The 116,530-nt window shown below is 61.7% G+C and overlaps 2 protein-coding genes and 1 long non-coding RNA gene across 6 annotated transcripts; 1 reads left to right on the plus strand and 2 right to left on the minus strand.

Moving 5' to 3' along the window:
- Positions 1-38,420: 38,420 nt before the first annotated feature.
- Positions 38,421-43,118, minus strand: LOC124525140 (uncharacterized). Its single transcript, XR_006965393.1, has 3 exons — positions 42,820-43,118; positions 41,043-41,116; positions 38,421-38,957 (listed from the first exon to the last, which is right to left on the minus strand). It is a non-coding gene; the product is annotated as an uncharacterized LOC124525140 (long non-coding RNA).
- An 8,145-nt stretch (positions 43,119-51,263) lies between these two features.
- On the plus strand, positions 51,264-107,039 carry NFIC (nuclear factor I C). Of its 4 annotated transcripts, XM_047096540.1 has the most exons (11): positions 51,264-51,308; positions 60,174-60,705; positions 84,865-84,936; positions 87,883-87,957; positions 88,573-88,696; positions 89,335-89,459; positions 95,905-96,030; positions 97,637-97,821; positions 98,492-98,639; positions 100,627-100,712; positions 104,932-105,039. In XM_047096540.1, exons 1-11 carry the CDS (start codon positions 51,279-51,281, stop codon positions 104,947-104,949), a joined length of 1,521 nt encoding a protein of 506 aa, XP_046952496.1. In that variant the 5' UTR covers positions 51,264-51,278; the 3' UTR covers positions 104,950-105,039. The 4 variants fall into 4 exon arrangements, with proteins under 4 accessions (XP_046952496.1, XP_046952495.1, XP_046952497.1 ...); XM_047096539.1 differs by lacking the exon at positions 100,627-100,712 and having other exon boundaries at positions 104,932-107,039; XM_047096541.1 differs by lacking the exon at positions 98,492-98,639 and having other exon boundaries at positions 104,932-105,018.
- Positions 107,040-113,564: 6,525 nt separating this feature from the next.
- LOC124524333 (small integral membrane protein 24-like) lies at positions 113,565-115,373 on the minus strand. The gene is made up of 3 exons (XM_047096544.1): positions 115,253-115,373; positions 115,056-115,167; positions 113,565-114,455 (listed from the first exon to the last, which is right to left on the minus strand). Exons 1-3 carry the CDS (start codon positions 115,329-115,331, stop codon positions 114,329-114,331), a joined length of 318 nt encoding a protein of 105 aa, XP_046952500.1. The 5' UTR covers positions 115,332-115,373; the 3' UTR covers positions 113,565-114,328.
- Between the last annotated feature and the right edge of the window lie 1,157 nt (positions 115,374-116,530).

Genomic DNA, 116,530 nt, shown 5'->3' on the forward strand with positions numbered 1-116,530 from the left:
TGCATTTTCTTTAAACGGAAGTAAAATCGGGGCACCTGGGTGGCTCAGTCGGTTGAGCGCCCGACTCTTGGTTTCAACCCAGGTCGTGATCTCATCAAGCCCCGCGTCAGGCTCTGCACTGGCAGCATCGAGACTGCTTGGAATTCTCTCTCTCTCTCTCTCTCTCTCTCTCTGCCCGCCCCTCCCCTTCTCACTCTCGCTCAAAATAACTAAATAAACTTAAAAAATAAAATAAATTGAAGTAGAATGTATGGACATAAAATCCACCATTTTTCCTACTTTAAAGTAAGTTTACAACCCGGCATTAAGTACATTCACAAGGTTGTGCGGACATGACCTCTAATACCAAGACATTCTGACCTGCGGAAGCAACCCCATTAACAGTCACCACCCCCTGCAAGCCCCTGGTTCCCACGAGCCTCCTTCCCGTCCGTGGATGAGCCTGTTGTGGACATTTCACAAATGTGGACTCACACCCCGTGTGGCCTCTCGTGTCCGGTTCTCTCCCTGAGCGTCGTGTGTTCAGGGACCGTCCGTGGGGCGGCGGGTGTGGGCGCCTCGCTCCTGCTCGCGGCCAAAGGACGTGCGCGTGCGCAGTGGACACAGCTGAGTGGCGCGCGCGTGCGCAGTGGACACGCTCATCTGTGGACGTGCGCGTGCGCGGTGGACGCGCGTCGCCATTCGTCCGTCGGAGGCTTGGGGGTGTCGCCACGTCTTGGCCATCGTGAATCGTGCCGCTATGAATACTCTCGCGTGTGCGGGGAAGCTCCTGCTTGAGTCCCCTTGGGTACAGCGCGGGGACCTGCTGGGTCGCTGGGTGTCGAGGTCTCTTCTCTGAGGCGCCACCAGGCCAGTCTCCGAGGCGGCCCCGCCAGCCTGGCCCGGGGCTCCGCCTTCTCTGCACCCTCGCCCGCGCCAGTTGCGCGGTAGAGACAAATCCCGCAATTGGACCGAAGCAGCTGAGGACCCAGTGGTGTTCCGGAGGTGAGGCCTGAAGGAGGGGCCTGCCGTGCTCCTGGGGAGGCCTCGCTGGGGGGGACGCCAGGCTCCGGGACAGGGTCTGGCTGGGCGGGGGCGTGAATAGTGGAGACGGCCACCCCCCCCCCCAGCTGATGCCCCCACCAATGAGGCACTTAAGACCCTGCCAGGCACCTGGAAGTAGCCTTGTCTTTCAACCTTATCGATAACGCATCCCATTTTGGAGTTGAGGAAATTCAGAAACAGGGAGCACTGCAGAAAGAACGAGGCCCAGTCGGGGTGGGAGCTGGAAAGATGAGTCTGGGTCCGCCTGGAAGGGTTTTCTGGGTGGAAGGAACAGCCTAGGCAAAGGCTCAGAGGCCGAGATGTTGTGGCGGTTGGACGGTGGGCTAAGACTTGACTGCGGCACTGGGTGGAGAAGCGGATGCAGAGGCGATAGAGACTCAGTTCCAGACAGCCTCTGGTGAGTAAGCATCTACCCAGTGCCGGGCCTTGTCCCCATCCTCCCAAGCCCCTGGTCGAGGAGAAAGGTGGGCAAAAACCGGAAGTGCCCATCCCTGCAAGAAAAAGTACTTCCAGAGTGTGCCAAAAGTCGTAACCACGGTGAGGTTAGCAAAGCTGGGCCATCATCTTGAGGGCGGTGAGGAGCCACAAAAGGGCTTTGAGCGGGGGAGAGGCTCTTGATCAGAGTCAGGTATGAGAAGGACACCTGGGTGACCTCCATGCTGCTGTGGGATGGAAATCGGCACCCTGGCAGATAACTTGGCAGGATAACATTCCTACCCAGCATTTATTAAGCGCTTACCATTTGCCAAGCATTGTGTCAAGCCTGAGCCATACGCTGCAGTAGCCGCTAGCCACATGTGGGTATTTAAATGTATTTAAGATTTATTTATCTTTGAGAGAGAGGGAGCACAAACGGGGGAGGGGCAGAGAGTGATGGGGACAGAAGATCCGAAGCGGGCTCTGTGCTGACCGCAGCGAGCCCAACACGGGGCTCGAACTCTGGAACCCTAAGATCATGACCTGAGCTGAAGTCGGACACTCAACTGACTAAGCCACCCAGGTACCCCTTGGCTATTTAAATTTAAATCAAGGGGCACCTGGATGGCGCAGTTGGTTAAGCATCGGACTCTTTTTTTTAATTTTTTTTTTCAACGTTTATTTATTTTTGGGATAGAGAGAGACAGAGCATGAACGGGGGAGGGGCAAAGAGAGAGGGAGACACAGAATCGGAAGCAGGCTCCAGGCTCCGAGCCATCAGCCCAGAGCCCGACGCGGGGCTCGAACCCACGGACCGCGAGATGGTGACCTGGCTGAAGTCGGCCGCTTAACCGACTGCGCCACCCAGGCGCCCCGACATTTATTTATTTTTGGGAGAGATGGACAGAGCACGAGTGAGGGAGGGGCAGAGAGAGAGGGAGACACAGAATCGGAAACAGGCTCCAGGCTCTGGGCCATCATCAGCCCAGAGCCCGACGCAGGGCTCGAACCCACGGACCGCGAGATGGTGACCTGGCTGAAGTCGGCTGCTTAACCGACTGCGCCACCCAGGCGCCCCGACATTTATTTATTTTTGGGAGAGATGGACAGAGCACGAGTGAGGGAGGGGCAGAGAGAGAGGGAGACACAGAATCGGAAACAGGCTCCAGGCTCTGAGCCATCAGCCCAGAGCCCGACGCGGGGCTCGAACCCACGGACCGTGAGATCGTGACCCGGCCGAAGTCGGCCGCTTAACCGACTGCGCCACCCAGGCGCCCCGAGCATCGGACTCTTGATCTCACCTCTGGTCATGATCTCAGTGTTCATGAGTTCAAGCCCCGCATCGGGTTCTGTAGCCACAGCGTGGAGCCTCCCTGGGATTCTGTCTCTCCCTCTCTCTGCCCCTTCCCCGCTTGCATGAGCGCTCTCTCTCTCTCTCTTTCAAAATAAATAAATTTTAAGAAATTAAATTGATTTACCAAATCATAGATTCACTTCGTTAGCCAAGTTAAGCCACATTTCAAGGTCTCAATCGCTCCATGTCTTTCCGGACAGCACTGGGCTGTGTTTTATGTGACTGACCTCACTTCACCTGCCACCACCTTGGGAGGTATGTCCCGATGATAGCCTCATTCTATGAGCTACTAAACTGAGGCCCAGAGAGATTAAGCACCTGCCTGAGGCAGCACGGCAGGAATCGAATCCTGGCTCGCTGGCTGGTCTCTTAGCCACTGGGCTATCTCACTTCCGTGTGTAGTGGCTAAAATTCAAATGTATGAGATTGTAATACAAGTCATTATAACGCTCCAATTTAAGCTTTGAAGTGTAACTCAGAGTTGTTGAACGTTTTGGAACCTGCAGCCACACAATACGGCCGTTCCGGCTGGCTGTCTCCACGGAGCGAACAGGGGGATGCTTGGGGCGGCCGAGCCCTGCTGTGATGTCACTGTCCACCCAGGGGCATAGGCAAAGTGACACCCAGGGTGTGTTGGTTCGCTGTCACTCAAAACAAATCTCTCCCCACCCCCAATTTAGCAATACACACTTATTAGGTCACAGTTTCTGTGGGTCAGGAGTCCAGGAGTAACTTCGCTGGGTGGCTCAGGGTCTCCCACGAGGTTGGGGTCAACACAGACCTGCCGGGGCTGCCTTATCTGAAGGCTGGACCGGGGCCGGAAGAGCCGTTCTTGCTGACGCCCTCTCGGGGCTGCTTGTGGGAGGCCTCAGCTCCTCACCACGTGGGCCTCTCCGTAGGGCTGCTCGTGACCTGGCAGCTGGCTTCCCTGTGACCCAGAGGAAGAGTGGGGGAGGGGCAGAGAGAGAGGGAGGCACAGAATCCGAAGGAGGCTCCAGGCTCTGAGCTGTCAGCACAGAGCCCGATGCGGGGCTCAAACTCAGAAACTGTGAGATCATGACCTGAGCTGAAGCGGGACACTCAACCGACTGAGCCTCCCAGGCGCCCCTCATTTTAAATACATTTTGTAAAGAATGGAAGAGGCAGGTATGGGAGGCATTTTGGGGAAAGTATCTGTGTTTCACATACCTGCTCCACTGCCCTACGGGGACGTCCACATGGCCAAGGCTATCTGCCCGTGAGGAACTGAGTCCTGCCAGTGACCACACGCGGTTGGATGTGGGTCTTTCCACCGTCGAGCCTTCAGATGAGACCCAGCCCCGGCCACCCCATTGACTGCAGCCCATGAGAGGCCTGAACCAGAATTCCGCTGAGCACCCCCAGATTCCTGACCCACAGAAACTTGGATCGTGAGTGGCTTAAGCCACTGAGGTTAAGAGAAGTCACTATGCAGCTATGATAGCTAACACATCAACAAAACCTCATCAAGCACAGCAAAAGCTTCAAAATGCCCAGGATGAGCCTCAGAAGAATCTGGAGAGAAAATGATAACATTTTATTGAAAGACATAAACGAGGGGCACCTGGGTGGCTCAGTCAGTTAAGCGTCCGGCTTCGACTTAGGTCATGATCTCGCAGTTCACGGGTTCGAGCCCCACATCGGGCTCTGTGCTGACAGCTCAGAGCCTGGAGCCTGCTTCGGATCCTGTGTCTCCCTCTCTCTCTGGCCCTCCCCTGCTCGCGCTCTGTCTCTCTTTCTCCAAAATATAAACATTAAAAAAAAATTTTTTAAATAAAAATGTAAAAACTACACGTCTTAAAAGCATAGTGGTTAAGGCTGGAGGCCTTCTGCCCAGGGTTTGGATCCCAACTATGACACTTGTCAGACCAGTGGCCAATCCCTCAGCTCAGATCTCTGTGTGCCCCCTCTGCAAAATGAGGCTAATGGACACCACCTTTTGAGGGTTGTTGTGGGAACGAATGAGTTGATGTTAAGGAAGCCTGGAGCAAGCGCTATGCAGGTGTCAAATCAATCCCTTTGAAGTTTCCTTTCCGAAGCCTTCTTCCCAGGACACCAGCAGGGGGCAGCAGAGACCCACGCCTTCGTGCAGGATTGGCGTCACCACTTTGAAATGCCACCAAGCATTTATTGAGCACACACTGTGTGCCACGCAGTGCTCCGCGGGCTGCAGGGGGTGGTGAGGGGACCCCTGGACTCTCTGCTGGGTACAAGGGCTACCCTATCCCTTAAAGTCAACGGGATCAGCCCCACCTCCCGCCTCGCCGTGCTCCTCCCCATGGTGACAGTGGTCCAGCTGCCAGCCCTTCTCTCTCCTCCCCGCCCTGGCTTCTGAGATGCCGGGTTGGGATGGAGGCACACATAGTCTCTTGAGCACAGAGAACACCCGTGGCTAAGGTGGACAGGTAGGGATTTCCCAGGTCCTAGTGACGGAACAGGGGGCCCTTGGCCTGGCTGGCCTCAGGACTGCAGAGAGGACGCAAGCAGGGTGCATGGTGGTCAAACGGGGCTTGCGGGCCCCCCCCCCCACCCCCAGGACACGGACTGGGACGCTCACCTCTGGGTTCTCAGTACGTGCAAGTCGGGGCCTGCCTGCCCTCGAGCAACCTCTTTCTCTCTCCAAACCTCAGTTTCCTCATCTGCAAAATGGGACTCACGATAGTGCGCCCCATGCAGGACTGTGGAGACCATCAGGGAGATTAATTAAGGCACATAAATAACAGCCGTTGTCAACTTGATGTAAGGTGACAAGGCAAAACAGAACCTCCTTCCAAATCAGGAAAGTGAACTCTCAGACATCAGTCCTGCTGGATTGCCAGCATTTATTGAGCGCCTACTGTATGCTACACGCGGTGTAGGTCCTGGAGGTCCAACAGGAAACAAAATGCACAAAATTCCCAATTGGCACCTCCAGCATCTCGCCCCGCCCCAGCCCCGCCTTCATCCCGCCCCTTCTCTTTCCCCGAGCCTACCAGAGTGAGGTGGAGGTGGAGGTGATCTACATATTCATGAGTCCATCAGCCAATCCGCAGCCAGAACTCGAGCCAGTCTCTATCGACCCTGGGTAATTGTGACGTCAAGAGTGACGCAGTGAGTGATCCTTAAAGGTACAGTAACCGCCTGTAGAGAAGGGAGCCTGCCTCTCTTTGGAGGTCTATACAGTGCAGGTTGGGGTGTGCCGGGCATAGAGACCGGCTCAGACCAATGGCACCTGGGTGAAGCCCTGGGATAGGTTTCGAGCGCTCACTCCCTGCCAAGCACTTCACTCCAGCACCGGGTTCGCTGCCTGCAGCCGGAGCTTCAGCACCGGGGGTCGTGGACAGATCCAGGGCCTGGCCGGAGGGTCCTGTGTGGGTGGGTGGATTGTGTGGCGAGGTTCTGGGGACAGGATCCAGAAAGAACCCCAGGCCCTCAGCCAGCCCAACAGGAACAAGGGCCTATTCTTTCTCTGCCTGTCTGCCCTCCATCAAAGCCTCAAATGAGCCCAGCTCTTGATCCAAGAATCTGCCCGACGTCTCCAGGCGGATGTTCCTCAGGACGACACTGATGGAGAAAATAGTGCAGGGGGAGCTGAGTAAAAAGAGGAGGCTTATGTTGGCTTCCAGGCAAACAGTGGTGTGGCTTAGATGAGGCCAGAGCTCCCCAGAACCCCCCCCCCCCCCGTCAGGATTTGTCACCTTTATCATTTAAATATGACAATACACAATTATCTAATGTCCATCTCTCCCAACATACTGTGAGCTCCCTGAAGGCAGGCTTAGGGTCTGCCTCAGTCTTGCGGTGTTCCCCGGGGCTCAGTACAGGACCTAGCATACAGAAGGTGCTCAATAAAAGTCTGATGAATGAATACATGAATGTCTCACGCCCAGAGCCCCGGTTAGGAGGCATCTGACATCGCATTGAATCTCACAACAAAGCTGCAAAGAAAGCATCATCGGACCCATTTTACAGGTGGGGAAATTGAGACTCAGAGAAGGGAAGAAGTTTGCCTGAACAAAGCCAGGCAGACACAAAAGAGCCCTCTGGTGGTCATGGAAGTTCCTAATCCATGGAAGGTGGCATTTCAGGGGGGTCTGGAAGGGTGAGGGTAAGGGGTCAAGGGCCAGCACAAGGGCTACAGGAAGGCACGAGCAAGCGTTGAGTCATGTGATTGCAAAGGATGAAATCCAGCTGGCCACCCAACGGGAAGGTCATGTGGGGTTCGAGGGTCAGGGGGAAAGTTCCTGAGCTGGTAAGTCTGTCCCATGTGGAGAAGAGCGCTGTGCGCATCTGATCCCCTGAGACCTGCCCTTGGATCATGCCATCCCTTGGGCAAGGGCAGGACCTGCCTCTTGCTCCAACCAAGAGAATACGGCAAAGGTGATGGTTTCCTTCTCATGGCCAGGTTACTTTCTCCCTCTTGTGTTTTTCCTTCAATTGTCGTAAAGCAAGTGTGACATAAAATTTACCATTTGAGCCATTTTTAGGCATACAGCTTAATGGCATTAAGCACTTTCACGCAATCTATGATATAAACATTTACTGCTATAATTTTTCACCGAAGTCCTGTTTTGGCTGCATCCCATAAATGTTGATACGTTGTATTTTCATTGAATTAAAAGTAGTTTCTCGGGGCACCTGGGGTGGTGCAGTCAGTTACACATCTGGCTCTTGTTTGCAGCTCAGGTCATGATCTCACAGTTCATGAGTTCGAGCTCCGCATAGGGCTCTGCATTGACAGTGCAGAGTCTGCTTGGGATTCTCTCTCTCCCTTTTTCTCTGCCCCTCCCCAACTCATTCTCTCTCTCTCTCTCTCTCTCTCTCTCTCTCTCTCTCTCAAAAATAAATAAATAATTGTATTTGAAAGTATTTTCTCATGTTTTATGCTTTCCTCTTTGATCTGGGTTATTAAGAAGTTGGTTGTTTGGAGAGGTTTGGTTTTTTTTTTTTTTCCCACATGTCTTCGTGTTATTGATACATAGTTTTGTTATGGCCTTGAATTCTCTTAAATTTATTACGGTTCTTTTCATGCCCTATTTTGGTGAATACAATGAAAGAATAGGGTCTCTCTTGGGGAATGGTCCAGATGAACTTGGAAAGGATGCACACTGTCCTGTTGTTGGATAGAATGTTCTGTCCATGTCATTTCAAGCTGGTTGACAGCGTTATCCAGGTCCTCCACAGCCTCGCCGACCTCCTGTCCATTTTCCCCATCAGTTGTCGAGGGAATAGTGTGGAGGCCTCCAAGTATAATTGTACGTTCGCCAAACTCTCCATTAAGCTCTATTCATTTCCATTTCCTGTATTGTAATTGTCCTTTGTGAGGTCGTTTGCTGATTGTATGTGTGTAAAAACACACACTTTCAGGATTGGCAGATTGACCCCATCACCAGTGTACGTACCTTGCTACCGTGTCTGCTTTGTTTGGCTTTAATGTATCCACTCCAGTATCTTTTAAATTCGTGTTCTCTCATACATTTCCCCCGTCATTTCACTTTATCTGTCTTTATATTTAAAGTGAGTGTCTTGCTAATCACGAATTTTTCCAGTTGTTTTGTTTGCTGAGAAAGCCTTCCTTTCTCCTTCATTTTCAAATGATACTTTCGTTGGGTATAAAATTCTGGGTTGACAGTCTTTTCCCATCCACAAGATATCAGTCCATTGTCTTCTCGCCTGTGCAGTTTCAGGTGAGAAATCTGTGGTGATTCTTATTGATGGTCCTCTGTGTGTAATGTGTCTTTTTGTCCTCGGCCGCCTTCAAAATTTTTCTCTGTATCTTTAATTTTATGCTTTTCGAATATGACACCTGAGTATGTGCTTGGGTGGGTATTTGTTCTGTTGGTATTTTCTGAGCTATGGGATCTGTGGTTTAATGTCTTTGATTTTTTTTTTTTAATTTTTTTTTCAACGTTTATTTATTTTTGGGACAGAGAGAGACAGAGCATGAACGGGGGAGGGGCAGAGAGAGAGGGAGACACAGAATCGGAAACAGGCTCCAGGCTCTGAGCCATCAGCCCAGAGCCCGACGCGGGGCTCGAACTCACGGACCGCGAGATCGTGACCTGGCTGAAGTCGGACGCTTAACCGACTGCGCCACCCAGGCGCCCCTGATTTTTTAAAGTTATTGGCCATTCTCTCTTAAAATATTCTTCAGCCTCTCGTCTTCTTCTTCTGGGATTCTTTTTTTTTTTTTCCTTCTGGGATTCTGATTACACATGTGTTAGATCACTTGCTCCTGTCCCACAGCCCCTGGATGCCCTTGACCTGTCTGTAACACCTCTCCAATGTTTGGTTATCTTCTTAGCGAAGTCAGAGTTGGATAAGATTGAGGTGTTTGTTACATTTACCTTTACAGCTGACCTTGACTCACGGCAGCCTGAGTGGTGAGTTATCCTTCTTTCTTTAAATACATCTAAGTCTTGGGGCGCCTGGGTGGCGCAGTCGGTTAAGCGTCCGACTTCAGCCAGGTCACGATCTCGCGGTCCGGGAGTTCGAGCCCCGCGTCGGGCTCTGGGCTGATGGCTCAGAGTCTAGAGCCTGTTTCCGATTCTGTGTCTCCCTCTCTCTCTGCCCCTCCCCCGTTCATGCTCTGTCTCTCTCTGTCCCAAAAATAAAATAAACGTTGAAAAAAAAAATTTAAAAAAAAAAAAATAAATAAAAAAAAAAAATAAATACATCTAAGTCTCGAGGTGCCTGGGTGGCTCAGTCAGTTTGAGTGTACGACTCTTGATTTCAGCTCAGTTTGTGATCCCAGGGTTGTGGGATCAAGCCCCCAGTCAGGCTCCATGCTGAGTGTGAGTCTTGCTTGTGATCCTCTCTCTCCCTCTGTCCCTCTCCCCTGCTTTCTCTCCCTCTCTCTAAAATGAAAACAAAAAGGGAAGGAAAAATAGATCTACATCTTTTTTTTTTTAATATAAGTAGCTTGATCAAAAGAAAAGTGTTTGCGGTGCCTGGGTGGCTCAGTGGGTTAAACGTCTGACTCTTTTTTTTTTCAACGTTTATTTATTTTGTGGACAGAGAGAGACAGAGCATGAACGGGGGAGGGGCAGAGAGAGAGGGAGACACAGAATCGGAAACAGGCTCCAGGCTCCGAGCCATCAGCCCAGAGCCTGACGCGGGGCTCGAACTCCCGGACCGCGAGATCGTGACCTGGCTGAAGTCGGACGCTTAACCGACTGCGCCACCCAGGCGCCCCAAACGTCTGACTCTTGAGTTCAGCTCAGGTCATGATCTCATGGTTTGTGAGTTCGAGCCCTGCATCAGGTTCTGCACTGACAGCATGGAGCCTGCTTGGGATGCACGCTCTCTCTCTCGCTCTCTCTCTCTCTCCCCCCCCCTCAAAAATAAATAAATAAACTTAAAAAACAAGAAAGAAAAATGTTCAGTGGCGCCTGGGTGGCTCAGTCGGTTAGCACCCAGCTCTTGATTTTGGCTCAGGTCATGATCTCACGGTTTCTAAGATCGAGCCCTACATTGGGCTCTGTGCTGACAGCCCAGAGCCTGCTTGGGGTCCTTTCTCTCCCTTTGTCCCTCCCTCTCTCTCTCTCTCTCTCTCAAAAATAAATACATAAACTTAAAAAAAATGTTCAGCAATACGTGGGCAACATGGGGAGAGTAGCTTCCCTAAACTAGCCTGCCCATTTGGCAGCTGGGGAAACTGAGGCACAGAGTGGGCAAAGGCTTGCGGACCTGGGCCCTCTGTCCTTGGTATGGGGGGATAGGTCGTCAGGGCAGGGGAGCTCGCCGAGGCCCAGGCCCTGGCCCAGCTCAGGTGCTGCTGAGGGTCTGGGCCGGTCCTCAGGGGTCTCAATTTCCTTGAGCAGAGACTGTAGCTGAGAAGCCAGGCCCGTGGGGCTGGGAGCGGATGGTGTGTGACCCAGCAGCCCCCCAGCCTGCCGCCGTGGCCGGGGCGTGCCTGTCTCCTGGCCTTCCTGGTCCTTTCTGTGTTTCGGTCTTTCTCTCTGTTTCATGTTGTCTCTCTGTCTCTCCTCGTCTTCTGCCTCTTCCCGTGTGTCTCTCTCTCTCACTCCCCCCTCTCCTCCGTTCCCCCGCGTGCGTGTCTCTGTTCCTCACCTTCTGTGTCTCTCTCCCCCACTCCCTCTCTCTCTCTCTCTCTCTCTCTCTGCTTCTCTCGCGCGCACTCTCTCCCCCCTCCTTGTTTGAAGCCGGCTTTCCACATCTGCCTTCCGCCAAGGCCCGGGCTCTGACCCGCCGTCTGAATGCCTTACTCCGACCGCACATCTGTGGGGTAATTGTCTCCTGCGACCACAAGGTACTGAGGCAAATTATAGTTACGGGCGGGGGCCCGCATGTGGGCGAACCGCGTCCGCTGGGCGGGGCTGCGCTGGCCTCTGCTGGGTGAGACGGCTGGGGCGCGGCCTCGCCCGGCCCCCGGCCCCTCCCCACCCCTCTTGGGGGACCTGCATCTTCCGTGGCAAGACGAAAATGCCTTTTGTAACAGTCAGCAGGAAACGCCATTGTTGGCAAAGGCCTGACCCCTTATTTATTCCCTCATTCATCCATTCAACAAATATATTACTGGGCGTCGACTCTGTGCCAGGTGCTGTTCCCGACACTGAGGCCAAAGCGGGGAACAAGACGGGCGAAGGCCCTCGCCCTCCCGGAGCTGACACGCCACCGGGGGACACAGACAAGAAATAATCGCGACAAAGAACAGCGAAGCTGGGAGGGGGCGCGATTTTAAACGGGGTTTGGGGGGGGGGTCACCTCCCTTTGGAGGTGACGTCTGAGCTGAGGCCCACAGGAGGGGAGGGGAGTTGCTGGGCGGAGGTGCCGCCCTCCCACACGCACTTGCCGTGTGTCCCTAGGCTCCTGACCAGACTTCTCTGAGCCTCAGTTTCCCGGTCTGTAAAATAGGGACACCCAAAGTCCTGGCCTCACACGGCCCTTGGGAGGGTGTGATCGTCGGCCTGGAAGCAATCACAGCCCACTGCACGCACGGCCCCCCGCCTGGGTGATGCCAGAGTCCCGGCGAGGACTCAGCTCCCCGTCCTGTCCCCCACGGGCCCCCAAGCTGGCGCAGATATTCTCAATCTGTGTGCCCGGGGTGGGGCCCGGGGACTGGAGGGAGCGGGTCACGGTGGGCATCTTCTTGCGAAGGAAAATATGGCTGAGAACCCAGGCCTCTCAGGGTGGGAGTTAAGAGTGTGTGACCCAGACGGTGGGCGGGGCGGGGCTGGGTCTCTCTCTCTCTCTCTCTCTCTCTAACTCTCTCATGAGTGTATCTCTGTCTCCCCATCTCTGTCTCTCCCTTTGTCTCTGTATCTCTGTTTCTCTTTGTCTCTAACTTTCGCCCTCAGGGGGAGGTGGGGAATGTCGGGCTGGGTTTTGAAGGATGCATAGGAGTCCCTAGGTGACAAAAGAACAAAGGGTGTACCAGGCAGAGGGGACGCAGGGAAGCCAGGCCTGGGGACTGAACTGGGGGACACTGGGAACCATGGAGGGTTGCAGGCAGATGAGAGGGCCAGTCAGAGCCCCGTGTGAGGAAGAATGGTCCAGGTCGTTGGGGGACAGAGCAGAGAGGGTGAGCCTGGGCAGCCGCGTCCCCCGTGTGCCGTGCTGCTTGGCTCAGCCTTGGTCCCCATGTACGTGCAGCACCTGCTGAACGCCGCCTGCTTCCTGCGCGGGGTCCTGACCGGCACACCGCCGGGCCACCCGGAAACCCAAAGCCCACGCTTTCCAGCCAGCCCCTGTCCCTGCCACATCGGAGTGCCTGGGCAGCCCTCACTGGGAAGTCCTTCCTGCCGTCTGCCTTCAGCGCCCCCCCCCCCCACTCCCAGTGTGGGGCCGGGACAACGGACTTACACAGAACATTGACGGTCTCGTGGAGACGGGGCACACACTCGGAGCTCCATAAATGCACGGCCACGATCAGGCTGTGGAACGGAAGGAACCTCCCAGGCGCGCCTCTTCTCAGGGGCTGGGACAAGGAAGGAAAGGCCGAAATCAGGAGAACAGCAGCCCCTTCTCCGCACCCCCCGCCACCCCCAACCTCGGCGATTCGCTGCCCGCTTCCAGACGCTTCCAGACGGGGAGCCCAGAGAGGGACAGCGACTGGGCCGAGAGAGATCAGAGATCCGCGCAGCCGGAGCTGAACAGCCCTCGCCGCCCCCCAAACCCAGGGCGCACCCTCCTCCCCCACGGCGCCTCCAGCCCCTCAAGACGTACCCTCCGCCGTCCCGCCGCCTCAGGCCTCGGGCCTGTTCCCGGGGCGGCCGGGATGGGGCGGTGGGCGGGTGGGAGGGGGCTCCCCGTGGCCCCGGGCGCTCTGCCCTGACGGAGGCGACGGGGGAGGCAGAGGGGCGGGGGGCAGCCCGGACAAGCCACACACGCCTTCCGGGGGCGGGCGGGGGGTTGGGGGGGGGGGGCATATGCCCAGTCGGAGCCTCATTCACAAATCCACGCTCGGGCGGGTCGCCGCCACACGCGCGCGCACACACGCGCGCACACACACGCGCGCGCGCGCGGCCTCCTCCGGCTGCGGGTGGCCCCTCGGCGGGGATGGCCCGGCGGGTCTCGGATTAGCGCATCCTCGTCCCCGGCGCCGCCCCCCACCCCCACCCCCACCCCGGGGCCGCCGCAGCCTCTTCCGACGCCCCGATGGGAGCCGGCTCCCCTGACCCCCAGCCCCGGCGGCCGGCCCAGCCCGCGCCGCGCTCCGAGTGACGCGCGCCGGCCGCCCTCGCCCCCGGCCGAGCATGGAGGTGCCCGGGCCCCCCGTGTCCAGCAAGCCGGGAGAGACCTCGGTCAAGTGGCAGCTGTGCTACGACGTGACGGCCAAGATGTGGTGGATGGTGAGTGGGGCGCGGGGCGGGGGGCGGCGAGGGCCTCCCCGAGACCCGAGACTCGGGGGGCCCGGCGGTCCGGCGGGGCTGCGGCCGGGCCGTCCCGCCCCGGGCGTCCGCAGAAGGGGGCGAGGTGGTCAGAGCGGGGAAACCGAGGCCGGACCACGGAGGGAGCACCCTGCCGGAGTCGGCCACCTGGAAGTGTGGCCGAGGCTGCCCGGAAGGCGCCCGTTTGGTGGCCGCGGAGGGCACGGCGGGCGGCGGGGAGCCAGCCGGGGTGCAGAGCTGGTGTTGGCGCGGCCGTGACTCCTGTCGCCCCCCACCCCCCCACCCCCGCCCCGGGGGCCTGTGGCACGAAGTTCTGAGCGCAGAGAGGGCTGGGGGCCGGGGGGACGAGGGGGGCCCCCAGGTGGGTGAACCGAAGGCGACCCTGGCCGCGCTTCTGGGCCCCCCTGACCCCAGGGAGGGAGTGGATGCCTTGCAGCGTCCACCCCTAAGACCGAGCACCCTTCCAGAAGCTTCCAGGCAGTGTGACCAGGACCCGGAGAGGGGATCCAGCCGGGGGGGGGGGGGGGGACGGCCAAGGCCATGAGGCCAACACACCACTGTCCGCTCCACCGACCCGCTCGCCGGTCTCTCAGTCCCCCCAGGAGCTGGCCCATCACCCACAGCCAGACTCTGAAAGCTTCCGTCAGCCATACAGCCCTGGGTTTGAACTGGTCGTTCTCTGTGACCTCGGGTCAGCGGCTTCCCCTCTCTGGTTCTCAGGCTCCGCCACTGGGAAAACGGTTTGGGGCCTGGATGTCTCAGGCTTCTCCGCCAAGGCCCTGCCGCTCCCTGGGGAGAGTCGGGCCTTGCGGGGGGGGAGACGGCGCCTGGTGACCTCCGCGACCCCTCCGAGCCGCTGCCTCTCAGGTCCATCTGACCTGGGAGGGGTTGGGGGCAGTGGGGGCGCCTTCCTCAGGGTCAGGGTGTCACCATGTTGGGATTCACGAGGGCAGATTTCCCCACACTTCTGGGGAGCGGCACACGTTGGTTTTATGTGTCATTCCCCATTCAGCCAACATTTATTAAACACCTACCGCCTTCCCGTGCTGGGGGCACAGCAGTGACCCAGACAGAGATCCCTGTCCCCTTGGGGCAGTGCAAAGTAAGACAACCACGAGTGCAGAAAGGGTTATAAGGATCCGGAGGCGTTCGATAAGACTGGGCAATCCAGGAGGGCTTCACTGAAGAGGTGACCTCTGCTCTGAGACCTGATGAGACCCGAATGAGACAGAATTCATTAGACGAGAAGGGGGACCGTCATGCTAGGCAGCAGGAACAGCCCATGCAAAGGCCGTGGGGCAGGCCTGGGCCTGGCCTGTTGAAGGAACAGCAAGGAAGCCCGTGTGGCTGGAACAGAGCTATCGAGGGGGAGAGAGGGAGGAGGGAAGGGCAGGGAGGGAGCAGGCCAGGTTGTGCAGGGCCCTGGGGGCCCAGGGAGGTGGGAGCCCTGGAGGGCCGTGGGCAGAGGAGGCCTGTTTCACATTTTTAAAAGCTCCCTTGGGCTTCTGTGGGGGAGAAGTCGTCCAGGGCTGACGTGGCAGCCAGAGACCAGGGGGGAGGCTGGGACAGCGTCAGGCCAGTGATGATGGGGACCCGGGGGTGGCGGAAAGAATGGCGGGAACTTCACAATGAACTCGAAAACGCAGATAACGGGGTGACGTGTTCAAAGTCCCCCCCGCAAGTGAAGGGCAGAGCTGGGAACGGGAGAAGAGGCCTGCGGCCCCAGATCAGAGGTGAGGGCAGCGAGTCCCGAGTCCCCATCGCCCAGCTCCCGGGTCCCCGGAAAGTCACGCTGCACTGGCCTTGTGAGACTGAGAACGTTCTTGTACAGACTTGCGGTGTTATCAACAGAGGTAGGAGGGCCGAGGCAGGGGGGATTTGGAGCCAGGGCAGGTGTCACCCCGGGACATATCCTGAAGAGGAAAGAGGCCGGGGTTCACCGGCCTGCAGGGAAAGACTGAGAGTCAGGGCCTCCGCCCAGAACACAAGCCAGCCGGGCCCATTCTGTCAAATTCGCCACGTTCTCCTCAACCTGCCTCCGGGCTCAGCCCCAAGCTGGGTCATCCGGGAACCCCAAACAAGGCCAGCCCCAGCCCCACCCGCGAGGAGCCCCCAAACACAAGAGCCGACCGCCCTCGGGCGCGGGAAGCCGGCCAGGGCCGGCGGGAGGGTCCGCACAACCCAGAGCGCAGAGCTTGGCGTCTGTCGGGCTCCGCTCCACTAGGGTAAAGACTTTCTCCTAAGTGGGTGAAAGGTAGTGAGGCACCCGAGACAGGAGGCAAACAAGCCCCAGCTGGTGGGGGTCAGAACATCAAAGCCCCCAAGATGACTGAGGGGCGCAGGCGGGCGTTCAGAATGGGGGCCCGGATGGGAGCGGGATCCCAGCCTCAGCGAGGCTCGGTGTCTCCGAAGTCAGGGCAAGTGGCGGCGCCCGTGGCCCAGAGACGCTCAGGGACCCGGGAAGTGGTCTAATTTTCACTCCTCGTCCAATCAGAAGGAAACCGTGAACATGGCCGCGATGTGTCCATAGCAATGAATGCAGCCTCGATACGTGAATCGCGTCATGTCCGTCGAGGAGTCGGGAGTGTGTCAGACCCTCAGACATCATCAAGCCGCCAAGTTCATTCAGTCTCTGTTCGTCTGGTCAAAGAGCGGGCAAAGCGGGGCGGGGCGTGAGTAACGGCCTCCTCCCCGCCGAGCGGTGCAGGAAATCCGGTCAGCTGCTGACCCCGGGGACGTGTCTTGCAAACTGTCGAGGGCCGTGCCCGGGTCGCAGCGACGGCAGGACAGACCATGGTTAGACTCCGGGAAGGCTTCCCAGGTCGTGCGGCCCATTCAGTGAGTGCGCCAGGACCACCCAGCCCCGCCCTTCCTGGGCCGGGGCACAGGAAACAGTAAGAGAGGAAATGAATAAACGCGTGAGATTATTTCAGAGTGGGAGGAGGGCTGGGAGGACTTTGGAAGAGGGTGTTAGAAACTGGGTGAGCCAGGAAGGACTCTCTGAGGAGGTGACATGGCAGCCTGAGTGATCTCGATGGGCCAAAGGTCTGGGGGTGGGGGGTGGGCAGAGAGCACCGCACGTGCAAAGGCCCTGGGGCACCACCGGGTCAGGCATGTTGGGGAGAACAGCGAGCAGGCCAGTGTGGCTGGACCAGAGTGAAGAGCGAGGGGCAAGGAGGGGTCACGGTAGGTCCTGCAGGCCTTGTGGGCCTCGGGGAGGGCCTGGGCTTTATTCAGAGGGCACTAGGGAGCCCTGGGAGGGCTTTAAGCAGGGGAGGGCCTCCCCCCTCTGCCCATCCGTGAGTGCTGCCCGCCACCTCCCCCGCCGTGCGCCCGGCGCTGGGGTGGGGGGTCGGGGGGTGCACGGTCTCCCCAGCCCCCAGCCTGCGCCCGCCCAGCCGCCGCCCACTCTGCCCACATCTGAGGCTCCGAGGAGCCGGACAGTCTGCTGCAAACCACGGAATGTTTCCCGGAGCGCCCGGGCCGGGAATGTCGGCGGCGGGGAGGGAAAGGGCGGGGAGCCCCGGAGAAGAGAGTCGGGGAGACACAGAAGGCAGGACCAGGGTGGGGGGCGGACCCCAGCATCGCTGGGCGCTGGTGGTGTCGACGGTCGGGACCCGCGATGCCCCTCACTTCAGAGACGGGGAAACTGAGGCACGGCGCTGTGAAGGGACTTGTCCACAGAGCTGGGGAGAGGCGGCACCGCGATTCGAACCCGGGCCACCTGGCTGCGGAGCTGGGGCGCCACCGTTAGCCTACAGTGACGGAGTCGGGGTGGTACTTTTCGGTGACCGAACGAATGGACTGCGTCCGTAGGGGAAGGCAACACACAGCCCCCAGTTCAGCCTGGCACGAACCCGAGAGCCGGCGGCATCCATCAGCCCCCGTCCTGCCTTCTAGAAGCCCTTCCTATAGGGCACCCAAATTCTCCTCGCTGCTTTCTTCTCCGGGGCAGACAAATGCAGTGTCAGACCCTCCCCTGGGGGCACCTGGGGCTGCCCCTCCCGGAGAGGGTGGAGCTGGGGCACTGCTCCTTCTAGAAGTCATCAGAGAAGGGCAAGCCAGGACCCGTGCCCCAGCCCCAGGCCGAGCGCCCACGAGCTGATGACACTGTGCTTCTGTTCACCTTTGCACTCGGCGGCCTTGCAGACCTCCAGGGCTCTGCCTCTGGAGGGCCGAGCAAATGGCAGCGTGGAGGCATCTGGTCCTTTGATAGAAACTCACGGAGCAGGGAGTGCCCCTGGCCAGGGGGTCCCTGGAGGAGGTGGCATTTGAGCCAGGCCTGGAGGGATACTAAGGTTTTCCACACAAAGAGATTGCAGCAGGGCATTCCTGGCACAAGGAACCGTTCAGACGAAGGTGTGGTCCAGGCGGGAATGTTCTGGGTGCAACAGAGCCGCCATAGGGAGAATGTGAGGCAGGGGTGGGAGGGGACAGTGGTGTGTGGAGCCAGACCTCGGTGGACCTTGAATGCTGAGCTGGGAAGCAGGGCCTTTCTCTCTCTCCAAGGCCATAGGGAGCCATGGCAGATGTTTGAGCGGGAGGGACACGGCCAGACGGAAGGCAGGTGTGGGGATTGGAATGAGGACCAGGAGGGGATGGGAGCAATGCTCTGGAGGGAGAAAAGAAGACCTGAGTCAAGGCCAGGACCATGGGATGGATGAGGGAGAGGCCCCGGCGGGGGAGAATGCACAGAAAATGGGACCAACAGTCCATGGGGAGTGACAGAGAGGGGAGAGACGAGGGTGGCGCTCACATTCCCACCTCAGGGATGGGGAGCGATGGCGGGATTATCCATGAGATGGGGACACTGAGGGAGGAGCAGGCTTGAAGAGGAGGATGCTGAGGCTAGGGACCCTGGGAGATGCTCTGGGGAGGGGGGACGCTAAGTAAGGTGTGGAGAAGTCACCTGGGGCCTAAAATGGTGCCTGGTGCGTCTTTTGTGATCAATAAATATTTGTCAACGGCATGGAGGGAGGGGTGAATTGAGGGAGGGATGATGAGTGGGTGGATGGATGGATGGATAGACAGACGGATTGACGGATGGACGGATGGATGGATGGATGGATGGATGGATAGATGGGTGGACAGATGGGTGGATAGATAGAGGGATGGATGGATAGATGGACGGATGGGTGGGTGGATGGATGGATGGATGGATGGATGGATGAATGGTTAGATAGAGGGATGAATGGATGGATGGATGGACAGATGGGTGGATAGATAGAGGGATGGATGGATAGATGGACGGATGGATGGATGGACAGATGGGTGGATGGATGGTTAGATAGAGGGATGGATGGATGGATGGATGGATGGATGGATGGACGGATGGATGGATGGATGGATGGATGGATAGATGGGTGGACAGATGGGTGGATAGATGGATGGATGGATGGTTAGAGGGATGAATGGATGGATGGATGGATGGATGGATGGATAGATGGGTGGATAGATAGAGGGATGGATGGACAGATGGATGGATGGGTGGATGGATGGATGGGTGGATGGATGGATGGATGGATGGACAGATGGGTGGTTAGATAGAGGGATGGATGGATGGGTGGGTGGATGGATGGGTGGGTGGGTGGATGGATGGATGGATGGATGGACAGATGGGTGGATAGATAGAGGGATGGATGGATGGGTGGGTGGGTGGATGGATGGATGGATGGATGGTTAGAGGGATGAATGGATGGATGGATGGATGGATGGATGGATGGATAGATGGGTGGATAGATAGAGGGATGGATGGACAGATGGACGGATGGGTGGGTGGATGGATGGGTGGATGGATGGATGGATGGATGGATGGACAGATGGGTGGTTAGATAGAGGGATGGATGGATGGGTGGGTGGATGGATGGATGGTTAGATAGAGGGATGAATGGATGGATGGATGGATGGATGGATGGATGGACAGATGGGTGGTTAGATAGAGGGATGGATGGATGGGTGGGTGGATGGATGGATGGGTGGGTGGATGGATGGATGGTTAGATAGAGGGATGAATGGATGGATGGATGGATGGATGGACAGATGGGTGGTTAGATAGAGGGATGGATGGATGGGTGGGTGAGTGGATGGATGGATGGGCAGATGGGTGGACAGATGGGTGGATAGATAGAGGGATGGATGGATGGGTGGGTGGATGGATGGATGGGTGGGTGGATGGATGGATGGTTAGATAGAGGGATGAATGGATGGATGGATGGATGGACAGATGGGTGGTTAGATAGAGGGATGGATGGATGGGTGGGTGGGTGGATGGATGGATGGGCAGATGGGTGGACAGATGGGTGGATAGATAGAGGGATGGATGGATGGGCAGGTGGACGGATGGGTAGATGGATGGACAGATGGGTGGTGAGATCGAGGGATGGACGGATGGGAGGATGGAAGCCAGAGAAATGGTTGTCCTGAACGTGCGCGGCAAAGAGCTCGGCAGGGCCCTAAGAAGCCCGCACTTCAGGCAGGGGGGATAGACTTGGGGGTCCCAGAAACCAGGCCAGTTGACCTCGCAGCTGTCTCTCAGTGAGGCCCTCCCACCCAAGCCCTTTCCTCTGCCTTCACTCCCCGTTACCGGCTTTGGGATTTGAAGTTCCTCTGCACACATACACATGGCTCAGCTCTGGGGGGCCCACCGCAGACAAATCAGTGGAAAATTAAAAGAGTGCCTGTATGCTGGTGATCGGCGGCCTCAGCTGGGCCACTTAATGACCCCTTTCTGGGGATTGTTACCAGCTGGAGGTGGCTGGGGGAGGGGGGTCAGAGCCAAGCCACCCAATCTGAAAGGGAGAGGGAGGGGTGGTCCCTGGGAACAGTGCGGCCGGGAGAGGAAAAGAGCCATGTGGTGGTCGTAACGGGTAGGGGAGGGTCAGGGAAAAACACGCCCCTGGACTCATCCGGGCCCCTGCATCCCTGCGGGTCCTCTCCCAGGGTCTTTCCCTTGCAGTCCCTCCTGCCGGGCCGCTCTTTCTCCCCCAGTTTGCCCCGGGGTAGCTCCAGCTCAGCTTTTAGGTCTCAGGCCCGTGGCAGCACCTCCAGGAAGCCCTCCCAGACTAGATGGACTCTTCCAGGCATTTGCTCTGTGATCTTATCTTCCTGGACATGCAGGGGTTAAAAGCAAGACCTCCACTCTGCCACTCGCCTGCTGTGTGTCCTTGGACAAGTCCCTTCCCTCTCTGTGCCTCAGTTTCCTCATCTAGAAACCAGGATAATGAGGTTCTTCATAAGGCCGCGGAAAGGACTAAGTGAGCTCTGAAGAGGCAACTGGGATCTGTCGAGCATTTATCGTGTGCCACGCAAAGGACTGAGCGTGGTCACCAAACCCCGGCAATCTCATTTTAGGGGTGGGGCCACCGAGGCCCAGTGCCGCCATTGTGTGCCTGGACCAACACAACCTCTTCAGCTCTGAGCCCCAGCCCCCCACCCGTCCGCCCCCCGCAGCTCTGGTCCTCACAGGCAGAACTCGCCTCAGCGGCCACCAGAGGGCACCCATGAGCACCCAAGTCAGGTTACCCCCTCCTTCCCTGCTTACCGCCCTCCAGGGCGCCCACCTCCCTCAGGGTAAAAGCCCAAATCCTCCCCGTGGCCCCCAAAGTCCTGCACGACCTGCTCTGCCCCCTCCCTAGCCTCCCCTCCTCCCTATCACCCCTGGCTCAATGCTCCAGTCACACGGGCCTCCTCTCGGTTTCTTCAACAGTCCATTCAGGTCCTGCCCCAGGACCTTCGCACGGGCTGTGCCCTCTGTTTCATACACCAACTGTTGGCCAAATTGGTTTCGTCTCATTCCTCTGATCGCAGCTCAGATGGCACCTAGGGAACTCCCCCCACCCTCTCAACTGAAGTAGGTGTTTCTGCTGTTCTGTCTCTGGCCCCTCCCTCATTATTCCCATGAATGCAGTAATCACACTTTGAGATTACACTCTGTGTCGCTCTGTATCCCCTCGCTCGACGGGAGAACGGGAGCAGGCTTCTGCCGTGGCCTTCTCTGGGTCCCCGGCACTCAGCATAGGGCACGGCACGCAGCAGGTGCTAAATAAACGTTTCCTGGGTAAATGAAGAGACGAATGCATAAATATCACACAAATAGTATGGGGCGAAACGGTTACCTGAGCTCCAATCAATCACCTTCGTTTCCCCCAACCCTGGCTGACTTCGTGATTATTTTCAAATAGGGCTTCAGGGAGTTCATTTTCCTTATTTTAACTTTCTGAGTTTTTTTACATTTTCAATGTTTTTATTTGTTTTTGAGAGAGCACGAGCAGGGGAGGGGCAGAGAGAGAGAGGGAGACACAGACTCCAAAGCAGGCTCCAGGCTCCGAGCTGTCGGCACAGAGCCCGACGCGGGGCTCGAACTCGTGAACTGCAAGGCCATGGCCTGAGCCGAAGTCGGCCGCTCAACCGACTGAGCCCCCCCGGGCGCCCCTTAACTTTCTGTTTTTAAGAACCAGTTCTATAGGGAACGAGACAGATCCAAAGGGCAGAAATAGACCCCAACACATCTGGAGGCTTTTCCAGTTAGTGGAAAAATGACAATTTCTTTGATAAATTTTGATAAGACAGCTCTACGGGGGAAAAAACCCACAAATGTTCTATTTTAGAATAATTGTATATTTAGAGAAAAGTTGCAAAGAGAGCACAGAGACTTCTTATATGCCCTCCACCCTGATTCCCCTAATGTGAAAAATCTTTCTTAATGTTACACTTTAGTTTATTGTCCAATACCGATTATTTGCTTTTTGCCCCCAATTTTTCTGGCTCTGCCTTTGGAGCCATTTCACAGGGCTCCTGTAGTAGGACAACTTTTGAGCTATTGTTTGAGAAAAAGCCTTAAGTTGCTTCCCTATACCATATCATTCACCGATATGCATTACAAAAGGGTCAAATTTTGGGGCGCCTGGGGTGGGGGGGGGCTCCGTCGGTTGAGCATCTGACTCTTGGTTTCGGCTCAGGCCATGATCTCACGGTTTGTGAGTTCAAGCCCCGTGTCGGGCTCCGTGCTGACAGTGGGGACCCTGCTTGGGATTCTCTGTCTCCCTCTAACTCTGCTCTTCCCCACTCGCTTGTGCTCTCCCCCTTTCTCTCTCTCTCAAAAAATAAATATATATATATATATATGTATATGTATAATTAAAACATAAAATACTGGAAGAAAATATGAGAGAAACTGTTTATAGGATCAGAATGTGAGGGCCTTTCTAGGCAAGAACAAAGCCCCAGAGACCATGAAAGACTTGGAAGTTTCACTACATAAAATTGAAAATGTTATGCCTGGCAAAAAGTCCAGAAAACAAACAAACGTGAGACAAATATTTGCAACATACTTGCAAAAGATTTTTACAAGGCCGCGAATATGTAAAGAGTGCCTACAAATCAATGACAAAACATTAACAGAAAAGATATGCAAAGGACATGAACAGACCACCATAGGAAAGACTTGCAATAGATCAAAAGGGACAAAACCTATGAAAAGGGGTCTGACTTTAGTCACCGGAAGAGACACTCACGTGAAATCAACAATGGATATCTACCGTCCAGATTGCAAACGAGTAACAGTCTTGTGCTCTAGCTGTATAGACATGGGGCACTGGTTCTCAACCAGGAGCGATTTCAGCCCCAGGGGTATTCGGCGATGTCTGCAGACATTTTTGATCATTATAACTCAGGGGGGGAGATGACTGAAATCTAGTTAGGGATACCCCTCAGCACGCTCCAATGCACAGAGGGCCGCCCCCTCAGCAAAGAATGATTCAGCCCAAAGTGTCGATAAGGAAGAAAGCTCTTTTGTGTGCTGTTTTTGAGAGCATACGTCTTTTTTAATTTAATTTAATTTAATTTAATTTAATTTAATTTATTTTTTTTTAATTTACATCCAAGGTAGTTAGCGTACAGTGCAGCAATGATTTCAGGAGTAGATTCCTTAATGCCCCTCCCCCATTTAGCCCATCCCCCTCCCACCACCCCTCCAGTAACCCTCTGTTTGTTCTCCATATTTATGAGTCTCTTCTGGTTTTCCCCCTCCCGGTTTTTATATTATTTTTGTGTCCCTTCCCTTACGTTCATCTGTTTTGTGTCTTAAAGTCCTCATATGAGTGAAGTCATGATTTTTGTCTTTCTCTAATTTCACTTCGCATAATCCCCTCCGGTTCCATCCACGTAGTTGCAAATGGCAAGATTTCATTCTTTTTGATTGCCGAGTAATACTCCAGTGTGTGTGTGTGTGTGTGTGTGTGTGTGTGTGTGTGTTACACATCTTCTTTATCCACTCATCCATCAATGGATGGACATTTGGGCTCTTTCCAGACTTTGGCTCTTGTCGATAGTGCTGCTATAAACACGGGGGTGCATGTGTCCCTTCGAAACAGCACACCTGTATCCCGTGGATAAATGCCTAGTAGTGCAATAGCTGGGTCGTAGGGTAGTTCTATTTTTAGTTTTTTGAGGAACCTCCAGACTGGTTTCCAGAGCGGCTGCACCAGTTTGCATTCCCACCAGCAGTGAAAAAGAGATCCTCTCTCTCCGCATCCTCACCAACATCTGTCGTTGCCTGAGTTGTTACTGTTGGCCATTCTGACAGGTGTGAGGGGGTATCTCATGGTGGTTTTGATTCGTATTTCCCCGATGAGGAGTGATGTTGAGCATTTTGTCATGTGTTGATGGCCATCTGGATGTCTTCCTTGGAGAAGTGTCTATTCATGTCTTTCGCCCATTTCTCCACTGGACTGTTTTTTGGGTGTTGAGTTTGATAACTTCTTCACAGATTTTGGATACCAACCCTTTATCTGACGTGTCGTTTGCAAATATCTTCTCCCATTCCGTCAGTTGCCTTTTAGTTTCGCCGATTGTTTCCTTTGCTGTGCAGAAGCCTTTTATTTTGATGAGGTCCCAGTAGTTCATTGCTGCTTTGGTTTCCCTTGCCTCCGGAGACGTGTTGAGTAAGAAGTTGCTGCGGCCAAAGTCAAAGAGATTTTTGCCTGCTTCCTCCCTGAGGATTTTGATGGCTTCCTGTCCTACGCTGAGGTCTTTCATCCATGTCGAGTTTATTTTTGTGTCTGGTGTGAGAAAGTGGTCCAGGTTCGTTCTTCTGCATGTCGCTGTCCAGTTTTCCCAGCACCACTTGCTGAAGAGACTGTCTTCCTTCCATGGGATCTTCTTTCCTGCTTTGTCAAAGATGAGTTGGCCATACGATTAGTTGTGGGTCCATTTCTGGGCTCTCTATTCTGTTCCACTGATCTGAGTGTCTGTTCTTGGGCCAGTGCCATCCTGTCCTGATGACTACAGCTTTGTAACACATCCTGAAGTCCAAGCACACGTCTTTTAGAGGTAACTTGGTAACCTCTGCCCCAGTGTTCAATGCAAACACGTTTTCACGAGATTCCACCTCTTGGAATATATCTTAAATGTCTGCAAAGACATGTGTGTGAGCATATGCCTCTCAAGCTCGTTTATAGGGGCAAAGGGCTGGGAATAACCAAAATAAGCCTCAAGGGGAGACGAACTTGAGGAAACCGTGGTCTGTGCTAAACAGTACGGCAGGTCCTCAAAGCCTTCAAAAGAGAATTACTACATATATGGTATATACTGTACCCAGCAATTTCTCTCTGGGTCTTCATCCCCCCAAACCAAAAGCAGGTTCTTGGGGACACACCTCCACACCCATGTTCACAGCAGTGTGATTTACAATCTGCGGACGCCGCATATCAGTCAGCCTCAGGAAGGAGGGACGTCCTGCCACCTGCCACCACGTGGATGGATCTGGAGGTCACTGCGCGTGGTGACAGGAGCCGGACGCAGAAGGACACGTCCTGCGTGACCCCGCCCACAGGGGGTCCCCCAGAGGAGTCCCGCTCACAGAGACAGAGAGTCGATGGCAGGGGGCGGGGAGTCCGTGCTTCACTCGGTTTGGGGAGATGGAAAGTTCTGGAGACGGACGGCGGGGGCGGCTGCGCGGCAGCGCGAGCGCGCCTGATGCCGCTGAGCTGCGCAGTTAAAAGTGGTTACGATGGTAAGTCATAGATTGTGTACAGTTCACCACGATTTTAAAAAACAACTGTCGTGCACCCATGCAAGGCGCCCCTGCGGCGGTGAGCAGCTCCGGATCTTTCTAGCAGTCTAAGGGCTGCAGTGCTCCCAGTGCCCACGCGAGGGCAGCACGCGACCAGCAGACCCGCCTTCGTGCTGGGCTCCGGGGCTTGTCGTTTGGCTGGTGGTTTTCTCCTGTTCCTTTTCGTGTTCTTTACCTATGTATTTTCTATCCTTTCTTCTCTTCACCCCATTTTTATCCTTCATCCCATTACCTTCCCTCCACGGGCGTTCAGTGTGCGGAGGCGCCTGGGTGGCCCGTCGGTCGGGCGCCCAGCTCTTGGCCTAGGCTCGGGTCATGATCTCACAGGTCGTGGGTTCGAGCCCTGCGTTGGGCTCTGCGCTGGCAGTGTGGAGCCTGCTCGGGATTCTCTCTCTTACTCTGCCCAGTCGTGTGCACGCATGCGCGCTCTCTGTCTCAAAATGAATAAGCTTACAAATACATTTTTAAATACATATATATATATATATATATATAAAGAAGAACGGATGTCGTGGTCCTGAGTCTGAAATGTGTAGGGCAGGCTGGGAAAGCTGGGAATTCAGGCGCGATTTCTTTACGGTCTTGAGGCAGAATTCCTTCTTCCCCAGGAACCCGGTCTTTGCCCTTAAGTTCTTCAACTGATTGGGTGAGGCCCACCCACATCACTGAGGCCCATGTCCTTCACGGAAAGCAACGGATCGTGGGGCGCCCGGGTGGCTCAGTCGGTGAAGTCATGATGTCACGGTTTGTGAGTCCGAGCCCCGCGTCGGGCTCTGGGCTGACGGAGCGGAGCCTGCTCCGGATTCTGTGTCTCCCTCTCTCTCTCTGCCCCTCCCCTGCTCATGCTGTCTCTGTCTCAAAAATAAATAAATGTAAAAAAAAAAAATTTTTTTTTTTTTAAGCAACGGATTGTAACCGCGTGTGGATGTGATGGCGCCACAAGACACGTGGGTGGCATCATCGCCACAGGTGTTTGACCGAACGGCCGGGCATCACAGCCCGGCCAGGCGGACACATGAAACCTGACCAGCCCAGGCTGGGTTCGGTCCACGGGCCGTGGCGTGCCCACCCCTGTGTATCCGTTTCCCGGAGCCGCTGCAACAAAGCGCCCCAAACTGGGCCCCTTGGGGACCAGAAAGGGAGTGACCCGTGGTTCTGAGGCTTCCAGCCCTCAGTCAGGTGTCCGCCCGGGGGTCTCATGAGGGCCGTCAGAGGGGATCAGCTCCAGACCTCTCTGCCTGGCCTGTAGATGCCCACCTCCGAGTCCCCACGGTGTTCTCCCTCCTGCACCTCTCTGCCCACCTTTGCGGGGCACGAGACACCAGGAGTTCGGCTCAGGGCCACCCCGACGATCTCGGTTGTAGCTTGATCACGTCTGCAAAGCCCCTGTCCCCATTGGGGCTCCGAAATATGAGTTTGGCGGGGGGGGGGGGGACACAATTGGCCTCCCAACACCCTGTGGTGAATGTGGTTGGCCCTTTCTCCCCACTGTGTAGTATTCCCTCGTGTGAACGTACCTCCCCTTTTCATGTGTCCTGATGTGGGTGGGCCCCCCCAGGCTGTTTCCAGGGTGGGGTGGGCCCCCCCAGGCTGTTTCCAGGGTGGGGTTCTCCCCACAGCAACCCGGTTTCCCCCGAGGCCGTTGATAGAACCCCTGTGTTCCCCGCACGGGCTGCAGAGCTCGGGTCGCCCTGGTGGGTCTATTTGATTCCCGTAAGCATTTTGTCACCCCCTCCCCCCCCCCCCCGCCCCGCTCCAGGATGCCATCTGTGAGGCCGGGACTCTCCTACTGCGCGGTTGACAGGTGGGGAAACTGAGGCTCGGGGGAGGACAGTGCTCCTAGCCGGGGAGGGGGAGGGTGGAGGCAGGATCGGAAGCTGGGACAGAGTGACACGTTTTCGGTGGTTTGATTTCTCTCCGCTAGTCTAAGGCAGGAGTCGTACCCCTTCTCTGTCAAGGGGCCAGATAGGCAGTAATTTCGGCTTTGTGTGCGGGTTGTGGTTGCCATGGCAACACAAAAGCGGCCACGCGATCGCACGTAAACAAATGGGCCTGGCCATGTACCGATAAAACTTTATTTGTGAAATCAAGTGATAGGCCAGACTTGGGCCCTGGACTCCAGTTTGCTGACCAGTAGTCTAAATGTGTGTGAAGCTCCTCACTGGGTACCGAGCCCTGTTCCAGGCACTGGAGATCGGGCACGACAGATCCAGATCTGTGTGACCACGACAGACACGACAGACACGTAAACAGATGGGATGACATCAGACAGGCACGAGGCTGGGGAATAAAGCAGGATGGGAGGAGGGGGGCAGGGGGGAGGGGAGAAGGGAGGGCCGGAGAGAATGCTCCTGAAAGATGAGAAGAAGGCAGCCTTGAAGACACTGGGGAAGGTGTTTCAAGCAGAGGGCACAGCCCGTGCAAAGGTCCTGGGGCAGGACCGGGCCTGGCGTGATGGAAGAAGAGCCAGGAGGCCCGTGTGGCCGGAGCAGAGGGAGCTACGGGGCGCGAGGGAGGAGGAGAGGGCAAGGAGGGGAGGGGGCAGGCCGCGTGGGGTCTTGTGGGCCACAGGGAGAGGAGATCCGATTGTATCCGAAGGGCAATGAGGAGCCACGGAGAACTCAAGAGGCATGTTTCACGGATGGGGTGGGGTGGAGGCAGGGGTGAAACCCAGGAGGCCAGGGAGGGGCTGGAGCAGCGTCAGCGGGCACATGGCTTCGTTTCCAGCCCCTCCATAGAGCGGAGGTCACGGCGCCCACTTACACAGCAAAGCAAGAGGCCACGGGGTGTCCCCAGCCGACGCAGACGCCAAAGGGTGGGAGCAGGAACGGCGCAGCGGCGCCCGGGGACACAGGGGATGAAGCAGACAGCGTGGGAACCCCGAAGGTTGAAAGGGCCTGGGCAGGACCCTGTCCCGACGACCTTCCTTCCCGCTCTCGGGTTCCGTGCCAGCCACGGGGAGGGCCCCAGAAGAGGCTGCCCTCCCCCCACCCCGGGGTCCCGCTCTTGTCAGGGGCAGGGTTTGGAGTCTGGAGACAGGTGGCCGAGAGGGGACCAAACGGATGGTGGGGTGGAGCGCTCGGGGCAGGGGCGGGGGCACCCTGTGGGACCGTCCGGGGCGTATCTGGGGTCAGGGAGCCTCTGCTGTCCCCTCCCCGCTTCCAGGAACGGCAGACACCTGCCGGGGCCAGGCTAGGAGCCGGGAAGAGTGACTTCCGGCCACTCCCTCGCCCGGTCCAGCTCCCGGCTGGCAGAGGGGAGGCCGTGACCTTTCTCCCAGATCCCGGAGCTGAGTAATGGTGACCGGAAGAGTAACTCGGCCAGCCGGGTGGCTGCAGCGCGCCCTCGGGAAGGAGGGTGCACAGGCTCGGTCCCCAGCCCCGCTGCTGGAGGCGAGGGCCGTGGGACCCGGCTGAGGGTCCTCCTGGAACACAGGCCATGCCCCACGCTGCACCCACGCTCCCCGCGGCGACACTGGCCACTCCCCGCGCCCGGGCTCCCTGCAAGGCTGATGGGAGGGTGCAGAAAGAGCCCCAGGCACCCCTGGCTGCCCCCCCCACCCCGCCCCCTGCTCCTCACACCTTGCTCCTGTGTCCAGGAGGAGGAAGTCAGCACCCTGGCCAGGAGCCTGCACATCAGGGGGTTCAGGGTTTAACCCCCCCCAGCTCTGTGGCTGTGTTGCTGGGTGACCTTGAGCAGGTGACCCCCTTCTTGAGGCTCGGTTTTCCTCCTCTGGAAAATGGGAGCTGTGAACCGGGCTCCATGAGGCCCCCGTGCGGTAGGGACCGGCCACTGCAGAGCGTGGTCCTGAGTGGCTATCCAACACACACGAACGGATGGGCCGCTCGCTCCCAAAAGCCGCGCGGGAGGGGTCGGGGTGGGGGGGTCCCCTGGGTGCCGGGTCCTGTTCTGGACGCTGATGACAGCGGTCAGCGGGACACGCGGACGAGCGCAGCGGCCAGGAATGCTGAGCACCGCGCAGGGAACAGGCACGATCCTTACATTTGGCACCGTTGTGATCGCGGCTGCTGGTACCCGACTAACCCAGCCCTCCAAGGCGTGCGATTATTTAGCGCCGACTGTCGACCGCGCTCCGGCCGCGGAAGGCGGCAGGCCCGCTTCCCGGAGGACGAAGTGAGGTCGCGGGTCGGTGCGAGGCTGCAAGCCGGTTGTGCAGACAGGGCCTGGGAGCCGGTCTGCCAGGTGGCGTGCTTCCGGGACCCCCCCCCCGCCCGGGCAGAGCTGCCACCCTCCCAGCGGCACCTGGCCCTCCACCCCGAGCTCCCCCAAGCGGGGGTCGAGGTGGGCGGTGGGCCACACACCCCCCCCCAGGGCTGCCTGGGGAACGCCAGCGCCTAATCCTGGCTCAGGAGGACACGTTGTACCAGGGATTATATAAGCCGGCCTCTCCCTTTGTTTGTTTAATTCTTTCAGGCCTCCCCCCCCCCCCGCCCCGCCCCGCCCCGCCGCCCCTCCCATCCTGCCACTCTTCAATCACCCTGTTCGTGGGGGGCTGGGGGTGGGGTACTTGGGGCCTGGCCTCTTAAAGGAGGAGGGTCTGCAGCCCAACCCACACTCCGGCCTGCGCCCTGACCACCCCCTTCCCTCCCCATGAAGACCCAAGCGGGGCCTCTGACCCCCGGAGACCAGGTCCAGCTGGGGTAAGGGGTGGGGGCTGGGTAGGCTGCTGGAACATATCTGAGAGAGGGGCGCATGAGGGCCCAGAGCAAGGGCACCAAAGTCAGGCTCTGGCCCCGCTCGGACCCTGGCCGTGACTCTGCATCCAGAAAATGGGGGTCCCGAGGGTCCCGACCTCCAGGCCGTTGAGGAGACCATGCAAGGACCGTGCGTGGCGTGTACTAAGTGCTCACTTAGCACTGGCTGTTCGCTCTTATTATGAACCCCCAGAGTGCTGACGCCGCCCCCCCCCCACACGCACCCCGGGGCGGGGGGCGCTCGACCCCGGTGGTCCTCGCCAGGACTCGGGGTTTCCATCTGCGGAGGGGGGAGGCCGGCACCAAGCCCCCCACGGCACAGCTTCGGGGCAGTGTCTCCAGGGAGGTCTGGGCTCAGGTCTCCGCTCCTCCAGGCCACTCGGCCACCCGGTGTCCCCGTCTGCGACGCGGGGATCGTGCTGGCACCCCCTTCCCCTCGGGGCTCCCCGAGAGGGTTAACCGCATTCAACCGTAGAAGGTGCTGAGAGCGAGCGCTGGACACTTACGCACATGCGCCAAGTAAAAGGAAGCTAGACCCGAAACGTAAGTAAATAAACCAGCCCCATTGGCCAGGCGGGCAAACCGAGGCCGCGGCTCACGTGGATGCCAAGGGCGGGGCTGGGAGCTGGGAACCTAAGTCGGCTGCCTCCGCCCCCACCCCCACCCCACCCCCACCCCACCCCCACCCCCGCGGTGCCCAGTGCAGGGCTGGAGGCACGGAGCCAGGGGGTCTGGCCCCAGCTGGCCGGATTCAGACCCCTGCGCGGTGGCCTCGAGCCAGTAACCAGGCTGGGTCACATGGGACCCGGATGGGTGGCGGTGTCGGGGTGCCCGCCCCCCCCTCCCACCCGGCCGCCCCGCCCCTCGGCACAGCCGGAAGTCGCAGTGCCAACGAATCTCTCCCTCCGTAGCCCGCTTCCTGCCGTTAGGGACCTACCTTGACTGCCCGCCCCCACCCCCTCCCCTGCACCCCGGTCCCCGCGGGGGGCAGAGGGCTCGAGTCCTTCACCCTGACGCCCCCACCCCAGGGGAGGCAGCCCCCCAGGTGGAACAGCCGCCTCGCCGTGTCCAGGGGCCCGCCAGGCTCCCCTCCTGCCACTCGGCGGGGACACGGCTGGCCGGCCGCCTTCTCCTTGCGGCGGGAAGGGCAAGGGCGAGGGGCAGGGAGCCCCCCTGCGCAGATCCGGAGAAGCCGGCCTTGTCTGTGCCCCAGAAGGGAAGCGAACCTTTCTTTCAGAGCGGCTGCGGGGGTCGGGGGCGGGGCGGGGGGTGATGCCCTCGGGCTCCTAAGAGGCCAACCCGGCCCTGCCCGGGGAAGGGAGCGTGGGGGCTCCCGCCAAGGACGACAGCCGCGACCATCCCGGGGCTGTGCCCATTTTACAGATGGGGAAGCAGGCACGGAGCGAGCATGCTGCCTGCCGCAGGCCACGCGGTCTGTAAGCAGCAGCCGGCTTTGAACCCCCGAAGGCCCGGCTGCCGCGGTCACGGGTGGGGAGGGGGGGAGGCCAGGGAAGGAGGCTTTGGTGGGGGCTCTGAGGGGCCAGAAGCCACAGCGGCAGCCCCCACCCCACGTTTCTGCCCCAAAGCCGATGGCCTTCTCTTCCCTGCGGCGACCCCTGCCGGGCTCGTGAGTGAGCTCCTGCTGGGCAGCTGGGGAAACTGAGGCCAGGAAACCAGAAGCAGCTCGTCCCCAGTTCCCACACAACAGGGGGAGATGCCTCCTTTGGGTCCCCAGGCCCCGTGTCTTCCAGCGGCTCCCTCCCTGAGAGATCCTGGCACGCCCGGGCCTCAGTTTCCCCATCTGAAGGCGGGTGATGCCAGGGAGATGTGAGCGGGACTCCGAGGCGGGGCCCGGGCCGGCGAGTGAGGGCAGGCCCTAGAGTGCCAGGCGGTGCCCGCGCCCACACCCAGGCGCCCGCGCCCCGGCGAGAAGGGGCTGGGCGAGGCCTCTCCCTGCCTCCCCCCCTCCTCCTCGAGGTCTGGGCTTGACTCCGGCCGGCCGCACACTCCACTCCACCGCCTTCTAGAGGTCCCCGGACGTGCCAGGCTCCGCCCCGGCTCGGGACCTGTGGGAAGTCGCACGGCCCCGCTCAGCCAGGCTCCAAAGCCACAGCGGCTGGAGACTTTCAAAGAATTCAGGGCGCCGGCTCTCTGCCCGCCAGGAGTCCCGCCACCCACGGGCGAGCGGCCACACCCGCCTGGGCCGCCATCTGCCAATCTCTTCCAGAAGTGGCATCACTCAACCCGCTCTTCGCTCCGCGCCACTTTCAAGGGTGTGAAACGTGTCCGGAGGGGGAGGGAAACTGGGCAGATTTCCCGCTCCACTGAGCTCCAAGCCCGGGAAGTCCCGCCAACGGTCTAGCCCCGGTCTCTCCTGCCACTCGGCCGCCCCTCCCAGCTGTTTGGGGGGTGGGGGTGGGGGCACAGCGTGTGGAGCCCAGAGAAGCCCTGGGAACCCGCCTGTTGCACGAGGCCCCGGAGGCCTGGAACAGAAAAGCGCGCCCCTCTGGGCCTCAGTTCCCCACCTGCGAAATGGGGCGATAGGGCCACCTCCCTCACGGGGCGGCTTCGAGGGTCCGTGCAGTGAAGCGTGTCAGGGGTGGGGCACAGGGTTTATGCCAGCACCGGCAGCTGGGATTCCTGTTATGACGCGAGTGAATAAGTGAGTCCGTCTACACCCCACGCGGCGCCGCGCGGTGCATTCAACCACCACCAGAGCCCGGGCTGACTAAGGAGAACAGGCACAGGCTGTGGACGCGGGGAACGGCCCCCGGGTGGGCCAACAGGCGGCGCCCTTCCAGACAAGCGAGGGGGGGGCTGGGCCCCGGGAGCACGTACCGCGCATGCTCTCGGGCAAGCCGGGGCGGTCGGGGGGCGGGGGCACGTACGGCGGTCACCGGGAAAGGGACCGAGCCCCGGGCGGGACCCGGCCTTGAGGTGGCCTCAGGTGCGAAGTGTGACCCTGGGCGGGTGCCACGGTGTGTGCATCTGTGAAATGGGTGCGTAGGAACGGCTGCGTCGGACCCGCGCGTCAGAGGTGTGGGCGGCGCCCGGCACACAGTAGGTGCGCAATAAACGTCCAGTCTCAGGAGCACCCAGGGCCCCGGGGTCGGCGTGTGAGGCTCAGAGAGCCGGCCCCTGCCGCGGCCTCGGGCCTCCGCGCCGTGCGGGGCTCCGGGCCCGCCCCGGGGAGGGCTGGGCAGTCCGCGCCCCGGCCGTGCCTGGGTTCCGGGAACCGGCAGAAGGAGCCCAGGGCAGGCCGCTGTTGCAACATCGGAGGGCGGCGTGCCGGCGTGCCCGGGCAGGGCCGCCGCCTCGGCCCGCGGGCACCGCCAGGAAAGAAAAAGCAACTCAGAAGTGGGCACCGGGACAGGCGGTGGAATCCCGGGCAGGGCACGGCCGCGCGAGGGGGCGGGCCCGGGTGGAGACTGCGCCCCGCGGCGCGGCCTATCCGGGGAAGCTGGGTACGTCCTGGCCAATGGGAGGCCCCGACGAGTCAGGCCACACCCCCAGGGGGAGCCCATTGGCCCGAGGAAAGCGTTAGGGGTGGGTCCCTTAGGTCCCTCTAATCCGGCGCCTCGCTCCCTTCCAGCCGTCCTTCTGCCGGGGCTTCCTAATATGGGGGCGCCGAGGGTTGCTCTGAGGGGGCACGCTCAGGCCTCGTCTGTGCTCAGACATGCGTCCCTGGGCTCCTCTCACCTTATCAGAGCCAGAGCTGTGCTTAGAAGTTCAGTAAGTCATTCGGAAGCCACGTGAGAGGCTGAGCGGGTCCGGGCAGAAGGCAGAGCCCGTGCAAAGGTCCTGGGGCAGCGCCGGGCCTGGCGTGTGGGAGCAACGGCCAGGAGGCCCGGGTGCTGGAGCAGAGTGAGCGAGGGGCGGCCAAGGAGGGGACGGGGCGGGTCCTCCCGTCGGCTGCGGAGAGGACAAAAGGAAGCCATGGAGGGCTTTAGACAGTGGGGAGATGTGACGTGCCACCTAGAGGCTGTGCGGTTTGGGGCAAAGTCCTCTCCCTCTCTGGGCCACAGGCTCAGCCATCACACGGGGGAGCGACAATACCTCCTTGGGGAGCGATGCGAAGGGAGGCTCCAGCGACGCGGGTGCACAGCCTTCGTGGGCTCCCGCTCTCATTAGCCCCCACCCGAAAGAGGGCACGCCCCTGGGTCGTGGGTCGTGGTCCCCGGGGCTCCCGCCCTCGCCGCCACAGTCCGTCCTCCGCACGGCGGCCGCCAGAGGGCGCCCCTGAGCACCCGAGTCAGGCCCGCCCTTCCCTGCCCACAGCCCTCCAGGGCTCCCACCTCTCTGGGAGTTAAAAAAAAAAAAAAAAAAAAAAAGCCCAAGTCCTCCCCCACGGCCGCCAGCGCCCTGCACGACCTGCTCCTGTCCCCTCCCTGGCCTCGCCCCCTCCCTCGCCCCCTCCGCGCCAGCTACACACGCCTTCTTGCTGTTCCTCCCAGGTGCCAGGCCCATTCCTGCCCCCGGACCTTTGCATGGACTATTCGCTCTGGAACCCTCTCCCCCCACCCCCCCACCCCCCGCCAGACATCCACATGCCTCCTCCCTCACTTCCTTCAGGTCTCAGCTCCTTCAAGTCGTACCCCCAAGCCTGACCCCGCCCCCCACCTCCCCTCCCTCTCTCCCCCAGCACAGTGTTTCTCAGGGACCCCGCCACCCAGCCCACACGGTTCATTCCACTTCTGGATCTCACTTACCATCTGTCTCCCCCCCGGATCATCAGCTCCATGAGGGCACAAAGTTTGACTTTGTGTTCCCTGCTGTATCCTCGGTGCCCGGAACAGCCCTTGGCACACAGCAAGTGCTCACCAAATGTTGATGAATGAATTCGTGAAAGATGACTAGAGTTATCCTTAGGCTGCCCCTCCCCCAACCCCCAAGCTCCAGCTCGCCTCTGTTCCCCTTCCCGTCCTCCCCCACTCACCGCCCCCCCCCAGCCCTAGGGGAGGGAACCCCAGGGGTTCATTGGGCTACAAGAGGGAGGAGCAGGCCTGGCAAGGAGAACCAGGCGGGGCGGGGTGGGGGTGGGGGGCAGTCCATGTGATTTCTGTTTGAATTAGAGGTGGGGAGTAAGGGAGGCAGCCCGGGGTTGTGTTTGTGGGAAGGTTCTGTGGCCTGGCGAGGCCTTGCCAAGCGGCCGGCTGTTGGCCCTCGGTTCTGGCCAGTGCCCGAAGCCATCCATCCCGGTCCCCGGGGAGCAGAGGAGACGGGTCCATGTGGGCGTGTGGAGGCAAGCGTAGGGGTCTCGAAACCCTACCCAGCCCAGAGGCCCAGCTCGGACCAAGGGGGTTAGGTGGCTGAGGCCTGGGCCAGCCCTCTCCTCCCCCTCCGCTTCGGGCCCAGGCTTCCTGCCCCTGAGCTCCAGAGTCTCTCTGCCAACGAAACCCCAGCCAGCGCTGAGGTTCTCAATGATGAACAGATGGTCTTAGGTCGAGGAGGGGTGGGGTGGGGAGCTGAGCCCCGGAGGGGACCAGGGGTCTCTGGAGCAGCCTTGCTGCCCTCCTAGGGGGAAACCGAGGCAGGGAGTCCCTCCATGCCTCTGTGCCCGGGGTGGGGGGCACCGTCCGCAGAGGGTCCCCTGGTTTGCCCACGTTGCACTTGGCAGAGGACAGCATGGGGGAGGGCGGAGACCCGGGCCCTCTGCCAGGTCAGATTCCTCCCGGCAGCGGTTGGGGGGGGGGGGGGAAGGGAGAGGTTTGTTTTTTTTTTTTTTTTCCAACAGAATCAAAAGGAGGAGAGAGCTGTTGGCAGGAAGGAGGGATTGGAAGGAAGCCTAGGTTGGGCTCACCCTGAAAATCACACTCCCGGCCTCACGCCTGGCGGCTGGGAGTGGGGGTGGCGGGAAGGGAGTTGGGAGCCTCTCATCATCCACCGCATCGCCGCATCTTCCAGAAAAGGGGGCAGCCTGCTCAAAGGACAGCAGACACGGCCTTCGGGGCCCCCCCCACCTCCCCCCGCGGCTACGGCCCCTCCCCCACTGGTTACTCAACATGCTGCCTCCACACCTTTGCTTGGGCTGTTCCCTCCCCCTGGGACGCCCTTTCCCTCCACGGCAGAATCTGTCTCCCCAGGCCACCTTGGATCTGGTCTTCCTGGACCTCCAGAAAGGGGTGCCAGGTGCACACCTGAGGCCAAAACACACAAATCAGGAGTAACACTGACCTTGTCCTTATGGAAACACAAGGATTCTCAGGGCGCCTGGGTGGCTCAGTCGGTTAAGTGTCGACTTCGACTTCGGCTCGGGTCATGATCTCGTGGTTCGTGGGCTCGAGCCCCGCGTCGGGCTCTGTGCTGACGGCTCAGAGCCTGGACCCCGCCTCGGCTTCTGTGTCTCCCTCTCTCTCTGCCCCTCCCCTGCTCGCTCGTGCGCGCGCTCTCTCTCTCTCTCTCTCTCTCTCTCTCAAAAGATAAACATTAAGACGAATTAAGGAAACAAACACGTTGGTTCTGTTGGTTGTGGATTGTTTGAGTCTCGACAAGATTGTGTGATGAGATTAGTTATCTTGAGGACTCGGTTTTGGGTGCCCCCCTCCCTGCAATGTTACGGCCCCCCATTAAGTGCCTCGCCCTCATTTTGGTTCTCAGGCTCTGGAGCCTCGGGGAGGGCTCGGACAAGGCCAGGAATACAAAGAGGCCCGAAGTCTGGCCCTCGCCCCTGGAGACAGACCCCAGAGAGTCAAGAGTAGTGATAAAGGGGGCCCTGGGCACACCTAGGCTGGTTGTTGGGTCCCTGGGCACAGAGCGTGCGGGGACATCCTCGCCTGCCGGGTCCCGGAGCCTGCCCGAGGGAACGTGACCCCAGCAGACCTGGTCACGGCAGCTTACCCGCCGTGTGACCCTGGGCAAGTCACTTCCTTCTCCCAGCCTGAGTACCACTGCCTGTTGCGAGTAGAGCAGGCTAATGAGGGTTCCCCTGCCTGCCCCCAGGCCTGGTTTTGCACCAAATGGGATAATAGCCGGAAACGGCTGCCTACACAATGGAAGCCCTTATTAGGGCTTCAGGGCCACCTGCGGGCCTCAATTTCCTCATCTATAAAATGGGCATAATGATACCTGCTACTGTTTAACCTCCAGGGCTCCTGAGGATTCAAAGGGTGATTCTGAGATGTTGCAGAGGGAACATCTGAAGGCTGAACAAGTTCTGCTGAGGTGGGGACAGTGGCTTCTGTTGCAAAGTCTGGACACCCTGACCCCCTTGCAACACGGGGGGAGAAAAGCACAGCAAAAAAAAAAAATCATCTAATACCATTGTTGGGATTGTGATCTCTTTCTTCATGGTCTGTCCCCCCCTGTGCCCCCACCCTTGTTTTTTCCTGGGCTATTTCACAGGCCAAGAGCCACAAGGTAAGACTGTCCGGGGGTTAGGCTGATGGCCCCTGTGAGCCAGACTGTCCAGCTTTAAACCCCAGACTTACCCCCTATTGGCTGTGTGACCTTGGGCAACTCTCTCAACCTCTCTGTGTCTCAGTTTCCCCATCTATACAATCAGAATGATGACAGGGGAGCCTGGGTGGCTCAGTTAGTTGGGTGTCCCACGCGGTGTCACGGTCGGTTGTGGGACTGAGCCCTGTGGTGGGCTCCATGATGGGCGTGGGGCCTGCTAGGGATTCTCTCTCTCCTCTTCCTCTGCCCCTGCCCCACTCAAGTGCTCTCTCTTTCTCAAAAAGAAATAGAATGATGACAGTCTCTTTCACATGGAACAGTAGCGATGAGTTAACGTGGGGATCAGCAAACTACATTCCAGGGGCCAGATTTGCGCGTGTGCAGTAGGCTCCCCACTCGGGGCTCGATCTCATGGCCGAGAGATCACTCACGACCTGAGCCGAAACCAAGAGTCGGAGGCTTAACCCACTGAGCCACCGAGGCACCACTGGTCTTACATTTTCTAATGGTTGGAAGAAATCCAAAGAATAAGATTTCGTGACAGGTGAAAGTTATGTGACATTTACACGTCGGTGTTCATAAATAAAGTTTTATTGGTACACAGCCCGTCTGTTCACATGCTGTCCCTGGTGGCTTTTGGCTTTCAAGCGACAAGGGCAGAGCTGAGTAGGTGCATCAGGGACCATCTGGTTGGCAACGCTGAAAATATTTACTCTCTGCCTCTTTTCAGAAGTTTTTGACCCCTGAGTAACTTTGAATAGTGCGGGACACAAAGGGAGCTTGGTGCACTTGTACTCGAGATCGTGACCTGAGCCGAAGTCGGACGCCCAACCGACTGGGCCCCCCAGGTGCCCCTGTTTTCACATAACAGACCCTTCTCCGTGATTTGCTGCCCGCCGGGTCCTGTTCTGGGCGCTTGGCAAGCGTGAACCTGCTCGATCCTTGCTACAGCTACTCCGATCCCGTTTTACAGACGGGTAAACTGAGGCTCGGATGGTTGAGGCGACTGGCCCAGTGTCCCGCTGCCGGAATATGAACCCAGGCTGGGTGGCTCCTGTCTGTGGCTTGCCTGCTTCCTTATTCCTTGAGGTAGAGACCCAGAAGGCAAATCCCTGTGTCAAAGGGAGACAGGATGGAAAGATTCTGGTTGCCCCCCCGGCAAGTTGCTGCCCGTGGATGCACATGGAGATCGCTCAGGGCCAGCGTGGGGTTTGATGCTCCAAACCTAACTTCGGCCTCCCGAGGGCAGGCCCGGGGGTCTGACTTTTGCTGGGAGAATTGGCCATCCCCGCCAGATAGGGGAGCAAGGATCCCTGCTCACGACCCAGATGCAGCGGCTGTGCCCCGATCCCCGAGCTGTTTCTCTCTCCTGGGCCTGGGGGGCGTGGCCAGCAGGGTTCTGCTTATCTAGCTCCCCTGCCCTTTACCCCTCGTGTGCCCACTGCCTCCCCCCCCCCCGCCCTGTCTGAAAGGATGCCTCCGCACTTCCCGCTTGTTCAGGCTCGACCCCCCAATGGGAGGCAGCTAGAACCCACCCCCCCCCCCACCAGATCCCTGCCGGTGGGCGTGTCAAATGGTGCCACCACTTTGGAAAACAGTTCGGCACGTTCTTGGAAGGACACACACCGGCCCCCATGGGATGCAGCCTTTCTTCTCCTCCTGGGTCTTCACCCAGGGGAAAGGAGAGCCAGATAAACCAGGGTGACCTGTCCAGACGGCGGGACCCTAGCCAGCGATGAAAAGGCATAGGTGACCGAATGGCCGAACCCCAAAATAACTATGCTGAGCGGGGCGCCCGGATGGCTCAGTTGGTTGAGCGTCCCTTTGGCTCAGGTCGTGATCTCAGGGGGCGAGAGTTCGAGCCCCACATCGGGCTCTCTGCAGTAGGGCGGAGCCTCCTTCTGATGCTCCGTCCCTCTCTCTCTCTCTCTGCCCCTCCCCTGCTCGTTCTCTCCCTCTCTCTCTCTCTCTCTCTCTCGAAAATAAATAAACATTAAAAAGACTTCTGCTAACATAGAGAAGCCAGACACACGGCCGTGCCCATGGGTTTACTGCTCGTCCGGGGCTGCTTTGGGGCTACTGGGGCAGAGTTGAGCCGAAAGGAACTTGGGGTAATCAGCTGCAGAATGGGGCTAGACACGTCCCCCACGTCACCGGGTCAGTGCCTGCAGCTTGGCCCCGTGTGGCTCTGGCTGTGTTCTCGCACAAATGCTGGAAGTATGTCTTCAATGATTCAGCGGTTCGGGTTTGCTTTCTGCTTCCCTTCCGTCACAAAGCATCTTGGACCTCAGTTCACGTCAGCGCTGTGATTGAGCAACCCTGGGGTGTGTGTGTGTGTGCGTGTGTGTGCCTGTGTGTGTGATTCTACTAAATATGTGCATTTATGTGTTTAGTTACTTAAAATAACATTTCAGATGTACACATACAAATACACAAACATGCATCGTATACTAAATCATAATATATAATGCATAAACGCATCTACATTTCATGTTATACATTTTACATGTATATATAATACATACCAATATATTACATACATATATATGATTGGGGGGTTTTTTAAGTAGTTTTTTTCTTCGCTTTTCTTAATGTTTATTTATTTTTTTAATGTTTATTTTTGAAAGAGACACGGGAGGAGGAGGAGGGGCAGAGAGCGGGGACAGAAGATCTGAAGCGGGCTCTGAGCCATCAGCACAGAGCCCAGCGCAGGGCTCGAACTCAGGAACTGTGAGATCATGACCCGAGCCAACGTGGGACGTTTCACCGACGGAGCCACCCAGGCGCCCCGATACGATTTGCTTTTCAAAGCGGATTTTATGGGGCTCCTGGGTGGCTCAGTGGGTGAAGCGTCTGACTTGATTTGGGGTCAGCTGCTCGGGATTCTCTCTCTCCCCCTCTTTCTCTGCCCCTCCCCTGCCCTCTCTCTCTCTCTCTCTCTCAAAATAAGTAAATAAGAGGGGACTTTACAAGGCCTTTGATCCCTCTGAAACCTTCGTTCATGCAACAAATATTTCTTGACCACCTACTATGTAGCGGGAGCTGTTCTCCGTGCCCGGGACGGAGCCGTGAATCCCCACACCCCCTGCGTGGGGCCACGGCTCCCTCTGGCACATGGCTCTGAGCTGGTGCTTCCGCCCTTCGCTTGGGCTCCAGATGTTAGGATGAGTTCAATCCCAGTCCGCCCCATGACTTACCGTCGTCATTGCTCCATTTATCAGTAAATTTTACAGTCGGCTCATGGAATAAACACCCGCCAAGTGAACACCACCTGGATAAACAGAATTTTAGCAATAACCCCATCCTGCTCTCTGACTCCTCTCCCTGAAGTAACCCCACCCCGCAATCTGGAATTGATCCCTTCCCCCGCTTAAAGATAACTGTGTCTCAAATGGTTGTGACCCCCAAAACATCAGTTCCATTTCGAGTATCATAACTTCATAAAGTGACTGCCATGCTGGGGCACCCGGGGGGGGCTCGGTCGGTTGAGCGTCCGACTCTCGGTTTCGGCTCAGATTATGATCTCACGGCTCATGGGATCAAGCCCTGTGTCGGGCTCTACACTAGTCGTGTGGGGCCTGCTTGGGATTCTCTCTCTCTGCCCTTCCCCCGCTCATGGGCGCGCGCTCTCTCTCTCTCAAAATAAATAAATAAACATTTTTAAAAAGATAAACATGGGGCGCCTGGGTGGCGCAGTCGGTTAAGCGTCCGACTTCAGCCAGGTCACGATCTCGCGGTCCGTGAGTTCGAGCCCCGCGTCAGGCTCTGGGCTGATGGCTCAGAGCCTGGAGCCTGTTTCCGATTCTGTGTCTCCCTCTCTCTCTGCCCCTCCCCCGTTCATGCTCTGTCTCTCTCTGTCCCAAAAATAAATAAACGTTGAAAAAAAAAAAATTTAAAAAAAAAAAAAAAAAAAAAAATACGCGCCTGCAGGTGAATTTCCCACAGTGCACCTCTCCCTTCTCCCAGCGATGGGCACTTGGCTTGCTTCTGGGTTTTTGCCTTCTATCGCAGGTCCCGGAGGCAGCGAGGAGAGGAAAGGCCATGTTATGTGGCACATGAATATTCAGTGTTGTGATTCATGTCTGTCCATTTTCCAAAGTGGTTGCAGAGTGCAAGAGGTCCGTGTACTCTCAGGCTCTTGGGCGTTTGGTATTGTTGGGCACTTTAAAGGTTGTTTGTTTTGGGGCGCCTGGGTGGCGCAGTCGGTTAAGCGTCCGACTTCAGCTCAGGTCACGATCTCGCGGTCCGTGAGTTCGAGCCCCGCGTCGGGCTCTGGGCTGACGGCTCGGAGCCTGGAGCCTGCTTCCGATTCTGTGTCTCCCTCTCTCTCTGCCCCTCCCCCGTTCATGCTCTGTCTCTCTCTGTCTCAAAAATAAATAAACGTTAAAAAAATATTTAACTCGGGGCGCCTGGGTGGCTCAGTCGGTTAAGCGTCCGACTTCAGCTCAGGTCACGATCTCGCGGTCCGTGAGTTCGAGCCCCGCGTCGGGCTCTGGGCTGACGGCTCGGAGCCTGGAGCCTGTTTCTGATTCTGTGTCTCCCTCTCTCTCTGCCCCGCCCCCATTCATGCTCTGTCTCTCTCTGTCCCAAAAATAAGTAAACGTTGAAAAAAATTTAATTTAAAATAAATAAATAAATTTTTTAAAAAAGTTGATGAGAGATGATTAGGAAATAAAAAGTCTAAAACAGCTCCAGCGTGCATATAATGAAAAAAGGGCTGAGAAACGCCGCATGGCCATTTTCACAAGCATACCGCAGTGACATCTTCAGGGGCACGGATACGTCGTAGAAGTTCGAGACAGACTCCCAGAAGTTAGACCATAAGGTCGAACCTTGTCTTAGGCCTCCGCCACGCACGCCAAACGGCTCTCCCAAATTCATACCCACATTCGCCTCCAAGTAGTTTATGAAAATGCTTGTTTCACCACATCCTCACCAGCACTAGCTTTTATCAGTTTAAACATCTTTACCTACTTTCTTTGATGAGTGCCAAAGCATATGGTGTTTTCTTCCTGTTTGCTATCCTCTCTTTGGTCTGCGTAAGGCTGGGCACTTTTCATGCGTTGACGAATCCCTTCCGTCTCCCAGGAATGAAACAGAGTGAGAGAACTTCAGGCCAAACATCTGGAGGAAGGGGGGGCTTTGCTCCACGGTGGCAGCAACTCAGCTCAGCTGTGTCCTACGGTTATACAGGAAGCAGGAGGTGATGGTCTGAGAGAATCTCAGCCTATTCAGATCACAGAAGAAGCTGCAATGATGCGATTCAGTCAGGAAAGCATCCTCTGGGCTAGCTGGGTGACCTCAGGGACCTATCTAAACCTCTCTGAGCCTCAGTTTCCTTATAAAACGGAGATGGAGTTGTAGGGCCGCTACGAAGGGAACTGAGCAGGTTCACATGCAGCACTGTTCCCACAGCCCAGGGGTGGCCTTCTGGGGGAAATGATGGGTGGGGGCTCCGTCGGTGCCGCCCCCGGTTGTCCCCTGGGCCCCAACCCCTGGGATCTGGCTGCTATCAACCCGTCCCCCCCCCTTCCTCTCAGGTACCTAAGAGGGAGGGACAGAGGACTCAAGCTGGGGATTAACAGAGGCAGATTAGAGATGAGGAAGGAGGGTGGAGGGGGGAGAGAGACGCAAGGTGGGTGGGGGAAGGGGTCGCTATCCCCTTAACCCTTCCCTTGCCAGAACCAGAATAGGCACCCCCTTTCCTCCGGCTTCAGGTTTGTGAGAGGCAAGGCCACCTGCACAGCGTTCCCCTCCCCCCAGCGGAGCGCCCTGGAGAAGGCGCCAGGATTAGGGTCCTCGGGCTCCCGTCATGCTGGTTGACCAGGGGGAAATGAGGTGCCCTCTCCGGGCCTCAGTTTTCCCTTGTGAAAACCTAGGAGAGTGTGCAGATGGGATGAGACCTCAGGCCTCAGAGTGGGTGCTCCCGGCCCGGTGGAGATCCGCTACGTGCGGGCCGAGGCTTACTGAGCACCTACTATGTAGGCAGGGTAGTGTCACATCTCGTTTGCTCGAGATTTCCCAGCCTCTGGGATGCCCAGCGGCGCGCACAGAACCGCAGAGTCAACTTCCAGAAGCCCCCAGAGTCAGCCATGGCTCCAGAAGGGCGGCCCGGGGCCCGATTCTGGTCGTGAGATGCCGCCTGCCCCCACCCTCAACCCTGGCGTCCTCCCTGGGGGAGCTGGGAACCAGTTCCCCAAAGGGGTCCCTGAACCCCGGAGCCCGCAGTGCGGGGGAACTGGGCTCGCAGGCACAGGGAAACCCGGACCGAAGGATGATAACAGAATCTTCTCCACCCACCCGGCTCGGGCGAGACCCCTCCCGTCGTCCCCCAGCTGCGCCAGACGCAGAGCCGGGGAGGGGGGAAAGGGGGCGGCGCCTGCTCTGCGGCGGCCGGAGGAGGGGGACTGCGGGAGAGCGCTGAGGGGTGGGGGGGCGCTGCGGCACCGCGTCCCAGCTCTCGGCTGCCCGCTCGCTCGGCAGGGGCGGGGGGCTGACCCTCCTCGGCCCCGCCCCTCCCCCTCCCCCCCCCCTGCAGAGGCACCACCATTAATCCTGACCCGGGGAGGGGGCGCCCGCTCACCCCCACCTGTGCAGCCGCCGCGCGCGCTCCCCGCCCCCCCCCGCCCCGCTGGAGCCCCTGCGGGACCCGCAGGGGACCCCCGCCCCCCAGGTCTGTGGTCCTCGGTGTCCGAGTCTCTGTCTGCGTCCCCATCTGTCCCGTCTCCCCCCGCTCTGCGTGCCTGTTGTGACTGCGTGTATCCGGGACACCTGCACTCAGCTGGTCTGGGTGGCTGGCGCAATCGCGGGGGGGGGGGGGAGGGGTCCTGGGGGTGGGGGTGCAGGTCAGTCCGAGGCCCGGAGTGTCTTCCTAGGGCTGTCAACCTGGGCGAGCGTCCAGGTGACACCCTACAGGCTGTGAGTCTGTGTACGGGACAGCGTGGCGGCTGTGGCTGTCTGGGTGACACCCGCAGGCTGTGAATATGTGAGTCCCCGAGCGTCTGGCTGGGTGACACCCGCAGGCTGTGTGAGTCTGTGTTCGTGGCAGCCCGCAGGGGCTGTGCGTCCGAGACACCGCATCGGCTGCCAGCGCGGGTCCCCGTGTGTCTGGATGGCACCGCAGGCTGTGTGTGTCGTGACGAGTGTGTGGGTCTGCGCGCGTCGGTGTGCGTGGCGTGTCCGCGTCGGAGTCGAGGAGGCCCGGGCCGCGAGTGTCCCCGAGCCCTCTACGCGCGCGCGTGTGTGTGTGTGTGTGTGTGTGTGTGTGCGCGCGAGCGCGCGCGCGCCGCGGCGAAGGTGGGTCCGCGTCCTCCGCAGCCCGCCCGACCCGGGCCCCGCGACCCGCCGCGGCGGCCGCTTGCTCGGCCTCCCCTCGCGCGGGGCCGGGCCGGAGATGGAGCCGCAGCCGGAGCCGCCGCAGCCGGGGCCCGGGCGCGGAGCGGCCTGAGGCGCGGGCGGCGCGCGGGGCCGGGGGGAGGGCGGGCCGAGGGGAGGGTCCTGCGGGCCGGGGGGGCGGGCGCGGCGCGCCCCCCTCCCTCGCGCGCTCGCTCCCTCCCCCGCGCGCCCTCCCTCGCCGCCTCCTCCCGCCGCCTCCGGCCCCCCCTCGCCGGGGACCGAGCGCGCTCGCTCCGGCGCCGGCCTCGCCTCCTCGCAGCAGCGCCATGGTACGTCGCCGCCCCCACTTTCGTTTTCGCCCGGGGAGTTTTTGGGGTGGTGCGTGGGCTCCCGGCGAAAGTTGCAAGGTCTGGGGGGGCGGGGGGCGGGGGCCGCCCGGGGGAGGGGCTCGAGGCGGGGACCCCCCCCCCACCGCCCGCCGCCGCGGGACCCCCGCCCGCCGATCCGCCCCCCCCCCTCGCGGCTGGGGGCGGAGCTGGCGCGCGGGGCGCAGCGGGGGACCCCAAGTGGGGGGCCCCGGGCTGGCGCAGCGGAGTTGGCGATGAGGGCGGGGCTCCCGGGAGAGGGTCCCCCCCCCACCACCCCACACGCGCGCACACACACACACACACACACACACACACACACGCCAGACCCGGCTCCCGCCTCCTCCCTGGCCCGGCCGCAGGCGGGAGGGTGCGGCCCGGAGCGCACGACCCCCGAGCGCGCAGCCCGCGGGGGAGAGCGGGCCGAGGAGGGGGCGCCCGCCCCGGCCGTGCGGGGCGGGGGTCGCGGCGGCCCCCGCGGGGCGCCCCGGGCCGGGCGAGCGCCGCGCGCCAGCTAGCGGAAAATGGCCGCTGCGGAGAGGGGCGGAGAGCGCGCAGCGGCCGCCGCCGGGCGCCTTGAACTTGGAGCCCGGCGGGCGGCCGCGCCGGGCGCCGCGCGGGGGCCGCCCCCCGGCCTGCTCCTGCGGTGCCCGAGCCCCGCCCCCGGGCCGACCCCGGCCCCTCCACGGCGCGCGCCGGGTCCCGGCCGGGAGGGGTCACCGGGTCTCGGCCCGGCGCGCCCCAGGCCCGCCAGCGTCGGTGGCTGCGCTCGAGGGTTCCGGTGTCCAGTCCGAGGGCGTCGGGGGCAATCCGGCGCTCGAGGGGTGCGTGCGGGGGCTTCTGTGCTCCGGGACGGGTCAGCACGGAAGCCGGGAGTGCGTCCGCGTGTCTGTGTGGCTGGGTAGTCCCGCCTCCGTGCAGGGGTCCGTGGGTCTCGAGGCGTCGAGTCCTCTCCTTTATGTGTCTGTGTGTGTCTGCGCATCCACGTGGCTGTGCGTGTTGTGTTGCGTCCGTGTCGGAGCATTGTGCGGCTGAGGGGTAGTGTGTGCGTGTCTGGGTAACCGTGCGTCCCTGTGGGAAGGTGTCGTGAAGCCGTACGGCGGGGTGTGTGTCCCCGAGGGCCGCGATGTCCCTGGGTGACCCGCGGGGTGTCCCCAAGTGAATGTGTGGCGGTTAGGGGGTTGCCGGTGAGTGGGGAACTTCTGTCATGTGGCTGCGTCCCCGGGGACACTTGGGTGTCTCTGTGAGCGTGTGATTAGCGCTGAGTGACTATTCCTGGGGATGGGTCTACACTCTCCCTCGCCCCCCCCCACTTCCTTTTTTCCTGTAACCGGGATTGCTGAGTGAGGGACGGGTGTTTCCTCTACAGGCCAAAGCCCTGTCCCCCCATCTCACCCCACACACACGGTCCCCTCCACTTCCCCCTGACTCGGGGTACGCCACACGCTGTCCCCAGGTGGTCCTGGCTTGCGATTCGGCGCGAGGTGGCGCCGGGACACGATCACACGGTGGCGGCGGCGGCGCCTTCTCCCGCCAGGGGCTGCGCGTGCGCGGGGACCTGCCCCGGAGGGAGGCGGGGCGGCGGGGGTCCCCCGACTCCGCGGGCGGAGGAGGTCCCGAGGGATGGCCGGTTACAGAAGCGAAGGGCGCGGGGCCAGGTCGGGCTCAGGAGAGTTGGCCAAGGACGCCCCCTGACCCCCCTATGCTGGGAGCCACCCCCCCCTCCGGCCCTGCCTCGGTGCACTTGCCCCCTACTAGGCCAGACCTGACGGGCACAAAGTGTTGTTTTCTCCCCTACAGGGGAATCCCCGCCGCACCCCCACCCCCACACCAGGGAACTTTATATAATTTTCTAAATATAAAAGCACTAAGGCCAGACCGGAGTCTCTGCCTTGTTTCTTTGAACCTGCATCCCATTTGGGGGGGGGGCTGTTTGGGAAGGGGTGAAAGGGCTCCCCCATCAGGGTCACATAGTCTGGTCACCTTCCCACCGGCTGCCAGTCAAGCCGGGTCCTCCCCCTCCCCTGCGCTCTCGCTGCCAGCCCCCAGACACGACACTCCCGGGGACACCTGGTCTGCCCTGCCCGACACCAGCCTGTCCCACGGGTCGCCTGGTGCAGTGGGACACATCTGTGCAGGACCATTCTCACGCCCACGCCCCCCACAGCCTGTCATGGTATACAGTTGGCGGCCGCGGGTGTACATGACCCCCAGGCACCCAGAAAAGCACGCGCAGACCCACACTGACCCTCGAGGGCACAGGCACCTGTGCTTGGGAGGGTCGAGGGACAAACCGCCCTGCCTCCCCCCACCTCCAGGCGGAGCACCGGGCTGGGCCCTGGGGAGGGGTTGATGGGGCAACCATGGGGGAGGAGCTCAGGTGTTGGTGTGCCTCGGGCCACTGCACACATGTGTGTGTGTGTGTGTGTGTGCGTGCGTGCATGTGATACGTGAGAACCTGCGTGGCACGGCGTCCTGTGTCTGTGTCCTAGCCTACCTTCACGTGAGACCAAAGACCTTAACATCCCTCCTAGGACCTCAGTTTCTTCTCCGTAAAATGGGGACACACACGGGCCGAGGAGGGTGACCCTGTCGTAGGTGTGCGTGGCCGAGGCCTGGCGCGGTGCTGGGCCCTCTGTTCTCTGGGTGTGGTAGCCGTGGAGTTACCTCGTGGACACCGATGGTCCCTGCCTGAGCTGCTCTGTGAATTCCACTCCCTCTTTAAAAAGTTTGCTTTTAGTTCCACAAACCATCGCTGGGCATCTCAAGAGGATACACAAGTGTCCCAAGTAATAAACCAGCCTTCCTCACCATCCCTCCCCGTGCGGGACCCCACTCCGGGGAAGAGGCTAGATTTTCGTTCAGCCCCGCCTGACCCGTTGCACAGGTGAACAAACACATAGTCTCATAAACGGATGCTGACCTATTTTTAAAAAACAATCCCAAATGGGGTGTTGAGTCTACCTGGCGGCATTTACAGCCGGGGGTGGGGGGTGGGGGGAGGTCTCACCCGGGACTGCTGTGCCCCAGGAGACGCTGGACAATGTCTGGGGACATCCGGGGTCGTTGGGACTGGGGGAGCACGCTCAGTCCGGAGCTGGCCCGAATTGTTGGCGTTAGCGTTAGAGACTGGCACAGAGCGGCGGTCCACAGACTTGTGCATCCGTGTCAGGGACAGAAGACTATAGATGGATTATAAGGAGGGCGCGTCATTTCATTTTTTAGCCACCGAGCTAAATTGTGCTCCAGAGGGCCAGGAGCTAGACCTGCCCCCCTCCCCTTCTGGGCCTTGGAACAAACAGGTCCAAATGCACCGATTGCTTTGGAAAGAAACTCAGGGCAAGCATTTGCTGGCTCACCAGGGTAGTTCCTACCCTTCGCCCTTTTTCACTGAGGGCAAAGCGGAGGGACACATGGGAGTTTAGCTGCTGCCCCAGGAGACGCAGACCTGGCCGCGACCCTGCACGGTAGCTGCCCTGCTGTGGACCTACTGTGAGCACTGCAGGGCCCCTCCCACCCGAACCAGAATATAGAGACATGTAACAGTTCACCGGTGTCTGTGAACTGGCAGAAGGTTCTACCGTCTTCCGCCCCTAATGGCGTCAACGGTGGTCACACAGGTAACCCCAGGACCCCTATCTCGCCAGCCCTCCTCCATGCGTCCCGTACTGCTGCCATTGTACAGATGTGGAAACTGAGGTTCCCAGAGGGGTAGTCTTGTGCTCTCCAGACTTCACCTTGGAAAGGAGCTCAGCTTGCTGGCAGGGCTGGGAGGAGGGGAGCCAGCTGGGAGGACGCTCTGAAGTCAAGTGTAACTTTTAAATGTCTGTGACTTGGGGATTCTGGGCTCTATGCGTTCCTAGCCATTTTAAAATAATAAAATATTGCTTTATGTTAGGTTGGCATTCGGATTCCTAGACGCCTGCCCTCCCCCTTCATCCTGGGGTTTTAACACCGCCCCCCCCCAGCCGCACAAGGGGTTTTTAAATAAAATATTTGCGAAGTGCTCATGATGTGCTAAGCACTGTTTGTTTGCATGACAGACGCCCGCCTGCAGCGGTGGCCCTGGGAACAGGAGTTCTGTAGGAACCCTCCTCCCTCCTAGTCCAGCGCCTGGACCCTGGGCGAGTGGCTTCCTTCCTCGGGGCCTCAGTTTCCTCCCCTGTAACACGGGACGATAATTGGGTTCCTGGTACCTTCCATGTCCCTGGGCACGGGACAGCTGCCCCAAGTTGGCTGGAGGGTAGCATTTGGAGTCAGGACACTGGGAGAGACAAGTCAAAAGCACCAGGCTTTCTAAGAATGTTTCGGTGCACATTGGGTAGAGGTTCAGGCTAAGTGTCGATATGCTTATGCCCATGGACCCCACGGGGGAGGGGCGATGTTAGTGCAGTTTACAGGGGACAACGCCAAGGGGCAGAGCGACACCTCGCCCTAGTCTGTGGAGTGGGAATAGGAGTTTCAGCCGCGGAGGCTGGGAGGATTCAGGGGGTGAATGGAGAAGGGTTGAGGTCATGGTCATCAGGTGCCCTAGGGGCGGACACTGGAGGAGGGCAGGTCTGTGTCCAGCTACTCCAGAAGGAGAACAAGGGAGCTTTAGGGATGTAGGGGCCGAGGCCAGGTGGACTGGCTCCAAGCCACTCACTGTGCCTCAGTTTCCAGATCCGTGAAATGGGCACACGGCTGGAGCGTCAGGAGAAATTGCCGGCCACCCAGGGAAGAGGCTGCAAGGGTCCGTCTGGCCAGCCTTACGTTCTGGACACATCCTCCTGGGATGTTGAGGAGACTAATGGGCGATGCCAACCCCTCCCCCCTCCGCCCCCCCCCCCCAGTTCCCCTTTGGTGCTAACTGGTAAGGTGAGAGCAGATTCCTGGAGGCTCTGGGTTAGCTGGGAACTTTCTCGGGCTGGTGGGTGCAGGGAGGTCACTTGGAGCGAAGCCCCTGTGCCCGGGCAACTGCAGCCCATGTCTGGCTCTCAGGGGAGCAGGGGCAGAGGTGCCGAGGGACCCCCTCTCCTGCCATGCACCCCGGGTCGTACATCTTTAAGGGGAAAGACGCGCGCTGGCGCTGGGCCTCTGCACACGTCACTTCTTCATTCTTTCCCTCCCCCCCCCCCCCAACTTGGCTCTTTTCTCCAACTTCCCGGCCAGCGCGGGGAGGGTTGGGGGGGGGGTCTTAAAAATCCACCTCCGGCCCCAAAGTGTCCAGCAACAGCCCAGCACCCCCTCCCCACTTGGCTCGGGTGGGCGGTCCTGGGGGACCCGTGGCGGCCGGTGGGTCCCCGGTCCGGTGCCGGGGACCAGGGCGGCTCGTAATTCGTAATAATAGCAATGATGGGGGTTCATGGGGCACGGGGGGGGGGGGCGGGGGGGAGCGGCTTTCCTTCCCCGCTCGCGCTCTTTTTTTCCCTCGTTTCTTTGAAAGTTGGATGTTGAGAAGTGGGAGGTTCGGGTGGGAGGGGAGGGAAATTGGGGGGAGGGAGGGGGGAGGTTGCCAGAGGGAGGAGAGACAGAGACACGGAGAGACAGAGACGGAGGAGGAGAGAGGGAGGGGGGACAGGAAAGGAAGAGAGAGGGAGAGCGAGCGAGCGCGGGAGGGAGGGAGGAGGGAGACCGAGGGAGGAGGCGGCTAGGAGCGCGCCGGCCGCGGCCGCGGGGGGGGGTTTGGAAAAATGACTCAGTAAGTTCAGCGCGCCCGCTCCGGCCGGCCCTGCGCCTCCCGCCGCGCCCGGGATGTATTCGTCCCCGCTCTGCCTGACCCAGGTACGCCCCGCGCCCCCCGCGCCCCCCGCCGCCTGGCCCCGGACTCGGGAAGCCCGAGGAGGCGGGACGCGAAAGGCGCGCGTCCCTCCCGCCGCCCCGCCGGGGCGCCCCCGCCGCGGGGCCGGGGGCCGGGGGCCGGTGGGGGATGGGCTGGGTCGGGGACCCCCCCCCCCGCCCCGACCCTCCCCCGGGACTCCCGCCCCGCCCCCCGGCGCCCAGGCCTCTCCCCCACCCCCCCACCCCACGCGGACGCGGGGCTCGGGGAGCAGGCTCGCCGGACGCGCGCCCCCATTCCACCCGGGAAGGTCTGGGGGCGCCCCTCGCCCCGAGAGCCGAAGGCGGGCTCTGCGTGACCCCCCCCACCCCCACCCCTCCGCCCCGGACCCGGCCTGCCTCCAGGTGGCATCGAGGGGTCCTGGCTGGACCCCCCACTCGGCACTCTCTCGGGGAGAGGAGCCCTCGGATGTGCTCCCCAGACAACCCCCCGCCCCCCCCACCAAGGTTGTGCCCCGCCACCCCAGCCCCGGGACGCCTTTCCCCCCATTATTGGCCCACGTGTGCGTGGAGGGGGAGGGGGCGCGCGGAGTTGGAGGCGCCAGCAGCTGGGGGAGGGGGCGCGCCGACGTCCCGGCTTGGTCTCCCGCGTCCCCCCCCCCCCCGCCCCCCGACACCGATCTGATATTTTCGCCGCATCGATTCTGGATTGTTGAGCCGCCGCCGCCGCCGCCGCCGCCGGGAGGAGCCGGGAGGCCGGGCGTTCCGGGGTCTGGCCGGGGCACTGCGGCGCTGCGGACGCCCTCGCCAGCCCGGCACCTGCCCCTGCCCCTGCCCCCCTCCCGTAGCCTCTCACCCCTGGCCCCGCTCCCAGACTGCCCCGGGCTGAGCCCTCGTGCGACCGGCAAGGGGGTGCGTGGGGAGGGGGCGGCTGCCCCTGTCCCGGGCCGCACCCCGGGGGACTCCTTTCCTCCTCCAGCTCCCTGTGGGACGGCCTCCCGAGGTCTGCCTTCGTTCGAGCTCCCCCCGTGTCCTTATGTGTCTTCAGGCCAGTGGGGTTCCGGCCTCAGTTTCTCCGGAGGACTAAGACAGGTTCTGGAGACAGGGGCAGACTGTAAAGTGCAGAAGTCAGGGGGCGGGAGTCCACCGGGAGCACCTTATGGGGAGCACGTGGATGCCTAGCTTGGGCCCCAGGGACCGCCAGTGTCTGGGGGGGGCCCTATTCAGGACCCTGGGGTCTCCCTCACTCGTGGTAGAATCTTTCTTGCCCCGCTGGGAAGTTCCTGGCTCCTGTCAGCCAGCGGGAGGGCGGGCGCCGAGAGGGTCTCGGGCTTGTCCTACCCATGATCCCCTGAGTGACCTTGGGCAAGTCCCTGCCCCTATCCGGGCCTCAGTTTCCCTTTCCGAACAACTTCGGGAGGGGGGTCCCCGGCAGCTGCCCCTGCTGCCCCACCTCTGCCCCCCCACTGTCCTGAGGCTCTGCACCACCGCCCCCCCCCCGGCCCCCCGGGAACAACTAAGGTTGCAGTCAGGGTTGCGTGTGACCTTGGGCCTCCCCGTCTCTGGGCTGGCGGGGTGGCCTGGGTGGCTGCGGGTGCCCCCGCCCCCTCTGCCCTTCTCACGCTCCCCAGCTCCCGGGAGCCACACGGAGAGGGGGGGGCCGAGCCAGGGAGGCTACTCCAGGGGAGGAGGTTGGAAGGCCGCCTTTTGTCACCGAGCCCTGGAACTGCCCCATCAGGACTCCTCCGGAGACAGGCCTCCGTCCACGCTGCTGCGGTGGGAACCCGAGCGGGAACATGTGTGCTCAGGGGCCTGGCTTGGTGGCCGTTCCCGGGTGGTGGAGACAACAGTGAGGGATATCTGAGGCTGCCCCGTGCAAGCGACGGGGGGGGGGGGGGGGACACAGAGAGAGCCCCCCCACCGTGGAGGGAGGGGGAGGGGCCCAAATGTAGGGGGCACCCCTCCCCTGCTGCTCTCCTGCGTCCCCCCCACCGAGGAGGGGTGCCCCGCAGCCAGGTGTGATCCTCAGGGGTCCCTGCAGACCCAGCCTGGTCTGGGGGCTCCCGGAAGGACCCTGGCCGCCCCCACAGGACCCCCACTCCTGGCCGCCCCACTCAGCCTGCGCCCCTCGCCAGCACCCCGTTTCTGTCTGACCATCATTTCCCTCCACCCGCCTGTGTCTCTGTGTCTCTCCCTGTCTCTGCCTCCAAGCCTGTGTCTCTCTCTCTCTGTCCCCCCATGTGTCCTTCCCCACGTCTTACATCTCTTCCCCTGTCTGTCTCTGTGTGTCTCTCCCCGTGTCTCCCCGTCTCTGGGCCTCCATGTCCCCCCTTTTCCCGACTAATTTTACAACCTGAGCCCATCCGAAAATAGCTCCCTTTTAGCTGATTCGACCCGGATCCTTGTGGGAGCCGGAGCGGTGGGGGGGGCGGGGGGGGGGGGAGGCGGCCGCCCGGTGCCAGCGCCCCTGCGCCCCCGGCCCTGCCCACCGAGGGGGGGGGTGGCCACGGCGGCCCTGGAGGATTCTGGGAGCCCCGTCCCTGTTTCAATGGTGACTCAAGCGCTTTTTCACTTTTACTCTCGAGAGTAACTGTGGAGCAGCGGTTACTTCCATAAATCCTGCCGGCGGGAAGGCCGGCCTCCCGCTCGCCCCGCTCTGGGCCTCCCTCCCTGCCTCCCTCCGCCCCAAGCGCCCGCCACGTTAGTTATTCCGGGTTTGGGGCCAAATCCCTCTTGGCTGCAGGGCCCAGGATTCCCCGGGGCCGCGGGGCTGGGCCCAGGCCACGGCCACGGCCACGGCCAAGCCGGGCCGCCAGGGCCCCTCCCTCATTCATTCATTCCTCCCTTCATTTCTGCCCCTCCGTCCCTCTCAGCCCCTTACGGGCCGTTTCTCCAGCGGGGAGACTGAGGCTGGGAGGGTGGCCGGGACTTGGGATCTGTGTACTAGACATGTGAAGTGCCTCCTAGGGGCGGGGTGGGGATCGGGAATCAGTGACGTCTGGGCCTGGTGGGGGCTCTGGGGGGGGGTCGGGGTCCCCCAGCACCTCAGGGCTGGGAGAGGAGCCCAGACCAGAGAGGGCCAGGGCCTGCCCCGGGGTGGCACAGCACAGCACGGCTGGCAAGGCTGGGCCTGGGGCCGCTTCCTGCTTGGGTGCTGAGATGCTCCCTGTGGGTGTGCCCCCACCCCCCACCCGCCGCCCGCGGTCTGATGGCCCCTGCTTCGCTCCTGCAGAAAGCACGACCTCGCTCCAGGCTGCTGTCTGTCTCCGTGCCTGCGTCCCTCCCTCCCTTCTCTGCGGCGGCGGTGAGGTGCCTCAGCGCGTCAGGGCCAGGCGCCTTGTAAATCACGAAGCCCGGATTCTGGCCGAGTCAGCGTTCTCTCCCTCTCTCCCTCTCTCCCTCTCTCTCTCTCTCTCTCCTCCCTCCCTCCTTCTCTCTCTCCCTCGGTCTCTGTTTCTCTTTCCCTCTGTCTCTCTCTCCCTCCGGCTCTCTGTCTCTGTCTGTCTGTCTCTCTCAGCCTGAACCCCCACCAAATGCACACAAAACACTCACCAGGTCCTGGGTCCTCCCGCCCCCCGTCACCCAAATGCACGCGTTCACGCCGACCCATACACGCGTGTGCCGCCTCGCCTAGGTGCGTCCCCTTGGTGCACGTGCAGGGGCCCCCGCGGGACTGAACCACGCGCAGCCACGCGCACAGACGCACAGACGCGCGCGCTGACACCGCACCGCCGGAGACACGGCCCCGCCTCGCCGCGGACGTGCCCTCACGGGGTTCCCCGAGCGGGACACCTAGGGCCCCTGGGACCTGCCTCCACATCTCGCTCAGGAGGCTCAGCACCGAGCCCTGGGCCTTCCGGCTGGGCCTCTGGGCAGGGGACCCCGCTCTTCGTGCCCCGTCCTCACGGTGAAGTTCGGGGTGAGCCTCGGCTCCTCGTTGCGGCCTGAGGACTCAGGGAGGCGCGTCCCCTCTGAGGTGCCCGGCGCACAGTAGGTGCTTATGTTTGCTGCCTAAACGAGCGGCCGCACGGGTCCCCCAGCTGAGACAAGGTGCGCAGGCCTGCCTTCCTCGGATGCTTCACCCTTAGCACAGCGCCTGGTATGCAGTGGGTGCCAAATAAATGTGGCTGTGATCATGGCGGTCGCTAGACTAGTAATCGGATCAAACATCTGGGAGGCCTTTCCAGCATACCCTCCCCTCGTTCTGTCACTGCTTGCTGGGCAGGGAGCCAGGCCCTGGGCTGGGTGATGGGGACAGCGGTGACCCCCGAGGGTTTTTCTCGTGGTCTTTCCTCCCCGCCGGGCCTTGTCCAGGGTCGTCCCGAGTCTGGCCACACCCAGCGGGGTAGCAGCATCCTTCCGCGCCTGGGGTGTGTGAACAGGGGGGGTAATTCAGGGTGAGGTTGCTCCCACGGGGATCCGGGCGCTGGGGGCACAGCGGTGAACGACAGGGACCAAACCTGTGTCCTGGAGGGCCCCGCTCTGGCCGAGGACGAGGTGGAGTGTGACTTGGGACGGAGCGGGGGAAGGGAGTCACACGGGATTCAGAGCGGGCACGCAGGGTGCTCCGGGGAGTCCCAGCCATGGGGCCAGACCACGTGTTTGAAGGGCCCAGCAGCGAGGCTGAGGGGGTCAGGAGGTCCCCAGTCACAGGGACGCGGGTCCAAGTCCCAGCTTGGCGCCTCCCCAGCTGCGTGGCTGTGGGCGGGTGGCCTCGGTGCTCAGCGCCTCAGTCTCTCCATCCGGAAAATGGGTGCAAGGACCGTCCCTGTCGGTAGCTCAGGAAGTGATCGGCCCCCGAAATGACTCCCTATCTGTCTCTCCTGCACCCCGGCCATCCTGCTGGAACATGAAGGCACAGAGAGGGAAGTCGGGAGATCCAGGGTTCAGACTCCCTGGTCACTCTGGAAGGAAGTTTCCATTCCCACTCCTCAGGATACATACCCAAACCTCAGGCACGGGGCTGCCTCAGGGCCTCTGCACATGCTGTTTTCACTATGTGGAGAGCTCCTACCCTGGATTGTCATTTTTTTAGGTCTTTGTTCAAGTGTCCTCTCCTCTGAAAGACCCTCCCTGACCACCGTCAGCAAAACAAAAACAAAAACAAAAACAAAAAAAACCCCGCAACCCAAGGGATCCCCTGGCCCTCCTCAAACTCCTTGAAATTTTGTCAGGGCACTCTGTTCAAACTGACATTTTATTACATATTTGTCGGCAGGATCCAGGTGAGGACAGAGCCCAGGTCACTGCTGGGTCCACAGCACCGTGCACGGAGCTGGCACACAGTAGGCACTCAATAAATGTTTGTGGAACAACCAAATGAATCTCTCCCTCGTTACACGAGCGTTGTGCCTAAGCTGTGACGCTCTGAGCTTGAGGGGAGGAAGGACCTGAGGTTAGGAACACTCATCCGGTGCCAGATGGGCCTGGGTTTGAATACGAGCTCTGCTGTTTGCCGCTTAACCTGGGTTTAACCCGGAGGGAAAGACATTGGACCCGGGGCTTTGAAGGATGCGTAAGAGTTTGGGATAAGCATTCAGGAGCTGGCAAGACTGATTCGCCGTAACGTTTCGTGAGTCACCGAGTAGACGAGGGAGAGAGAATCCTTCCTGGAAAAGCTGTGGTTTGTGAATAGGAGATTCATGGTCTAACCCATCCGGCAAGGGCTGGGACCCAGGTGTCCAGCTCCCAGATGCTGCTCCCCTTTTTGGCCAGGAAATCCCAGTGAGCCAAGTGGAGTTTCTGGGAAAGTCCTGGCCTCGCTCCCTCCCCCCCCCCCCAGCATTGCCTCTCTGGTTACCAGGAGTCCCAAACCCCAACAGCTGCAGCACCCCATTCTGCCCATGGTACAGAACGAGAAACCGAGGCCCGGGGCGGAGCAGTGATTTGTTCCTGGGTCACGCCGAAGGTGGCCGCTGTAACCCGACCTCATTCCTTTACAGACAGTCCGCTTGGTGGTCCTGGGACCCAGGTTTGGGGGAGGGGGGAGGAAGGGAAGGCAACAGAACTGGACTTGGAGGACCCCAGCTTGTGTGGTCCAGGCTAGGTCTGGGGGAAACTCCGAGGAGAGCAGGACGGGCTGCCTGAAGGAGAAGGGGCACTGGAGACAAGGCTTTGAGGGATGTGTAGGAGTTCTGGAGGACTCTTGGCCTCTAGCTTGCCTTGACCGTGTCCTTGGCCTGGTCAGCCGGCGAGGGCATCGGGAGGTGCCTGGGAAAGATGCGTTGGTTGTGGCAGGCCTTGTGGGACAGAGACAGTGACGGGCCTGCCTCTCACCTGGCCTGACCTCCCAGGGAGGACAAGGGACGCTGGGGCAGCAGGTCCATGACCCAGTTACAGACTGTTTGCCTTCCTTCCTCCAGGCCCAGCTGGGGTCACTGGTGACGTGGGCTCCCACCCCTGCCCACCTCCCTGGCACCTCTCCTGAGAGTGGACCCAGAGGGGGGGGTGGGGCTCCAAGAAGGGGCGGAGCCCAGAGAAAGGGCCGGACTCAGAGAAAGGGGAGGGGTTCAGAGAGAAAAGGGTTCTGGCGACCTGTCTGTCTGTCCCTGCTGGCTGACAGTCCGGCTGCCCCTTCCCAGCTACCTCTTATCACTGCCCCAGTAAGCGCGAGAATTTGGGTGGCGGCCATGGCCCAAGGTCAACACCATTGCCTTGGCCTCCTGCCACCCTGGCGTCCCCTCCACTGGGGGCAGCGACCTATGCCTCTACCGATCTTTCCCCCCCCCCCACCCTCGGCTTCTCTGGCCAGGCAGCCTGGGCTCTGGTCCCGGCTCTGCTGACCGGCTGTGTGACCCTGGGTGAGTCACTCCCCGTCTCTGGGGCCAGCGTGTCAGGTGGCATTCAGGCACAGAAAAGCCAGGCCGAGGTTGGACAGACTCCGGCCTAGGATGGGCCCCCTCCATTCTCCCTCTGCCTCAGCAGGTCAGCCGGGGTGGGGGCAGGGGTGGGGGTGTGGGCAGCGGAAGAGAGCCCTGAGGTCCAGTCCCTGCCACAGCTGTCACGGTGACTCACGCTTTGGGGGACATCGGAGTGGGGAGCTGGGGTTGGCACAAGCCGAGCCCCGGCCCGCCCCACCCTGGCGAGGGCGGGAGGCTATTTTCAGAGCCTGGGTAATAGGTGAAATCTGAGGTCGTTTCCCTTCCCCACCCCCCCGCCGGCACCCCACGGCCAGAGGTGCCCAGAGCAGGGAGGGTGCACCGGGTGGGGGTTACTGTGGGGTCCTTGGGCCTCTCCCTGAGCCCCGGAAGACTGTAAGCCACCAGAAGACTTGTAACAATGTCAGTAATAATAATAGAATAGCGTGGCCTCGGGAGCTGGGCAGATAATGGGACTCACATGCCAGGAAGAGGTCTCGCTCCCCCTCTGGGAGCCTGGCGGGCCCGGGCGAGAGTGGAGACACACGGCCCAAGGTTTTCTTCCCTTTGTCTTCCTTTCTCCTGGAGGCTGAGAAACCAGGTCTGGGAGGTTCTGCAGACTCAGTTTCCCTTGATGAAACACGGAGAGAGGCAGCACCCCTACCCCCGGGGGGGGGGGTCTGGGCCTCCCACGGCCCCCGGTTGCGCTCCGGGGGACCCAGCGAGGGCCGCTGCTGTTGTCATGGGGGAAGTCAGATGGGTGTAGGTTCCACGCCCCTCGTGACTAGGTCCCCTCTTAGGGCCTCAGTCTTCCCGTCTGTAAAGTGGGTGTTGGGGCCTCCCGGCAACACCAGTTAGGCATGACTGGGGGGGGGGGGGTTGTTGAAGTCACAGGTCTGGCCAGGACTTAGAGCCTCCCCAGGCCTCAGCTTTTCCGTCTGTGGAATGGGTCTTACCGACCTCCAGGGGCTCCTCTCTCCAGCTCTGGACCTCCTTGGACGGGCTCCCCTTCTCTCTTGTGTTCTGATCTCATGCCTTCTTGGGCCTCCGCTTTCCCTACCCCTCCAGGGGGGGTCTATACAGGAGCCCCTCCCCCTTCCCTCGGCCCCTGACGTCTAGGTTGCCCTAGTCTTGGCCCGTAGACCTCGGCCGGCCTTGTCTGTACCGCTGGTCTATAGGAACGACCCCTAGCCCTCATTTCTTAAATCTGCACCAAGGGCCAGTGGAGGCTGCCCTCAGACCTGCCCGCCCCGGTGTCAGCTTTCTTTGCTGATGGTAGATCTGAAAAACCAGCACCAAATGACATTCTCAGAGCCTGGCCTCTCCTGCAATCATTGAGTGCTCACTGTATGCCTGGTGTATGCTTGGCCCCGGTCTAGACACGGGAGCGCACGCTCTGGTTCCGGGGTTTGCAAACCACAGGTCCCGGGGCCCAATGCCCGCCACCTCTCTTCCTGAATACAGTGTCATCAGAACGTGGTCACGCCCGTCACTGACGTGTCGCATCTACGGCTGATAGGTGCAGAGTCGAGCAGGTGCAACAGGACGGAACACTCGCCACCTTGTCCTTATAGCGCTTCCAGACTGGGGTTTGCCGACCCCCTTTCTGGTGGACAGAGAAGAGCTCCGTAACATCCTTATTCTCCTGACCTCAGTGTTCCCCATCTGTGCAATGGGTTCGCCCCCATCCGCCTCTGGGGGCCCTCCAGGGTTCAAGACAGCCCTCCGTGAACCCCTGCCTTGCCCTGCGCCTCCCACACAGTCCAAGCCTCAGTTTCCCCGTTCGGGCAATGGGGCCGGTTCACGCCAGTCCCCCTTGCACTTCTGCCGGGTCCTCTCTCCCCCTCCCCCCCCCCCAGCCTTCACTTTCCCCCAGGAGGTTACCAGGTCCGCGGTGGCTCCCTGCCCACACGCGCCTGGGTCTTCCTGGGGCCCCTGGACCTCAGTCCCCGGGGCTGGGCGGTGGGCCCCCGGTCCCCGGCGCCTCCTGACCTCTGGCCTCTCGTGCCTGCAGGATGAGTTCCACCCGTTCATCGAGGCGCTGCTGCCTCACGTCCGCGCCTTCGCCTACACCTGGTTCAACCTGCAGGCGCGGAAGCGCAAGTACTTCAAGAAGCACGAGAAGCGGATGTCGAAGGACGAGGAGCGCGCGGTGAAGGACGAGCTGCTGGGCGAGAAGGCCGAGGTGAAGCAGAAGTGGGCGTCCCGGCTGCTGGCCAAGCTGCGCAAAGACATCCGGCCCGAGTGCCGCGAGGACTTCGTGCTGGCCATCACCGGCAAGAAGGCGCCGGGCTGCGTGCTCTCCAACCCCGACCAGAAGGGCAAGATGCGCCGCATCGACTGCCTGCGCCAGGCCGACAAGGTGTGGCGGCTGGACCTGGTCATGGTCATCCTCTTCAAGGGCATCCCGCTGGAGAGCACCGACGGCGAGCGCCTGGTCAAGGCGGCGCAGTGCGGCCACCCGGTGCTCTGCGTGCAGCCGCATCACATCGGCGTGGCGGTCAAGGAGCTCGACCTCTACCTGGCCTACTTCGTGCGCGAGCGAGGTGAGGCGGGCGGGCGCGAGCTGCGTGCGTGCGTGCGTGTGCGTGCGTGCGCGCCCGGGGTCTCCGGGGGCGGCCGAAGCGGGGAGGCGGCTCAGGTGCGCCCCCCAGAGGGGAGGCAGAGGCAACGGGAGGGTCCGAGGGGGTAGGTGGGCCCGCGCTAGGGCAGCGGGCAGGCGCAGGTGTTGTGAAGGGACAAGGTAGGGTTCAAGGAGGGTCTGAGGGAGGAGGCAGTGTGTCCTGGGGGGTTTAGAGGTGAGAGGCGAGCGCTTGAGATGGCGGGAGACGAGATCCTGTCCCGGAAGGCCCGAGGGGCAGCAGAAGGCCTCGCTGGGAATAGGGGTGGGGACCGGAGAGCGACCGGTGGCAGAGAAACAACCTTATCCCTCTGGGGAAAGCGGAGACAGGGCTCTGGTCGCCCGCTGTGGATCCTGGTTGGTCCACCCTCGGACCTTCCGCAGAGGCCTGACAGGTCCCGCCTCTGTGCCGCGTGGGAGACTGGGTGCTGTGGGACTTGGGCTGGGTGGCCACCGTCTCTGGTCCTCTGGTCTCCTGTGTCCCCAGCTCCGGCCCTTCTAGCCGGGCGTCTGCTGGCTCTGGGGCCGGATGCCCCTCCTGGAGACAGCAGGGTTTGTGAGAGCGAGGAGACCCACGGCAGCTTCCTGGACAAAGCGGAGTGGCTGAGCTGAGCTCTGCGGGATGGCTGGACAGAGCCGAGTGTGGGGGCGTCCCAGAGGGTCAGCGGCCCGGGCAGAGATGCGGAGGCCAGATGTGCGGGCCGGCCTCTGGATGCCGGCAGGGCTGGTGGCCGAGGGCAGGGCCTGGCTGGCAGGGCCGTGGGCGCTGTCGCCCTGCTGCTTCCTGGCTGTGGGTCCAACCTGGGCCTCAGTTTCCCCTGTCTGTCACGTGGAGGTTATGAGTCCTTAGCTCGGTTAGGCCACGGGGGACTCGCCAGGTCACGCATGTGGCTTGTGGACACTGGCCTGCCACGTGGCAGGTGTCAGCTGGGAATGTGTTCGTGTGGATGGAGTCCAGCGTGCCCGTAGGACGCAGCGGTCACATGTCACATGCCCCCCCCATGCCTCGCCCCCCCGCCCCCCTCCCCCGGGGCTGAGCCTGGTGCTCACGTGGGCACGCACCTGGGGGCTGCCTGAGTGGGTCCGGTGGGTACGCTCAGGTTGCACGCCCAGCCACGGCAGACCCCCCGGGGGCACGCTCCGTGGCACGACCAGAAACAGAAGGAAGGCCGGGGGCGGCCCGGCGTGGGGGTCTGGTGGGGGCAGACCGGGCGCCCGGCTGCCCAGGTTCCACGCAGAGCCCTGCCCTGTTCAGGCCGTGACCTTGCACACATCGCGGTTCTGTGTGTTTCCTCTGCACGCGGGAGGGGAGGGGAGGGGGGGACAACCACGCCGACCCCTGGCGGTCTCCGGGGGGTGTGTGGGGGCGGGAGAGGCGGGCAGCCTCCCAGTCTCGACCTGGGTTCCCCGACCTTGACCCCCTCCGCCCCCCTGCCCCGCCCCCACGGACGAGCAGCAAAGCCACTGAGGCCGGGAGCGAAGCCGCCTTCGGGGTCGCGGAGGCAGAGGGGCGGACGAGGCGCCTGTGTGTCCCGGGGCCGGGGGCAGGGGTGGCCTTGGGGGCTGCTGAGCTCATTACCACGCGGGTCCAGGCCTCTCCCACCACACACCACCCTCATCCATCCTGCAGCCTGGCCCTGCCCCCACCTCCTCCGCGCTGAGCTGATAAAATTTTGAAGCGAGTTTTCTGCCGGAGTCAGCACAATCTCCAGCCGGCCCCCTCCCCCGCTCGGCTCGGCAGGCGGGCAGGCCGGGCCTCCAGGCTTCCCCAGACACCCTCGTGTCCGGCGGCCATGCCTTTGCCGGCCAGCCCCGTCTGCCTCTTCGCTCGAGGGCTGGGGAAGGTCAAGGCTCCCGTCATCCCCCTTTCCTCGTCTTGAAAATGGGAAGCTCGAAAATAGTTGACCGGTAGGAACGCTGGGCCTGCGTGGTAAGCGCCCAGAGACGACCCCCCGCGGGGCGAGAAGAGGTGCCAGGCCCCCGGGGGCCAGGGCTCCGCGGGCCACTCCTGTGACCCCCGCCAGTATCCTCATCGCGGTTCCGATTGGCCAACTCTGCCCCTTTGCCCCGATGCTCCGTCTGCCCGAAGGTCTTTCGCGTACGGAAAACTCCTGCGTATGCTTCAAAACCCCAACTCCGAACTCCACTCTCTCTCTCTCTGCCGGGCATTGTCTCTGAGCGCTTAGCGATTCTTTCCCGTTCTCTCAGCAGCCCTCCAAGGCAGGGATCACTGTGGTTCTCGCGTCGAGGATGAGGAAACAAGAGGCCCCAAAAAAGGGACCTGCCTGCCCAAGGTCACGTGGTCGAGAAAGGGCAGAGGTGGGATTTGGATGTCGGCAGCTTCTTTGAAGACAGTCCGGCCCTTCCCCCTGGGTGGTGGGGGAGATAGAGGAAAACTGCAGTGCGCAACTTGGGCATCCGGTCGGCGTGTTGGCACCCCCGGGCTGGGCCTGTGTTCTGGGCTCCCACCTCCAGACCCCCCGTGCTCCTCCCGGGCCCCAGCGAAATCTCTGTTCTTGGTCCCGCAGGTTGTCGGTCTGACGGCGGAGGCAGATGGCCGCCGGCCGCCCTCCTCCTTCCACTTTGGGGGTCTCAGGGCTGGAAAGTGTTGTGACCTGGGCCGCAGCACAGCAGCCCCTTCAACCGGGCCCGCGGGGAGCGTGCGTGCAGGGGGGGATGGGGCACCTCGGAACAGACAGAAAGACCGAGAGCCACGCAGAGACAGTTGGAGGTCCAGACACAGACGGGCACAGACGCCTGGCACTCAGTCCCCCTATCCTGGGACAGGCGCAGCCCCCCCCCCAGCTTCCACATCTCTCGTGGGGGGTCAGGTGGACTCATAGGGGTGCTCCCACCTTTATTATGGGGGACGAAGGGGTGGGGGTAAGCTCTGAGAAGGCCCTTTCACCACTGGGGCTCCCAGGCCGGTCAGAGCCCGGGGCACCTCCTGGGGTGAAATCTGGCTGCCCCGTTGTCCATCTGGGGCCACGGGGCCCCGAGTCCAGGGGCTGGGCTCAGTGTGTGCCCTGGGGGCAGCTGGGGGACCATGATGAGCGGGCGATGTGAGCTTCACCTGAGGACCCGTGGGGGGCTGCCCGCTGAATGGGTACACTGGGCAGGGGACCCGGAAGCTGGCAATTCACGGTTCAGTGAATAAAAACAAAGCAGGGCAGGGTGTGGAGACGGGTGGGGAGGGGGGCACTGCAGGCCGAGGAGGGAGGGCGGCCCCAAAGAGGTGGCTTTTGAGATCGAGGCCTGAAGGAAGCAAGGGAGCCACAGAGGCATTTGTGGGAGTGCACCGGGCACGGGGGCACAGCCAGTGCAAAGGCCCAGAGGCCAGCGTGGCCCGAAGCGTGAGGAGCGGAGCGCGGGAAGGCCTGGGAGGGGAGGAGACTGGCGGAGGCGGAGGCGGAGGCGAGGCCTGCTGCGTGGCGGCTTCGTGGGGAGGGTGGTGGGGAGGCCAGGAAGGAGTGGGGCGGGGGGGGGAGAGCCCGGCACTCCTCCACCTGCCTTGCATTTGGGAGGGAGCCTGGAGGAACCGAGGCCCAGAGAGGGAAGCCGCCTGCCCAGCCCTGAAGCCCAGCCAGGCCTCCCCGCCCCCTCTGGCGGCCTGAGAAACCTGAGGCGCGGGCGGGCCCCGTGCCAGGGCCGGGCGGGGGAGGGGTTGCCAGGCCCGCCCCGAGCGGCCAGCCCAGATGGTGCCCATCTGCTGACGCGGGGCCCGCTCCTCGTTCCCGCCTTGTGTGGTGCCAACCTCCCGGGATGGCGCTGTGGGCAGGGGCCGGCTCGGGGAGCTCTGCAGCGGCTGGAGGGGCGCCCCGGGGCGGCCCAGGGAGCGGCAGGAGAATCGAGGGGGTCCCCAGCCCCTCCCGGAGGGAAGTGGGGAGCCGTGATAACCACAGAGGTAAAGCAGGGCGAGCACATACGGAGCGCCCGCTGCGGGCTGGGTCTCAGCTCGTCCCACGTTTTCCCCCGTTCGATTCTCGCCACCGCCCTGCTGGGGGCGGGGGTGGGGGGGGGGACGGTTACCTTCTGGTAGGTCTCAGGCGAGGACGCCGGCCCAGAGACCGTCAGCCACTCACCCGAGGTCACACAGCTCCTAAGAGGCAGAGCCGAGTTAGAACCTATAGGATCCTGAGTGCCTGAAACCCCTAAAGGAAAAAAGCCCGCAAGCCGCTTCGGAGGTTGGCGGGTGGTACCCACACCCTCCCCGTTGTGCAGACGATAGAAAGAGGGGGAGCTTGAATGCACGGTGGATAAATGAACGACCAGCAGTGAACCGCACCGAAGGGCCTACCGGGACCAAGCCTGGGGGCCAGGGTCAGCGTGCACCCTGGGTTCAGACGGTCTGGAGCAAGGGGGCCCAGGGCAGCCGCGGGCCTGCCCCTGGTGTGCTGTGTGACCTGGCCCTCTCTGGTCGGGGGTTGCGGGGGACTGAAGGCAGGAAGGTGGGGCCTTGTGGGATACAGAGAGGAGCAGGCCAGGCCATGACCGAGGCTCCCCCTGCCTCCTCCGCCCCGTTGAGCTCGGCCCAGCACGGGGCCCTTGGGAGACGAAAGGCGGGCAGGAGGGCGCGTGAGGACACCCATTTGTCCGCGTGACGTTCACAGTTGGCGCCCGGGCTTGCTTCGGGCCGCGCGAAGTGCATTCTCCTCTCGAGCCTTGGTTTTTCCATCTGTAAATGGGAAGCCTAAAAAGGGTGTCGGCCGCTTTGGGGACCGGAGTCAGCGATCCCCCGGGAGCAGATGGGAGGCACCAGATAATCGCTCAGTCCTTTCCTGAACCCTCTCTCCAGCCCCAGGGGACAGTGGGAGAGACCCCCGGCCCGCTCTGAGACCCCGGGCCTCGTTCCGCCCGCCCCGCGAGCCAGGACGGGCCCTCCGCCGGCAGCTGGCGGCGTTGCCCCCTCCAGGTGTCTGGGTGGCGCAGGGGTGAAGGGCTCCGGGCAGCCCGGATTCCCCCAGGGCTGGGCGGCCAGGTGGACCGGCCGTCTGCCTGTGCAGGGAAGGTGGCCGCAGGGGTGGGAGGCCCAGACGCCAGCTGACGGCGTATTTATAGCTGTGGCAGGCCTCCAGGCTCCTGGTCAGCAGCAAAGAGATACCAGCAGGTGAGGGTTCCGCTCACACAGCAGGCCGGGAGCCCAAGGGGAGAGTTGGGACTCACTCTGTAGCCGGATGACCCAGGTTCAAATCACACGGCTCGTGCCTGTCGTGGCCTTCAGGAAGAGTTGACATCACGGCCGCGGGCCTCGGTTTCCTTCCCTCTCAAATGGGCGCGATGAGAACGGTGCCCACCTTGCTGGGCCCCGTAGGCTCAGAGTCACGGAGCGCCTGCCGAGGGCCGGAACGCAGGGCCCACGGGAAGCACCCAAAAACGATCTGTCGCCCCGAAAAAGTGAGGACATCCAGGAGCGCCTGGGTGGCTCGGTCCGTTAAGCATCCACCTTGGGCTGAGGTCATGAGCTCGCGGTTCATGAGTTCGAGCCCCTCGTCGGGCTCTGTGCTGGTGGTGTGGACCCTGCTGGGGATTCTCTGTCTCTCGGCCCCTTCCCCACTTGCCTGTGTGCTCTCCCCGCCACCCCACACCAAAATAAATAAATAAACTTAAAAAAAAAAAAAAGGACGTCCTCCCACCTGCCACCGCGTGGAGGGACCCGGAGGCCACTGTGTGCGGTGACAGAAGCCAGACACAGAAGGACACGTCCCGCGTGACCCCACGCACAGGGGGTCCCCAGAGGAGTCCCGTCACAGAGACAGAGTAGATGGTGGGAGCCAGGGGTGGGGAGTCCGTGCTTCCTGGGGACAGGGTCTCGGCCTGGGGAGATGGAAAGTTCTGGAGACGGATGGCGGGGGCGGCTGCACGACCGCATGCGTGTGCCTGAGGCCGCTGAGCTGTGTGTGCTTGGAAAGGGTTCAGATGGTGAATTTCGTGTTGTGTGTATTTTACCCCAATTGAAAGACTCGTGTTGTTGTTAATAATAATAATAATAATAATAATAATAATAATAATAATAATCAGAAGTGCGTTCTATATGCATCGGCTTCATAAAAATGACCACGGTACCGTAAAATAGGGATTTGGCCCCAGCTCTGCCCTCCGACGGCCGGGCAAGTTAGTGCCCATCTTTGCTCCCGGGTTTCTTCCGCGGAGGGAGCTCAGGGAGTGTCCAATCTGTGACAAAGAAACCTCGTAGCACGCGGCGGGCGCTCAGGAGGGGGACCCCGTTGGCGGGGAGGCGCTCCCCTCGCGGACGGGCCTTTCGCGCCCCTGTTGCCCGCCCCCCAGCAGTCCACCCCCACCGAGGCAGGGGTGAGGAGGCTCCCCGGGGGGCCGCCCACCGAGTGCCCTGTCCCCACGGCGTCAGCGGGAGGGGGAGACATTGCGGTGCACCTGTGGTGGCCACCCCAGCATGGCGGCTGCAGTTGCCGCCTTGGCCCTCTGCCCAGCGAGCCGAGGGGAGGCTGAGGGCAGCTAGGGACATCTCTGGCATCCCCCCCCCGCCCCCCGCCTGCCAGCTGCCAGGCCAGCCCCTCTTCCTCCAGCTGGGTGTGGGCAGGAAGTCACAGATGGCCAGAGCTGGTGAAGGATGAGGGAGGGGGCACACGGGGACACTGCACGTCTTGTCCAGATGGGGAAACTGAGGCCCAGAGAGAGGTGGGACGCTGCCCATGGCTGCCCAGCCAGTAGGGGCCCTTCCTCCGGTCTGTTCTGTCCCATCCTGTGCTCCAAGGGAAGACAGGTCAAGGCAGGGACGAGGGCGATTCTAGGAATTACCAAGGCCTGAGTTCTAGAATCTTCAGAGGGGTCTTTACTGTGTAGGCAGTTTGTTTTTTTAATTTTTTCGAATGTTTATTTATTTTTGAGAGAGAGAGAAAGAAAGAGTATGAGCAGAGGAGGAGCAGAGAGAGGGAGACACAGAATCCGAAACAGGCTCCAGGCCCTGAGCCATCAGCACAGAGCCCGACGCAGGGCTCGAACTCACGAACCGTGAGATCACGACCTGAGCAGAAGCCGGACGCTCGACGGACTGAGCCACCCAGGCGCCCCCCGCCCCCGGGCAATTCTCCAGTTCTCCGAGGCCGGTTTCAGAACAGCACCGCCCAGTAGAATACGGTGTGAGCCGCGTAGATAATGTAACTTTTTTCTCTGGTCTCCGCAGGTAAAAGTCTAAACGTACAGGGGACGTGGGTTTTAACAATATATTCTGTTTCACCCACCCGGGACAACCAAAATATTGTCATTTTGACACATAATCAGGACGGACGAGGTATTGAGATGGTTTACGTTACTCTGTTTCTTCTCGGTCTTTGAAATTCGCACCCTGATTCTGACCAGCCACGTTTCAGCCGCTCAGAGCCACACGTGGACCAGGCCGGCAACTCGGCTCTAAGAGCATCTGAATTCTAGAGACTTTCAAGGCAGATCTCAAGTGCGCCCCAAGTTGGCTAAATGTCTTTAAGTTTATTTATTTATTTGGAGCGGGGAGAGACTGGGGGACAGAGAGACAGAGAGAATCCCAGGCAGACTCCACGCTGTCAGCGTTACAGCCCGACGTGAGGCTTGGACCCACCACCCTGAGAGCGTGACCTGAGCCGAAATCAAGATTCTGATGCTTAACCGACTGAGCCACCCAGACCCCCCCCCCCCCCCGACATTCATCGAGGTTGTGATTTAACAGTCCAGGAAACTTTCCTGGAAACCCTCAAGCCGATCCCTTGATCTAGAATTCCTCACGTGTATTCCTGACCATGCAGGGGTGGGTTTCTGAGTATCTGGAAGCAAGATCCCAAGTGTCTGACGATGGGTTTTTGCTTACGGAGGGACAAGCTCCGGAATTCTACGACTTGAGTTCTAGGACCCCCGGGGCGGGTTCTGGCGTCCTCGAGGGGAGATGTTTTCAAGCATCTGGGAACAGATCTCACATGGTCTCAACCAGGGCTCTCAAGCATATGAGAATTCCAAACCCGTGAAGTCTGTCAGTGCTTCTCCCAGCGTCGATTTCATCGACATCCAAGAAACCCTTGAAGTGTATTCTTGACCGTTGGTAGCAGGTTCCGGAATTCCTCACACGGGGTGTTTTCATGCCCGAGGACGGGCTCTGGAGTTTTCCTGAGCTGGGTCCTAGAACTCCCAGGGGTAGGCTCTAGGATTCTCTTCGTCAGAGATGCAGAAAGCTCAGGTCAGTCGAGCACGTCTGTCCTGAGACCAGGTGACGGAACGGAATATTTCAGAAACGATGCTTACAGAGGGCAGGAGGCAGGTTTTGGTTTCTTTGAGGCTCCCCGCCCCGGACTGGCTGAGGCAGCGGCTGCCTTCTTGGAGGCCCCGTTTCGTGGGGGTGAGAACCTGAAACCAGGTAGCCCTGGGAATAAGAATCAGGACTTCGTTTGATCCGCGGTAGATAGATGTCAGTCGCGAGGACTTGGAACCCTGGATGCGTTTCCAGAGGCCGTTGCGGGCCGGGGGGCACCAGGACAGCTCCTACCCACAGCCGGCAGGGTGCTTAGTAGGGCCTCGGGTGAAGGCAGCGGCTGTAATTGGAGGCTGTGACGTCGGATGGGAGGCAGGGTTGCACGTCTGGGGCACTTGCGGCCGGCCTGGGGGCTCTTAGACTCCCGGTGGATGTGAGGGTCTGTCCGCCCCATTTCACTTCATCCTGACCCCACCGAGGTAGCGACTGTCGCGAACTGCATTTAGCAGTTAGGGAAATTGAGGCCCAGAGAGGTTAAAGCCACTGGCCTGAGGTCACATAGCCAAGAGCTAGCGTCAGGACCCGAACTCGGGTCCGGAAGATCTGAGGGCCCACCACGGTCCCCTGGGAAGGGGCCATCTGAGATGTGTCGGGGACCTCCCCAGAATGTCCCGGGATGCGCCCTTTGGGATTACGGGATTTGGGTGCTAGTGAGTGGACGCCAGGTTCGGCTGGATCAAGGAGCACCTTTGGGGGCTGCCTCCTGGCTGGGGGTTGGGTCAGCCTCAAACGCCCGATCCAGGAGAACCAGGGAGGAGGTGCAGCCAAGAGGCCAGGTGTCGTCTCTCTGTCTCTCTTTCTCTGTCTCTCTCCTAGCGCCTGTCTCTTACTCTGCCCGCCCCTAGTCCCTGCCTTTGCCAGTCTCCTCCCTGCCTCCCACCCAGGCCAGCCTGTGGGCTGCCCGGAGGTGGCAGCAGCAGCTGAATGGGCCCCTTGTTCCTGACCACACCCGCCCCTTGGGGTAACCCCGGGACAGGCCCTGGCAGCCTGCTGCCTTAAAGGGCCAGTGCCCAGGGAGAAGAGGAAGGAGAAAGGAGAGGGGCCGCCTCCACCCCCAAGCCACACCCCTCCCAAGGAACTGAGCCTCCCGGGGGTGGGGGGAGGTGGGGAGGGTGTGGGGGGACTGCCACACCCAGACACCCCCAAGCCCACGTGGTCAGACGGAGGGCCTGGGCCTGGGGAGGCCTGCCTGGCGAAGGAGACGGGGGGGGGGGGGGCGCACGGTAGGGCTTGGGTTTGACCTTGGGCACATCCCTCCTCTCCGCACCTCAGTTTCCCCACCTGTTCCCGGGGCTCCTTGCGTCCGCCCTGGGGCCTGCCGGGCAGACGGAATAGAATCCGGGCCAGGGTTTGGCACACAGTGGGGCCGCCACACAGCACCCGAGGCTCGCACATTCCCCCGCGGGCCGGCACGGCCACCCCCTCGGGCCCGCCTGTGGCTTCACTGCGGGACGGGGCCGTCCGCAGAATGAAAAGCCTTGTAGAGCGGGCCCGGTGCTGAATTCAAGGCTGCATGCATTGAGTGCCAGCTGCACACCAGGCCCTGTGCAGAAAGGTCGCGTTTGCAGCCCCATCGTACAGCGGAGTTGGGAGGTTCGGGCTCTGGCCGAGGCCGGACCCCAGCTGTCCCCAGAGGCCCGTCGCCTCCGCCCTCTGCCTGGCGCTGTGAAGCTTTAGGCAGCTCCCTCGGCCTCTCTGGGGCTCAGTCTCTCCGTCACTGTAATGGGAACACCCCCATCCACTCGCAGACTGGAAGCCTTTCACTTTTCCGGGCACAGGATGATGTGGCTGAGACGCCGGCCTCGCCCCCCCCCCCCCCCCCGGACAGGAGCCGACCCAGAGGCCCCTGCACGGGCCTTCACCCGGCGGCCACTCTGGGTGGCCTCGGCGTTCCTGTGCCCCAGGCCGGCCCCACAGACGGCCCGGGACAGGTTGCTGCCGGATGGACGAGCCTGTTCCCTGCTTCCTTATGTAACCAGGTTATGCAAGGGCAGCTGGCCTGCTTACATAAGGGGAGGCCGGGCCGGCGCCCAGCTGGGGAGGGGGAAGATCTTAAAGGGGCCGGTGTCCCCTGAGTCTCCCCTCCGGGGCCCCGCGCCAACCCGCACGGGGGCACCCTTACGGACGGGGCGATGCTGCGCTAGTCATTGCCGGCCCGTCGGCATTACTGTCACGGTTGTCGGGGTTGTTGACAGACACCCCGTTTGCTCCCAGTGGCAGCGGGCCAGCCGCGGGGGCCCAGAGGCCTGGCGTGGCCTACTCTGCTTCTGACGCTTGCTTATTCCCTGCTCTCCCCGAGCCTCAGTTTCCCCATCTGTAAAAGCGGCTCGCCTCGTGGGGCCGCCGAGGGAGACGAGAGGGAAGACCCACCAGGGGTCCGGGGCAGCACAGAACACGTCCGCACTCAGCACTCAGCCGGCGCAGTCCCTGTGTAGTCAGTAAATAGATTCAGTGCTCACTGTGGGCTCTGGGTCCTGGGGACACGGCCGGGACACGAGACAGACGGAACCGCGGCGCTCGGGGTGGGGGGGGGGTTCCCGGTCGGGGGGAGCAACAGACAAAGAACAAGCGGGAAACAGCAGTGGGCGATGGGGGCTGTCGAAAAAATAAGGGCAGAGGGATAGAGACAGCGGGCTGTTTGGTGGGGTCTGTCGGAGGGCCTGACGTTCCAGCTGGGACCCGAAGGTTGAGGAGTTGCCAGCTGGGTGAACAAATGGGAGGAGAGCATTCCAGGTGGGAGAAACAGCCTGTGCAAAGGTCCTGGGGCAGCACCGGGCCTGGCGGTTTGAAGGAGCGGCGAGGGGGCCCGTATGGGTGGAGCTGAGTGGACGAAGGGGAGAGAGGGAGGAGGGGAGGGCAGAGAGGGGACGGGGGCAGGTCCTGCAGGGCCCTGGAGGCCACTGGGCCTTTACCCCGGGGAGCTGGGAGCCCTGGAGGGTGGGGGGGGGGGCGACAGACGCTGGTGGGAAAGTGAGGGGGTGATAGTTGAGGGACCCAGGCCACCGCATGGGTTCCGGAGAGGGGAGAATGGAGGCAGCCAGCCTGCAAGCCTGTTCCTAGGTGTGACAGTTCAGGGACCGTCGTCAGCCTAGGCGGAGCGGGGCCGTGCGAGTCGATCGCCTGGGTCATAGGTCCCCCCGGCCCCCGGCCTGGGCATACGCAGCGGAGGGGGGCAGCGTTTCCCCCCATTCTTATCTCCATGCTCGCCAGGGGAGCTCAGGCCAGGACCTGCCCCGCTCTGCGCCTCAGTTTCCTCATCTGTGAAACGGGAGTGACAATCTGTAACCGTGGAGCGGGTTCAGTGAGCACCTGGCACGGAGCAGGCCCCTTTTCAGCGGTCAGCAGTCGTGAGGCAGGAGGCTCGTGAGAAGGGAGAGAGCCCGCCGGCACGGGAGGCGTGCAAGTACTCACTGAGTACTCGCTGAGACGGGCCACCGGGCAGTTAACTGACTGTGCCCTCTCCGAGGCCCTGTTTTGTTCCAGTAAAATGGCACCCCCCTGGTGCCTGGCCAAATTCCACCGTGGCAGCTGGGGAAACAGACCCAGAGAGGACAAGGGGCTAGCCTGGCGTCACAGCCAATCCGGGGCAAGGCCGGGGGGAGGGGCATCTCACCATGTGGCTCCGGAACAGATGGCCTGGCTCCAAGCCACTCACTGTACCTCAGTTTCCAGATCTGTGAAATGGGCACACTGCTGGGATCAGCAGGAATTAAGCTGTGATTCTTATTATCTTCATACACTGTTCTCACTCCCCACAAGCCCCTTCGGTGCCTGGCAAACTCCTACTCATACATCAAGGCCCCAGCTCCGATATCCCCTCCCCCAGGAAGCCTTCCTGGGCCCCTAGGACAGATTCCAGTTACTTCCTTGGGCTTCTCCAGCCACAGGTCCCTCCCTCTGATATTCAGGCCCTGGAGCAGGTGAGGGACCTTCTCCAAGGACCAGGGGGACTGAGATGGGCAATGTTTGGGTGACATTCCACACCCTGCCTCGGGCCTGCTGTCGGAAATCCCTTGTGTCACCACTGATCAGAGTCCGTGACCCCCTCGACCTGGTCTTTTCCTCTGACTATCCCCCTATTTTCCCGACAGTCCTCAGACTCCTTTGACAAGCATGTATTTTGCACCTTTTGTATGCCACACCCTGTCAGGATAATCCCAGTCGTTTGTGCCTGTGTGCGAGCGTGTATTGAGTACTGACTGCGTGCCAGGCTCCAGGAAGAGAGGCCTCGGGAGGGCCAGGGGAGCAGAAAAGTCTCCCACTACCCCTCCCTTCAATTCAGGCTGGCGCCCTGGAGTTTCCAACCTCCTCCTGCAGTCGAGGCAGTGGGTTTACTTTTTTTTTAATTAACTTATTTTGAGACAGAGAGAGAGAGAGCGCGAGCGAGCACAAGCGGGGGAGGGGCAGAGAGCGCGAATCCCAGCAAGCTCTCTGATGTCGGCACGGAGCCCGATGCGGGGCTCGAACCCACGGACCGTGAGATCGTGACCTGAGCTAAAAAAAAAAAAAAAAAAAAAAAAACAAGAGTTGGGCGCTTAACTGGCCGGGCCACCGCAAGGCGGTGGGTTTAAAGCGGGGGCTCCGGAACCAGAGTAACTGGGCTCTGAGCCGCTCGTGCACTTAACAGCCGTGAGACTTGGGCCAAGCCCCTTCCTGCCTCTGGCCCTCAGTTTGCCCCTCTGTGAAATGGGAGTGCCCAGATCTGAGGTGTTCGCACCTCAACACCCACTTTCTGCAGAAGGGGAGCCAGGGAGAGGGGCTGCGGCGATCCGTCGCCCCCTTCCTTCCCGCCCCCCACCCCCCACCCCAGCAAGGCTGGGATGGGACCCATCCTCCTGACCCCACTCCGGGGAGGCCGGACTGCTTTCCCTGGAGGCCCAGAGAGGGGCAGGGCTGGCCTGAGGCCCCACAGCTCCTGCAGGATTCTGCCCCGCTCTGGAGCCCTCCCTTCGTGCCCGCCTCCCTTGGCCAGGAAGTTCTCCCACCCCCCCCCCCACCCAAGAAGCATCAGAAACAGGGGGGGAGCCGGGAGGGGCCGCGGCCCGCGCCCATTTTTGGCAGCCGGCGTTCTCTGGCGCTCCCGCCCGGCCCCGTCCACCGTGTGGCCACAAGTGGGGCTGGCCCGTCCCCTCCCGGGGCCGCGCCTGTGGCCCCGGAGCTCCCCGCCCTGCTCGGGCGGCCGCTGAAGCAGGCCCGCCAGGGAGGCGGGAGGAGGCCCGGGCTTGGCTGTGGAGGAGCCAAGAATTTGCTCCAAATGTAAACAGCAAGTTATTTTAAGGCTGCCCCCCTCCCCGGGTGGCGCTGACACATTTGACATTGGAGGGGACCGGTGGGGGGGGGGGGTTGCGCGTGTGGGTATTTTTAACCTGTTTTTCGCGGCCCCGGTGCCACCCGGAGTGGGGTGCGTGAGCGGGAGCAGGGCCGCGGGGCGGCCACGTGTGCTGGGCCGCCCGCCTGCCCCCCGCGCCCCGTGGGACGCGCACTTAACCCCTCGGAGGCCACGAGGGGCCCCGAGGGGAGCCCCCCCCCGCCCCCACCCGGCAGGGAGGGCCGGCGCTCCGCTCCCGTGCCAGCCCCAGCCTCCTGCGCGGACAAAATGGCCGCCAAGGCCGGCAGAAGCATCTGGAAGCCGGGGGAGGGAGAGTGGAGAAAATGGCCGCCAGAGCCATGATGTCATAAGGCGGCCTGGCCGCCAAAGCGTCCCGGGATGGGGCCAGTCCCGGCCTGCAGGCCTCCGAGTGGGCCCTGTGGCCGGCGGGGACCTCCCCGCGGGGCTCTGGGGCCAGACACCCCGAAACGGCCACGCCGGGGCCCCCGTGGGGCCTCCCGGGCTCCCCGAGTGCGGCCCGAGGCCTGGGCTCGGGGCGGCGGAGGGCCAGCACCCTGACCCGCTGGCCTGAGGTGTCCACGGGCGCCCGGCCGGGCCGGAGCCAGGCCACGGAGCGAGCCAGGCCACGGAGCGGGCCAGGCGGCGGGGGCGCTGGGCCGGGTGGGAAGAAAACAGAAACTTTTCTTTGAAAGTGACTCCGAGGCAGGTTGGCTCGGGCCCAGGCGGCCGGGCGGCAGGGGAGAGGGAGAGGGAGAGGGAAAGTGCGGTCCAGACTCTAGGAACACGCGGGTCAGGAAGCACAAGGCGAGGGAGGAGGCCGGCATCCAGGAGGTCACCGGGCCGGGCCCTCTCGCCTCTCGGGTCCCCTGCTTCTCGTCCGCATTTCCGAGACGTTCCCCAGAGGCCGGCGAGTGCGCGCCTTGAACGTCCAGCGTCTTGCTTTTTCTTCCCTGCGGTTTGTCCAGGCGGCGCCTGGAGAAGGCGCGCTAGAGCCTCGGTGCCAAGACGTGGAGGCTCAGAGAGGGAAAGCGCTTTCGCTGAGGTCGCACAGCGGGGGCCGGACCGCAGGCCGGGGGGGTCGCCGCTGCTGGGCTGGGCAGCCTGTGTTCCGGGCCCCCCCTGGAGAGCCAGGGTTTGTGCTGAGGTTCCTTGCAGCTCAGGGCCGGTCTCAGTTCCGGTCCTCCTGCCACACCACCAGCACCAAGCTCAAGTTTAGCGTAGCCTGAAGTCCTCCTACCGTGTGCTCGACCCCTGGCCTTCCTTACAATGGCTGGGGCGCAACCTGCGGCCGTGAGCCTCAGGGATGGGACTTCGGGTCTGTTTTGTTCAGAACCTAGAACAGGGCCTCGTACCCAGGAGGTGCTCAGTGTGTGGGCTGAATAAACGAATCGCCGTGCCCCTTTGTGCCTGGATGTGCGCAGACGCTGGCATGGGGTGGGGTGGAGGCTCAGGGACACGAAGCAGGTTGTCACATAACCGGACGCACGTGAGAATCCGTCCTCCCGCCTCTCGGGAGGGACGGGCGGAAGTGAATTCCCCAACTGCCCCCAACATCGAGCCCAGGTCCCGTGCCAGGGGCTGTGGACACGTAAACCACATTTGAACCGAGACTCGAAGGAGCGGAGTGAGGGGATGGGCCCGGCAGGCATTCACAGGAAGGGCGGTCCAGGCGGAGGGCACAGTTTGTGCAAAGGTCCCGGGGCATCGCGGGGCCCGGCACATTGGAGGAACAGTGAGGAGGCACGTGTGGCCGGAGCAGAGCGGGCCAGGGGGAGAGAGGGAGGAGGGGAGGGCGGGGAGGGGACAGGGGGGCAGTTTCGGCAGGGCCTGGTGGCCGCGGGGAGGACTTGGGATTTTCATGTATTGATAGACCCGCTTGGTGGGGGCGGGGGGGGGCTAGGGCTTGGCCAAGGGGCCGAGGGCGGGTGTTCCGGAGAAGGAGGTGTTAGGGTTAGGCCGGCGAAGATGGCTGGGGCTTGCCTGGGAGGGAGGGGGCGGCGGGGCGCAGGGACAAAGGCCAGGGTCGTGTGTGCCGCGCGGCCTTCCAGGACGGGGAAAGCTGAGCTCGGCTGGCTAATGTTTAAAGATGGCTGGTGACAGCCGGGAGCTCGGAATTCCAGGGCCTGGCTTTGGGTTTGTCTCTAGCTGGCCGGCGTCGGAGGCGGACGTGGCAGCCCGGCCAAGCCAGCTGCATTTGGAAGCCCGCTGAGGTCGGAAAAGAAGGCCAGCGAGGGCCGCGGGGCCCGGACGGGGACTCCGGGCTCCGCCCCCCCCCCCCCTCCGTGTCCCACCGGCTTTTGAGGAGGCGCGGGCCCGACTTCGTCAGGTCCCGTCCCTGTGTCCGCGGCCACCACCCTGGGCCAGTGCCCGCACCCCCTGCCCGGTGTCCCGGCCCCCAAGGTTCCGGAGGCCACTCGGCAGCCACGCTGTTTTCGCGTGTGTGTGTTTTATCGCGGTTAAAGGACACAGAGTAGAAAATACACCCGCGTAACCGTTTCTAAGCGCACAGCTCCGCGGCCTCAGGCACATTCACGCTGTGCTGCGTCCACCCCCACCGCCCGTCTCCAGAACCTTCCATCTCCCCAGACTGAGACCCTGTCCCCCTGAAGCACGGACTCCCCACCCCTGGCTCCCACCATCCGGTCTCCGTCCCTGTGGGCGGGACTCCTCTGGGGACCCCTGTGCGTGGGGTCACGCGGGACGTGTCCTTCTGTGTCCGGCTCCTGTCCCTGCACACGGCGGCCTCCGGGTCCCTCCACGCGGTGGCAGGTGGGAGGACGCCCTTCCTCCCTGAGGCTGGGTCACATTCCAGCGTGTGGCCGGACGCACCGTGTTCACCCTTCCCTCTGTCCCCACGTGGGGCAGCCAGGAACCTCGCGGCTGTGCACGCGGGGGTGCGGGCATCCTTCGGGGGCCCCGCTTGCACCCCTCATTGGGTGCATCCGGGCGCGTGGAATTGCTGGGGCGCGTGGATTCCGTGTCTAACTTTCCGCGGGAGCAAGCGCCACGCCGGCCTCCAAAGCGGCCGCCCGTCTCGCGCTCCTGACGCCTCGGCACGGCCTCGTAGCCAGAGGTGCTGTGCCATCTGGCAGAGCCGGGGGCCTGTCCCTCCGCGTGGCGCTCGAGAATAAAACCCAAGCCTGTCGCTGCAGCCACGTGGCCCGCGTGGCCCTGTTCGCTCCCCTTTGCTCACCGTGTCGGGTCCTCCAACATCCTGCGTTTGTTCCCGCCCCAGGGCTTTTGCACATGCTGCGCCTTTGCCCGGCTCTCCCCGGGGCCGGCTCCTCCCCGTCGCTGAGGCCTCGGTGCCAACGACACCTCCTCAGAGGGGCCCCCGCCGGGCATCTGTGTCGAAAGTCACCCCCAGAGCCGCCCTCTGTCCCCTCACCCAGTTTAATGGCCTCGCTGGAACTTAGAGCCGCGTGGAGTTATCCCGGGCCCCTTCTGTCTGCTCACTTCCTGTCTGTCTCTCCGCCCTTGGCACCCTGCCGTCCCCCCAGTGCCTGGCGAGTAGTAGGTGGTCACTAAACACCTGTGAGGTGAGTGTGTCACCTCGGCGTGTCGATCTCCCAATTAGGGACGGCCGCAGGTTTAGCCACCAGGATGAAGGGAGTTGTCTGGTGCCAAGGGGTGGGTGTTCCTGGGCGGGAAGGGCGGGACCGGAGGCCCAGCGGCGCCTTTCTCGGGGGCTGGGACGGACCGAATTTGGGCTCCTGGCCACGGACAGGAAAGAACACTCTGTACACTTGTCAGTGGGATCCAGTTTACATTTCTATTGTCGCCACGGTCATGTGCTTGTTTGAGCAAAAGGATACGGGAGGAGGTGACGTCCCGGCTACACATGAACGCCCCACGGGCCTGAGAAAGTCCAGAGAACCGGTCCGGGCCGAAGCAGGGAGTCGCTTGAGATTCAGCTGTTGCCAGTGGCCAGACTCTCACTTATACTAGCGTGAGCGTGGCTACCTATGCTCTGTGCGTGGTGCTAAAGAGCCTCGTGTGCCTCTCGGAGAAGGAGATCTTCGAGGAAAGGCCCGGGATGACAGGAGAGTGTTAGCCATGTAGATGCCGAAAGGACATCCAGGCAGAGGGTACCACACCACCTGTGCAAAGGCCCTGGGGCAGGATTGGGCCTGGCACGTTGGCAGAGGACCAGAGGCCCATGTGGCTGGAGCAGAGTGGACGATGGGCGAGAGAAGGAGGAGGGGCTGGGGGGGGGCTGGGAAGGGATGGGGCGGTCTGGCAGGGCCACAGGGGGCCACTGGAGGTGGGAGCCCCGGAGGGCGGTGGGCAGAGGCAGGACGAAGTTCATCTGGATTCTGAGTTTGGACAAACGCCGTCACCAGCACAGTATTTGTCCCCTTGTCAGCGATTGGCCCTTCCTCTTCTGAAGCAGCTCAGACTCCAGCCTCACCCCCATGAAGGAAGGCAGCGGTGGAGAAGGTTCGCTTTGCAGATGGGAAGACCGAGGCTCGGAGGGAGGACACGGGACTAGTCCAAGGTCACACGCCAGGCTGTGCCAGGCAGGGCAGGGACTCCGTGCGGCTCTGGCTCCCAGGAGACCCCCGAGGTCCGACGATCGGGGGGGCTACACCCCGCCCCCTTCCTTCAAGACCCCGGTGCGTTTTAAAGGCCCTGAAAAGCCCCCACAGCTGCTCGGAGACCAGCGATGCCCGTTCTTCTTGACCATGAGGCCCGTGCTCGGTCGGGTCTCGAACCACGAGCACGGGTCACCGGCGGGCACGTCCTGCTTCAGTTTTCCCCCAGGAGACACGTCCCTGGTGTCCTCGCGGGGAGAATACCGTTTGGGCAGCACGGGCTGCGGAAAACCGTGTCCGGGGGCCGGAGGGGGTGGGGGGTGGTGGTTGAGTCGACCAGGTCAGGAGAAAACTCAAAACAAAAAACGAAAGACAGGCCAACGACGTTTTAAAGCTGGCGTATTGGATGCGGTATGATATTCAACGAGATGCTCATGTATATTTTTTTTAAGTCCATTTATTTAGTTTTGAGACGGAGGGGCGGGGAGAGAATCCCAAGCACGGGGCCCGACGCGGGGCTCGAACTCACGAAGAGAGATCGTGCTCTAAGCCGAAATCAAGAGTCGGATGCTTAACCAACTAAGCCACCCAGGCGCCGCCCCCCTGCCCCCCGCCACCGTTTATGCGTTTTTACGAGGAGCAGATAAAACCGTCAGCCCATCAGCTTCCCTTGCTGTGCGGCCTTGGGGAACTTACTTGCGGTCTCTGGGTAACCCCGGGGATTGCCGGACCGGATCCAGGACGGCTTCAGGGTGTCAGACCAGACCGTGTCGCCCGTCGACGCACCCCGTCTCATGACACCGCGGCCCCTACCCCCGGCGACCCGAGCGGGGCGTGCCCGGAAGTCTCCCCAGCCTGCGCGATAGGGTCTGTAGGTACCAAGGACGTATTCTGTCCCTAGCTGTCCCCAGCACACGGATGAGTGTGCTCTTATCCCCACCACCTACTTCTCCCATCCCCCTCCCACCTCCCCTCTGCGGGTTCTCTGTAGTCAAGAGACCGTTTTCTGGCTTGTCTCTCCCCCGCCCTCTGTTTATTTAGTTTCTTCAACTCCACATATGAATGAAATCCTACGGCGTTTGTCTTTCTCCGACTGACACACTTCACTCAGCGTTACGCTCTCTAGATCCATCCATGTTGTCCTCCTGGGGGAGTTTTGAAGATTAAATAAGTCAGTGGAGGTGAACCGTGCAGCCCGATATAGTCAAAGAAATGAGTCACTAAGCATTAACAATTGGACCGTACCATTTCACCCAGAACCCTCATCAACCCTCCCAGGACCTCTAGTCTATGCCCCTCCTCCTCCAGGGGCGGCCACTCACATCTCCGAGCCCCGTGGGGCCTCCCTGGCACTTGACACGCCCCGAGTTTATCCCCTGGGTGAATCTGTTTGCTTGTTCATTGCCCGTCGCTCCCCCGTCAGGACCTGGGTGCCACGAGGGCAGGGCTTTTCTGCCCATTTTCGTCACACTGTGTCTTCCAGGCTTCTGACACCCAGGAGGTGCCCAGCAGTCAGTTCCTTTCAAAAGGAAACAGGGGGCGCCTGGGGGGCTCCGTCGGTTAAGCGGCGCCTTCGGCTCAGGTCACGATCTCGCGGTCCGTGGGTTCGAGCCCCGCGTCGGGCTCTGTGCCGACGGCTCGGAGCCCGGAGCCTGCTTCGGATTCTGTGTCTCCCTCTCTCTCTGCCCCTCCCCAGCTCACGCTCTGTCTCTCTCTCCTTCAAAGACAAATAAACATTTGTGAAAAATTATAATTAGAAAAAAAAGGAGCGAAGAGCAGAATTGCTTACCTTCTCCCTCCCCCCGAGCACTGGTTTTCACCCCCTCTGGAAACGGATGGGAGCAGGGCCTCCCCCCACTCGGCAGACACTGGGGCGGGTCATTCCGTGGGTGGTGTCCTGGGTGCTGTAGGGGGTGAGCGGCGTCCCCGGCCCCCTCGATGCCAGGACAGCCCCAGTCCTGACGACCACAGAGGCGCCCAGACTTTGTCCTGAGGGGCAGGATCACCCCCGTTAAGCAACTCTGCGATGGGCACATAACTTCTCTGACTTGACATCGGCTTTGGATAAGAGACTCTGAGCTGCGCCTCAGTTTACCAAACTCATCAGTTGGGTAGATTGAATCAATCTACCGTGACCGCTCTTCACGCAGTACGACTCAGCAGACAAAAGCCGTTGTCTTGGGGCCTGGGGCAGCTGGGGGCACTGGACATTAGCCGTCCTTTTTTTTTTTTTTTTTTTTTAGCGTTTATTTATTTTTGAGGGAGAGAGAGAGAGAGACAGAGCGTGAGCGGGGGAGGGGCAGAGAGAGAGGGAGACACAGGATCCGAAGCAGCTCGAGGCTCCGAGCCGTCAGCACAGAGCCCGACGCGGGGCTCGAACCCACAACCGTGAGATCATGACCTGAGCGCAAGTCGGACGCTTCACCGACGGAGCCACCCAGGCGCCCCTTTTTAAAAAAAAAATTTTTTTAATGTTTAGCCTGTCCTTTAAACATTATCCACTAGACGTCTGTTCAGACCAGAGGACACTGCATTTAAGGGCCGGCTGTCTAAGCAGATGAGAGGAGAAGGGACTCTCCGTGCCCCTTCCCTCCCGATATTTCATGGAAACATCCATCGCAGCTCAGCCCCGGGGGGCTGAGCTGGGCTCAACTTTCTGTGATGGTGGCAGGGTTCCGCACCGTCCAATCTGGTCCCTGCCAGTCTCGTGGGCTCCTGAGTAGTGAAAGGTGACCGGTGCTGGCGAAGTCCTGAAATTCTAACTTGATTTCAGTTTAGCTCACTTATGTGTAAAGTCGCATGTGGCTGGTGGGAGTTTTCAGGACCCAAGTGACAGGCAAGTGGTCAGCAGACAGATGAGACTTTTTGTGAAGGTTGGAGATACTTAAAAAATAAGATCACGTAATTAAAAGTCAGGACGTCCTGCCACCTGCCACCACGTGGACAGACCCGGAGGTCACGGTGTGCAGTGACAGGAGCCGGACACAGGACACGTCCCGCGTGACCCCACTCACAGGGGGTCCCCAGAGGAGTCCCGTCCACCGAGTCAGAGAGAAGACGGTGGGAGCCAGGGCTGGGGCAGGGGGCGGGGAGTCCGTGCTTCATGGGGACAGAGTCTCAGTTTGGGGAGATGGAAAGTTCTGGAGACAGATAGCGGGGGTGAATGCAGGACAGCGTGAGTGTGCCTGATGCCAATGAGCCGTGCGCTTAGAAACAGTTAAACGGTGGGGCGCCTGGGTGGCTCAGTCGGTCGGGCGTCCCACCTCGGCTCAGTTCGTGATCTCGCCGTTTGTGGGTTCGAGCCCCGCATCGGGCTCTGTGCCGACAGCTCAGAGCCTGGAGGCTGCTTCGGGTTCTGTGTCTCTCTCTCTGCCCTTCCCCTGCTCATGGTCTCTCTCAAGAATAAATAAACATCAAAAACAAAATTGAAAAAGAAACAGTTAAATGGTAAATTTTATGCTATGTCTATTTGACCACCATCTAAAAACTAAATTAAAAAAGATTTAATGACATAGCATGTCATTACAGCATCAGTGTTTAGAAACTACGCTTATTTAATTAAAAAAAAAAAAAAAACTCCCCAGACTATAGAAAGGGAAGGGTAAACCCCTTGACCCCAGTGAGGGGATCTCCATCGTACTCGGGGGTGAGAAACTGGGGAGTCTCCCCCAAGATCGGAACCAAGAAGGGCCACTCGCTCTCGCCACTTCCATTTGGTATCGTGCTGGAAGTCCTTGCCTGTGCAATAAGGCAAGAAAAAGGAAATCAGAGGCCTACAGATCAGATGACACAAGGGTCTTACAAAGAAAATCCCGAGCGATCTACGAAAACACAAACATCTCCTAGAACTACTGAGTGAGCTCAGCGGGGCTGCGGGATACAAGACCGACAGGCGACGGCCAGCCGCGGTTCTCAGCGCTCACAGCGGACAGTTAACCGCCACGCGGAACACAGTGTCGTTCACAGCCGCTCCCGAGCCCACGGTTTTTTGACCGTCAGTACCCACTGGCGCTTTCACACGCATTCGCTGACTTGGCGGCCGGCAAAGCCCGGAGGTGGGTTCTGCCATCTTTCTGCTCCCGGGAAACCGCGTGGCTCCGAGAGGTGGTCTGGGCAGCCCCAGGTCACAGGGAGACCTTGGCTAAGAGCCAGCTGTGGCCGAGCGCCCTCGCTCTCCACGGATGCAGAGTAACAACACCCTAGACGGAAACGGGGGGGGGGGGACGCAGCACGGACAGTGATAACGCCTCCCTCTGGCTGGCGACGTGCTTACTGTGTGCCCCCCACCCCCCACCCCGGTCTGGGGCTCTTTCTTGTATTCGCGATCGCCTTTTCTGTCAGGGGACAGCCTCTGAGAGAGACGTGTGGCTGTGCCCACTTCACGGATGAGGAGAGCGAGGCCCACAGCCCTGCGGCCCTGACCGGGCATCGCCTGAGCGCCCGCCGCGCCCTGCTGCCTGCCGAGGCCGTGTGGGCGCCGGATCCGGAAGAGGGTCCTGTGCCCGAGGCCGGCTGCCCGGGCTGGGCTCTTCCCAACGCGGCGGCCACCGTGCCCAGCCGCGTGGCCGTCCAAGCGGAACTGGCCGGAGCCAAGGGGCCGCTGGCAGCCCGGCCCGGGAGCGGCCACAGGGCGCGGGGCCGAGCCGGGCACGCTCGCCTCGGCCGCTGCCCAGCCCTGCCCAGCCCAGTGGGTCACGACTGGGGCTGCCCCCGTCCGCTCCTGTGGCGGGTCGGGAAACTGAGGCACGGGTCCTCGGCCCGGTGGCGTTCAGGGCACCCTCGATCTTGGCGGGCAGGAGGTGCTCGACACACAGGGTGTGCCAAGCCGCGAGGCGCACGGGGAGGGCTCCGCGGCCGTCCGGGGAGGCGTCCGCACGGTCACCCCCACGGGATCCCGAGGGAGCGGAGGGCGCGTCGCCTCGGAGGCTCCCGGAGCTGGGATGGGAACTCGGGCGTCCGATCCCGGAAGCCAGGCGGTTAACGCACGGCCGTGGGTCGCAGGTCTGGACGCACGTGCCCACTCATGCAGAAAGTCACCCTGGTGACGGGGGGGGGGGGGGGGGAAGCCCACATTTACGGCCATTTTAGGGATTTAAAATATTCTTTTAAGTTTATTTATTTTGAGAGCGAGAGAGAGAGAGGGAGGGAAACAGAGAATCCCAAGCGGGCTCCACGCCGTCCGCGCTGAACCAGATCCGGGGCTCGAACTCGATTCGGGCGTGCCCTAGGGGCTCCCGACCCGTCCGTATTACCTCTTTACCACCTCTCGGTGATGCCCACACCCCTTCGAAAGAGAGAAGTGAGGCTCAGAACAGTTAAGCGACTTGCCTGAGGGCACACAGCGGTTATGCCTGGCTTTGGAACGTGGCAGGTGGCAGGGGCCGGTTCTCCTTCTTTGGCGTCTGGCCGTGACTCCCACCACCTTGGTGTTTGACCTCAGAGACAGATAGGCGGGGCCGGGGGTTCCGTCAGGCCGGGCTCGTGGGTGTCCCCCCCTCCCGCCGCCCCCGCCCCGGTCCCGGGTGGACGCCGTGGGGGCTGCAGAGGGGTTGGCGCGCCTCGCCCTCCATCCAGGCTGCCGGAGCTGATAATGCTGAGCTCAGCGTCTGTCTGTTTCGCCGTCTGCCAAGGAGCCTGATTATTTTTAGATAAGATGGAGGGCGGGCGCCAGGGTGGGAGGGAGCCCCCAAGCCAGGCGGGTGGGTGGCCGCGTGGCGGCTGCAGGGGGACGCCCCTCTGCCCTCTCCTGGGGGCCCTGAGTGACAACCCAAGACCAAGGGCTGGGGCCCCGGGACTTCAAGGGCAGAGGCCGAGGGGAGGGGGCCAAGCGGAGACCCCCGGGCCTGGGCAAGCTCGGGACCGCTTCTCCACGGCGCTGCCCAGCCTGGCCCCGGCACGGAGGCCTCCTCCCCCCCCCGGGGTGGGGTCCCCTGCAATGTCACCATACCGTCCCCCTCCTTCTCTTTGCAGACGCGGAGCAGAGCGGTAGTCCCCGGGCAGGGATGGGCTCCGACCAGGAGGACAGCAAGCCCATCACGCTGGGTGAGTTTGGGGATGGCGAGGGCTGGGGCGCACGGCCCCATCGTGCTCTGCGTGGCCCCGCGTCGGCACCTCACAACCATGCTATAGGCAGGCACTGGTATTGTTCCATTTTGTAGATGAGAACACCGAGGCACCGAGAGGTCAAGGGGCCTTCCCAGGGGCAAGCAGGGAGCTGGGGTTGGAAGCCACGACTCCGAGCTCCCGCCCTCTGGGCCCTGAGGGGCTCACCCCACAAGAGAGGGCCCTGCTTCTGCCCTGGTCTGCTCCCATAATCGCCCTCCTGGACCAGAGCGGTCACCTCTACCCTGGTCCCCTGGCTTCTGTCCTCGCTTCCCTGTCTGTCCTAAGGTGGCCAGAGAGCCCCCATGAGCTCTGAGTCAGGTCCTGCCCTCCTCTGCTCACAGTCCTCTAGGGGCCCCACCTCCCTTGGGGCAAAAGTCCCCCCGACCCCCAAGGCCCTGCAGGACCTGTCCCTGTGCCCTGCCTGCCCTCCCTTCCTCCCTCACTTCCCCTCGGTCTCTCTGCTCCAGCCACATGGGCCTCCTAGCTGTTCCTCCAACAGTCCAGGCCCAGTTCCTGCTTCAGGGCCTTTGCATGTGCTTTGCCTTCTATCTGGACAGCTCATTGCTCTCTCTCTCTAGATCACCCAGGTCTTAGCTCACATACTCCCCCTCTCAGATTTGCTGACCTCAGACAGCCTCAGCCACTCTCAATGACCACTTTCTGTTTTATTTCCTTTTGAGGAAGTTAGTGATCGCCTATGTATTTGCTTAGTTGCTTGTTTGCTTCTCTCTCCTAATGCAACCTCACCTGCTCGAGGGCAGAGGCTTTTGTCTGTCCTGATCACTACTGTGTCCTCAGCACCTAGAATAGGACCCTGGTACACAACAGGTGCTCAATAAATATTTGCAGAAAGAAAAAAAAGGAGAGAGGGAGGGGTGAAGCAGAGACAAAAAGAGAAGTGGTACACAGGGGTGGAGGAGGAGAGATAACAGGAAGGAAGGATGGAAGAAAAAGCAAAGGGGTGAGGACGTCCCCGTCGGAAAGGCCGGCACAGGGAGGCCGGATGGTTCCAGGAGCGTCACAGGCCCCCGTGCCGCTCACCACGGGCCGGCTGTGACCCTGAGTCCTCCTTGGCCTCCTGTGATCCTCAGGCGCCTGCCTCCAAGCCAGATGTTCAAGGCAGGCGGGGGCAGCGGCGCTTGGCCTGGTCCCATGGGGAGCTCCAGCGTCTGGCGGAGGAAAGCACTTCCTCCCACCCGCCAGGGAGTCCCCTGGAGATGGAGCTGGGCGAGTGCTGCACAAACAGGAAACCCCGGTGGGGGGAAGGCGGAGGGGCGTGCTGACAGCAGCTGGCCAGCTGGGTGGCAGGAAACGGCCGAGGCCGCTTCCCCTGGACGCTGGGGGCGGGGGGTGGGCATCGCCCTCTCCTCCCAGGGATGTGGCGGCCCTGAGCCCCCCAGCACGGGGCTGGGCATATAGTAATTGCTCAATAAATGGTGTGCACAAAGCTGGTAACCGGGGAGACTGGACTTTCCGGACTGGCCAGGACTTGGGTCTCTCACAGCTGGGGAACCGGGCACCCAGGTCGGCTCCCTGTGGCCCGTGCTGCCCCCTGGGGGCCTGGAGAAGAACCGCTCTCGCCACCCCCGAGGCCTAGAGCCGCCCACCTGCTGGTCCCTTCTCCACTCTGACCACCTTCCCTGGCTTCTTTCCCTCCTGTTGCCTCCAACCCCAGGGCCTTTGCATGGGCCACTCCTGGCAGTATCGTGACCCTCAGGGAGGCGGCCAGACCTCCTGTTTAAGGTCATCCTGATCGCGGCAGCCGACACTGGCCTGCGTGGCCGTTACCCTGCACCAGGCGCCGTCCTTGCCACTTCCCAAACTTTAATGTCTGTAGGCCTCTCGGTCCTCTTTCAGGCAGGCTCCCCACCCCTGCCTGCCGACCACCGCCTGACGCGTGGTGCCTTTGCCTTAATGATCTAAAAAAAAAAAAACCCAAAACCGTATTGTGGTTAAATTCACATGACAGAACACGTACACTTAGTGGCGTTGACTACATTCGTGCTGTTGTGCAACCATTGCCTCTAACTGTCCACAACACTTTTGTTGCCCTGAAAAGAAGCCCTGTCCCCACCCCTCCTCCCCCTCCCCAGTCCTCGGCCCCCATGAAGCCCCCTTCCTGTCCGCGGATGAGCCCATTCAGGACGTTTCACACCCGCGGACTCACGCCCCGTGTGGCCTTGTGTCGGGTTCTCTCCCTGAGCGTCGTGTGTCCGGGGTCCGTCCACGGGGCGGGGGTGGGGGGGGGGTGCGAGAGGCTGGCTCCCAGCCGTCCAAGGTCAGCCAAGAGGAGCCACACCTGTTTCCAAATCCGTTAAATGGGTCCCAACCACTGCATACCAGAGAGGAGGGTCCCTCTTCCTTTGACATTAGGCAGGCGCGGTTCTGGGGACATGGGGGACTTTAACTGCTGCGGGTGGACCTTCCATTCAGCCTGTGATTCTGAGCCCCTGCTGTGTGCCAGGCTCTGGGCCAGGCACTGGGGACACCGCGGGACCTGGGCACACAGACCTCCCCGTCAGGACAGAGCTCCCAGTCTAGAGGGGGAGGGATAAGGGGCTGCAGAACCGCGTGACACGAGGAGAGCAAGCCAGCCCCTTGCGGCCAGTTGATTCCTATCAGCCACCCCGATGGCAGGGTGTGTGGCCCCCACTTTGGAGATTAGGGAGCACGGAGGCTCACGGACAGGAAGGGACTTGCCCAAGAGCACACGCGAAGCGGCAGCCGAGCTGAGATTCGAACGCAGGTCCGGCCTCTGCCTCCGTCTTGCCACGGGGCTGCAGGGGGTGGACAGGGTGACCACTCCAGCCCCCGGAGTCTGGGTAGCCCAGGGTGTCGAGGAAGGAAACAGACCCAGTGAGTCCCATTTTCTCCCTGTTCCAGACACGACCGACTTCCAGGAGAGCTTCGTCACCTCCGGCGTGTTCAGTGTCACCGAGCTCATCCAGGTGTCCCGGAGTGAGTGTCCCCGCCCACCCTGTGCTGGGATCTGGAGAGGGGAGGGGCGCGGGAGAGGGAGAGGGGGCTTTGGGATGGGGACTCTGAGAAAGAGTCTCAGGGAAAGGGAAGCTGCCCATCACCCTGCCCTACTCCCCTCTGTCACCGAGCTACGGTGCCTAGGAAGGGCAGTAGGTAGGGGCCCACACGCCCCACCCGCTTTGCCTCCTGTTCCCTTACCTTCCTAATGTACCTGCTGGGGACCCACCCACTCCCCAGACACCCCCACCTGAATTCCAGTGCAGGGAGTTCTGGGCACTGTCCTGCCTTAACCCTGACCATCACCCTCCCTGTCCAGATCAGCAGAGCCTGGCCTCAGGGAGCACTGGGAAGCTAGTCCTCCCGCCCTGGCTATGCCTCTGCCTCACAGTGTGGGCTTGGCCTCTCTTGCTGGCTTTGGGCTTCTGACCCATAGAATGAGGACACTTTCAGCCACGTTAGGAACCAGGCCAGTCAGGGGACGGGGTTCCTTTTGGGGCTGGCCAGTCCCCCGGTGGCTCTCCCCACCCCTCCGGGGCAAACTGCAGCCCTGGACCTTGCACCCTCTCTCACTCTGCCCCCTCTCGCCCTCCGCAGCACCCGTGGTGACTGGAACAGGACCCAACTTCTCCCTGGGGGAGCTGCAGGGGCACCTGGCATACGACCTGAATCCAGCCAGCACAGGCATGAGGAGAACGCTACCGAGCACTTCCTCCAGCGGGTACGTGCCCCGGTCCCTGCCTCTGGGCATTCGGCCACCCCTCGCCCACCTCCACCTGGCCCCGGCTGGCTGACTCCTCTCCCTGGAATGCCTGTTTTCAGGGTTCACATGGTAAACTCCTACGTATCCCTCAAAACCCAGCCCCAAGTGCTCCTTTCCCCAGCCCTGATACCCCACCCAGGGCTCCCACAGCCTTGAGTCCTATCAGCCCACGCCCTGAGACTCCACGGGTATAGCCACTGGTTCTTGGGGAGATACGCTGGGTAACCTTGAGCCGGTCACAGTGCTTGCGTGGATTTCCGCCATCTGTAAAATGGGATCATAGTCCTACCGGGTTGTTCTGAGGTTTACGGTAGGCCGAGTGCTTATCCAGGGTTTTAGTGCGCAGCCTGCCAGCCGGCCGTCTGCGCTCGGCCGAGAGCCTCACTGCCTCTGGCCCCGGGCGTCCCATCCGAGCGATGGGCAGGTTGAGGCAGGTGCTCCCCGAACCGGCTGAAAGCCCGCGGGAACCTCGACGTCTCGCGATAGCACCCTCCCCGCCCTGCCCCCTACGGACCGGAAGTCAGCCCCAACCGCCCCCGCCACACCCTCGCGTCGCCGTGGTAACCGGCCTGCGCTCCGTTTCCCTCGCCCTTTAGGAGCAAGCGGCACAAATCGGGCTCGATGGAGGAAGACGTGGACACGAGCCCCGGCGGCGATTACTACACCTCGCCCAGCTCTCCCACGAGTAGCAGCCGCAACTGGACGGAGGACATGGAAGGAGGTGGGGCTGGCAGTGGGGGCGGAGCGGGCCTCGGGGCCGGGGTTACCGCGGCGGGGACTACATGTTCCGGCAGGCACTGCGCCGGCGCCGGGGTGCGGGAAGCCCTGGGGCTGGGGCCGCGGGGCCTCCTGGGAGTTGTAGTCGCGCGGGTCGCTCGCCGCTGGGAAGTCCGGACTCACGTTCCCGGAGCTTCTGGGTTCCGTCGGGGCCGGGGAGGGCGGAGACTGTCCCTCCCGCGGCTTTCCTGCCCTCTGCCCGGTGCAGCCTCGTCTCCGTGGGGCTCCCGGACCTGCGGCGTGGACTCGGTGGCGCTTCTGATCGGCAGCGCGCTTCTTCCCGGGGTCCGCCCTACGCTCTCATCTGGAGGGTCCCCGCTGGTGGGTCCCGAGCTGTAGCATGCCCCGTCGCAGGGGTCCTGCTGATCTTCCGAGATTCCCGTCTCCACGGGCTCGGCCTCCGCGCGGTCCCAGGTCTCCTTTTCTCTGAACCTCCTTTTCGGGGAGAGGCTGGCCTCTCACTCGTCTGCCTTTTTAGGGCCTTCCCCAGAACGGGTCCTGTTCTGCAGGGGCGGCATTGCCACAGGCTCCCCAGCGGCCTCCCCCGAAGATCTCCGTTCCTTGGGGTCCTCGTCTCCACCGCGGTTCTCCTCCGGAGAACCCGAGTTTCTGCTCTCCCGCGGGCTGGCCTCGGGGCTGCTCGGGGACACTATGCTCAGGGGGGCCCACAAGCTTGCCTTGCCCTGGGCTGGGTGTCCCTGGAAATGCAAAAGTCCCCAGCGGAGTCTGTGTCCCAGAATTTAGAAACGTCGCTCAGTCCAGACCCTTACCCCTTAAAAAGGGTTCACCCCGCGGATTACCCAATGGTTGCCAGCGTGGACTCGGGCCCACCGGCCAGTACAGCCTCTGGTGACCGCACTGCTCTGAGCCTCCGGTTCCTCATCTGTAAAATGGGGTTAATATCTGCACCGCCCTCTAAGGTTGTGGGGATTAAGTGAGTTAATACGTGCGGTGTCCCTAAAACAGGCCTGGCGCATAGTACACACCCAGTAAACCTGAGGATTTGTTTGCTTGCCCCCTGCTTTTTGGTCCCTACTCCCTATTCCCGAAGGGCCGGCTTTCTTATAAAGGTCTGTCTACACGAAGACCATACCTACAGGATTCCTGGAAAGCATTACAGTTAAGAGGGCAGGTTTAAGTGTCAGAGAGACCTGGGTTTGAAATCCAGGTCTGCCATTGGCTCGCTGTGTGGGCTGTGTAACTTTGGGCAGGTGACTTGACTTCTCTGAACCTCAGTTTTCTTATCTTCAAAATGGGATTGATGAGATAACTCTTCTTTCCTGGAGCTGGGAGGAGGAAATGGTAGAAGGCGCATAAAGCAGCCACCTGGCACACGATGAGTGCCCAGGACACAAGAGAGTTCGTTGTTCGTGTCTTTATAAAATCCCCATGTCTGTGAATGAGTCTCTATCATGTCTGGTTGTGACATTTGAGCCCCAATGGCCCTCCCTCTTCCATTGTGTTGGCTCCCAGGGCAGGTACCTAACCTTGGGAGGATGTGTCTCCCTAGGAGGCTCTAATTTGTGGGTCAAAGTGTCTCCATGGTTCTCTCTCCCTGTGGGTTCCCCACTTCTGACAGGTTTGCCTCTGTAAAGATCCTGTGTTTAGTAAGCTTTAAGTTTGATTGTGAGAAACAGAAACCCCAAAAGGACAGTGCATTTCTCTCCAAAGTAAATGTCCAGCCATCAGCAACCCTGAGACTTAGGCTCCCGCCTTTAGCTCCAGTGAATGTGGAACATTTTTTTAAACATTTTTTTAAACTTTATTTTTTAGAGAGAGAGAGGGAGACAAAGCTCGATTGGAGGAAGGGCAGAGGGAAAGGGGGAGACACAGAATCTGAGGCAGGCTCCAGGCTCTGAACTGTCGGCACAGAGCCCAGTGCGGGGCTGGAACTCGCCAACTGTGAGATCGTGACCTGAGCTGAAGTCGGATGCTTAGCCAACTGAGCCACCCAAGTGCCCCAAATGTGGAGCATTTTTGAATGTTTATCTGTTGGGTTTTTTTTTTTTTTTTTTTGAGAGAGAGAGAAAGAGAGAGCACGAGCAGGGGCAGAGAGGGAGAGAGAGAGAGAGAGAGAGAGAGAGGGAGGGAGAGAATCCCAAGCAGGCCCCACGTTGTCAGCACTGAGTATGATGCAGGGCTCAAACTCATGACCTGTGAAATCATGACCTGAGACGAAATCAAGAGTCTATCGCTTAACCAACCCAGGTGCCCCCAAGTGAATATGGTTTTCATTCCCACCTTACGGTCCAAGACAACTGCTGGAGCTCCAGCCCTCATGTCTGCTGTCCAGCCAGCAGGAAAGAAGGGTCAAGTCTGAGCATGTCCTTTCCCTTTAAAAATAATTCTCAGAGGATGCGCTTACCTCTTCTGCTGATGTCTGGGCCCCTGAGTCGCTCCTAGGGCCACACCCTGCCGCAGGGGCTTCTGGGAAATGTAGTCTTATTTTTCGGCAAGTATGTGCCCGTCTCAAATTTAAGGGTTCTGCCACTAAGGAAGAGGGGTAGGGCAGATATTGGGAGACTGTTAACTTCTGCCCTGCCTTTAATGATTGGGAACCCCAAAGCGCTTCTCGTTAACTCTGTGATCGACGGGACCGGCCACATATAAAGCGTGTGCTATTTAGAGCTGGAGGGCAGCTTCTGCGATGTAGCCACAGCAGCCCGGAGAGGAAAAATTATAGCCTTAAGTCTATGGATTAGAAAAAGAGAAAGGATGGAAGCCGAAAACAAAAACAAAAACCTAGCTTTCAATGCAGGAAGCTCGAAAAGAGAAAATCAATCAATCAATCAATAAAAGGAAGGAAATGCTCGAGAGGGTCACTGGAGCCTGGTGTGAACTTCCTGCCCTGAGCGTGAAGCGGCAGCAGTGGGGGTGGACGAGGAGGCAACTGACACCCCCTTCTGGTGTGCCCCACGGAGTCACAGAGCTGAATCTGTCCCTTGTGGTTTCCATCGGTCGCTTCAGGCGATGGCAGACCGGCTCCCTCCTGTGGGGCCCTCAGCATAACCCCCAGCGGTATGCTGGTCTGCACGCTGCAGGTGCGCCCAGCCTGGTGGGGAAGATGGACTCATCTCTCCCCCTCCTCCCTCCTCTTCCCTTCCCTCCTCCTCCCCTCCCCCTTCTGCTCCTCCCGGCCCCCTTCTCTTCCTTTCCTCCCTCCTCTTCCTCTGCGGCCTCCTCCTCCCCTTCCCATGTCCTCTTCCCCCTCCCCCACAGTCTCCTCCTCTTGGCTCCCTCCAGCTTCCTGTCTAGACAGCCCCCAATTAGCTGCTCATTAAGGGGGTTAAGCTGATTAGAGCACCCCCTCCCTTCCTCTCCTCCCGCCACAAGGGCAGTGTTCCGCCAACACCCGCCTCCCCCGGCATCTGTGCTCCCGTACCTGGGGCGGGGCGGAGGTCTGGGGGATCTGTCGGCCCCACCTCCCAGGCCTCGCGCCAGACTGAGGCCTTTGCCCTCTCTGTGCCCAGATTGGGAGTGCCTTTTCTCCTCCCGAGGCCTTCCCTGGTTACCCACCCAAGCAGGCCAGAAAGGGCCCCCTCTGCTCAGCCCCCGGGAGTGCTTTGTTCCTGCTGCTTCTGTGGCCCTCCTGCAGGGGGCGGAGGCACCCAGCCACGCAGGGACCAGCTCCTTCTCTCTCCCCTGTCACGTGGGGGGCTCCCCCCGCCTCTTAGAACCCGGAGGGCAGGAGGGGCGCAGAGTGAGGCCTGTGGAGTTACGGTGTTGGGTTTGAATCCTCTCCCCCCGCTTCTTGGCTCTGTGGCCTTGGGCAAGCGACCTCCCGTCCGGCGTCAGTCTCCACATCTGTGAAACGGGGGTGACAACTGTGACCCGCACGGGGCGGGTGTGAGCGTGACACGAGGGCAGGCTCCGATGTGCGCTGCCCCCAGGGGACAGGACAGCTGGGGGGAGGGCGCACACACCACAGCGGGCCCGCCCGTGGCCTGGGGCCGTGGAGACCCGGCCCGGACATCATGTGCAGTCACCATGCACACGGGGGAGGGGTGCGGCTGGGCGAGCACGCGGGCGCACGCGCAGATGGGGCCGCTCGTGGGGTAGGGTCCGTGCTGCCCCGGCAGGCGCACGCGAGGGACCGAAGGGAGGACACTAGGCAGAGGGTGCAGGTGTGGATGTGCTCGGATGGGGACAGACGCGGTGCCGGGATGGGGACACGGGGGGGGGGGGGGGGGGGGCGCAGAAAGCGGCTCGCACCCGGGCCGCAGGGCGTACCGGCCTCGTCTTAACCAGACCGCGTGACGGCCTGTCCGTTGAGCCGGGAGGGATGCCCAGACGCGGGGAAGCACACTCGGGGCCTCTAGGGGCCTGCCCCGGAGCACGAATGGCCGTTCTTTCCTGCAGGGCCCCGGGCCAGGCTCCCCCACTCCCTCCCGCCTGCCCCGGTTCCCCCAGGCCCCATCTCAGGAAGCTCTAGAAGGGCCTGCGGAGATGCGGCTGGGGGCAGGGTCCAGCCAGGCTATTTGCATCCAGGACGGGCTGTTCTAGGAAATCCTCCTAAGTGAGCCTCCGCCGGCCCTAACCTCATTCCCACCAGGCCCCGTGCCAGCAGGGAGCTGTCGCCCCTGCCGCACGCACCCACATACGCACACGTGTGCACGCGCACGCACGTGCACGCGCACGCCGCCTGCAGGGCTGACCCCCCCCCCCCCCACCTGCCGGCCATCCCGGGTCCCACCGGCTCCTGTCCCCCGGGACGGCCTGGGCTCCCGGCTCCAGAGGCGACACTTGGCTGCCAGGCCTCTTGGGCCTGCTGACCCAGGGCCCCGGACACACTCACTCCCAGCACCGTGTGCGTTTGGGGCTATGAGGGCAGCAGGGTTTGTGACACAAAAGCAGCTGACTTCCCCGGTGGCCCTGGGGCGGCTGGTTCCCACATCTGTATCACCACCAGCAGGACCCAGCATTGAGGCCGAGGGAACACGGTTGGGGACAAGGCTGGGGGCGGGGGGCCAGGACACGGGTGGCAGGAGACCCCCACGCCCGCGACAGCAAGCCTCAGAGGCGGGCCGTGACTCTCACCAGGGTGACTCTGCCCGGGGACGGCAGCGGCTGTCACATCGGGGGGCCCCTGGCGTGGGGGGTGCAGGCGAGGACGCTGCTTGGCCTGCGGTGCCCGGGGCACCTCCACAGGGAGTGACCCTCCCCGATGTCAGCGGTGCTGGGTGGGAGGGCACACCCCTCACCATGTGCGGGTCCCCTGTGGGCCTCGGTGGGTGCGTTTCAGTCTAAAACTTTTTTCTCCTGCAATTTATTTATGTATTTGTTTGTTTATTTGTGAGAGCACCCGTGCATGAGCGGGGGAAGGGCAGGGGGCGAGCGAGAGAGAGAATCCCAAGCAGGCCCCCCGCTTGGCACAGAGCCCAATGTGGGGCTCGATCCCGCGACCCTGAGATCGTGACCTGAGCTGAAATCAAGAGTCAGACGCTCGACCGACTGAGCCCCCCCGAGTGCCCCTAGAATACATTCTGAAGTGATTTCTAAACATGCCCATCGGCAGGCCCCACTGCACCGAGATTCTGGTCGCCCCGGGGGAGCCGGGCCCGGGACTCTGCCCCGATTCCCCCCCAGCTCTCCCGTCTGGAGGTTGGCAGGGACGGGGCGCGGGGAGGAGGGGCGGGGGCTCCCCTGAGTCTTGAGGGCCAGCACGTGCCCCTCACCGGGATGGCCTGTCCCCTTCACGACAACGGGGACTCCTGTGCCGCGGTCTCTGTGGACTCCTTGTGCACCCTTGGCACACCATTCATTCGTTCGTTCATTCATTCATTCATTCATGGAGGAAGGTGCCAGGGGGTGAGCCGGAGGCCGGTAGGGTCCCTGAGGGCCGCAGCCGCCCCGGGCAGCCGGCGGCCCGTGTGAGGCCCGTCCACACAGGAAACTCCCAACGGGTCAGTGAGCCAGACCCTGGTCTAACGGCTACAGGGGCTCTATCCCATTTTATCCTCTCGATGGCCCCGCGAGGAAGGTTCTGTTCCCTTACCCCGGTGAGGAGGAGTCTGCGGGCGCAGGGCCACTCTGGGCCTCGTCGGCGTCCTCCCGGCTCACCCCTGCCTATTGGGGCTTTAGGACGGCCCCTCGTCTCTGCCCACCCTGCGGGGTACGGGGTGCCTCCGGAGGGTGGGGCAGCCTGAGCCGTCTCTGTCTCTGCAGGGAGAGAAGGCAGGGGCCGGGCCGTGACGTCAGGGGCCTCTGCTGGCACCAGGCTCCTCGTCCCGTGGGCCATGTGACCCCGGGCAGCCCCTCTCTGCTCTGAGCCTCGGTCTGCCCCCCTGGATGGTGGGCTCCCAGCCCCCTCGCCCACGGGTGCTGGCGGGGGGGGGGGCAGGGGCTCTGACTGCCTGCAGGCCTGTGACCCTCTGGCTCCTCCCACACAGGCATCTCGTCCCCGGTGAAGAAAACAGAGATGGATAAGTCACCTTTCCACAGCCCGTCTCCCCAGGACTCCCCCCGCCTCTCCAGCTTCACCCAGCACCACCGGCCTGTCATTGCCGTGCACAGCGGTGAGCACATGGGCCCCAGGCAGGGAGGGGCGGCTGGGCCCTGTGATCAGGCACCCCCCCGCCCCCCGCTTGGGCCGGGGAAGTCCCTCTGGCCATCTGACCGTGAGTCCCGGTGCCATAGCCTCCCGGCTGGGCCACAGCACCCAGAGGTGTCATGGTGCGGAGCGCCTGGCCCTGATTCAGGCTCTGAGGCCTCAGTTTCCCCCTCCGTACAGGAAGGAGGTACAGTCTGGGCTTGCCCGTCCCCCCGCTCCCCTTAGCTCACACTCCACCCCCACGGGGTTGGGTGGTCACAGAGGGAGGCAGACACTCCCGACGCATGGCTGGACACACAGGCCATACGGGGGTGCTCCTGGCCACAGGGACAGGAGGCCTCACGTGCGACAGAGGGAGACCGACTTGAGCAACCACAGGGCACGAGCCGAGCTGGTCACGGTGCACCTGGCTCTCCTTTGCTCGTCCGTCCACGGGGGCTCATAAACGTCCCCCTCCCAGGGCTGTCTTTCGGGCCGAATGGGCTAATCGCGGTAAGGGCTCGCGTATCGCCTGTCGCCCCATTGTCCTGATGGTGACGATTTCGCTGCACACAAGGGCAGGCACACACGCAGGGAGGCAGGCGAGAATCAGAACAGTGCAGCGGTTCGGATCAGGAGTCGGCAGACCAGGCCCGCGGCTGCCTGTTGTTGTAAATAAAGTTTTATTGGTGCACGGCCCTGGCCGGCCGTCCATTCGCCTTCAGGCTTCAGCGGCAGAGGCAAGTAGCCGCGAGAGACCGTGGGGCCTGAAAAGCCAAGAAGACTTACTCTGGCCAGGAGCTAGAGAGAGGGAGGGGGCGTGAGCTACCTTGGGGGTGACGGGAACGTTCCAGAATTACAAAGCGGATATACTAGAAGTCACCGGATCGTTTAAAAAGAGAAAGCACGGGCTCGCCACTCAGCCACGCACAGGAGCGGGGCGCCCCCACCCACTGCCCCGCGGACGGACCCCGACACACGATGCTCAGGGAGGGACCCAGACACGAGAGGCCCCAGAGTATCTGAAACCCATTTCTGTGAAACATCCAGAACAGGAGTGTGATGGCTGAGGGGGACGGAGTTGCTTCTCGGGATGATGAAAACGTCCCACGAGCCGTCGTAGCAGTGGTTCCACGGTCCCCAATCGTGCCAAAGCCCAGTGAAGTGAATACTTGGAAAGGGTGAACTTTATAGTACGCAAATTGTATCTCCACGGTAAAAACAGTAGTGACCACCGGCCCCTTGCGGAAAGAGCCAGCCGAGCCCTGGGTTAGGGTGTGGGCTGTGGGGCCAGACCCTCCCCCGGGTCTGCTGCCTGGTCTCTGGGGGGGGCGGGCGGAAGGGACGTAACCTCTGACAGCCACCTCATCGTCCGGGTTAATAACAAAACCGGACAAAACCGGGGCGGCAACAGAACGCCGTGGGCTCGTGGTAGAACGCCATCGAATTTGGGCGTGTAAGAGACAACAGGGCCTGGCCGGTGGCGGGGCTCGCTGGGTCCTGCTCTGTTCTTATTGGAGGCACCGGGGCGCAGGGGACACCCGCACCCCCAGCCGCAGCCTCCAGTGACCGTCCCGTCCTGGTCTCCACAGGGATCGCCCGGAGCCCTCACCCCACCTCGGCCCTGCACTTCCCCACGACCTCCATTCTGCCCCAGACGGCCTCCACCTACTTCCCGCACACGGCCATACGCTACCCACCTCACCTCAACCCCCAGGACCCGCTCAAAGATCTCGTGTCGCTGGCCTGCGACCCAGCCAGCCAGCAACCTGGACCGGTGAGTTTGCGGGGGGGGCGACTCGGGCCTCCCCTCGGCCCCACGGGCCGCCTGCCCACGCGGGACTCCGGGCGACGTCCCCCGGGGCCCCGGCTGTCACTCGGCCTCCGTGTTGAATGGCCTTGTGGATGACAGGGCCGCCACCTTCCCTCGTCTGAAGCGCCCGGAGCTGGGCCAGGTCGGGACCGAGGCTCTTTTGCGTGTTGGAACCGACGGCGCGTAGCTGGCCCCAAACCCGCCACGGTCCCGTGGCTGCGGCGCGGGCCCACGCTCGCCAAACTCCCGCGGAAGCTTTTGGGGCTCAGAGCGGTTGCGCCTTCCGAAGCTGGGGCCGAGGCGGTTGGCCGCAGGCCTGCCGGCGAAGGAGGCGGGGCGCGTGCGGACCCAGCCGCGAGGCCGGGTGTCGTTTAGGGTGAGGTGGCGTCTCGTGCAAGGAGAGCAGAGGGAAGAGAGCGGCTTGAGGAGGAGACGAGGGGTCCCCGATGCCGCCGCGGGCCTGCGGGCTCAGGCGAGTGGGCACCAGAGGCACCCACCAGACTCGTCCCGGCCCCCGGCTGGCCCGGCCCGGCCCTGCTGCCCCTCAGGCCCTCCCCCGGCGGGGCCCGCAGACGGCCGCCCGGGGCAGGGGGGCGCCCGCCGCCTTAACCACCTGTCTCTCTGTTCCTCCCAGTTAAATGGAAGTGGTCAGCTCAAAATGTCCAGTCACTGCCTTTCTGCTCAGATGCTGGCGCCCCCGCCCCCTGGGCTGCCGCGGCTGGCGCTCCCCCCTGCCACCAAACCCACCTCCGAGGGAGGAAGCACGTCGCCGACCTCGCCCTGTAAGCACTCGGGAAGCGGTGCCCGTGGCAGGGCGGGCGTCCCTGAGGGGCCCCCTCCCCTCCCCTCCCCGACTGCTGGGGCCCGGGGCTCAGGCCCGGCCTGCCGGGTGCTGGTGAGTTTGGTGGGTCCCCAGACGGAGGCCCACAGGGGCCCAAGGCAGCCTTAGGGAATGGCAGGAGAGGGCCGGGGGCAGTCTGGGGTCCCCGCGCGCCCGCTCTCAGTGATAAGCGCCCTCCTCTGTGCGACGAGCAGGTGGCCGTAGGCGAAGATCTCAAACTGGCGGCCCTGGGGGCAGAGGGAGCCCCCAGAGGCCTTGTGCTTGTGCAAAATGAGAATTTGTCGTTGTCGTAGAATCAGGACAGCTCACTGGAGAATTTCCAGAGTTCTAGACTCTTGGGGGAGAAAGCAGCCGAAACGGGCCCGGCTCCTGCCGGGCGCCCATGCTGGGCCACGCCTCTAGATGGGACAGCCCCCACCTGACCCCAGAAGGCCTTGAGTTGACTGCCTCGCCTTCTAGAACTTTCCACGCTCTGGATGCGGTTCCAGTGACAGCTCGCTGGCCCCTCATGCACCGCCAGCCTGGGAAGCGGCTCCCAGAATCGCACTCCCGAGGTCCACCCATCAACGGTGGCCCTGCACCCAGGCTCTCCCTGGACCCCAGTGCGGGCTTGGGCGGGCCGTCCACCCTCCTCCAGGCTGCCTCACTCTGGGCCACCGTCCTCTGGGCCATCCCGTGAGGCCGTCTCAGTCGGTGTCCCTGAGCAGATGGTCTCAGAGACCCCCGACCCCTCAGTCTGGCCCCCACACTGTCTCTGAGCGTCTCTTTCCTTTCCTCCCCAGATGAGGTTCCTCACCCGCCTTGAGCAGGAGGGACTGTCGGTTCACCCCCTTCCCCACATGCGCACCCCCTGCCGCCAGCATCCACCGCCTTGCAGGGGGCCCAGGACAGCTTCGCGTACGACGGGCTGTCTCCGAATGCCGCGTGCGGCGCGGAGCGCCGGGTTTGAATCCCGTCTCTGCAGCCCGCTCCCTGTGTGTCTTCGGGGAAATGCCCTCCCCTCTCTGAGCCTCCGTTTTCTCAGCTGCAGAATGGGACGGTCCCAGAGCGCCCCGTCGCAGGGCTGTGGGAGCGAGCCGATGAGATAGATCGGAGAGAACAGTCAGTGCCCCACCAGGCGCAGAGTAGGGAGCAAATACGCGGGGAGGGTGACCTCCTTCCCCGTCTGTGCAGTGGGGCTAATGATCCCGTTTGCTAGATCGAGGCCACTGCGGGTTGAGTGGGACTGTGCCCGGTGCCTGGCACAGACCTGGATTCCTCCCCCTTCCCCTGCACGCGGATTTCACCGGCAAGTCCGGCCTGGCGCCTCCTCCCGCCAGACCCCCACCCCCCACCCCAGGGCCTCACGCCCCCCACATACCCCACCCTGGCTGATGCCACCGAGGGACCGTCCCGCCCTCCCCCCCAGACCCCGGGCAGCCCTGGGCATCGTTTACTTGCCAAGAAAACGTAACCGGTCAGATGAAAGCCTCCGCGGCAACGTGTGTGCGCGCGCGGCTCGCGCGCGCGCGCGCGTGTCTGTGCGCGCGCGCGTCTGTGTTGCAAACCCCCGGCCTTTCCCCCGAGCAGCCTCCGAGAGGAAAATTAATAAGTAAAGCGCCCTCAATAATTCATGGCGCCCCGCGCGGGCTGCAGGCCGCGGTAGCAGGACCGAAGCACACCCTGAATAATTCACAGGCGGTTTCTGATCATGCATCGCATCTCGTGCCTGCGCTCTCAGCGGATGCCCCGCCCGGGTGACCCCGGGGCCCGAGACCGTGGGCTTTCCGGGGCTGACCCGGATCGGCTGGGGAGGGCAGCGAGCTCGGAGGCGCCGGGTGCTGGGTGCGAAGGCCCGGCTGTGTGACCCTGGGCAGCGGCCACCCTCTCTGGGTGCTCCCGCGCAGCCCCCTGCGCTAACGGGCTCTCGGTCTCTCTCCTCCCCGCAGCCTACTCTACGCCCGGCACGCCCCCTGCAAACCGTTCCTTTGTGGGATTAGGACCAAGGGATCCAGCGGGCATTTATCAGGCACAGGTAGGGGCCGAGAGGCCGGCTGGGGCGGGGTAGGGAGGGGCAGGGCAGAGGGGCCTGCCTGGGCTCGCAGGGAGAGGCAGGCCGGCTGGTCCCATGCCGCCCCTCCAGCTGCACCCCTGGCACGGGAGCCAGCTTCCCATGCCCTTCCAGGGCCTCGAGCCCACGCCCAGGAACGTGGTACGGCCCCAGACCCTGTGTGTCACCTCCCGGCGGGAGACACGGCAGAGCTGCTGTGAGGCCGGGCTTTGTTACCGCCCCAGGCCCGTTTGTACAGATGGGAAGACTGAGGCCCGCAGAGGCGAAGGGATCTGCCCAGGATCACACAGCACGTCAGCCCAAGCTTGCAGCCCCCGAGCCTTTGTCCCCGCCCGTGCTGCTGGTCGGAGGGACCATGAGAAAGGAGGGCAGGGGGTGGCAGTGGACTCTAGGACTCCGGGGGCAGGTGGGGAAACTGAGGCAGCCCATGGCAGGGGGCGGGGCCTCCCGGGAGAGCACGTGCACCCCCACCCCAGGCTCCAGTCCCAGAGGTGGAGAGGGGGGCAGCAGGGGCAGAGGCGGCATTGCTCCAGGGAGTGGGCGCCGGGGTGGGGAGAGGGGGATGGGCCGGGCCGGGACACGGAGGCTCAGAGAGGAGGAGTGAGTTGCCTGAGGCTGCACAGCCGTGGAGGGCAGAGCCCCAGTGGGTCCGGAACTAAGACCGGTGGCTCCCAGCTTCCCGCAGGGTTGGGGTCTGAGTCTGTGCCGCACGCGGGCCGGGAGTGTGCTGCCAGATGGTGTCTGGGGGTGGTGGCTGGGCCCCGGGGCCCCCACCCCCCAGCGCGTGTTGGGGAGAGGGCTGCGGGATGTCAGGCAGCCCCAGGGCAGCCCCTCCGGTGCCCAGATGCACAGAGAAAGCAGCCCGGGGCTCCCCAGCATCTCCCAATTGCCGGAACACGCAGAGCGTGGGCATTTGTGGGACCCCGGGGGCCACATTTGGTTGCTCCCGGGACCGTGGGAGGGTTTCCTGCGGCAGAGTCCATGCGCAGGGACTGAGGGGGACATCGGGTACCTGGTAGCTACATCCCCCTTCCCCGGCGGAGACCAGAATCGGCCGGGGACCCTCCGGGGCGGACCTGGTTGCTGCTGACAGCTCACCGGGGCCAGAGTGTATGGGGAGGAGCCAGCCATCGCCCTCCCTCCCTGCCCGGGCCCCAGCAGTGAGTGCTCGCCCCTGGCTCTGCTCACCCACTCTGAACCTCCGTCTCTTCCTCTGGCCTTGGACACTTCCCGGGGGAGAGTCTTGGAAAGGCCCGCAGCCGTCGAAGCTGGACCAGTTTTATCTAGAAAGGGCTCCAAAAGGCAGACACCGTCCCACATACCTTCCACACCCCGAGTATTAAGTGTTGTGCCTTGCTCAGAGTCACCCAGAAAGCTGGGGTGACTCCAGGACTCCCCACTTTGAGTTTGGGGTACCCCGTGGGCCACCCTCTCTAAGCCCTGGCGTGGATACTCCCACCCCCCAGGGCTCCGGAACCCATGCATTTCCTCGCCGCCCCCAACCCCACATCCCCGATGGGAGGGGGGGAAATGTCCTGATTTCTTCAGAAACCAAAGGTAATAAAAATGACAGGGAGGAGGCCTTGCCCGCTTAACCCTTCCCCAGGTCCCCACCCCCCTGCCGCACCTCTCCATTATCGACCGCCACTCGGGGGTCCACCCCAGCAGACATCCTAGAAGAGGAGGGAAACCGAGGCAGACCAGGGCAGTACTTTGGTTCTGCGTGCTTCTCATTTCCCCCTATGGTCCAGTGGGGCCCAGACTAGTAGGAACCTGGGGGAGGGGGCCTCCAAGGCCCTGCCTGGGGAAGGAGGGGTTGGAGCTGGTGCAGAAGTGGCTGGCAGGAGAGAAGGATCAGGGTCCCCGGGCAGGGGACTTGGCACCGACAAAGGCTAGAAACGCCAGAGAAGCAGCTTGAATGTGGGGTTTGTCCTGAGGGCCGTGGGGAACCATGGAAGGGTTGAGAGTGAGGGAGGGGCACAACCAGATCTGAGAATGAGAAAGAACTCTCGGAGGCTGGCATTGGTGGGGTGTGTGGGGCACGGAAGGGAGATGTCAGATTGATGGGAGACTCCCAAGGGAGCCTGGGTTGTAGAAGAGGTGAGGCCTGAGTCCGGCTGAACGGGAGGGCATCCTTGGGAGAGACCCTGCCCACGCTGCTGTTGGCTGGACCACAGATCTGTGGACTAGGGGCGCCCCAGTTCCCTGGGGGTCAGGTGCCCCTCTCTGCTCCCTGCAGACCCTGAAGGGAAGGAAGGGCGGGGAGGAGGAAACCATGAGACCCTGTTCCCCACTCTCGGAGCCCCTGTGCAAAGGGCTCAGAGCTCAGAGGCCTCTCATTTCTGACCCAGTCAGCACTTCTGCGTCTGCCTTCATTATTCCTGGGAGGTTTGCTTTCCTCTGCCTCCCCCCCCAGCCCCCAATCCCAGCCTAGAGCCGCTCTGTCCCTCCCCACGCCCTTCCCATCTTCTGCGTCCTCGCCAGTGCCCCTCCCCTGATCAATATCCCCCTCCTCCGTCAGTGCCCCTCCCCCATCAATTTCTCCTCCCCCATCAGTGTCCCTCCCCCAGGTCAATATCCCCTTCCCCATCAATATTTCTCCCTGATTAATATCTGCTCCCCCATCTACGCTCCTCGCGCATTGGTGCCCCTCCCCCCCCCCCCCCCCCCCCCCCCCCGGTCAATTCAACTGATCACCCTCTGGTCAATTACCTTCCTTCACCTCCCACATAAATCCCCCCAGCCCTGAGCCATCTATCACTTTTTTGGTCCCCAGATTGGGGCTCCGCGGACCCTGATACCTCTGCCCCCTCCCCGATGTGGTGGGGTCCCCCCTGCAGCATTTCACACCAGGATCCTTTCTGCCCAGAAGCACATGACACCCGTCCGGCAGATAGATGAGCCAAGGACCAGAGGGGTTAAGCCGCGTGCCAGACCCGCACTGGCAGCTCCAGCCAGGCCCGGGGGGAGTCCGCAGCCGGGACCTCACCCCCGGTTCCTCACCTCGGTCCCCCAGTCAGCGGAAGAGGAGGATGTTAAGTTACTGGGACCAGAGGCCTGGGAGGGAGGAGGGAGGAAGGGAGGAAGGGCCAAGGGGAGGCCACCATGGGGGAGGGTCATGCCCAGAGTCTGTCTGGTTGCCAACAGAAACCAGACATGAGGTAATGGCCAAGATGAACTTGAACTTGGCTGGAGGTGGGGGGCTGGGAGCCATGGCGCCAGTTCATTGGGATGGCCCACAGGGCGGCCTGGTTGGAGGGGCACGATTGATTTACAGCAGGGGTGGGGGGCAGCGCTACTCAGCATCAGTTGGGGGGGGGGGGGTCCCCAGGCCGGCCCCACGCAGGTGCAGTCGATGCATTTCCAGGGGGAAGGGTCTGTTCCCCGTGACTTCCCTGTGGAGACCAGGACTGGAGCTGTCCCCGATCCCGAGCCTCAGTACCACCCCCCCACCCCACCTCCCCCTGTAAAGTGGAAGTCATGGCCCCTCAGCGGCCAGGCCAGAGGTCCGACCTGGGCAGGGGAGGAGCGGGGGCTGGAACCACACAGGCCCCAGCCTCAGTTCCACTTTGGTGCTCCCACGCTGGTGGACTTAGGCAAACGGCTTGACTTCTCTGGGCCCCTGTCTTCTTCACTTTGAAACGGGGTGGCGGCCAGGGTGGGGGCAGCGTTCGTTTAAAAAAAGAAAACGAAAGGAAACAGCCCCGATCGATCGCACGGCCTGGATATAAGGGGGCACATCCTCTCCCCTATTCTGTGCTCAGGGCACTGAGGCTCAGAGACCTGGTTCTCAACAAAACCACAGGACGCTCGAATAGATTGACATCGCAGGTAAAGAAAAGATAAAAAACAAATCAATGAAAAGACAACCGTTGTAGCACTAAGTATATTCTGCAAGCCGCATGTTACGTGCCGGAAGCTTTCTCTGGGGCTTCTCCAGAATTCAGATTTCACTGGGCGTCCTGTACTTTGTGTAGCACTCGCCCAGGGTCACCCAGCAGGTTATGACAGGTCCGGGATAAGGGAGGTGGGGGTCACAGGTCACAGGGAGGTGGGTGTGGGCAGTGGCCAGCGAGGTCAACGGGAGAGTCTGACCCCCATCTCTCTCTCTCTCTCTCTCTCTCTCTCTCTCTCCCCCCCCCCGCCCCCTTTCTCTCTCTCTGTGTCCCTGTCGGGCACCCAGTCCTGGTATCTGGGATAAGAAAGATTTCTTCCCACGCCCTGCTCCTCCGTCGCGGGAATCCCAGGGGGCCGCACAGCCGGCCCCTGGCCCACGTTTTCAGTGGAAAGTTACAGCAAGCAAGAACACCCCGCCGACTCCCAGCCTGGCCGAAAAGAGAAAACAGGCACATACGTACACACAGGAGGAAAACGAGCAAAAAGGAAAAAAAGGCAAAAAAAAAAAAAAAAAAAAAAAAAAAGACAAACGGAAAAAAAAAAAAAAACAACAAAACATAAAAATCAACCCACCCAGCCAAGAAGACAAAAGGTGAAGACAGCAACCGTTCAGACTCTCGGGACGCCACCGCCGGACCAGAGGGCCAGGCCCAGCCACCGCTCGGAGGTCGGGGCGTCTTCCTAAGTTATTCATCTCTGCTGCTCTGGAAGGTCGGGCGCCCGCTCCCCGCCTCCGCCCAGGACCAGGTGAGCGCGGCCTGGTGCCCCTGCCCAGGCCCCACGGGGCAGGACACCCAGCCAGGCCACCTCTGCCCGATGTGGGCCGGGCCTCCGCCGAGTGGGGACGCAGGCGCTGTGGGGACGGTGGGGGGCCGGCGAGGACCCCAGCCGCGGGCAGCAGAGGCCGCCCTGGAGGCCCCGGGCGGGCAGGGAAGCGACGAGGGCAGAAGAGGGTTGTGGGGAGACCCTGCGTGTCTCCGGGGGACTGGGACGCGCGGCAGAAACTTTCTCCGGAGCGTCCTGCCCCGACGCGTGCACGCGCCCGGCTGGGCTCGCTGGGGACTTGGTCTTTCAGCCCCAGGCCTGCCCTGTTTGGGAGGAGAAGTCTCTATGCAATTGACCCCCAGCTCCACCCCTCGGCATTGGAGGCCACCCCACCCCGCACCCCGCCGCCGGCCCTGCTCCACACGCCCCCCGGGGAGGGACCCACGTTGCACACACTGTAAGAAATGCACTTTCCGAGGAAGGGGCTGGGGCGCCTGGAGAGACCCAGAGCTCCCCGGGAGGGGACACCTGTCTGGAGCCTCCATCCACCCGAGCCCTGGGAGGGGAGCCCTCCCCGCCCCCCGCCGCCACGTAGCCCACGGAGGTGGGAGGTGAGAGCGAGTGGTTTAAGTGCCTGATTCCCACCGCCCGCCCCCCTTTGTCCAGCTGGGATGCGAAATGGCCGGGGGCCCCTTCCATTCCCTCCCACAGCCCGGCTGCCTCCAGTCGCTGACCCTCATTGCTGTGCCCCCCTCAGAGCTAGAGAGATGGGACTCCCCCCCCCCCCACCCCACCCACGGTCGGCCCAAGGGGCAGAGCTGGGCGTCCCTCAAGCCCTGCTGCGCTCGGGCACAGGGGTGGGATCTGGGGAGCCAGCGGGCCCTCCCTCGCCTCCTCTGCCAGTGCCTTACATCCTGGAGCGACACCCCCTCCCTGGTGCCTCCCGGCCCAAAGGGGGACCACGGTTTGCACTTTCAACTTCCCCCCGCCGAAGTGGGGCGCAGCCAGGGAGGTGCGTTGTGGCCGGGCCCCCACAAGGCAAGCAGGCCGGTCACTGTAGTCCACGTAGGCCTGGATGGGGTCGGGGGGGGGGGGGGTTCTGGCCAGGGGAGGGAGGGGCCGGCGCCTAGGGGGGTCCCCTGTAGCCATGTAGGGGACCCCCCCTCCGCTAAACGTTTTCCGTTGAGCCGCTCCAAAAACACTAAGCTGGGGACACCGGGTGCCCCCCAGCCCCAGCTCCCTGGCCCCACCCCACCTCCAGCCCGGGATGGCCATCTTGGGTGGGGGGCCTGGGAGGGGGTGTTAGGTGTTCCCGGGTCACCAGGCCCAGACACAGGGGCCCCTCCCATCCCGTCCCAGGCCCAGCTGGCCTCCTCCATGCCTGGCCCTGGGGGAAACCTCCCCCACCGCAGCCCCCCACCCCCCCGCCTGGGCCAAAGCCATCGCCCTGGGGAGGGCCTCCACATCACCTGCTCCCAGCCTGGCCCTTCTCCCCCTCTCCCGTGCCCCAGGCCTGGCCAGCCTCTCCCACCTCCCCAGAAACTGGACTTTCCTCCCAAACCAGCCCAAGGGGCTTGGCAAACCCACTCGACCATAGAGAGAAAGACCCGTCCCCACCAACCCCCCTCCCATCGTCCAGAGGCTTCCAAGAGCCCTTGGTCCGTCCGTCTGTCCCCAGGGCCCCCTCCACCGGGTGGCCGTAGGGGACCAAAGCATGGGCCGCTCTCCGGGAGGGCAGGAGGGGGTGGGTCGTGCAGTTGGGGTATCCGGAAGCTTCTCAGCCGGGAACCTTAGGGTGCGGGTAGGCAGGGTAGGGGAGGGGCGCCTGGCACCCCCCAGCTACCTAACTTTGCATGGTGCTTAGTCGGGGATTCCTGTGACCTGGCTCCTGACGTCAGCTCGCTGTGGCTGACACTGCATGGCAAATGATACCTGGCTCTGTCTCCCCCCCCCCCGCCCCCCCAGCCCCCCCCACCCTCCAACACTACCCCCCCTCCTCTTTAAAAAAAAAAAAAAAGATACAAAAAAAAAAAAAACCTTAAAAAAACTCCATGTTTCCTAATTTGCACGGAATTTTCTACCACATGATGTGCCTTGCCTTCCGAAGATAAGTATTACCTTTAAACAATATCAGCGCACAGATAGCCGCATGTTCTGCTCGTGTAGTTAAAAAAAAAAAAAAAAAAAAAGACAAAACAATGACATGAAATAAAGAATAAAAATTGAAGAGGGATGTATTTCTATTTGTAAAAAAAAAAAAAAAAAAGAAAAAAAAAACGAAGAAGAATTTAAAAAAAAAAAAAAAGCAAAATCACACGCTAAAGAAAGCAATCCACAGAATAATCGCCCCACGGTCCGCACCCCCCACCCCGGGCTCCGCGTCTCCTGCCGCATTGGGGGTGCTCGCTGGTGCTTTGCCACCCCCAGCCCCACCCCTGGGCTCCAGGGGGGTCATTTCCGAGTCCCCTGCCCACAGCAGCAGCGGACAGACCTCAGGGGTGCACCCTGGCCCCCCCGGCCAGCGGTGTCCCCATGGGGTGGCCATCCTGCCCACGGCCAGACTTCATCCCACCTCTCCTGCGGGCTGGCGTCCCCCCCCCCCCCGCCCCCCGGCTCAGGGTCCCATTGCCACCCCACCCCCGAGGCCCCCCTCCAGCCCCCCCAGGCACCCCTTGCTTGTTGCCAAAGGACTCGCCGGCCCCCCCATCCCTGGAGACTGGCCTTGGGCGGCCTTTCCCGTCCTGCCCTCTCCCCCCCCCCCGCCCCCCCAGCCCCAGCACCCAGTTCTGTCTTCCAGCTGTGACTGTGGAAGGTATTTGGTATGAAGCAAACAGAAAACAGAAGCCAAACCCAATAATATGCAATATCTGTCCGTCTGTACCTGTAGACCTAGTCCAGCCATCGTGGGCCCAGCCCGGGCCGGCGGGGACAGGGACAGCCCGGGCACAGGCCTCCCGTCTCGTGGCTGCTGACACTGTTGTCTTTTCCTTGAGTTTATTTCCTCTCCTTTCACTTCCTTTCCTTCCCTTCCTTCCTTCCTTCCTTTTCCTTTCTTTCTTGTTGTCTCCAGTTTCCTTTGCTCTTTACTCAACCAAAGCTGAGACAGTGGCAGACTGAGGGTGTCAGGGCTGAGTTTCTCGACCTCCGGCCCCCACCCGAGCCCACCGCGCATCTCCCGAGGGGACACAGCAGGCGGATGGCCCCCATTCGTTGACCTGCTGCCCGCACCCCCCCCCAGAGCGGTGGGGGTGGGGGGGCCCGCAGGCCGGCCCTGGCTTCATCCACCATCAGAACTCATACCATGTCCTGTTGCAAAAAGACACCTCAGCAGGTCCCAGGGGGCAGGTCGCGGTCTCAGTGGCCGAAACACTGCCCCTAAGATCTGTCCTTAGGTCCGAGGGCCCGAGGCCACGCGTGTCCGTGTTCATGCGGCTGATTTCTGGTTTTTATTCCCCTCCCCCCAGAACTGGGGAGCGGCCACTGGAGAGTCCCTACCGGGACCCCACCCCGAGGGCTTCTCGGGGACCCCGTGGTCCCCCCCCCACGGTCCCTTCGCAGCCCGCCCCGCCTGACCCCGAGTTCCAGCCGTGCTGTAGAAAAGAACCGGGAGGCCTCCCGAGTACATACAGATGGCCCCCCGTCCTCTCTTGGACGAGGACCTGGAATACCAACCAGGTGGAGGGGGAGGTGTGGAGAGGCGAGCAGTCCCGGGCCCGTCCAGCCCAGGAGAAAGGGGGTCGGGGGTCCCCAGGCCCAGGTCCGGGCCCCAGGCTCCTGCCGAGGTCTGAGCCCAGACCTCCACCCGTGAGCTAGACAATCAGACCCAAGAGGAGCCCCGGAGCAGACGTGGGGGGCAGCCGCACCCCCCAGGCAGCAGACAATTCCAGCCTCAGCCCCACACCTCCCTGTCTCTGTTCTGGAACCTTCTGTCTGTCCCCAGGGACAGCAGCCGTTAGGCAGGAGCCTGGGGCCAGAAGCAGCAACCCCAGGCCCCTGCAGGATAGACCGCGCAGGCCCCCTCCCCACTCTGGCGTCCCCCCACGGTACTTTGGACTTTTTTCTCATTAATACAGATTATACAGTGGCTACTTTTTATTTTGGCCTGGATTCCTCTCTGAGACCCTGGTTTTCACTTTCTTTTTGGAGGGTGTTGGGAGGGAGACTCCAAACCTACATCCTCAAGTCCGGCTTCCTCCCGTCTTTCCCCATCTCTGCCCCTCGGGACGCCTCCTGAGAGTCCCCCCTCCAAACTGACACAGCCTCTCCCATCCAGCCAGCCATCCCGAAGCATCTCGGAGCGTGTGGGGACCCCTGAGCTGGCCCACCCCCACCCCCAGGCGAGGCAGGGACACAGACCCAAAGCCGTACCAGTGGGACTTGTTGCGATACCAAAACAGCCTTTTCCCAAGCAGTGCCTCACATGTCTGCTGGTGTGGCTTTGGGGTTCTCCTCCCCTGTTCCCCAGGGGCCCCCCCCAGGCCTCAGGAAAGAGGAGGCGGGATCCAACAGGAGTAAGGGCTCTGGGAGAGGAAGGAAGTCAGTCCCCGCCCCAAGCTACCGCCCCCCCCACAGCCCTCCATTCACACCTCCTGGCTACAAGGGGACCCACTGGAAGGGGACAGGGGACTGTGTCCCAGCCCCCTCCGGCCAGGAACCCCCGGTCCACTCCCCCAATGCATCAACCCCCCACCCCCCCATCTTGGGTCCCAGTCAGGCCTCTAAAACCAAAGTCCCTTCAAATCCGGGGGTCCTGGCCTCTGCCCCCAGCCTCCTGCCCTCCCACCCCCAGGACCCCGCATGGGGGAAAGACGAGAGAGTCTGAGGGACAGAGCACAGCACAGGGGAGACAGGGAGGAAGGAGAGAGACCCACTTGACTCTGAAGTTCCTTTCTTTTCTTTCCTTTTCTTTCCCTCCTTTCTCTCTTTTAAGAACTTTTTGGTGGTTGTTGCTGTTTGTTTTCTTTTTCTCCGAGATATTTTTTGAGGTTCCCCCCCCCATTTTGTATTTTACTGATATTACCAGGATAGTTTACTCTGTTTCTCGCTTCCTGCTTGCCACACACACCAGATCTCACACACACACACACACACACACACACACGCGCGCGCGTGCCACGTTCATGAACCCAAGTTGGGAGAAGCCTCGGGCTGGGTCTGCCGCCCCCCTCTCCCTCCCCAGGTGGGGACGGGGGACATCTAGGCGGACCTGGCCAACTCCTCCCTTGCCCGGCTCACCCGCCTGCCCCCTCCTCACATCATACTCTGATCATAACCTTGTATATTACGCAGTCATTTCGGGTTTTGCAGACGCGCCTAAGTACCATTTACAGAAAGTGACTCTGGCTGTTATTATTTCGTTTGTTTGTTTCCCTATGCAAAAAAAAAAAAAAAAATGAAAGAAAAAAATGAAAAAAAGGGGGGGTTCCATAAAAGATTCAATAAAAAGCAAAAAAAAAAAAGAAAAGAAAAGAAAAAATGTATAAAAATTAAACAAGCTTAAGCTTCGACTCTTTCTGACTGTCTCGGGTCCTTTCTGTGCTGAGTGTGGGCCGTTCTGTGCCGGAATGAAGGGCAGACGCCGGGCCAGTGGCCTCAGGAAGCGGGGACCCCAGCACTTCGGAGAATCGGGCAGGTGTTCTGAGGTCTTTAGATCCAGTGTCCCCCAGAGACACTCCACAGTGTCTGGAGACATCCGTTGACGGGGGGTGGGGGGAGGCACGGCTGCTGTTCAGCCCCCCACATTGCCCGGGACGCCCCCGACAGAGAGTGATCTGGGTCCAGGTCCTTCCTGCACAGTCGCCAGTGGCTCCAGTGGTCTCCCACTCCCAGGATGGGCCACTTCGCACCCCGCAAGCCTTTGCCCTGCTCTTCTGCTCTCTGCAGCCTCCCCTCCCTACGCAGACCCTTCAGGTCCTCCAACATCCTCTTCCTCCGGGAGGCCTGCCCGGGTTTCCCCCACCGGTCTCGGATTCCCCCAGGGTCTTCAGCCAACAAACTCCGTGGTTACCTAGGGAGCACCTGCTCTGTGCCAGGAATCTCCGCCTCCCCACCCCCCCCCACCCCGGCTCCCAGGACAGAAGCTGGCACACAGACGACGCTCCATAACATGCAGGATGCGTTCCCTCTCTTTTTCCACCTGTCAAAGTCCCATTCATTCAGCAAAGATTTCCGGAGCATCTGCCGAGTACCAAGTACTGGGGACACGGCACGGAACAACACGCCCAAAATAACCTGCCTTCGTAGCCGTTACAGCTCCAAGTTGCGGAGATGCAGGGTAAACAATAAAAATCAGCAAGATATATATCGGAGGAGGTAGGTGCCAAAGAAGTAAAGCAAAGTAAGGGAAGGGAGAGTGGGTCTCACATGAGGAGGTAGCATCTAAACAAAGACCTGAACAGAAGGAGGGAAACAGCCCTCTGAAAATCTGACAGATGAGTGTTTCAGGCAGAGGGCACAGTGTGTGCAAAGGCCCTGGGGTAGGACCCCGCCTGGCGTGTTGGAGGAACAGCCGGGAGACCGGTGTGGCTGAAGCAGAGGGAGGGACTGAGGAAGGAGGGGAAGGGACAGGGCAGGTCCTGCATGCAGGGTCTTCTGGACCACCGCCAGGACTCGGGCTTTTCCTCCAGGAAGGTGGGAGCCCTGGAGGGCTGTGGGCAGAGGAGGGTGGGACCTCATTCGGTTCCAACACCCTCTCGTCCAGGGGGCCTCCCCCACCTGCCTGGGCAAAGCCCCCGTTCACCCTCCGGGCTCCCAGCCCCCAGCCCCCAGTCTGTCCCACCCTGGCCCTGGTCACACAGGGCTGGCAGTGCTCGTGTCGGGTTCTTCCCCAACCCCAGTAGCCATGGGGGCTTCTCAAAGGCTGGGGGCAGATAGGAGCGAGGCTGTGGGGGCACAGGAGCATTGCAGGGGTGAGGGGCAGTCACTTCCCTTTCTTGGGGGGGCTGGGATCTCCCGGGCACTGCCCCTCATCCTACGCCCCCATTCCAAGTCCCCCAGAGACCTCCAAGAGCCCCCCAATTTGGGCAACCAGAGCTCTCTGCTGCACAGGCTCCTTCCATACTCCAACAGACCTACCCGGGAGGGATGATTACATCCCTTTTTACTGATGGGGAAACTGAGGCATAGAGAGAGGACGCACAAAGGGACCAGGCACAGTGCCCCTACACTCCACGCAGATGCACGGCCCCGCGCCGCCAACCAGATAGGAACAGACGACAGTCGTCGAGGGGGGGGGGGGGCCGAGGCAGCCCAGACCCCACCTCTTCCCGTCCCCTGCCCCATCTTGGACAGGGCTGGGTGCTTCTGCCCTCGGCAGCAAGGTTCTGGCGCCCCCTCGTGGACGGGACGGGGAGCTGGACCCAGAAGCCAGTCTTGGGCGCAGGCGTGGCAGGCAGCCCCCAGCCACCTGCGCCCTCACCCCCACCCTGCAGCCCAGCCCCTCCCCGCAACGAGAAAGGGGGCCCTAGCGGGAGCTGCTTTTGCGGGATGAAGGTTCAGCCTGTTGTGGGGGCTCAGACAGCGTTGGGCGTCATTTGGGGTAGGGCTCATGCGGGATGGGGGCTCGACCCCCATCAACCAGAGGTGGGGGGGGTCAGTCTGGAGCTCAGCCCGGGGTGAGGGGCTCAGCCGGGGTCGGGGGTCACTCAGGGCTGTGGGACTTCACCAGGGGTGTGGGGCTCAACCCAGAGTGGGAGGTCAACCGGGCTTGGGGTCCTCAGACCGGAGGTCAGGGCTCCGCTATTTTGGGGGTGGGGGGCATCTCCAGGAAAGCGTCTGTGGTTTCGGACGTTGGGCCCTGAGGTGATGCAGTTCTTGGCTTTGGGGGTGGGGGGAGCTGTCCCAACACTGCAGGCTGTTCGCCGTCCCCTGGGCCCCCAACTAAATGCCATACAAGGGACGCGGGCTTGCGACAGCAACAAAACGCTCCCCGCCCCATTTCCAGACGCCCCTAGAGGAGAAGTCCCGCCCCTGCGGAAGGGGAGGAGCCGGCACGGCCCCGCCCTTCTCGCGACCTCTCCGACCTCCGCTCCGCCCCCACCCGGAACCCCCGGGTCGTCCGGACCCCAGAGCCGCAGTCTGGGTGCTCGCGCTGTGGCCTTCTAGATCCCCCAAGCCTGTTCGAGGACGGCCGTGCGCCCGGCCCCATCCGCGCCGTTTCAGCATCACAAAAAGCTGGCATTTATTAGACACCTTTTGGGTTCCGGGTTCTGTGCCCAGGATTTTTGTGGACATCATTTCACTTCGTCCTCATGGCAACTTATAAAGGACCAAGTTATTTTCCTCCCCCACCCCCACCCTTTTACGGGACAGGACACTGAGGCACAGAGACGTTAAGTTACATGCTTAGGGCCACACAGCAAGGACGGGGCCGCGGAGCCGCCACCAAGAGGGCAGGGCAGGAAGAGGGGGTGATGACGCCGCGTCTCCTCCCAGCCTCGGCACCCGCACGCAGTCCCAGCTGGGGGCGGGGGGGGGGGGGGGACAGTGACCAGAAACTCGGCACACGGTGGGAGGGGCGCTCGTCTCCCAGGAAACCGCCCTGCGCTCCGCATCGGCTCGAAGTTCTTGCCCAGAAGCAGCAGAAGCGAGACTGCGGGAGGACTGGACCGGGCCTGGGCCCTGCAAACACTGGAGAGCCAACTGCACGGTTTCTGCCCCACGTCCCTCTTGCCAGTGAAAAAGGGGGCTGGGGCAGGATGTGCTGGGGAAGGGGACGCAGAAACACCCAGGTAAATGCAAAGAAGCCTCCCAGAGGGACTTGGGGTGGGTCCTGAGCGCTCCTCATTCAGGGACCCTTCACCCCGAACCCCACATGGGATAATTCCCCTGGCCCCAGGACCGGGGCTTTGCTTGCAGAGTGCAGAGCAGGCATGGGGGCAGCCCTGGAGGCCTGCCTGGAGGAGGCAGGCGAGAAACCTTCATTTGGAGGAGCTCACCACTCCTTCACGGTTTGGAGGCACCTCTCTCTCCTGCAGCTCCAGCCCCTGGTCACCCTCTGCTTCCTTCTCCTCCTTTCTCACACTCCCCACGTCCTCCTCTTTGTTGCTGTGGAAACGAGAAGGGTCCAGAACACCTCACTTAATAAGGACTTCCAGCGCTCCCGGCCTCTTGCGATTCTCCCAGAACCTCCCAAACCCCCACGCTTTGTTGTTCCCATCGTACCCAAGGGGTGCTGAGGCTCGGACAGGTTAGGACCCTTGCCGGAGCACCCCCCGCCCCACCCCTACCCCCGTGAGCTACAGGAGCCCCAACCGTCCTGAGTCTCAGAACTGCAGGTGCCCCAGCAGGCAGAGAGACACGGAGACGGGTGCGTGGATGGGTGGCCAGGTGAGCGAGTGGCTGGGTGACAGAACAATAAGAAGGCCACGTGGGCGGGCGGGGGGACAGGTGGACGGTCGCACGGGTGGATGGAGGCAGCAGCAAAGCGATGGGGGCTGGATACACCCGTCTCGGGAGTAGTCAGGAGGGAAGTCCGTGAGGTTATGGGAGGCCCCTTCGGTTCTGAGTCCAAGAACCACCCCCCCCCCCGGCCCTGCCCTGCCTGCCTCCTCCGAGGCCCTGGGAGGAGAGGGGAGAGACTCCCGGGGGGGGGGGGGTCGGTGGTTCGGCAGGGGAGGGGGGGGCTCAGGCTCAAAGGGGGCCCACCTGCCGCGGGAGTCTCTGCACCAGACGGCGTAGACCACGGTGAAGACGAAGGTGAGGAAGAGGGCGGCCAGCGCGGCCCCCAGCCCCACCAGCCACGGCTTCCTCTGGGCCACTGCGGGTGGGGCGGGGCAGGGTCAGAGGCTGGGCCACCGGGTCGGGACTCCCTTCCCACCTCCTCTCCCTCCCAGAGGCCTTACAGGGCTGTGCCTGAACCAGGCACGGGGCCAGAGCTTCCAGAAGGGAGACCCGGCCAGTGGTCGTCCAGAACCTGTCCATCCTTGTGGGTCTGTGCTCGCCTCTCTCCAGCAGGTTCGGGGGTGCCACCCTCCCCCCCCCAGAGGAGGAAGTGGCCTGCCCAGGATACCCCGGGGCAAGGTGTGGCCGGTGTGGCCGGAAGTGGGGGGTGGGGCCCCCTCTCTGGATTCGGGGCCTGCCGGGGAAGGGGCCTCAGGGTCCCAGGCATCCCAGCACCCTGTCTCCCTGAGGACCCCCCCCCCACCGGACCCCCTCACTCCCCACATCCAGAGCCGGGGTGGGGGTGGGGGGAGAGGCTGAGGAGAGGTGGGGAACTCCTTCCCCGAACACCTACTGTGTGCCAGCACCTGCAAGGGTTCTTAACCCCTGGCACCTCCTTTGTGCCTTATGTCTTGTCCCCAGGTTGCAGAATTGCGTCTGGCATTCCAGAGGGACACGGTTGTCCCAGCTGGGAAGCACAGCCTGGAACGAGCACCCCGCACCCCAACCCTCCCCGTCCTAGGACATTCATCTCCGAGTGTGACCTTAGCTAGAGCCTACAAACTCCCTCATCCTTTGGGTGGCCTGGACTTCCATCCCCGCTCTGCCAACAGCAGCCAGCGACACCTGGCCGGTGACATCTGTCTCTCTGTGCTTCGGTATTTTCAGCTGGAAAATGGGACAGATCGCGTACTGCTGACCGAGGACGAAGTTGCTAGGGGTTCGCTGGGAGCATCTCTCAGGGCCTTTATTACCTTTATTTTCTTTATGGCTTTTCCACCCCCTGCTGGACGGTCCTGGAAGTGTTCTTGCACAGAGGCTCCCTGCCTTCTGGGTCGCATCCCACCAACCCCAGCTACGGGCCCCAGAACCGATCCGGGATGCCGGCCTTTATCAAGGTCCCCATTAAGAAATAGTTAACATGCAGGACAAGGCCCAGGGCCCGGAGAGGCGGAAGTGAAAGAGGAAGCTGGAAACTGGGAGGAGGAAGCACTGTCCCTTCCCAAGACAGCAGGGAACCCTGCGGCACCTGCAGCCTCCCAGACCCAGTTCCCCAGGATGGAGCCACGTGACCCCGGGGGGTGGAGGAGCGGCGATTTCCCAGGATACGGCTCTCTGGGGGCTCAAAGTCCAGGGCTCAGGGCAGCAAACTCGAGATTGCACGGAGAGTGTGCAGGGTGCCGGGGCATCTGGGCACAGGGCAACTTGCTGTTCCGTACCCGCACAGGCATTGGCCCCGA

Source organism: Lynx rufus, unplaced genomic scaffold, assembly GCF_022079265.1.
Source record: "Lynx rufus isolate CCGP_SWC_20201006 ecotype Redwood Valley unplaced genomic scaffold, mLynRuf1.p SCAF_4, whole genome shotgun sequence".
NCBI classification, from domain to species: domain Eukaryota; kingdom Metazoa; phylum Chordata; class Mammalia; order Carnivora; family Felidae; genus Lynx; species Lynx rufus.

Bases quoted from the DNA above. Each gene is read 5' to 3' on its own strand.
- NFIC (XM_047096539.1), top strand. From the start codon at position 51,279: ATGTATTCGTCCCCGCTCTGCCTGACCCAG. The intron at 88,697-89,334 runs GTACGTGCCCCG...CTCGCCCTTTAG, and splicing joins CCGAGCACTTCCTCCAGCGG to GAGCAAGCGGCACAAATCGG. The intron at 89,460-95,904 runs GTGGGGCTGGCA...CCTCCCACACAG, and splicing joins GACGGAGGACATGGAAGGAG to GCATCTCGTCCCCGGTGAAG.
- LOC124524333 (XM_047096544.1), bottom strand. From the start codon at position 115,331: ATGGACAGGTTCTGGACGACCACTGGCCGGGTCTCCCTTCTGGAAGCT. The intron at 115,168-115,252 runs GTAAGGCCTCTG...CCCCACCCGCAG, and splicing joins CCTGGTTCAGGCACAGCCCT to TGGCCCAGAGGAAGCCGTGG. The intron at 114,456-115,055 runs GTGGGCCCCCTT...TCGTTTCCACAG, and splicing joins TGCAGAGACTCCCGCGGCAG to CAACAAAGAGGAGGACGTGG.